The following is a 123,929-nucleotide window of genomic DNA, read 5'->3' as shown; positions in this document are numbered from 1 at the left end:
GAACCTGGAGGGAGGAGAGAGGGGCACACGGGAAGAGCCTGGCCCTAGTGCCCCAGCTTCCTTCCTGGGGGCTCCCCTTTGGTAACAAGAGTCTTCCATAGGCACTTAGAATGTGGAGAGCCCATCCCACTGCTGCCCTGCACCTGGCAGCGGGATGCACAGGTGGACCTCTTCAGGTTGGGGGAGGTGTTCTCACCCAACGGAGCTGAAGTTCTGTTACTTCCTGTCCCGGGGGAGCAACACGAGTTACCAGGGCAACAGGCTCAAATCAATCTTGCCTGGGTAGAGCCAAGGGCAATGTTGTTGCCAGGGCAACTGATTAAGTCAGTCGTTTGGCTCCAGGCTTTTCCTGGTACCCAGCAGGCTTAATCACCTGGCATTGATTACCAACCCACCCGACCACGTTTGCTTGTCCAATCCCTGCTGCTTCCTGCTTTATCTTTACCCAGCACTTAGGGGTTCAATGACACAAGGCTGTCTGGAGCTGGTCTCTGTGACAGCGGCTGTGATTTCACAAGGACTGGGGTGCTCCAAGGTGGACTGGTTGGTGGGAAGCGGGAAGGAGCAGATGTGAAGAGACCCTCCTGTGCGTAGCTTCAAATCAAACCTGGGGAGTAAGGCTCCAGGCAGGAGCGCAGCAGGTACGTGGCCCCCATGGGTGCCCTGCTCCTCAAGGCAGCACCAAAATTAGGAAGGGGAAAGGCCTGCAGATGTCTTTTGTGTCCCTGCCACTTCTCCGTGGCGCATATGTTGAGGCCACACTGGAGGCTATGACCTTGAATATACTTCTGGTGTCCACTTCAGGATCTCTCACATACCTGCCTCTCCCTGGCCAACACCCATCAACGGTGGAGGCTGCCGCTGGCCCACGTGCACCACCTGAGCTGCCGCCACCTCTCTGGCACCTTGGAGAGGCTTTGGCTGACCTGGGTGGGGGGGGGCACCTGGAGCAGAACCTGGGCGCTGCTGCCTGCTGGCCAGATGCCCATCCTCATGATGCCAGGTGGTGCCCTGCATCACACTTTCAGCATGACCCTTAAAGGGCGTTCAAGAATCTGAGCCTTCCTGCACACCGCACGCACTGTTGGCTTCTCCAGTATTCCAGCTCATAGACCAACCCCTTCCTCCCACGCCTGGGAAGTGGAGGAGCCGGGGTGGGAAGCCCAGCCCTTCCTACTCAGGCTTTCCTGGCCCTTGGACTAGCTGGAGAAAAAGAACCAGGTGGCCTTGCTTCAGTACTCCTGGTACAGCTCCTAACTCACCTGAAGGCACTCCTCCCCAAATACCATCTTTAAAAGGGGCCACAGCTGCCCTCTCCCAAACCCTCAGCTCCCCCACTGTAGGTGTCCTACTTGCCATGACAGTGAAATCATAAGGTCCTCTAAGGCCCCCACCCATGTGTCAACTACCGGTTTGTCTCACAAGAGTGTGCACTGACCGGCGCCATCGCCCCCAACGTGAGTCAGTGGTCCTTGGAAGGATCAGAAGTGGGGTGTAAAAATGTCTGAATCCCAACCCCATTTCAAGCCTCCCGGGATGCAAGGGGCAAAGGGTACCTCCGCCAGTGCAGAGAGTCTGCACTTATGTGATCAGAGCCTTCAGCTGGCCTGGGCAGCGTTAGTTTTGAACAGAGGTGGTGAGAAGGGGCTGAGGGCAATGGTGCAGCAAGAGGGCAGTGCCCCTGAGAGATGGTCTCTTCCTCTACTGGCTCTCCTTCAGTGCCACTTGACTGGAACCCTGGTGGGTATGGTCTGTGCACAGGGACCGATCCAGAAGTTAACTTACCCCAAGACACCTCCTATGGCCCCAACCCCGCAGAGAAACTGAACCTCCAGCTCCTCCAAGATCAGCATAGGCCAGTGCTCCGTAGCCCTGGCTCCTGGGATTACTTGGGAAGGCAGAGAACAGAGCCACTCCTGGGTGGGAAGAGGAGACACCATTCTGAGTGGGGAGTGGCAGAGGCCGGAAGGGGGTGCCACTGTAAGGGTGGCCCGGCTCAGTGACCCGCTCACCTCCAGGACTGCAGACGCCACCAGCGCGGTCACCACAGACGTGGCTCCACGCACACTCACCTCACCTCACCGCTTTCTCAGCCGGCCGGCAGCTCAGACCAGTAGAGACGCCACCCCACCCCCGCCCCTGCAAAAGCCCAGTCCCAGGACACGGGGTGGGGTGAGGCGGAGGCCGCCTCTCCTGGATTTCCCCACTCACACTCCACTCCCACCGCCCGGCGTCCAGCTCCGGGGCGCGCAAGGGTTAACCTCGCAGGGGTGGGGACTTCGGCGCGATCCGCGCTGGGAGGGAGGGGAGAGGACAGGAGAGGAGGCGACGAGAGGCGCAGGGGTCAAGCCTCAGAGTCTGTCGGAGCCTCGGGTGTCTCAGGCCACCGGGCAGCCACTGGGGCACACGGTGCGGACCCCCTGCCCCCAACTTCAAGTCGGGAGTGGGGGGAAAGACGCTGGGCATCAAGACGGGTGGTCGCCTGTCAGGATGCCGCCCCCCTCTCCAGGGGCCGCTACGTCTACCCCACCTCTGCCGTTCCAGCCCCTGCTCCGGACACTTTACTGCTTTGGGTCCGGGATGAAGCCCGGAGGCCCCACGACGACCCCGGAGTTCGAGTCGGCCGACGTGGCCCTGGGTCCGCCGCGGCCCTGGGCCTGCCCGGCTGACGTGCGGCTCTGCGGCCACCTGCGGAAGCAGAAGTCCCAGCGCCGCCGCTTCTTTGTGCTCCGCGCCTACCCGCAGCGCCTCGAGTGTTACGAGAGCGAGAAGAAGTTCCGCGCCGGCCGAGCGCCGCCTAAGTTCAGCGTGAGCCTGGAGGGCGCGTGCACCATCAGTAAGCGCGTGGACGCGCGTCAGCGACACCTGATCGTCCTGTACACGCGCGACCGCAGCCTGGGCGTGGCGGCGGCCAGCGAGGCGGAGCAGCAGGCGTGGTACAGCGCCCTGCTCCAGGCGCGCGCCGCCGCCGCCGGTGAGGCCCGAGCCCCGGCGGGGGGGGGGGTGCGGGGGAGGTGGATGATCGTGGATTTGGTTTATCCGTAGTCTGTCCCTTCCCCCGCTCTCCGAAATCAAGACCAAACGTGAAGGGTTTACACGTTTTCAGTTCCCGGGCCACAGTGAATCCAGCCTGCCGGCCCGGGAGCCCCTGTCACCAGACCATTGTCTTTCCAGGTCCCGACTCCCACGAGGACCCCGGGGCCTGGATCCTCGCTCCGTTTCAGGACGTCTGGCCCGTGACGCTGCGGCCCAAGGGGCTGGGGCGGGCACGAGGCCTGGGCAGCGGCGACTACTGCCTGTGCCTGGGTTCTGGGGTACTGAGCCTGCTGCGGAAGCCCGGGGGCAGAAGCTCCAGGGCCTCCCGGCCATCTCCGCCGCCGGCCCTGCGCTTGTCCCTGCTCAGCGTGCGGCGCTGTGGCCATGCCGACGCTTTTTTCTTCCTGGAGCTTGGCCGCTCGGCACCCACGGGTCCCGGGGAGCTGTGGCTACAGGCGCCCGACGCCGTCGTGGCCCAAAGCATTCACGAGACTGTCCTGGCCGCCATGAAACGAATCGGGGACAGTGGTGCCGGCGGCAGGGCTGAGCCACTGCCAAGAAAGCCCCCGACGAGCGCCTCCACACCCTCTGTCCCTCAATCTTATGAGACCCCAGCCTCTGCGGCCCAATCAAGCAGCCTGTACCGTCCGGGGCGCCTGAGTGAGAGAAGCGAGCAAGCAACCCTCAAGACCCTGGCCAGGCCGGGGGCAGCAGCCTCACACCCCGAGGGGTTGGAGCTGGGCGGGGTCTACATAACCAAGGGAGCCAGGAGTGACTACGAACCCATGGGGGGCGGCCAAGCCAGTGGCTACGTGGTGATGGCAACCCCGGGCCTTCCTGCCTCAGCCAAAGCCGCTTCCCACCAGCTGCTCCAGGATGGAGGGGTCACTGAATATGTGTCCATGAGCCTCTGTGCACCACGGTCCTTTTCCTCCAGCTTCTTGCCTCTTTCCTACAGGCCTGGGGCCGGGGAGCCTGGACCCGGGCTCCAAGGCCCTCATCTAGGCGTGGCAGACGACTGGGGATCCGCAGGGGCTCAGCGCTGCTTGCAGCCGCCGTCAGAGTTAGCCGGGGAGTACGTGTGCATTGAGTACGCGGCCGCCGACTACATAGGAATGGGCACTGACATCCCGGAGCCCCCTGACGGCGGCCTCAACTATGTAGACCTGGACCTGGTCCCTCCCCTGGAGGTGCAAGGCGACGCCCCCGGGGCCAGGAACCGCCCACACAGCTACGCACACATCGAGTTCCAGAACCTCGGGGAGGCCCCGGTGAGGAGACCCCCATGGCCCCTGGGTATAGCTGATGGATGGAGAGACAGACGGGAGTGGAGGAACAAAAAAAAGGGCAAAGTTAAGAATGCCTTCCTGCCCACCCCGCTGAACCCCATAATCCCCTTCTGCCCGATGGAGAGGCTCTACAGCCCAGATGTCCCCTAGGACGTGTGACCAGCAGAAGCGCTGAGCTGCCCCTTAGGACGGGCTGCCTAAGGGCTCTGCCCCTTCCAACTGTGGCACCTGTGAAGTCTTCGGGAGGAGGTTCCCCAAGAAGTTGGATTCTTTTAAGGGAGAAAATTCTAGAACTCTTCCCCCCTTAAAACAAAACCCCTACAAATTTCTGGACCTTCTCAGCCAAAGCCCTGACCCTCTGTTTCCCCACAGAGTTCCTGCAGCATCGCTCCAGAGTCTCAAATCAGCCTTGGCCCCACACCCTGCCTCCAATGATGACGATCACGAAGACAGAGATCTACCCCTCCCCCCCCACACACACACCTGCTGTGCTTGCCTGGTGTTGGCTGAACTCCTGGGACCCCAGAGCAAGAAGGATGAGAGCAACAGGTATCTTACACTAGTGCCCTCCCGAAGTGATGACACCCCCTACCCCCTACTTTGCCTCTCCCAACGCCAGCTACGTGCTCACACAATTCTCCTTCTCCCGGGCCTGGCAGAACTGATGGAGTCCTTGCTTCCAATATACTTAATCTAGTCTAGGGGTCTATACTGTGCACCCCACCCCCATTAAAGTTTCCCTGCTGGGTGAGCCTGGAAAAGTCTTAGGTCCATGGATTCCCCTGCCCGACTGTAGGGGGAATGAGTAACAAGAATCTGAGGGGAGAGCAACCAAAGCCGTGGTGGAAGATGAGACCCCATCCCTGCCTCCTCGCCCCACTCTGCTATCTGCCACAAGGAGCCTGTTTGCAAACCAACACTGTTTATTGTCAACAGAACCTGCCTGGGGAAGTAAGGGGCCCACTCTCTCCCAGAGGGGCTATGGACCTTGGCTGTCTGGGGCCCGTGGGAGAGATGGGTCCATGCAGTGAGAACAGCTCTGGCCACCACTGGCACCTGGGTGGTCAGAGGCAGAGTCTGGGGGGCCAGCAGGGGGCATGGGAGCCCCCGGGGAGCTGGGTCTTGGCTCCCCCTGGCTCATCTGCAGGAGGCCAGTGAGGGCGATCAGCTCAGGCCCACTGAGCCAGGCGGTGGAGCAGCCAGAGGATGGAGCGGGGAGGACCCTGGGGGACATGACTGGGGGTGGGAGCAGCAGCTTCAGAGAGCCCATCACCTGAGGAGAAAGGAGAGGCAAGTGTCTCCCCCCGAGCCCTGCGTGAAGGCTGGGGTGAGGCCAGGGCAGGAAGAGCGCTCACCTGCTGACGGGCCTGAGACCAGTACAGGGGAACACGCTGCCCACAGGGCAGCACATGGTCAGAAAGAAAGACATCTTCACGGCACATCACCGGGAACCCTGGGGAGGAGAAGATGCTAGGGTGGCAAGCGCTGCACTGGTTCTCCGCGGAGCCTGAGGGGACCAAGGGCCATACCTGCATCCCTGGGCACCTGCTCTCCACTCTGACGTCCTGCTAGACTGGGCCTGAGGCCTCTGCCTGAGGCTGCCTCGTACAGAGGGCAGAATGAGGGATGGCGCAAGGTCCGGCCTGAGAAGGAGGTGCCTGACTCACAGCTGAGCCCCTGTGGAGGGATGGGAAAGATTCCTGGCGCTTCAGCCCCCTCCCAAGGCATCCCTGCCCCACCCGAGGCTGGTGCCACAGGTACCCCCAACTCACCCACACCAGCTGAGGTCCCGGTTTAGCTTCACAGTTGGGGTCCTGTGGCGCCAGCAGGGTCATCCTTGACGGGGCCACCTCCCAGGTCATCTGGGGGGGGAGGGGAACTGGGGGGGAGGACTTGAAGAGATTAAAATCGGCGCAGGAGTCGGTAAAAGGGTCTTGGGGGTAAAGATGGCAGGACCCTGTACCTACCTGGGGTTCCCGGTGACCGCTCGGCAGCCAGGCCTGGGGGCGGCCGAGGCAGATGCTGCTCTTTCTGGGTCCAGGAAGGCCTTCGGGACCAGGGCTGAGGACTGGGAAGGGGCGGTACTGAGATGCTTCGGTCACAGCCTCCCGCAATCACCTCCCTGCTCCAAGTCTGAATACTTCCAAGGCCGGGCCAAGGGTGCCCGGTGCGGGGAAGCTGATCATACCCTTTCTTCGCTACTAGGGACAACTGAGGTATTCTCACACTGTGGGCCCCCGTCGGGTTTTGCCCAAGTGCCGCTGGCAGAGCCCCTCACCTGTCCTGTGGGGTTGTTCTTGGCTCCCGCAGGGCTTCCTCTCCAGAGTCCCAGGCCTGGCCGGGGTCGCTGCCCGCCGAGGGGCCTTGTTCCTCGGGCGCCTGCTCCTCACCCGCGCCCCACCGCCGGGGGGTCCAGGGCAACATGCCGCGTCCACGGGGAGGGCAGGTCAGGGCCCCGCGCCGCCCGCCTGGCACCTCCCGGCTCCCACTCGGGCGCAGCCTCCCTCAGCGGCCCGCGCTGCCCTGCGCGCCCAGCTTGCGGCCCACCTCTCAAGGCTTCGCGGCGCAGGCGTCCAGCGCGTTTCCGGGCCACGTGGCGCACGGTCCCGCCGGGAGCCCGCGAGCGCCTCCTGGCGGCGCGGACAGCGGGGCCGCACGGAAGGGTGAAAACGGCCAGAGGGAACTGCGGCGCCCGCACGTGGAAGCTACACCGTCCCCAGCACACACCGCTCGTTCGCAGACACACACACACACAGCTAAGGGGCAACCTAGAGGGCTTCCGGCTTCCGTTTATTGCACGTGACACGACACCCAGCCCCCAGTCTTCCATCCCATACCCTCGACCACGCCCAGAGGCGGCCTCGCGCCTTGCTGGGCCAGCCTGCTTCCAAGCTCCCGGGCAGACAGGTGCCCGAGGCACAGGGCCAGGCCCGAGGCCGCCCTCACCAGTCCTCGCTAGAGAGCAGAGCCCAGGTGTGGCTGTCTTCTCTGTTCCTGGGGTTCCCGCCGGGTCGGGCCCCTGCACCCCGACCTCAACCCCTAAGGCCGTTCCAGCAGTGCATGGATGACAGCAGCGATGTAGGGGAGGCCCCTTCCCGGGGCCCCCTCCTCTTCCAGGATGTGGTGGGGCTGGCACAGGGACTCCTACAGGGAGGGGCCCAGGTTAAGTTCCCCTTGTCACCTCCTCCTCTCAGCTGTAGGGTGGGAGACACCCTAAAGGAGCCTGGGCAAAGGAAGCTGACAGAATGTAGCAGGCAAGGGTCAAGGGCACCCTGGACATGGCTTGGGGACAAATAAGATGCAAGGAAGCTGCCAGAGGATAACAGAAGGGAGATGACACAGGGGGCCAAGGCTCAGAGGGAAGGACAGACCTGCCATTTCCAGAGGGAAATGCTGGAGTAGGCAAGCTGGTACATAGAGCCCAGGAGACGCGGCCAGGGATGGGCCCCCGGCACAGCAGGAGCAGACGCACGCGCGCGCGCGCGCACACACACACACACACACACACACACACACCCGCACGCACACACACACACCCCCGCACACACACACACACCCGCACGCGCGCACGCACACACACACACGCGCGCACACACACACACACACACACACACACACGCAGCCACGGTCTGTACAATTTATACAAGAGACAGAGACCCAGCCTGGGCCCCTGCATCCCCTACAAATATAGAGTTCTCTCTACAAAATATAGATAATTTAGCCCCCTATAGCAGCTGGGGGGGGGGATGGTGCAAGGAGGAAGGTTAAGACCCACCCTCTAGGGAAGCAGAGGGCAGGGCAGAGAGAGGACTTAAAAGGCACCATCAGCACTGAGAAGGGAGGGGCTACAGGAGGGTGGCCAGAGGCTGGGGACCCAGGGTCTGGGGGCACCAGAGTGGGGCCTCTGAGGTCAGTGTTTATGAGGGGAGGGGGGTTCACTAGTGTCTTTGGTAGGGGCTGAAGGCACCACCGGCGGGGAAGGGGGTTTGCACAGGAGTCTTATAAATAGAAGTAGGGCAAGGGGGTAGGGGGAGGGGTGACGTCAGGTCCTAGGAACCCAGGAGCCGAGTGTAGACGACACAGAGCAGCAGCATGAGGACCACGTAGAAGAGGACGAAGCCTCCCAGACCAGAGGGGGGCCAGAGGGGCGGGGGGGACCTGCCCCCCGCCCGCTTCACAGCCTCCAGGGTGGTCCACAGCCCCTGGGCAGTGCCCTGGAGGAGATCCGAGGGCGAGCACAGGTCAGCCTGGGAAGGGAGAGTAGGACAGATGGACAAGGACAAAGGACGTCAGCAGCAGCAGCAGCAGCAGCAGGACAATCCTTCCCACCCCCTGCCCTCACGTGCCAGGGCCAGAGCCACGCCGACATGCAGAGTGCAAGGAAGGGAGGCATGCAGGGGAGACATGCGGGACAGGGGCTGGCGGATGTGCTTCCTGTTGAGAAGCAGACACCCCCGTGAATGGAACCCTGCCATCCATGCAGGGTGCCCCGCTGAGCCCAGGACACTGCACCCTTTATAGGAGAGACCAGCCCTGGGCCCCTGAGAACACACCCCCATACCTCAGGCACCCCCATTTTTCGACAAGCTTCTAAGAAACTCTCCACATTCTTCCGAGACTTGAGGGCACTGAGTTTTGGCTGGGGGTGGGTAAGAAAGGAAAAAGAGAGTAAGGGGGAGGCCCCAGGAGGCCCCGTCCCAACCCCTACTTCCTGCCTGGGCCCCAACTGACCACAGCAGGTGAGGGCACGTGAATGAAGGGCACGGAGCGGGGCCGCAGCTGGTTGGCCAGCTGACAGAGGATGACCCCATTGGCTAGAGCCTCTGCCAGGTCCTCGGGTAGGGGCCGCTGCAGCTGGGACTCAAGCACCTGGGAGGCAGGGGAAGGAGGGGGAGAGGTCAGGGTCAGCAGGGAACGCCCTCCTGCCCCTTCCGTCTCAGGGGAGGTACCAGGGTAGGCAAAAAGGCTGTTGAGGGAAGCCGGGAACCTCCAGGCACCACGTGGAGCCCAGGCTCCACCCACGCAGACCCCACCTCTCATACCTGGCGCAGCTGAGCCATCACCTCCTTTTCGTCCAAAAGCTGGGGGGATCGCCGAGGTCTCAAGACAGAGTCCGGTGAGGAAGGGCCTGGAGAGAGAGGAGGGTGTGGGGCCGCCTCCACTACGCACCATCGACTTTGCAGCCCGGTCGCAACGTCTGGCACCCACATCACCTGCCTCTGCGCTTGTGGGATTTTCAACACAATGGGACAACTGACCAGAGAACTCCCAGGCCAGAAGGGACGGCCCCTGCGCCGGGGTTAGTGCTGGATTAGCACCGGGTTAGTACTGGGGAGGAGGGAAGACCCACCTGAGCTGCTCTGAGAGGAAGAACGGAAGAGGAAGCTGTTTGGTCTCTGAATGGAGCTGAGTGGCCGGGGAGCAGGTGCGGTTGCTGGAGGCCGGAGCCAGGGGGCAGGAGAAGCATCCCCTCAGTGTCCTACTCCTCCCTCAGGCCACCAGGTCTCAACCCCCCCCCCCCACCTACACAGGCCCGCACCCTCCTCCCAGCGCCGCCGTCCCACCTGGTCCCGCTGTAGGAAGGGGCTCCTGGGAGGTGGAGGCGGGGGTGGGAGCACCCTGCCCCCCCGAAGCTCCCAGCTGGGTGGCATTGGACTTGGGCGTGCCGCTGAGGAGAGACAGAAGGGGAATCGAGGGGATGCTCAGGGGAAGGGCGTGTAAGGCGAGGACCGAGAGAGGCGGGGTCCAGGAGGACACATACTTGTAGGTGGCCTGAGCGGACGAGGCGGCAGCACCCCCGCCAGAAGCCCTGACCCCCAGCTTCGGAAAACTAGAAAATGAAGGTGTGGGGTCAGCAGTGCCAGGCGAGGCTCCGCCAACCCCGAGAGGCAGGGAAGCTCAGGAGGCCTCACCGCCAGGGCAGCTGTTCCCACGCCCACACCTGTCCTTCCTTGGGGAACCCCACACTCCACTCTGCTGCTGCTGCCGCCGCTCGCGCTCCTGCCACAGCTGCAAGGTGTCTGGGCGCCGCCTCTCCTCCCCTGCCGGCTCCTCCCGCCTGCGGGGCAGAGGCAGGATGAGAGGTGGAGGGGGCCGGAGGAGAGGACAGGGGGGCGGGCGATGAAGTAAGTAAAGGGAGGAGGCGCCGCCTCAGGTGGCTCCGGGTACCTGCTGCTTGGTGCCCTCTCCCCATCCCCTGCCACAGGGCTCGATTCTGGTGGCCGCTGCTCCTGAAGAAAGAACAGCAGAGGGGCTGAGGGGGTTGCCCGAGCCTGCACTGGCTCCCCTCCTCCAGCTCTCTCATGGTGGATGGACAGGCGGACGCGGGCTCCCCTCACCTCGCCAGCACCTCGCTCTTCGTCCTCCCCAGGGACGTGGCTGTCGATGAAGTCAACCTGCTCAGGGTCTCCGTCAGCTGGAGAGAGCAGTGCGCATCAGCGAGCCAATGCGGGCGTTAGGCCCTCGTCCATGCCCCGCCCCCCGGCCCCTAGCCCGTGACCCCACTACACACCAGAGCCATCCTCCCGCCGCTCCCTGGGTCCCCGAGGCTCCCGGGCCAGCTCTGAGATCCGGAACGACAACTCGGAAAATTCATCAGTTGACTGTAAATGCAGAGATAGGAGACAGCCTCTCTGGAGTCCCGGGGCCCATGGGGTTCAGGGCCCCAGGCTCTGCTGCTGAGCCAGCCCTTCCCCGCGAGACACTTGGGCGAGTGAAGGAAGAGGACTCCAGCCATCACCAGTCACTCTGAGCTTCAGAGGTAGTAGGCGAAGGGTCCCGGCTCAGAGGTTCTCCCCTGGGGCTGAGATCCCCCATGATCCTTGGAAAGGAGGCCCTTACCTCATTTCCAGACCACCTCTTGCTGCCACTGTCAACGCTGTGGAAGCCTGAGTCCAGCCCTCCGTCATACCGACGTCCCGGAAACAAGTCCTCAGCGGGGCTGGGGCCAGCCAGGGAGAGCTGGTCAGCTCCATTCTGGGCAGCAACCCCGTCATCCGCCCTCCAGAAACCATGGGGTCCCTGGTGCTAGGAAGGGGTTTAAGTATCCAGGGGCTTCCTTCCTTCCCACTTGAAACTTACCAGGGGCTGAAACTCGGGGGGCGGGAAGGGGCCAGGTCCCCCAGTGCAGACCCCCCGCGCCGCCCAGCCTCTGTTGACAAATACTTGAAGATGTGAAGTTTCCCCTTCAGGCAGATCTAGATGTGGAGGCGCATGGGGGGTAGTTAGGGGAAGAGAGGGGGGCCTCCCAGATCCTGCTTGGCTACCAAAGGGACCTATGCCCCCAACTCCTGCCCATTCTCGGGCCCGTCCTCACCTGTGCAGGCGGGCTTTGCAGGGGGTTGCTATCCAGCAAAATGACCTGCAGGTGCCTAAGGCGGCAGAAGGAGACCGGGATGCGGGAGACACGGTTACAGGAGAAATCCAGGCGGACAAGAGGAAGGTCTCCCAGCTCTGGCGGTGGGTGAGGGAAGAGTTAGAAGCATGCCCCGGCGCGGGGCCTTGTGCTCACTTCCTCTGCCCCCTGCTCTGGCTAGTGGGTCACCCCTGGGGCCGCCGCGCCTCCGCCCTGGTTGGCTGAGGGCACTCCCCAGGACCCACCTCCCTGCTCCTCTTCCCGCTTAGACCAACTTCAGCTGCTGCCCACCCCACGTGCTTCCCTCGCCTTGTCCTCCCACCCCACCACCACTTCCTCCTTCTCAAGTGTCCGTCACAGGGCCCAAACCAAGCTGTGCCACCGCGTTGCTCAAAAGCCTTCCAGGATCTGCAGGCGGGGCTGCTGCGAGTGAGCGGGCTGCACCGTGCACAAAGGCACGGGCAGAGGGGGCTGCTGCGACCGTACAGCGCTCCACTAGCCAAGCCCTGGCCCACCCGCAGGAGAGGGTACCCTTCTCCACTTCTCAGAAAGGCACAGCTGGATTAGTGGTGCCCTGAGACACGGAATAAGAATAAAAATCACTGCTCTGAAAAATTTCGCGCCAAGCTGGCAGGTAATCCCCGTGTCAGTGTGACATGCTAGCTCGGAAGTGTTTTCTGCCGCTATCATGGTTCGTCCGCTAAACTGCATCATCACTGTGTCCCAGAACATGGGCATCAGCAAGAACGGGGACCTGCCCTGGCCCTCGCTCAGGAACGAATACAAGTATTTCCAAAGAATGACCACAACCTCTTCAGTAGAAGGGAAACAGAATTCGGTGATTATGGGTAGGAAAACCTGGTTCTCCATTCCAGAGAAGAATCGACCTTTAAAGGACAGAATTAATATAGTTCTCAGTAGAGAACTCACGGAACCTCCACAGGGAGCTCATTTTCTTGCCAGAAGTCTGGATGATGCCTTAAAACTTACTGAGCGACCAGAATTAACAAATAAAGTGGACATGGTCCGGATAGTGGGAGGCAGTTCTGTTTATAAGGAAGCCATGAACAAGCCAGGCCATCTTAGAGTATTTGTGACAAGGACCATGCAGGAATTTGAAAGTGACACATTTTTTCCAGAAATTGATTTGGAAAAATATAAACTTATCTCAGAATATCCAGGTGTTCCTTCTGATGTCCAGGAGGAGAAAGGCATTAAGTACAAATTTGAAGTATATGAAAAGAACAATTAACGTGAAAGTGTTTTCTGATCTATTTCAAGCCTCCTCCTTCCCCCGAAAAAATTATGTATTTTTTGTTGTAGAGACTTTTGTTGACTTTAGATCTGTGGATAATTATTTCTAAGCAAAGTACTTTTATTCCCCATTAATCTTAACTAGACTGTATCAGATACCATCTGTGAAACATTTCTTGCTGTAACTTCCTGAATGTCCACCAAGAGTCAAGAATAGGTGAGCAGCACCTGCCTAGGGCAGAACGTCTACCAAGACAGCCCGAAGTGGGAGAGCGCCCTGGCAGCATGAGCTGAAACCAGAGCCCATAGAGCTAGGAGCTAGGCAGATGGGTGCAAGGTCAGAAATGGATTATAAACAGAAGAGCTAGCATTCAGTTATTAGAATCAGATCAAAAGAGGGACTGTGAATTACTTTATATCACACTTCTGAAAAAAATTCTCTTCACTCAGACCAGGAATCAATAAGTTGAAAAATCCAGGATATTCCACAGGGATAGTAAAGAGGCAGGTACAAGACTACCTTTTTGGTGGTTAAAGGAGAAGGTCTGAGACCTTAAAAAACTTTGTTTCTGATCTTCAGTAACATTGCATGGGATGTTACAATGACAGAACAAGAATTGGCTGCTCTTTACAAAAAAGAATAATCTAATATCAAGCATAATGGCTAAAATTAAAAATTCAAAGAGGTAATAAATTGAGAATGAATATTGCTAGAAACCAAAATTAGCAAGTTAGAAACTAAACTTCACAGAATTAAAAAATGAAAATTAAAACATGTGTTACCCAACACGTTAGCAAAGATTCAGATTATGTATCCAAAAAAAAAAAAAAAGCATTTTCTGCCTTATAAATTGGTACAACCTTTTTAGAGTGTAAGTTAGCAACATCAATTAAAATTCAAAATATTCTGGGTTTGGACCCAGAACTTCCACTTCTAGAAATTAATCCTGAACAAAGAAATGGACCCAAGAGTATTTGTTGCAACTTTTTTTTTTCAAACTTGGAAACAGCCCAAATGTTGATTAATAAGAAATAACTAACCAATATGTCTATAAAATGTAACATCTACAGCAGTTAAAAACAATGAAGTACTGACAGGAAAATGCCAAAAATTGCCAAGTAAAAGAAGGAAACTGTGTATAATACTCAAAATGTTTAATAAATGTTCATGTGTGGGGAAAAAGCAAAAAAAAAAAGAAAAGAAAAGAAAAAATCACTGCTCTCTGGTCAAGCACCCCTCCCTGGTTAAGGAGTTCATGATCTGGCTCCGCCCATGTCTCGCACCTCGCTGCCCACCCTCACACCACATCAGACAACCCTCCACCCCCTTTGTTCTGGGCCTCTCCACATGCTGTCTGCTCAGGTAGGAGAACCCCATTTTTCTGTCCATGCATCTTTCAAGGTTCAGCTTAAGGGTCATTTCTTCTATGAAATCTTTCTAAACACTAGGTTGGAATTTATTGCTGGGGTCTCTTTTATGGCCCAGAGAGAGCCCTGATCAAATGCTTATTTGTACCCCTACTGTCTTAGAAGGAAAGAAGGAGTGGGGGGGAGCCTAGAGAAAATGGATGGCCACCTGACTCCCCTCTCTTGTTCTTCAAAACCATGGGTAGCATGGCCCCAGCCTTCCCACCTAGCCCTGGCTTGCCTTTCTAACCACATCTGTGCTGGACCTCCGTGCTTTACACACAGGGTTGCTTCTGCCTGGGTTGCAGAAGGATGGAGAACTCTCCTTCAAAGGTCAGCTCCTGCTGCACCTCTGGGCTGACTGAGGCCTTCCCCGGGTCCCTGAGCAGAGCCACACGGCTCCCTCTAGCCCCTACGGCGCTAAGTTTCCTGTTCTAGCGCTTCCCTCTGCTTGTCTCTCCCCATTAAGCCACTAAATCTTAAGAGTTGGCCCCAGATCTGAGTGACATCACTCACATCTACCTGTTCCCCACCTAAAACACAGGAAACACACACACACAACAATGCTGGCTGAATAAAGGAAGGTGTGCCTGCTTTGGAGCAAAGGCTATCAAGTGTCGGGTGCATCACAATTAGCCCATTAAAATGGGGTTGCCTGAGCTCCAGCTCACTGGTTCAGAATCTCTGGGGAGGCAGCACAGGACCTCACCTGACTCAGGTTTTGAGAGCTTCGAGGGCGCTAAATGGTAACACTGGGTGACCTTGAGGGCTCCTCTTGACTGTGAAATTCTACAGGGTGCCAATGCACTCACCACTCCCCTTCCTGTACCCTTCCCCAGATTTGTCAAGCACGGCTAATAACCCATGCTTTGCCAGCCTCAGAGGGCTGCTGGTCAAGAGCAAAGAAAATAATTTACAGCATGTCTCATGCATTGCAAAACCCTAGGCAACTAAGGCATTATTTTTCCTTGAAGATTCCTTGTCTGTGACTCCTCCAAGGTAGATACACAGACACAGACACACACACAGACACACACACATCCTCACACCCCTCCAGTCCTTCCTTTTCCTCACCATCAGGCAGGGCGCTGAGCTGGTTCCTCCGAACATTGAGATCCCGCAGGGAAGGGAGGCCACACAGCTCCGCTGGGAGAGATGGCAACTCATTGCTGCTCACATCCTAGGATGAGGAAAGAAGTAGGGAAGGAGCCACAGACCCCGAGCATCAGAAACCACCTCCTGGACCTGGCCACCTGCTTTAGTCTCGGCTTTTCCCCTAGGGTGCATCCCTCCTTTTCCTGCCCTCCCCCGCCCCCCAGAGGTCCCTAGTGCCTGGCTCATCAGTCCCTCTTGTCACCCTGCTCCCCATCCTCACGAGCTGCCGCAGGCTTCCCAGGGCGCTGATGTCGGGAGGTAGGGCCCCCAGTTTGTTGTTGCTGACAATGAGTACTCGCAGGGGCAGCTGGCAGATGTAGGGCGGCAGCGATGACAGCTGGTTTCGGCTGTGGGAGGGAGGAGGGCAGTGGGCTCACCCTCCAGGCATGGCGCTGTCCTTTCAGGGTCACCGGGAGGGTCACTCAGGGTGCTGTTCACTGGTACTTGGGGCCGAGAAGGACCACCCCCTACCCTGCAGTGGCCCTGCCTCCCTACCTGAGGTTGAGGTAGGTGAGAGCTGTGAGATTCCCCAAGGCTGGGTTCAGGCATCTCAGACAATTGTGGTAGAGGCTCAGACCCTCCAGGGACACCAGCTGGCAGGCTGCCTCTGGCACCTCGGGGAACCGGTTCCGGGACAGGTCTAGGGGAAGCAAGTGTCAGCGGAGAGCTTGCAAAGACCCAGCCCTGCACAGGAAGACCTTGAACTTCCCCAGAGCCAAGGAATCAGACCTATAAACCTGGACCCTCTGGAGCAAGAAGAAAGCCTTCCGTAACCTGGAGCCCATTCCAAGCGTAGCCAGAGCGGCAAAGGGAAGGCAAAGGCCTTGGGGTCTCTGGGCTGGAGAAGCCTAGACTTGGGGGAAGGGGGCGAGCCATGAACACCATCTTCAAACGCACAAATGCAGGGCTATCCTGTAAGGGTGGCTGGATTCTATAACTCTTGTGGTTTCTGTTGTTCTGTGATGCCTGGAGAGGTGGAAGGCAAAGGTCACAGGAGAAGGTTGGTGCTCCAAAGGAACTAGCAAGGTGATGGGCTGGGAGGTTCAAGGTAAGAATATGAACAACTCCTGGGGGACACGACCGAGAAAGCTCACCCCTCCTAGGCGCCCTGTCTCCCAACCTCTACCTATTTTCCACCAAGGGTTATTATAGCCTGGCTCTGGAGACCTGACACTGGCCACCAAGGGTTATCATAGCCTGGCTCTGGAGACCTGACACTGGCCACCGGTTTTTCACCAGCCCCTGGGATCAGCAAGCCAGGTCCAAGGGACTATGAAGTCACAGATTCCCAAGGACCTGGAGAGAAAGGCAAATGGACCAAGCTGGAGGTGGGAGGTGGAGTCCCAGGCACACCTTCCTCAGAGCTGGCCTCCTTCCTGCCCTCTTACAGTCTCAACGGCCTGCTTCTACTTCCTCTCTTGCTGACCCGGACTTCAGACCAGCTCCTTTGCCTCGAGTCTTGGGCACGGGCGAGGAGTGGACAGGGCGGAAAGGACGGGAGAGTCTACTAGCATCCTTTTATCTCAACCAGCGGCTTGCTAGACCAGTGCAAGGCGTCCAGTACGGGGTTCCTGCCAGTCTGGAGGCTCTCACTGCTTAGACTGCTACAAGCCCGGGTCTCTGCTCCCTCTGCCCAGCCTGTATTGGGAGGGGCCCAGGGCCTGCTGGGGAAGTCCCAGGGAACAGAGCTTGGGTGAGCTTCTTAGAGGGCCCTCTCCACGGAGGGGCAAGCAAAAGCCGAGGGGAGGGGAAGCGGGGGTATATCCCCCAAGGAAATGAGTCTTGTGACAGGAAATGAAGTAGAAATAACCTGTCAGGTTCTGTCTCTGGGCCCTGTGTTTACCAGGGCGGACGACAGCCTGACGCCCCAAGAACACTCTCTGCTCCCAGCCCTGGTGTGCACAGAAAAAAGACCTGTCACAGGAGAAGACAGTTCCAGAGAGGGTGGGAGGATGCGATGCAGTCCTCCCGCCCTCCCCCTCCACCTGCCCGCTTCCTCTGCATCCACAAATGTGTGTGCTGCACGCGCATGTGGATGAGGGGGGTGGAGGGCAAGCTGTGATGGGGCGGGCCAGGGAGCGGGGGCAAAAGCTCAGAGCGAGTGAGCGGAAGGGAGCGGGGCTGGAGGAGCGGTGCACAGGAGGCACAGGATGCGGTCTGCGAGAGAATGAGCTGCACTTCTCTTTTGTGAGAGCAGCCCTTCCCCCCACCTCAGGATTCATCCTACTATCAGGGCCCGGGGACCGAGTCCAAGGGACAGCAGGGACCTTCCACACAGCACACGTGCAAGGAAAACGCTGGTTCAGAAAGAGCTGCGGAAGCAGGAGGAGAGGTTCCACAAGATTCAGTCAGCAGAGCTGAAGTTTTTAGTCCATCAGGGTTGAAGGGCAAGGAAGTGTGGAGAGCAGGGTATGGGCAACAGACTGGGCTCCTGTCACTTCCTCTTTCCACCCCAAGCTACAGGCACCCTGCTTGGGGAGAGGGGCCGGAGGAGAGAGTTCTGGACGAGAGAGACCCACCTGGCCTAGAACCTGGGCCCTGAAAGGACTGAGGATTCCTGTGTGGAGAGCAGGGTAGAGAGAGGTTCTCAGGAAGCTGGGATTGTCCCGCTTGCCCTGGAGAACGGGCTGCACCCTGAGCCGGAATGCTGGGGGAGGAGGCGGAGAGGGGGTGGGAGCTGGGAGGGGGCCCGGGAGGTCTTGGGAGTTTTCCCTAGGAGTCCACTCACACAGACAGAGCCCTAAGGAAGTAAAGAATAACATTTGGTCTCTGTCAAAAAACAAGCAAGGGGGAGGGGAAAGGGAACAGACGGCAAGTGTCACACAGCTGCTGAGGTCAGTCTGGAGCTGGGGGGTTAGGCGGCTCGGGGAGACTGAGAGGGACAGCAGTGGCTCTCGGCTGCCCTGAACTCACTCGCCGAAGAGTGGCCGAGTGAGTTTACCTAGCAACCCAAGACAACGGGAGTGGTTTCAACTGGTTCTCTCCAGAACAGTCGAGGAAAGAGTGTGCGTCGGCGCCCACTAGGGTGTTTGCAGGCGAGCAGGCACCTGCTAGGGGGGCAGTGCAGTCCCAGGGCAGTGGCATCAGGGGGACACTCTCATCCAGCCCCAAGTCCCACCCTGGGCTCGGCTGGGGTGGGGCTTTGGGAATGCAGTCCTCCACCCCTCTTCCAATCCCCACCCCCCAGCTGCCAGCCCAAGGTCAGAGTTTGCCTCCTGAGCAGCTGAGCCTGACTCACTCGTCACAGTGGAGTCCCTGCACCCTACCATCAACAGACACCAGGGTGGAGGGATCCTATGGGTGGGGGACTAGGAAGGACAGTTGGGCCGTCTCTAGCTTCCCAGCACTCCTAGCTGGGAGATAAGATTTCCCTCCTTTCAGCAGCTGCCTCAAGTCCCTCCCCCGTGGGGAAAGCAGAAACTGAAATGGGAATTCTAGGGTCTCTGTGAGATCACAGGCTCCACAGTGACCTCACACACGCAAGAAGGAGGAGGAGTCGCAGATAAAGGAGTCAGGGATAATAGGAGGAAGAGCTCGCGGAGAAAAGAGTTGGGGGAGGTGGGAGATTTGCTTTTTTCCCACAGGCTGGCTGGGGGAAGAATGGAGAGAGTCAGCGGCCTTAGGGGGCGGGACTACAAGCAAAGGAAACAGAAACTTGGGGCTGTCAGGGGCAAACGCATGGAAGCGGGGGCCTGGGGCTGCTCTTATCTTTGGTGGAACAGGGGAAAGAGTTGGAGACTAAGTGGAGAAAGAGAAAGGAGTCATGGGGGGGGGGGCTCGTGAGGGCTGCTTTATGGAACGATCAGAACTGAGGTTGAAGAGATCACGCAAAAGAGCCAAGCAGGTGAGGGGCAGGACCATTCTACAGGTGCGCAGATATGCAAATAAAGAGAAGCGGGGCGGGGTAGGGGGGCGCTCACGACGCTCGGCCAGAGATTCTTGAGCGTTCCGTGCAAACCAGAAAAGCGCTCATTGTCCAGTAGTTCTTAAGGTGGGGAGGGGGTGGTGGCAGACTTATGCAAATCAGCAGAATCTAGAACTCCGACGGCCAGGTGATGGGGCGGGCCAGACTCCCGGGCCCGGGAAGAAACAAGCGAGGGGCGGGGCTATGCAAATGAGGGTCCCGGCCGGGCTCGGAGCCGGGTGCACTCACCAGCCTGGGTGATGTCTGACAGGTCGTAGCTGCGGGCCGCGCCCCGGGGGAAGTGCTTCAAACGCCGGTTAGACAGGTTCAGGGTCCCGGTGGCCACGGCCTCCTCTAGAGCCCGCTCTGCACTGCGGCTCCCGGGCAGACCCGGAGACCCTGGAACGGAGGTCGTGGCCGCCGCCTCCTCACCCCCGGCGGCGAGAGAGGCCGCTACCGCCGCCGCCATCCGCTCCCGGCGGCTCCCGCTGCCTGACTGACGGGACCGGCCGTCCCTCCTTGCCCCTCCCCCTCCTCGGAGCCGCCGTAGTCGTTTCCAGGGGGAGGAAGCGGGCTCAGGGACCCGACGGACCAATCGGGATCCCGAGACGCGTCGGAAGTGGCTAATCAGAACCCGCCGGCGGGGTGGAGACTCCGGCGCTGAAGAGAGGCGAGAGAAGGGAGGGGGACTAGAATAGAGTGCTCGCCAACGGCCTACTCTCCAGGCCGGCCCGCCCCGCGCAGCCGCATCCAATCACAAATCTTAGGAGTGGAGATGGAGCCAATCAGGTCCAATCAGGAGGCGGGGACGTCGGCCCTCCACTAGAAGGGATAGAGGCCGAGAAACGCAAACCCTCGTCCTCTTCCAACGAAAACCAATCGCAAGCTAGATACAGCCGAGTGACTGTAAAGAAGGCCAATTAGACCCTCCAGAGGGAACCTGGCCCGGCCTCTTCTCTGAGGGACTGCTCTACCTACCAATAGCATGGGCGAGAAGTCTGTCCCTTCGCTCAGGAGGAGATGGGTGAACTAGAACTTTGAGGTTGAGGTAAAGAATGTGAGTGCGGCACGCTGGGCTGGCTGGAAGCAGTGCAGGGATTGCAGTAGTGTGTGCGAGCTAGACGTGTTAGGGAGCGAGCCAGCTTTGCGGGCGCCAGGGTGACCATAGGGATGGGGGGAGCGGGAGGCAAGGTGATGCCTGAGGCTAGTGTACAGGGGGTCGTTGCAGCCGAAGGGACCTTGGATGCCATCCTGGCTGCGGAGACCGAGGCCCCGCGACAATCTCCGGAGTCCGGGCGGACCTGTGGCTTCCCAGGGGCTGGAAAGGCCCAGCTCAACGCCTCGAGGGAAGGTTAAGGGAGACCGGGAAAGCCTCGAAAATACCGCCCGGCCTACACCCCTGCCCAAAGGAGCGCGCCTGGGCAGGAATTGTGATGATCAGACCTGGGGGGTTAGTCTAGAAGGGACCACCCCACCTAGAAGAAGTCCTCCGTTTTACAAATGAGGAAACTGAGGCGGAGGGAAGTCGATGAGCTGTCCAGAGCAAACAGCAGGTTACTGACAGCTCACACTAGAAGCCAGGCTTCCCCCTGCATCAGCCTTTGCGGTGGACTTTTTTCTGTTCGTACCCTCTTCTTTGCCTCCCGAGGTGAAATGGAGTGGATCAACGGGACCCAGTTACAAGAGGCAGCTGCAGATACTCGCTCCGTCTGCTGAGAGATCTTAGCATCCTGTTAGGTGGCATAGGACCTAATATAATCCGCTTCATTGGTTAATAGTTGCCAAGCCACAAATAGCTGAAGGTTCTTTCCCATAAGTCACATCTCACACGTTGACATTCCGAAACGTTTATCGAATTATGAAAATTCCATCCTACGTGTCCCAAACGAGCTGTTTACTAGTCCCTCTGAATAAGGGAGTTTGATTGGATGGTTGACCGTCTTTTAGCTAACACGGAAAACAAATGAGTCTGTAATACTATGCAGCTGAGGGCTGGTTGTCCAGGCCTGGATTCCTCAGTTCATGGGAGAGCCAGCTACCCCTTGGATGGATTGGTGTAGATCCTCTGCCCCTATGTGGACAGACACAGCCCCAGCTCCTGCTGTTTCTCATCCATGTCATCCCTCTCCCCACTCCCCACCCCCCCACCCCACCCCCGCCGTAAGAGTAAGTTAATAGCTTAGACTTCGGGAGATAACCTAAGCTTTCAGAGTAAATCCATCCCTTTCTTCCACCTTAAGAGGTTGCCCTTCATACATGCAGTCATGTTACTGTCCCAGGAAAGCAGTCTGCTTTTGGATGTGTTTTGCCTGAGTCTGTGCTCAGCTGTGCCCACTTTCATGTGATGCCTGCTTTCATGAGATAGATGGTCTAATTAGCAGGGTCACCTTGCCCCCTCACCTGTCAAACTGAGTTTATACCTTTTTTTTTTTTTTTTTTTAGTTTATATCCTTGAGCTTACAAATCCCCTGGAGGCTCTGGACTGCGGAGATGTGAAGAATTCACCGGTGTCTCTCCACACTTAGTGCTAAAAGGGTATCAAGTGGAAAAACCTCCTACTACTCCCTGAAAGTAAAGGCCTCGTCTACCAGTAGTTCACACTTTATTGCTCCTGTCCTGTGCATATCCCATGAGCCGCTGGGTGGCTAGAACTGGGCTAGAACCAAGGAGCTAAGAGAGAAAATCCCGGGCAAGGTTGGGGGAAATAGGTCACAGTGGCTGGGTGGTGAGGTCACAGAGAGGTTTGTCTGACCCGGACTACATAGGGGAGGGGCCTAGGAGGCAAAGCGGCCCCAGAGGTTCCCCAAGCCCAGGCAGGGGGCATGGTGTGGGAAAGGCAGCAGGGACAAAGGCCAGGGAGCTGAGTACAAGGGGCCAAGGGGCCCAGAGATTTGAGGGCAGGAGCAGTGAGGGGGCAGTCAGGATGGTGAGGAGAAGCCAGAAACGAAAGCTGCAAAAAGTCACCGGGCTCTGCAGACCGGAGGTGGGGCTCAGGGTGAGGGGGCAGGGGGTGAAGCAAAGGCCGCAAGATGGCAGCCAGAGATCAGGGGAGGGGTTATGTGGAGAAGTTGGACAGGGAACAAGGCAGACAGGGAAGGGTAAACCCACGGACCTAGAGAGAAAGATGGGAGGATTTGACAGCCCAGAGCCCCCAAGGTAGTGGTTAATAAGTAGTTAACAGAAGGAAGAGGCATGACCCTCATGGAACCCCTGTGCATGGGTAGGTGAAGCGGAGCTGCGCTTCATGTGGCCTCTTCTCCTTGGGTAGGTGAAGCGGAGCTGCGCTTCATGTGGCCCAGAGCCTGGGGGTGAAGAGAAGAAGGGGAGAGGAAACCCTATATCTATTCAGTTGTTCCCCCCAGAGCTGGTGAGTCCTTGGGGGGGCGGGTTGGTGCTGAGAATAAAGGACTGGGGGCTGCTGAGGGGCCTCCATGACCCCTGCTTTCCCCCTCCTGCCCCCACAGGTGGAGCACATCATTTCATTCCTCCCAGTCAGAGATGTAGTCTCTCTAGGTCAGACTTGCCACTACTTCCACGAAGTGTGCGACTCTGAGGGCGTGTGGAAACGCATCTGTCACCGGCTCAGTCCTCGACTTCGAGAGCAGGGCTCTGGGGTCCAGCCCTGGAAGAGAGCTGCGATTCTGAACTGTACACCTTCCCGGGAACCTCTAGTTCTCTCTGCTTCTGTCCTACCGTATTCTGGGATCCCTCCTACTCCATAAAATTGCCTAATGGGCCCCTTTCTCTGGAAGAAACTTGTTAGATTTAAACATACTCCAACAAGGACTTACTCCAAGTCTCTAAAGCTGCTCTTGGACAGACATTGTCACCCAGAGCCCCCATTCCTAGCATCCCTGCCAAGTTGCCCACCATATTCAAGCTCTTCCATATCTTACCTTGAGACATCCTCCTCTCCCAAAACCTGGAGTTTTCCCTCCTCTAAACCAGGATTTTTCAACCTTGTCACTTTTAAAACTTTGAGCCAAATAATTCTTTGCAGGGGTCAGGTGCTGTCCTTTGCATGGTAGGATGTTTAGCAACATCCCTGGCCTCTACCCACTAGACGCCAGTAGCACCTCCCCCAGTTCTGACAGCCAATGTCCCCCGAGGGACAAAAATCACCCCCAGGTTGAGAAATATGCTCTAGTCCCCTCCCTTCCCAGGGAGCCCCTATCCAATAACTTCGTCTCACACAACGGAGATGAAGGGAGATGCAGATAGCAGATCCAGAGCTAGGGGTGTGGAAGGGTTACTGGCCTTTCCCAGTCATTCCTTTTCACACCTCTTTCTGCTTTTCTATGCATTCTTATATTTCCTTTGATGTCTCTGATGCAAGTTTGGACCAAAGAAGTGCTCACTTAGAAGCATGTGTGTGGCCCTGGGCTGAGGTGGGGCAGAGAACTTTAGTTCAGACATGGGGCATAATTTCAGATATCTTCTGAGCTTTCCACGTGCCCTTTGGAAGAGGTCTTTCCCCAGGCCTGGGGATGGAGAGGAGCTAAACACCCATCCATTGAGAAATCTAGCTTTCCCAAGCTCTGTTTCATCTCCCTTGTGCCTCCCCGACCCCTTAAACCTCCCTCTCCTTCCCTTCTGCAGACACGAAGGGCCTGTATTTCCAGGCATTTGGGGGCCGCCGCCGCTGTCTCAGCAAGAGTGTAGCCCCTGTGCTGGCCCATGGCTACCGCCGCTTCTTGCCCACCAAGGACCACATCTTCATTCTTGATTACATGGGGACCATCTTCTTCCTGAAAAATGCCCTGGTCTCCTCCACCCTTGGCCAGAAGCGGGCCTGCTGCTATGTTGTGTTGTGTCACGGAGCCAAGGATGTGAGTACCAGGACCCCAGCAGCTGAGACCCCACCTCTTTTCCGGGAACCCAGGGCCCACACCAGTCCTGAGGTGGCATCCTTAGGACAGCCACCCTCCGATACCAGGAACTGGAAACCAAGTTTGCCTTTCCCAGCCCTGGACCCAAGTATCTCATCTCCCACCCCAGGATCCAGCTGCCCCAGCCTCATCCCACTGCAAGGCTGGAGATCCCGAACACCTTTGTCTTTTCCTACAGTTTGCCTCGGACCCGAGAGGTGACACAATTTACCGTAAATACCTCTATGTGTTGGCCACTCGGGAGCAGCCGGGAGTGGTGGACACAGCCCACAGCCAGTCCTGCGACTGTGTCGAGGTCTACCTGCAGTCCAGCGGGCAGCGGGTCTTCAAGATCACCTTCCACCGCGCCATGAGCTTCAAACAGATGGTGCTGGTTGGTCTGGAGACCCAGCGGACCCTGCTGCTCCTCACAGGTGAGGCTTAGAGCAGTGGTTTGCAAACTGTTTCCTGCAGCTTCTTCAGGACCCCTGCAGTGGAAGCTTTGGACCGCCAGGGAATTCCCTGCTTCTGAACTTCTTAATGCTAGGCAGGGCCCTGAACCCCCAGACATCATTTTTCCCAACACTCAAATTGGATTCCGCCAAATCCAACTGCTCGGTTTTCTCTGCACTCATCCCTCCCACTGAAGAGCTCCCCTGGTTGATTTTCAGTGGTGAAGGCTGGAGGCTGGGATACTTGAGGTCACTGCCCCCTTATTTCATCTCTACCCTTTTCCTTCCAGCCCCACTCTAGGGCAGCAAATGTCTCATGCTGTATGGCTTAGGGAGTCTCTTGGGAGGTTAATGTGGTTATTGGAGGGTCCCCTCCCCCACACAATTGTCTGCCTCCCCGCCCCCTCCCCCAGAGGAAGGAAAGATCTACTCTTTGGTAGTGAATGAAGCCCAGCTGGACCAGCCACACTCCTATACAGGTCAGCTGACCTTGAGGAAGGTGTCCCATGACCTCCCTCACCTGTGTGTGGCCTGCATGGCTTCCAACCAGGGAAGTACTCTCTACATTACGGGTAAGAGCCACCTCCCTTCTTCTCCAGACCCCAGCCTTGGACAGACCTTCCAGATACAGAACCCTCCCTTATCCTTACTCCAGCTCTGTGGGGTACCCGTAGAGCATCCTAGTCAAAAGAGGTGTTTAAGCTCCCAGACATCATAGCTGGTGCATTTCTAGTGGGTGTGAGACTCCCCAGATCTTACATCTTTCATCCCAAGTAGGGCCTGATCCCTAGGAAATGGGTGCCCAGAGCTGCTGAGCTGAGGGCTCCAAACCCCCCAGACCAGGGGCGAGTGTATTTTGAGGTGCATACCCCAGGGGTGTATCGTGATCTCTTTGGAACCCTTGAAGCCTTTGACCCCACGTACCAGCAGATGCCGCTTCCGGTCTCACTGCCTGCCAAGGTAGGATCCTGGGGTGGGGGGTTGGGGGCAGACCAGTGGGGGCGGGGCCTTAGGGGGCCCGCAAGGTACTGAAGGTCTGAAACAGGAGCAGGAATCAAATGATTGATCAGCGAGGGACAAGGGACCCAGGGAGAGGGGTGACCTAGAGGGCAAGACCAAAAGCGATCAGCTGTGTGTGGCAGGTTAGCAGTTGTGAGATACTGGAGCTCAGAGTTCCCCTGGAGACGACTGAAGGCCCACTTCTCCTTTCTACCTTACCTCCTAGGTCCTATTCTGTGCTCTTGGCTACAATCACCTTGGCCTGGTGGATGAATTTGGCCGAATCTTTATGCAGGGAAGTAACAGATATGGGCAGCTGGGAACCGGGGACAAAATGGACCGAGGGGAACCCACACAGGTGAGATTGCTTCCCAGCTACTCTCATCTTGCCCCTCTTCCTCTAATTCCCTGACCCCTGGATCTCTCCACATCTCTACTTTCCATAGAATCCACTTTCTACTCCCTAGGATGTTAAGCCAACCAGTTTGTAACGCCTGTGCTACTGTATCTCACCCGGGGTTGGCACCACGAGGTGCATTCTATGTGGCTCATGCTACAAGTGCAGTAGGAGTTTAGTGAAGCAGACCTGGGTGGGCTGAAGTAACTCCAAGAGGTGAGATGTAAGCAGGGCCTAGTGGGTTAGATAGGATTCGGGTGGGTACAGGGAAAGGCATCCTATGTAATGGGGATGGGGACGAAGCTTGCACATCCCTGGGACGGTGGAAGGCCCGGCCTGACCAGAGCAGAGTGTGTTTTGGAACTCAGTAGCTACGAGGTGGTATAGGTGTTTGCGAGCCTACAGAAGTATCGATTTGGGAAAGAGCCGTTGCAGGTTCTGGAGCAGGAGAAGGCAACCCCCTGGATGATGGAGAACGGGTCACGTGGCCAGAGGGCACAGTGAGAGGCCCACCGGGAGGCTGCTGAATGACACCAGCATTTGAGACAGGGGACTGGGGCTGGTACAGTGGCGGCGGGAACAGAGAGGAATGGAGACGTGAGGTGTAGTGAAAGAAAACGAACAGTCTCTGGAAACTGACTAGATATGAGGACAGTGGGGTAGGACAAAGGTGGCTCTGGCAATAGACATGGTAAACATGCCAGTGGGCGAGGAATGCTGGTTTGAGGAGAGAATGTGAATTTAGGCTTCTTCTGCAGTGAGAGTAAAACACTAAAGTAGAAATGTCTAGCTGGATTCCAAGTTGGAACAAGGTTGAAATGACAAAAGTAGAGGCAGAGGGGCAAAGCTGGGTGGTCGCCATGATTGTGGGTGGAGGGACTGAAAGAGTTGTCTCTGAGAGAGAGACACACCCTCAAATGCCACGTCTCACAGGCCACGGGCACAGAAAGTTTCACCCAGGAGGGGGTGGTGACAGTGATAGTGAAGGAATATGCTCCCTGACATGGAAGGATGGCTATACCATATTTTTCAGTGAAAAAAAAAAAAAAATTCGTGAAATGGTTTACACAGCACAATCCCATCTTGGTTTAAAAATATACAACTTGCGTGTATATATTTGCTGAGGCAACAGTGAGGAAGAGTGTCCAGCAAGATGTTAATAGTGGGTGGTGGGGCTTCCAGTGATTTTTAAATGAATTTTTGCTTGCCAGTATTTTATAATTTTCCTGTAATGGCCGTGAAATTACTTATCTATGTCTTCAAAAGTAAAGCGCTCACAGTCTCGGGAGCAAGCATGCAGGAGAGGCCCTGGGATTTGGCTGCTGGGAGGTCCAGTGCCTTTGGAGAGAAGCCGTAGTGTAGTGGGGAGTGGGGAGTCTCAGGCGAGACTGGCTGTGGTGAGACCAAGAATGTGGTCCACTTCAGACTGATCACGTAGCCAGTCCTACTGCCTAAAAGACAGAGGTAGGAAGCAGCAGAAATCAGGTGGAAATGTTTTTCCAAAAGAGTGGCCATTTTGAAAGATAAAGATATGACAGACTGAAAATGCTAGAGACGGAAGGAAGGACGCAGTGGGAGGCAGGCCCTTCCAGGGGCCTAACCTGGAACTACACAGGGACAGGGAGGAAGGCTCTTCCTCCCCCGAGGCTGGAAGGCAGAATGAGAGACTGGACAGGCCCAGGCCTGGGGGATAAGACCAGGGAGCAGATAGCAGGCCCTGGCCTCAGGCAAGAGGCCTGTTTTCCAGGGAACCGAGAGGAGGAACCAACAGCCGTGCTAGCGCCCCTGTGGTCAGACGGGCTGCAGGAGAACCAAGGAGGAGTGATAGCTGCCAGTCTGCAGTCGGCAGGGCGGACCTCGTTGGGGAGGGGGAGGGTACTCTGGGGCCCACCTCCTCCCTCCCCCTAGCTTCCCTAGGAGAAGCTGTCACCCTTCTCCAACCCGGCCCCTCCCCACGGTGCCTTGGTGTTCCCCACTTAGGGACCCTGCCCTGTGTTCTCAGGTACGTTATCTGCAGCGTCCCGTCGCCCTGTGGTGTGGCCTCAACCACTCCCTGGTGCTGAGCCAGCGCTCAGACTTCAGCAAGGAGCTGCTGGGCTGTGGATGTGGGGCCAGAGGCCGCCTGCCAGGCTGGCCTAGGGGAAGTGCCTCCTTCGTTAAGCTCCACATCAAGGTCAGAGCAGGGTCCAGGGAGCGGGCGTCCAGGGAGGGCCAGAGCAGTAGAGCCCACAGGACTGTAGCTGGGGCTCCCACAGGGACCCAGGGACCCCATCTTCCAGCACCACCCACCGCCCTTTCCTGCCACGTACCATGGCTCCTGGCTGTCTCCCTGAGCTGCCCCTGCTGGCCCGCTCCGACCTCACACAACCTTGGGGCTCAGCCAGCCAGCTCACTTGCTGGCTCAGGGCTGGTCTGAGCAGGACAAGCACAACAGCTGGGGCTTCCTGGGAACCCCTTCCCGGGGCCCCACTCAGCCACTCCCCCTCTGTCTCTCCTCCAAGGTCCCTTTGTATGCCAGCTCCCTCTGTCCTACCAGAGAGTGCCTCTACGTGCTGTCCGGCCATGACATCGAGCACCATCCCGCCTACCGGGACCTACCAGCCAGCAGGGTGGCGGGGACCCCCAAGCCCAGCCTGGGGGCCGAAGCAGCCCAGGACCCTGAGGGGGTGGCGGCGCAGGCCTGTGAGCCGTACCTCGGCCAGATCCACAGTTGCCCCACATTGCAGGAATGCATGGAAACGACGAAGGTGATCGTGGGCTGGATGCCCTTGATGGCTACACAGGAGGATTTCTTCTGGGAGACCCTGGACATGCTGCAGAGGGCTTTTGGAGGGGTTGGCCAAGGCCCCCCAACCCCTGACAGCTGACCCCCCTCTCCTGGTCTCACCCCTGGAGGGAGGGTCTGGCCCTGGGCCAGGGGCTAAGGAGAGGTGGAATGACAGCAATGAATGCTGCGCGTGGGGAGGGGGATGCAGTGGGCTAGGGCCTGCTAGACATGTCAGGGTGGGACTGTTTTGTAAAATGTTCAGGGAGCTGCCCAGGAGGGGCCCCCAACCTGACATGGACAAAAGATTTGATGGACAAATAGAATAAAAGGCTGATTGAGGCCCGGTTTGTAACCCTGGGGCCTGGGAGGAACGTGGGGCGGGTGCGGGGGGAGGGGTGGGCAGGCAGAGTGGACGCAGCTCAGGCTGTCAGTTGCTGCAGAGCTGACAGCACCTGGATCCTTCAGCTTCCTTTTCCCTCCAACGCCAAGACCCGATGCCTACTTGGTTCCGTCACTTGGATCCTCCGTCCATCAGGCTGAGAAAGGCGCTTCCTCTGAGTTCAGGATGCTTCCTACCCATTTCCCTTCATCCCTGTGAAGCCAACCCACCCCCACCCCCCACCCCCCCACCCCCCCACCCCCGCTCTCCTCCTCCTGTTTCCCTTCCAGATCTGATCTCACATGTCCTTTCCCTTACTTTCTACTCCATCCTCCTCTTCCTCAATAAGGAAGACACTCCCTTTACCCACAGAGCATGCCTCCCTGCCCCCACCCATACCTCCAAATATTTGGGAGAGAAGATGGGTGAGCAGAATTCTTCCTCCGTGGCCTAGTCTGGCCCGGGTATGGAGAGGACAGTAGACATTTGAAGTGGAAAATAAACTGGAGCAGAGGGTGGTCAGGAAGTGGGTAAGTGATTAGAGGTTGGGAGTCCAGGGAAGGACTTCCTCTGGGTGCTGAGGAAGCAGGAATGGGGAGGATCACAGGTGGGCTGGAGAGTCCTCAGGAAGGACCCGCGGCTGTGTTGGAAGGATGCTCGGGCACTGGACAGAGTGGGCTTTCAGATGACGTTACTGGACTGCCTGGGTTATGCTGAGAGGCTGATGCTCCCTCTGCCCTTCATTGCTCCACCCCCGCTCCCACACTGGGTCAGTATTTATGTGTCCTGGACCTAGAGAGGCCCCTGGAATCGCCACTGTCCCGGCTCTTCTCTCCCTGTCCCGCCTTCCCCGCCGCCCGCCCCACTGGCCAGTCCCCACGCCCACACGCCCAAGGCTGCCTCATCTGGCACTGATTATCCCCGCTGCTGCTGCTGCCGCTGCCGCCGCTGCTGCTGCTGCTGCTACACTCAGCTGCTGCCTCTGTCTTGAGGACCCCAGTGCCTCTCCCTCGGGCCATGCTGCCTACTACCACAGCCTCCCTCTTGGGGCCCCTCCTCACTGCCTGGGCTCTGCTGCTGCCTTTCACCCAGGGCCAGAGCCCCAACTACACCAGGTAGGTCTCTCGGCACCTTCCAGATGGCTTGAGTTAACTTCAGATCCCTGATTCCTGGGGGGCTATGCCTGTGGAGCTTGTAGATTCTTTTGCTAACACACCACCCGCGCAGATCTCCCACAGCCCTCACCCTTCTCTGGCCCCCAAGTCCTCCTTCCCTGCTGCAAGACCACTGTCTCCTGCGGTCACCACTGCTCCCCACTCCTCCACCCTCTGTCCTCTGCCCTCTAAGTCTCCCCACCTATCCAGACCCTTGGCCCCACCATGGAACCTGAGAGCACCAAGACCTTGAACTTGCCTGGTAGCTGTACATCTGGATTCCAGGAGGGAATCAGAGACTGTGGGGGGAAGAGGGGGCTGCAAGTGGGAGACGTGGGAGTCAGTCACCGCAGTAGTTAGCTGGAGCCGGAGCAGGGCAAAGGTTGGGAGCGCAAGGCCCTGGCTGCTGCTTCTCCCTCATCTCCCCGCCCCCTCACCCCCCCACCTCGAGGCTGTGTCCACATCTGGAAGTAGTTAGGCCGCTCCAGGCCCTGACTGCCAGGCAGGGCGAGGGGGGAGAATGATGGAGGGGGGCCGAGGAGGATTCCGGGAATTCCTGCTGGGGTGGGGGTGGGAACTCTGAGGGGCTGAAGGGACAGCCAAGTTGCTGGTCCCACTTTTTCCTGATTCCCTGCTGGAGTATTTCCCACCCCAGTCCCAGCCCCGCTGGCTGAGGCCGCCTCGAATCCTTTGGGCCTCCCTTCCTCATCCCGCTGGCTGCCCTTCTTGGCGCCCCCATGCTCATTGCCCTACCCCAGTCCCTGCACTACTCCCCCACTCAGGCCTGACCTCTCTTCTGTTCTGCAGACCTGTGTTCCTGTGTGGAGGGGATGTGACTGGGGAGTCGGGTTACCTGGCAAGCGAGGGTTTCCCTAACCTCTACCCCGCCAATAAGGAGTGCGTCTGGACGATAACGGTGAGAAGGCCCCTCTGGCCGCCATCCCCTTGTCCAAGTCTCCCTGAGGCCTGGGTCCAGGCAGCCAGAGGCCAGACTGCTAAGGGAACCCCCCTCCTGGCAAGCACCGCCGCTTCCTCCCCTCTGGTCACTGACAGCATCAGTGCCCACAGTAACACGTGGCAAGCATCCTCACACCTTAACTCAGAGCCTGCTTCTCCATTCCCACCTTCATCCCCATCCCCTCTGGTCTCTCCACAGACCTCAGGTCTTGTCCCCTGCACAAGCCACAAGCCCTCTGCTCTGCACCCTGATGGGGTCCCCTCTGCTTCAGGCCCAGTTTCTGTAGGAAATGCTTGGGGAAAAAGAGTCCCCTCTGCCTGGTTGTGTCCGGCCTGACTTTGCAGGTCCCCGACCCTGTCCCCACCATCAGGTCCCTGAGGGCCAGACTGTGTCCCTCTCCTTCCGAGTCTTTGACCTGGAGCTGCACCCATCCTGCCGTTATGACGCTCTGGAGGTCTTTGCCGGGCCTGGAACCTCAGGCCAGCGGCTCGGACGCTTCTGCGGGACCTTCCGGCCAGCGCCCTTAGTCGCCCCCGGCAACCAGGTGACCCTGAGGATGACATCGGACGAGGGCACGGGAGGACGAGGCTTCCTGCTCTGGTACAGCGGGCGGGCCACCTCAGGCACTGGTGAGACCTCCCTCACCTCCGCTGTCCCCCTCTCCTGGCCCCGCCCCCGGCGCAGGCCCCACCCCAGCCTTAACCTCCACCCCAAGAGCCTGGGACCCCCATTATCTCCCTTACCCATTTTCCTCACTAACCGCCCCTTCAGTCCCTCCTCCCCGTCTTCTCTCCCCTCCTTCCCGCTCCCACCCCCCCCTCTTCCAGGCCCCCGCCCAGGCGCGAGGCGGAAATGGGTCACCGACCCGCGGGTGGAATGGGCGGCCTGGGGTTACTGGGACGGTGAGTAACTGCCCGCCCCCGTCCGCAATCGGGCTCCCTCAGACGGGCGCGAGGGGGCACCCCCGGGCTGGGGGACTAGGTTCCCCCGACCCGGAGCCCCCTACACCCAGCCCGGGGGCTCCCGATTGCGGTCCCATCACCTCCTCCTGGCGGCAGAAGTCTCCCCTAAAATGTTTAAGGAGGGACCTCCCCAAAGGAGCCTCGGGGCTGTGCCCCAATTTGAGGGCACCCTCACAACATGGGGACTCTCCAGCTGCGACGGGGACTTTTCTGCCGGGCCGGGGAGATGGGATCTTCCAGGGGAAGAGGAGCGATGTGGCCTCGCGATGTGGCCTCGCGATGTGGCTTCGCGATGTGGCCTCGGGTCAGGGGGAGGGGCAAGAAGGGAGCGTGTCCAGTCAATTCCTCCTCCCCCTACCACCGCCCGCCTGGGTGCCCGGCGGTCCAAGACTTACCCCCCCGCGGTCCAAGACCTCCCGGAGCCCCGCTCCTCCGAGCCCCATCTCTGCTAACCTACCCCCCTTCTTCCTCCCTCTCTTCTCGCCCCATCATCCCGAGACCCAGACATCTGAGCTTTCTGCACGGGCTCCCAGCCTAGAGTTCTCCTCCAGCTGACCGAGGGTCTCCACCGCCCCCCACCCCCACTCCTCTCTCCCCTCCCCAGAGCACCAATTTTGCGGGGGGCGGCTGGAGAAGGCCCAGGGAACCCTGACCACGCCCAACTGGCCCGAGTCCGATTACCCCCCGGGCATCAGCTGTTCCTGGCACATCATCGCGCCCCCGGACCAGGTACTGACCCCCTGCCCGGGCTGCCCTCGGGGACCCAGGCGGCGTCCTCCAGTATGCAGCCTGCAAAGATTTATTGAACATCTACAATGTCCCGAGCACTGAGCTTGCATGGTGGGCAGCAAAAACAGACCCAGACCTGCTTGCGCCCAAACAAAAAATGTCAAATTACGACTGTGACGAACCTTACGAGAGCGAGGTACCCGATGCTGATATATAAACTGATTTGTGCGTGTGTGTGGGAGGTGTATGTGTGTGTGTGTAGTGGTGGTGGAGGTGGATTCTGGGTCTGTTCCTCGAGAATGAGCCAGGACTTGACCTTGCGGACTACGGCGACCGAGGCCACTGCAGGGCCCCCGTGGATGTGTGTGTTCCTCCGAGCTGTGGTGTGAATGCATTAAGAGGGGGGCTGGAGGGCACGCGGGAGGTGAGCGAGGAGGCCGCGGCGAGCGTCCCGGAGGCGGCGGCCGGGCGGAGGAGGTGAGAGGCGAGAGCTCCGCTCCCTCGGCTGCCCGGGGTCCCACCGCGCAGCCTCCGCCTCTGCCCCGCCGCCAGGTGATCTCACTGACCTTCGGGAAGTTTGACCTGGAGCCCGACTCCTACTGCCGCTACGATTCGGTCAGCGTGTTCAACGGCGCCGTGAGCGACGACGCCAAGCGGCTGGGGAAGTTCTGCGGCGACACAGCCCCGGGGTGAGGGGGCGGCACCTGGGTGGGTGACGGCGTCCGGGAGTCTCCGCCGCGCCTGGTGCGGGAGCGGGGGGACAGCGCTGCTGGTGGGAGGGGCGGGGCTGAGCTGAAGCCGCAGGAGGTGAACCTGCCGGCCCCAAACGGGTGGGCGGAGCGGGTAGCGGCCCAGGCAGAAGACGAGGCTTGACGCCAGGCCTGGGGTCCGTGGATGGAGAGGCGAGAGGGGCTTGCGAAATCGGGAAGCTAACGCAGACAACCGAGGGGCAGAGGTGAAAAGGCCGCCGGCCTGGGTAGGGGGCAGGATGCGCTGCCCACCTGACACCTCCCCCAATGCCCCGCGCCCGCAGTCCCATCTCCTCCGAAGGGAACGAGCTCCTCGTCCAGTTCGTCTCGGACCTCAGCGTCACGGCCGACGGCTTCTCGGCCTCCTACAGGACCCTGCCGCGGGGCGCCACCGAAGGAGGGCCAGGCCCGGGCCCCAAGCCCGGAGTCGGGCCCAAAGTCAAGCCCGAAGTCCCACCTGAGCAGAAACCGAAGGCCGCGCCTAAGGCAGAGGCAACTCCGGTGGGCCCCGGTGAGTCTGGGAAGGCAGAGGAAGCGGCCGCAGGCTGGAGGGAGTTGTATCCGAGTTCCTTCCTGCGCCTATTCATTCATTCAATACAGCACCCACGGGTGCCGCCTCCGTGCTAATGGCTGGTACTGGGTGCTGGGACACGAAGCTGGATAGAGCTCTGAACAAGTTCAAAGCAATGAGGCTTTTGTGGGGAAAGTGGTCCTTCCTACCTCCTGGGTAGGTTACCCTCCACAAACAGTGCCCCCCCCCCACCAGATGCACCCAGTGTCTCCTGCCCAAAACAGTGCCGGCGGGCAGGCACCTTGCAGAGCCACTTCTGTAACAGCGACCTGGGTAAGCAGCCCCATCCCCCAGCTCTGCCCTTCCTGCTCCTCTAACCTCCCCTCCTGTCCCCAAAGCCCACCTCCTTCTGGTTCCAGCCCTGCCCTGGCCTCCTGTCTCCTCACCTCTCCCTCTCTCTCCCACAGTGGTGACGGGAATGATGAAGTCCATGGTTCGGGGCCCAGGGGAGGGCCTCACAGTCACTGTCAGTCTCACTGGTGTTTACAAAACCGGAGGCCTGGACCTGCCCTCTCCCCCCACTGACACCTCCCTGAAGTTCTATGTGCCCTGCAAGCAGTGCCCCCCCATGAAGAAAGGTAACGGAGATGTGGGAAAATGTAGAGGGGGACTTAGCCTCATGAAAATGATGGAGGCAGTAGAATCGGAGGGACTGGGACGAGGGGGTACATCTATAAGGTCTCAGTTACACAAACTCTCAATCCCTTCCTCCTCTTCCCTAGGAATCAGTTATCTGCTGATGGGCCAGGTGGAAGAAAACAGAGGTCCGATCCTTCCTCCAGAGAGCTTCGTGGTTCTCTACCGGCCCACCCAGCACCAGATCCTCACCAACCTCAGCAAGAGGTGCCCTTCCAAGCCTGTTCAGGCTGCTGGATCCCAAGCCTGAGCCCAGGCCAGCCTCCGGACCCTGGCCCTAGGGACCCCTTTCTTATCCAAATAAATGTTTCTAGACTTGAGGAAGGGGTCACATGTCCATTTGTATGGTTTTGGTGCTCCTCTGGGGATTTGTTTTCATTCATTCATTAAACTCAACAGTTACTATACAGAAGAATGTAAGTCAAATCTTGTCACCCCTTTGCTCAAAATTCTCCCGTATGCTCAACACACACAGAAAATGCTCACTACGTGGAGGTGATGGATATGTAAATTAGCTTGATTGTGGTGATCTTTTCACAATGTCTACAGATATCAAAACACCAAGTTGTACACCTTAAATATATACAATTTTTATATGTCAAAGATATCTCAATAAAGCTCTTTAAAAAAAAAGGAATTAAGGGAATTCCCTGGCAGTCCAGCACTTTCCCTGCTGAAGGCTGGGGTTCAATCCCTGGTTGGGGAACTAAGATCCTGCAAGCTGCCTGGGGCAGCCAAAAAGAAAAAAAAAAAAAGGAATTAAAACAACTCTTCCATAGTTTCCCATCAGTCTCAGCATAAAATCCAAAGTCCTACTGTGGGCTCTAAGGCTCTAGGTGATCTGTGTCCTCCCTCCCACCTCATCTCATCTCTGAATATTGTCTCCCTTATAATCTCTTCCATCACACTGGCTCCTTGGCCATTTCTAGTACACACCTGCTTCCGGGCTTTGCCTTTGCTGTTCCCTCTATCCGGAATTCTCTTCCACAAACATCTCCTGGCTCACTTCCTAACTTCAGTGAGATCTCAGCTCAGAAGTTCATCCTAGTCACCCATTCATTTGTGCATTCCAAATGGCAGGCACTGTTTTCGGTGCTGAAAATACAACAAAACAAAGTCGCTGCTCTTGTGGACAGGAGAGTAAATTCTACCAGAGCAGAGATAAACTAAAATAAACATGATGTCAAGTAGCTCTAGGAGTGCTCTGAAGAAAACAAAAGCATGATAAGAGGACAGGCAAAGGGAGATTCTACATTCGATAGGGTGCTTAGAGAAGGCTTTCAGGTAACTTTGTTTTGCTCCGCTGCTAACCAAATGCGTGAGATTCCTCATCTTGTCGAGGCTGTTTCCTCGTCTGTAAGGGGAGCTGAAGATTCTGAATACTAATTCCCTCTGCAAATATGAGTGATTTCAAATATGAGTTCCGTGCAGGAAGGAATCAAGAGAAGTGCCCTGGGCTACGAACCGAGTCCAACTGGGAGCAACCGCCAACTCGTACTACAGAAAACGGCTTTCGTTGCTTTGGAAGCGTCTAGGAGAACCTGGGACTGAAGTGGAGAAAGAGGGCTCCCTTGTGGGATGTGATTCTAGTGATTTGGACGGCCTCAGAGTGGGGAGGAAGGAACAAAGCCTGGCTCCCATCCTCGCCCGGGCCCCTCCCCCCGACCTCGCCGCCCGACTTATTCCAGGATTAGCGTTCTAGCCAGAGACGCTCGTAAAGTTTTACGTCACTGGGATCAAGCCAATCACCTCTTTAGGTGCACCAATCGGTGTATACTTAGAGCTGAAACGAGGCCGCCCTGGCCAATGACAGAGGTCGTACGGCGGAAGAGCAGAAACGGTCTGCCGGGAAGATGGCAGCCCTGGTCCGGCCACAGGTTGATTGGCAGGTGCTGTGACCAGAGGTGAGCTTCATAGCGTGAGCGGCCGTTCGGAGGCGGAAGCCCGAAGAAGCGCGGGCCCGAACTCAGGGGGGATCGGAGGCACAGATACAGGTCTCGGGAGAGCAGGACACGGAAAGGGCAACTCCGGAAGAGGGCGCGGAGGCCAGCGGAATTGGGCCGAAGAGAGGGGCGGGTGCCCTGGGAGGCCCGGAAGGGGCGGGGAGGGGCGGGGCTTATGGAGATCAGAAACTGGGGCTGAAGACTAGGGCCGGGGCTGGGAGCCGGGAGGGGCTGGGTTTACGGGGTGGGCGTGACCCTCGAGGTAGGGCTTGGGGGCGGGGCCTAAAGGGACCTGAGGCACAGCTGTGGAGAGGAAGGGTTTGGGGGGCCTGGGCCTGGCCTGCGGGGCCCTCATCTAGGGGGATTCCGAGGCGGCGGCGGCGGCATCAGTCCAGGCCCTGCCCTACGATCTCATCCCGTTCCCTTTCGCCCCTCTCGCCCCTCGGCTTTATACCCCAGGCCCTGTCCCCTGAGCTCTGCCCTCGGATGTTCCACCGCCCAGAGCTTGCATGCGCCGTGGGGCGCCCCAGGACCAGGAGCTGGTGGGTCCGGGGGCTCCTGGGCGGGGGTCCCGGGGCGCCCCTCCTCCCTCGGGACCTGTTGTCCCGGTCCTCGTCTTTCCCCCGGATCTAGTATTCAGGGCGGACCAGCGGAGTGGATCTCGGCAGCTGCTGACCCTCTATAACCCCACGGGAGCAGCGCTTCGCTTCCGAGGTGATGGGGATGGGCGCTTCGTGCTAGGGATCTGGGGGCTGGCGGTAGAACACTGGGGAGCTGGGTGGGCTGGAGCAGTCAGATGAGTACGGTCGGATGTCCAGCCCTGGGGTAGAAGGCAGGGGGGACTCCATGGGCGGGGCTTGTGCAGGTTGTCTGAGGCAATAGTCGGTCTCTGTCTGTGTGCCTTTTCCCCTCAGTCCTGTGCACAGCACCTGCCAAATACACAGTATTTGACGCGGAAGGATATGTGAAGCCTCAGTCCTGCATTGACATGTGAGTTGAGAGGGTGGGGAGGCTGATGGAAGCCAGGGGTCGCTGCCACATTTCTCTGATTTACTGTGCCGTGGCTTAAGCCTCAGACCAGGTCCTCTTCCACCTGTTTACCCCACCCTCTGTCTGTGTCCCTAAGGGAAAGTTTCCTGGGAGGGTGGGGCCTGGATCCTCTTGGATCACTGCCTCTCACTGCCCTTCAATGGGCCGCTCTCCTTTCTTGGGACCAGTGTGATTCGCCACGTGGCCCCCAATCCCAGCCACTATGACGTCCAGGACCGCTTCCGCATTGAGCTGTCTGAGGAGGGAACAGACGGCCGAGTGGTGGGGCGCAAGGACATCACCTCGGTTCTGAGGGCCCCAGCGTACCCCCTTGAGCTTCAGGGACAGCCTGACCCAACGCCGCACCCAGAGCCTCCTTCCTGGACAGCACCACCCACGGCTCAGCACTTCCCAGAGAGTGAGTTTAGGGATGGGAATTCTTGAGTTCTGTAAGGAGGAAGGACCTAGCATGACCCTAGAGATGAGCTCAGTTGGAGTTGAAGAGGTCTTCCGGTTCAGTACTTTTTTTTTTTTCTTTTGGCTGTGCCTGGTGGCTTGCGGGATCTTAGTTCCCCAACCAGGGATCAAATCCAGGGTCCTGGCAGTGAAAGAGTGGAGTCCTAACCACTGGACCGCCAGGGAATTCCCTTCCGTTTCAGTTTTCTGCTTTTTGGTGGAAACATTTCTAGAAATTGAGATTTTATATCAGGTTAGGGAAAAAGCAGACTTTGCAGTTTCCTTGGTTTCTGGTCTCCACTTAAAGAGAAAAATTCTTCCTTTAGCTCTGACTTCAGTACTTCCCATCATGTGTCAGCTCAGTTCAGTTCAGTAAGAAACCGGGGGCTTCCCTGGTGGCAGTGGTTGAGAATCCGCCTACCAATGCAGGGGCCACGGGTTCGATCCCTTATCTGGGGAGATTCCCACACGCCACGGAGCAACTAAGCCTGTGCGCCACAACTACTGAGCCTGTGCTCTAGAGCCCGGAACCACAGCTACTGAGCCCACGTGCCACAACTACTGAAGCGCGCGCACCTAGAGTCCGTGCTTCACAACAAGAGAAGCCACCGCAATGAGTAGCCCCCACTCACCGCAACTAGAGAAATCCCTCACGCAGCAACAAAGACCTGACGCAGCCAAAAATAAATAAATACATTTATAAAAAATAAATAAATAATAAGAAACCGGGTTGAGCAATTATGTACCAAGTTGTGGGAGACAGAGGTCCCTGCCTGGCACACAGATACACAGGAGCCTGTAATCAAGGCAGAGTTGAGGAGAGAAAACGAATAATGAGGGACCAGAGGGGAGAGGGTTTCCTGAGGCTTTGGGAACGAAGGCTCCAGGGAGGAGAGAACACTTCCAATGTCCAACAGAAAGTGGGTACACCTTCCATCTTCAGCCTCCTCCCTGAAGGGCGATGGGCTGGGCAGGAGTGGAGGCTAGAGATCCTGATGGGCCTTGTTTCCCAGACCCCCTCCCGCACCTGGCCACCAGCTCCTTCCTCCTCTTCTTGCTGATGGGCACAGTCTCTGTGGCCTTCCTGCTGCTGCCGCTCCAGGATGAACTTGGCAGCCAGCTGCCCCAAATCCTTCACGTCTCCCTGGGACAGAAGTTGGTGGCAGCCTACGTCTTGGGTGAGCACGGTGGTGGTAGGGGATCCAGGCCCAGAGAGAGGAGAGCAGGGGCTGGAAAGAGGGCGTACAGAGCCAGCGGGCTACACATAGGACCTTGCTCTTCCTCCCCTCTCCAGGCCTCCTGACCATGGTGTTCCTCCGGACCTGAGCTCCCTGCTCAACCTCCACGCCCCCTCCCCAGGCAGGGACGTGGACCTGGACGTGGACGTGAGACATTCACTGTGATGCTCATAACCTTGCCTCAACTCCTACTTCCTTCTTCCTGCCCGTCCCCTTCCCCCCCAAACCCAGGGGTTTGTATTCATTTTCCAAGCTGAATAAAATAAATTTGTAAAATTGAACTGAGAAATGTAAGGAACATGCCCCTTTCTTCCCACTTCTCTCCTCCAGTTCCTCCTATCCCAGGGGACCTCGAGCATCGGGGAGCGAAGAGACCCAGTGAGGATCTAGAAGATCAGAGTCTTAGGCTTGGTGCCGCACTGAAAAAAACTGTGTGACCTTGAGCAAGTCGTTGACTTTCTCTGAGCTTCAGTTTCTGCCTCTAAAATGAGGGAATTGGGAAAGTTGATTCTTAAGATCCCCCTTAGCCCTATCCTAGGGATAGGATCCTGCCCCTAAGCCAACATGCCTTAAACTAAAAAGAAACAAACCCCGATACCACCTACTCCCACCTGCTAGAGAACTCAGGTCCCGCCATCTTGAGCCATCAGAGCCTCTTGCCAGGGTTGCCTGGGGGCTTCCCCCCCACCCCCACCCCCATCCCCAGAATCCTCTTCTGCCTTTCTGTCCCTTTACCTGCTTTTATTTTGTCTCTTCCTTTGACCTCAACCCCTGTGGGTCAGAAACACCAAGGTCTCTGACAAGATGGGGACAGATGGCACTGCCTGCCATAACCTCAGCCTAACCAGGCAGGAGAAGTTAGGGCAAAGGAAAAGAATGGGCTCCTTGAAAGGCAGGCTTCCAGCCCTCCTTCAGATGTAAGGCGAGAGGGGTGGAAAGGAAGAAGGGAAGCCAAAGACACTGGAAGTTTGTTGATTGGGAACAAGAATTAGCAAGATAACGTTCAGACAGACTCTGTTATGCTGCTGGAAGGTTATCAGTTGTTCCAGCTTTACTTTGGGGGCCTTGGGAGCTGCCCCTCTGCCCTGGGGACCTTGCCTTTCCCACACCCAGAACTGGCCCCGGTGACATGTGAGCCTGATCCTGTGCAGAGAATGGCAGCCTGTGTCTAGGATGTGAGGGCTCTCCCCGCGGTCCAGTAAACCCCTCACAAAACCATCCACACTGGACTGTCTGTGCCCAGGACCCCAAAAGGCATCTGAAGTATCGCACATTAATGATCTTGTGGATATCTGCTAGGAAACGGCCTTGCTGCCAGGGGGATCAGGAGGCTTTCTGAGACAAAGCTATGAAGGGCAGCTATAGGGGTGGGAGGGGCTTGGGTCACAGACTTTTTTTTTTTTTTTTCCGGTACGCGGGCCTCTCACTGTTGTGGCCTCTCCCGTTGCGGAGCACAGGCTCCGGACGCGCAGGCTCAGCGGCCATGGCTCACGGGCCCAGCTGCTCCGCGGCATGTGGCATCTTCCCGGACCGGGGCACGAACTCGTGTCCCCTGCATCGGGAGGCGGACTCTCAACCACTGCGCCACCAGGGAAGCCCCACAGACATTATTTTAAGTAAATTTCTTAGAAAACAATACTGAGCTGGCAGTAAGTGGAGTGGGTGGGTGTTAGTTTCCTGTGGCTGCTATAACAGGTTATCACAAACTAGTGGCTTAAAACAACATAAATTAATTCTCTTATGGTTTTGGGGGTCCGAACTCCAAAATGAGTCTTCTGGGGATGAAATCAAGGTGTCAGCAGGGCTGGTTCCTGGAGGCACGTGGGGAGGATGTTCCCTTGACTTTTCGAGTTTCTAGAGGCCATCTGCACTCCTTGGGTGGTGACCCCTTCCTCCATCTTTAAAGCCAAAGAGTGGAAATAACAAATGATCACTGTTTTAAGTCACTAAAAAAAAAAAAAAAAAAGCCAGGAGTGTAGCATCTTCAAATCTCTGACTCTAACCCTTTGCTTCTGTTGTCACATCTCCTTTGTCTATCTCTGATCCTCCTGCCTCCTTTAATAAGGACCCTGAGGACTTCCCTGGTGGCGCAGTGGTTAAGCATCCGCCTGCCAATGCAGTGGACACGGGTTTGAGCCCTGGTTCGGGAAGATCTCACATGCCGTGGAGCAAGTAAGCCCGTGCGCCACAACAACTGAGCCCACGCGCCACAACTACTGGAGCCCATGCGCCTAGAGCCCGTGCTCCACAACAAAGAGAAGCCACCGCAATGAGGAGTCCGCGCACCGCAACAAAGAGTAGCCCCTGCTCGCCGCAACTAGAGAAAGCCTGTGCGCAGCAACGAAGACCCAACGCAACCCAAAATAAATAAATAAATAATAAAAATAAGGACCCTGGTGATTACGTCCCCCACCCCCACCCCCAGCATAATCACCCTGTGTCACTTTGCTAAGGCGGCCACAGACTTGGTGGCTTAAAAAACAGAAATTAGGGCTTCCCTGGTGGCGCAGTGGTTGAGAGTCCGCCTGCCGATGCAGGGGACACGGGTTCGTGCCCCGGACCGGGAGGATCCCACATGCCGCGGAGCGGCTGGGCCCGTGAGCCATGGCCGCTGAGCCTGTGCGTCCAGAGCCTGTGCTCCGCAACGGGAGAGGCCACAACAGCGAGAGGCCCGCGTACGGTAAAAAAAAAAAAAAAAAAAAAAAAAAAAAACCAGAAATTTATTTGATCACAGTTCTGGAGGCTAGTGTCCAAGACAAGCCGCCGACAGGTTTGGTTTTTCCTGAAGCCACTCTCCTTGACTTGCAGGTGGCACCCTTCTCACTCTGTCCTCACATGGTCTTTCTCCTGTGCACGCACATCCTTGGTGTCTCTCCGTGCATCCAATTTCCTCTTCTTATAAGGAGGTCGGTCAGATTGGATTAGGCCCATTCTGATGGCCTCATTTTAACTTAATCACTTCTTTTTTTTAATTTTGGCTGCGTTGGGTCTTTGTTGCTGCGCGTGGGCTTTCTCTAGTTGCGGCAAGCGGGGGCTACTCTTCGTTGCGGAGTGCGGGCTTCTCATTGCGGTGGCTTCTCTTGCTGCGGAGCACAGGCTCTAGGCGTGCAGACTTCAGTAGTTGCAGCATGCGGGCTCAGTAGTTGTGGCACGCAGGCCCTAGAGCACAAGGGCTTCAGTAGTTGTGGTGCGTGGGCTCAGTAGTTGTGGCTTGCAGGCTCTAGAGCACAGGCTAAGTAGTTGTGGCGCACAGGCTTAGTTGCTCCGCAGCACGTGCGATCTTCCTGGACCAGGGCTTGAACCCGTGTCCCCTGCATCGGCAGCCGCTGAGCCACCAGGGAAGTCCTTTAATCACCTTTTTAGAGGCCCTATCTCCAAACACAAACACATTCTGAGGTACTAGAGGTTAGGGTTTCAACATATGAACTTGGGGGGAAACAATTCAGCCCCAAACACTCCCCATCTCAAGATCCCTGACTTAATCACCTCTGCAAAGCCCTTTTTGTCGTGTAAGGTAACGTTCATTCACAGATTCTGGGTATTAGGATGTGGACATCTTTGTCCAGAACTTTATTCTGTCTACTACAGGGAACAAATGGACAAGGTGGAGAAGGGCTGAGAAACAACTTTGGGAAATTTGTTCTGGACAGTATGTCAGGGAAGTAAGGTGTCGAGGAGGCTTCTGACCCCTAGTCCAGGCTCCTGAGAACCCACCAAGTCCGACTCAGGGAGGTAAGGAGGAGGCAGTTTCATCTTGGAACCCAGGAGCATCCCAAGCCGTAAACTAAGAAGTCTTCACTTCCCAGCATCTGAGGAGCAGGCTAGGACCTCTCACGCCATACTGGGAGCAAGAGAGGACCAGGAGCCTGAGAGGCGGACCCTAGGATTTATGCAGCTGCCGGGAAGAACGAGGGCCATAGCCTCCTGAGACCATGATTAAAGGCAAGGTGGTGGCAGCAGCACCTGTGATTCCCCGCTCTCCTGCAGCTTCCACCTCAGTGGACAACAATTGGCCAAAGGGGACCCAAGAGGGGAGAGAGGTCCCAGGCTGGGCTAATATAATGGCTGTGTAATCAGTGCAGCCTCACAGGGCTCTGTGCTCCAAATGGGGCCCTGTGCTTAGGGGTTAGTGCCCTGCGGTCTCTATCTTGAAATTCTTAATGATTTCACCTCTGAATGTGTGTTTTGGAAGTGCAGCCCAGTGAGACAGTGGAGCATGTGCTGGGGGTCCGCCTCCCCTGGATGGGTTCTCACCTGTTGGCTCCCTGCCCCACCCAAGCACAGCTGCCACCTTCCTTCCCCAGTAGGGACCTGGGCGCAGGCACACGGAGGGTCCAGGTCTGGGTCTGGGTCAGGGTTGGGCACATGTGCTATCTGTAGCAAGTCATGGGGCAGAACCCTGCGTGCCTGAGGGGATCTGCCCCAGAGTATTTCCTTGTCTCAGGGATCTGGACATTAAATAACAACTTAAAAACCACCATGACAGGTTGAGAGACTGTGGAAGAAAGAAAAAAGCTTTGTTCTTGCTTTTTAAAAACGAATTTTTTTTTTTTGGCTGTGCCTTATAACATGCGGGATCTTAGTTCCATGACCAGGGATTGAACCCACACCCCCTGCACTGGGAGTGTGAAGTCTTAAGCACCGGACCACCAGGGAAATCTTGCTTTTTGAACAAAAGGCCCCACATTTTCATTTTGTACCAGGCCTTGCAAATTATGTAGCCGTCCCTGGTCCCAGGAGAAGGTACAGAGCCAGCCCCCCACCCATGGTGGTCTTTGGAGAAGGGCCCTCCTTATTTCCTCAGGCAGTTTCCTTAGTTCCTTAGGTAAGGGGAACAGCTCTTTAACCCATGGAGACAGCATTCCCACTTGCATCCTCTCTGGCCTCTTCTGCCCAACCCTTCCCTAGCTCTCAAGGGAGGGATGATTGGGTGAGGTGAGGGTGAGGAAGACGCATAAAAGTGCCCGTAAACAACAGATGCCACAGGTGGTTTATTGAGGTTCAAACCCCAGCCCCTCCCACTGCACGACATGGGTTGGCCATAAAGTTATGGTCGCAGCGGATCTTTCCCACCAAGAAGGCTGGCCAGGTCCCAGGAAACCTTCCAGAGTAGTCTCTAGCTGTAGAGGGGGGACCCTGCTCCTGAAGAGGAAGGGGCTGTGATTGAGAGAGCAGATGCTGCTCCCTGATTAGCTGACAGTATGACCATCCCATTATGGAAGGCACTGCTCACCTACTCCTACGTTGCAGGGCCTGGGGTGTGTGTGGGTCTGCGCTGGCGTCATTGCTGGGGCCCTTGGAGGTACGGTAAGGGCTAAAAATGAGTCAGCAACGGGAGGTGGTGCACAGGCATCTCGGTCACCCAGAAATCACTCGAAGGGAGAGCAGGCGCTCTCGGCAGGGGTCAGGGGCATGTGCCGTGACCCCACCATACCACGGGCCTCAGAAGTTGTTATCGATGTTCCAGACGTCCCCGCTCAGCGCGTTGGCTGCCCCCTGCAGCGTCCAGGTGAGCAGGGCCAGCTGGCGCCGGAAGCGGCTCTCCTGGAAGCCCAGGCCCCGCGCCACCTGGGCCTCCTCCCCAAGGGCCCCAGGGCCACTCGAGCGCAGCAGCCGCACGTGGTCCACCAGGGCACCCAGCGTGTGGTCTCCGCGACCCAGGAAGATGTGGCGGAACGGTGAGTCGGCCGCCGACACGTACTGGGACAGGAAGTAGAACTCCACCTGCGCCGAGAAGGGGATGTGGTTGGAGCCCGAACACCAGTTCCAGACCAACCTTGGGACCTCATGCGCGCTTAATAAACATTGTTGAGCAGCCTCTTTAAGTCCCACCTCCCTTCGGCCACCCAATCAGGAATGGTCGTTCTGTAACGTCATCAGTAGTCAGGTAGGATGCGTCCTCCCACTGTGTTTTGGGTTGGATCCCTTTCTTTCTACCCCTTGAGCTTCCAAGCCTGCATCTTTCTTCCTCACCCATTCACTTCCCTGCCCAAAGCCTCAAAGAACCGTCTATCGTCCTGCTGTTCCTCACCTCCCCATACCCCAGTCATTCCTGCCCACCTGCGTGAATGCCCACGACCCAGAGTCAAACGACAAGGGGACAGGCCAGCCCTGATGAAGTGCCTGACTCTGGGTCCTCACCCTCTTGACTCAGATGCTGTTGGTTTTTCCTGAGATGGCCGCGCTCCCAGCCCAGTTCTCCCACCTCTCTGCCAGCCTCTCCGGTTCCTTCTGTTCCCACCTGTGGGCAGGCCCAGGGTTCGACCTCTACTTTCTCCTCTTCTCATTACCTACAATCCAATGGTTTTCAACCCTGGCTGCACATTAGAATCACTTGAGGAAGATTTTAAAATTACCATTGCGTGGGTGCCACCCCAGCAGAATCAGAATCTCTAGGGGTGGTCTCACACACTCATGTCTTCTTAAGTCCTCCACCTTTCACTCAGAGAGCTCATCCACGCCCCTGGCTTCAACTGGGACCTCATGGGGACAATTGCCAAGTCTACTCCACAAATCATCGCCTGGAATCCTATCCCCCAGTCTGCTGGACCTCCCCACTGGGGTAGGGGGTACCCAGCCACAGCCTCACACACACGTAGACACCAACTTCTTCCAAAACCTGACCTTCGCACCCACCTTCCCTCATGAGCACCATGGCGTACCCCAGGTGCCAGGCTCTCAACCTCAAAGGTGAATAAGAGTTGGGTGGACACAGGGTCAGACTTTGGTTTCCAGTTTCTCTTTGGGATCAGACTGCCTGGTCCTTAATTTCAGCTTCACCACTTACTGTGTGATTTTGAATAAGTCACTTAGCCTCTCTGAGCCTCAGTTACTGTGTACAATAATAGCAAACTCACAGCCTTTGGAGGAGTCCTACGGGAGGAAGTGAAGTAAAGCCTTAGCACGTGATAGCCCTCCATAAATGGTAGCTGCTATTATTATTCTCCTCCTCTTCCCTCAACACCCAGTCCGTCCATTTTTCCTTCCAAATGTCGCACACCAGCTCAATCCCCTCACCCACCCAGAGCTCAGCTATCACTAACTTCATTCCCTTTTCAAGCCATTTACACTCTGGCCAGGTATTTCCTAAAATTCCACTTTGCCCACATCACTGGCCTGCTCGAAAACCTTCCAACTTTCCTTGATGCCCAGACCCTCAAAACCCAGACATCCTTTTTTTTTTTTTTTTTTTTTTTGTCTTGCCATGTGGCATGCGGGGATCTTAGTTCCCTGACCAGGGATCGAACCCGTACCCCCTGCAGTGGAAGTGAGGAGTCTTAACCACTGGACCACCAGGGAAGTCCCAGAACCCAAACTTCTTATACTGGCATTCAAGTCTCCCCATAGTTGATCCCTAACCCACTCCTCTCCACTCCTCCACAGGGCTTCTGTTCTGGCTCTGCTGGTCTACACACTACTCCCAAGGAAAGCCAGGCCTAGTGCACTGCCATGCCCTTATTCTTGGTGTCTCCATCCTGAAATATGCTCTTTTTGCACCAACCCAAGTTCTGTCTGTTCCTCAAGACCCACATTATAGTCTAAAGCAGGGGTCAGCAAACATTTTTTGGAAAAAGCCAGATCGTAACTATTGTAGGCTTTGCAGGCCACACTGTTTCTGTTGCAACTACTCAACTTTGCTGCTGTAGCACACAGGCAGCCACACACAATAGAAAAATCAACGAGCATGGCTGTGTTAAAATAAAACTTCATTTACAAAAACAGGTGGCAAGCCAGATTTGGCCTGCTGGCTAGTTTACCAACCCCTGGGTTAGAACCACAAAGTTCCCTGGGTCTGGCCCAGCCCTGTTTGAGGTTCTGAAGCCCTGCATCTTTTACTCTCCAGCCCTGAGTCTGAATCGTGTCCCTTACACACAGAGGCCCTTTATCCCTTGGTGGGCACATTGCAACTTGAGGGATAGGGTGAGGGGGTGTCTTTTCTTGTCTCTAGAGTCTGGCACAGCAGGGGTTAAAGCAAGATCTGTGAATGAGCATGAATCGCCCATTCCAGGAGAAAGGAGCCAGGACCAAAGAGCAAGCTGGGTGGGCTTGCGAACAGAAAGACGGTATGAGTGATGCCAAGGGAAGCAGGCAGGGACACAACAGGAAAAAGGAGGGGGGAGAAAGAACAAGACCTTCCCAAACCGCGCATGTGTACACTGCGGGGTCCCGGTTCACCCCACACTCACTGAGGATGGCCCTGCTTATCATTTTGCCCTATAGACTTTTCCCCTCGCCTACAGTCCCTACCCACCCATTTCCAGAGATCAAAGGGCCGCAGGGTTGAGTTCTTGGGGTAAGGAAATGGAAGGAAGAGCATGGGTTGGAACTGGAGCTGGGGTGCAGGCTGCAGGAGGGAATAATAATCTTGTATAACTTTCACATGACACTTCCTCCAGGCAGCCTTTCTGGGTTCCATCCATCTCACCAGAAGTAAGAGAGCTCTCTACGCTCTGAATTGTTTACACTATTTGCATCTCCCAAGCCATAATCCTGTGCCTCTTAGACCATGGACCACCGTGGACATGCTTCTTCTCTCCAGAAGGGAGAGGAGGCAGTGGGGAACCGGAGGGGGCGCGGTTGTCCCAGTTCTGCCATTCGGTGGCCGGGCGACTGTGGCTAAGGGGCTGACCCTCCCTGTCTCATCACTTTGCGGGCCCGCCTCTGTGGTCGCTCCAGCTTGGCGGGTCTGTGAGCAAAACACTGTGAGTCCAGGACTGGGAACGCTCCGAGGACAGGTACAAATGAAAGCGGAACGAGGGTAGGACAGCTCACTGGCGCAGGGCCGAAAGGAGGGGCCCCACGCCGCCGGAAGAGGGCGGGGCGGCGCCGCCGGCCGCGGCCGGGCTGGGCGGGGCCTCACCCGCATAATGCGCACGTTGTACATGCGCGTCAGTCTCTCGTCGCTCTCCTCCGAGCTGTAGATCTCCTTCCGCAGCTTCTCGGCCGCCCGGATGTAGTCCCCCCGCGCCGAGTACACCCACTGGAGGGTCAGCCCGCGGGCCTGAGGGCGAAGGCGCGGGCTGGAGCCAGCGGCAGGGGCCATGACCCTGGCCTAGGGTGGAGGTCCAGGTGCTGGGGGACGGAGCTGGGACCCCGGGCCTGGCAGGAGTGGGGAGGTATAGGGGGACAGAATGCTGGGGGCAGAATGAAGGGAGAGAGAAGACCTGTGCTGTTGGGCGGGTGCTAGCTGGGTCCTAGGGGCTTAGTGACTGGGGCAGGAGTAAAGGGGCCAGGTTGCCAGAGGGGCCCTAGACCAAGGGGAGAGGGGCCAGATCCCCTGGCCCGGGCAGCACTTTAATGGGATATAGCACCCCCCACCGCCAGAAGCCGGGAGCAGGGTTGGCGTCTTGGACCTTGAGGTCCCCAGAGAACTCATTGAGGCTGCCGATGTGCCTGAGGACCACATCCCCATAGCGGCCGAAGTCGAGGGGCAGGAGGTGATCGTGGCTGAGCCGGATGAGGAGCTGCCCGGCGAGCTGGGCCACAGCCTGGGCCACGGCAGGCAGGCGGCCCCGCAGTACCCTGTGCAGGTTCTCATAGGTGTCGTCCTTCGTGTGCAGGAACGGGTACATCGGGCCATCCTGCCGGGACAGGGCGGAGGCTGGCGCGCGGGCACAGTGCGAACAGGCCCAGGGGCTGCTGTTCTGGGGCAGGGCCCGGAAATCTCACCTCCATGAAGGAGAACTCAACGGCAGGGACCCCCGCAAAGGCCGTGAAGGAATAGGCACTGCTGTCCATGGGCAGCGGCCGGATCCTGGGGATGGGCAGGTTGGAGCGCTGTGTGGGTTCAGGGTCCCCCCACATATCCCCCCCAGCTCTCTTCCCTCCCTTCCCTGCCCAACTTACACCTCAGCTTCCCAGCTGTGATTGTTGAACACCACCTGCTCGAAGAGGGTCTGCCCACTGCGGTTAGGAGAGTCCACCTGGGGGCAGGGTGGGGGGCACCAGTCAGGCTCTGGCGGCCACCAGCTTCCCTTCATCCCCCACTGCTGGCCAGGCTCTTACCTGCTTTAGGATGTTCTCGATGAGGCTGATCAGAAGGGGGCTGGTCTTGGCGTGGAACTTGTCATCCCCTGCAGAGAGGGATGCCGGGCTCAAGGCTTGGCCTGGAGGGCAGGGTGCACCAGAGGGGGCCCAGGTGGTGGCACTGCCCCTGCTCACCCAGCACTGCGTTGTCCAGGCTCACATAGACTACGGCTTTGAGGTGCAGCACGCTGAGGTAGCCCTGTGGGTGCGGGGTGTGGAGTATGAAATCCCCCTGCCTCTCCCCACTGCCTGACTACCTGCCCAGGACCCCAGGTTACCTCCAGCCACTCCATGGAGCCCACACTCCCAAAGTCACCACCATCCCAGCTGATGAAGAGAAGACTTCTGCGGGGCCGGAAGCCTGGTGGTGGGGGGGGGAAGGAGGGAGGATGGGCTTGGCTGGGGGCCAGGCAAAGACCCACCTCTTTGTCTTCCTCTGTCCTGGTCCCCTGGGATCTCTCCTTCCCTCCCATCAAGCCACCATCCCAGCCCATCTCACCCGGGTCTGCCCTGACTCAGCTGTGTCAGTGACGGGGATTGCTTACATAGGGAATCTCCTGCTTAATCTTCACTCAGACATGGACTATTAGTACTTTCATGTTTAAATGAGGAAATGGGGCTTCCCTGGTGGCGCAGTGGTTGAGAGTCCACCTGCCGATGCAGGGGACACGGGTTCGTGCCCCGGTCCGAGAAGATCCCACATGCCGCGGAGCGGCTGGGCCCGTGAGCCATGGCCGCTGAGCCTGCGCGTCCGGAGCCTGTGCTCCGCAACGGGAGAGGCCACAACAGTGAGAGGCCCGCGTACCGCAAAAAAAAAAAAAAAGAGGAAATGGAGGTGAAGTGACTTGCCCAGGGCCACACAGCCAGGACACGGAGGAGCCAGGTTTGGAGCCCAGGTCTCAGTGGCCACCCTCCAGCCTGTGCTTGTAACTGCCTCTCTGCCCTGTCCTAGCTCAGACCACAGCCCCAGCTGCCCGGCCCAGGCCCAGACCCTGACCTTACCATTGCTCACCATGGAGGAAAAGGTCCGCACCAGCTCCAGCAGTATGGCGGTCCCCACGGCGGACCTGGCTGCTCCTGGGCCCCATGCATCCCTCTGGGCCCCAATGACAACATAGTGATCTGGGGGAGGGGATGTTGGGGCCCACCTCTTACATGGGCAGAACCCAGAGGCTTCTCCCTTGACCCTGGGAGGGTCCATTTCTGCAGGACCCTCACATCTCTGCAGCCCCAGCCCTGCAATCCCTGCTGCCCCTAAAGAGAGTTCCTCTCCTCCCCTTGGCCCTTCCTGGGTGGGCTGCTCCTTCATCACATTGCCTGGGGTCATTCTGGGCTCCATTACCTGCCTGATCGGGGTGCCCCTCTGTTCACAAAGTCCTGACAGGTTTAAAGTCTCTCTAACCCTTCCCACTCACACTCCCACCACCAGCATCCTCATCTGAGCCTCATCACAGGCCTCCCTGTGCCTCTTCCTTCAGTGCTTCTAGGTACCACACTCTTTGGCTCAAGAACCCAATTTGATTCCCCACTGTTATCCACAACAAGTTATGCTTGAAAGGCTCATCTATCTAGTCTGACCTCCCTTTCATGCTGTAACATCACCCAACTTACGCTTGCTCACCTCTGGTGCTAGGGAACTCACTACTGTGCAGAACTGCCCATTCTGTCTTGGGACAGCTTCAACCGTGAGGTCTCCTCACTGCCACCCCCTCAGTTCCAGCCCATCCCCAACTTGCCAGCCTCCCTCCCTGCTAACACCAGCTCCCCTGCTCAGGGTGTGGGTGACGCTGGATAAGCAGGCACACCTGGCTCTGAGCGGCCCTCGATGCAGCCAAAGATGTTGCTGATGGGGGTGGAGGCCCTGTGGTTGTTGACCCCTAGGTGCAGGCCTGGCCCAGGGCCCAGGCGATAAGGGGAGACTGGGAGGTGCCCCTGCCATTCCTGGGGGGCCACAGGGCCTTCAAGCTTCCTGGGGAGGGGTAGAGCAGAAAGGGTTAGAAGTGGCAGAGAGTCCCAGGCTATAGAAGAGCCCAAAGCCCCCACTTCACTCTTTCTCTCCCTCACACCCTCTGGCTCCAGCTCTCTGCATCTGTACTCTGCCTGAGGGGCCAGTGCAGCCAGGGCTGCCTTGGACAGTTGTGCAGGTTGTGTCCTGCTCAAGAGTGCCCAGCAGAGGTGGGTGTGATATCCAGCTGGAGCTCCACTCACCAAATGGCAAGAGGCCGTGCCCACCCAGAAGAGCCACCTTGTTCTGGTTCACCCAAAGGCACCTTACGGGCTAGCTGCAGCCTACCTCTCCCTGCCTCCTCCCCTCCTGGTCCCCACATGGCCCCCACCTCAGTAGGAGGGAGGCAGTGTCCGCGCTGATGGGCTGGGCTGGGATGCTGGGGAGGCCCGAGGACTGGACCGGAGGGAACTGGGTTTGATTGAAGGAAGGGAAGCCAGGTGTGTAGGGATCTCCCGTTCCCAGGTGCACCTGTGGGGAGAGGGTTGCCCACACTGAAACTGTGAGCCGGGCTCCCCAGAATAGGGCGCCAGCCTCATCCTAGGCAGGCTGTGCAGCCCTGGGACCACAGGAAGGCACTACTGGCTCCCCGAGACTCACATGTCCATACACAGCCCGGTGGCTGGACAGGCTAAGCTTGTGTGGGCCCTGGGAGAAGTCTGCCGGGTCCGGGTATATGAGCACTCCTTGGGCCCCAAAGTCCTGGGCACTGGCCACCTGGGGAAGGGAGGTGGCTAAAGGACCCCTTCTCCCAGAGGAAACGGATTTATAAAGGCTGAAGGAGCAAGTGAAAGTGGAATGGCACGGCCTCTGATCAGCCGTGGATCCACAGAGAGGCTGTGGGCACCCCCTGGACCTCGCCTTCTGCCCTCCCGCAGTGCCTCGGCAGCCCCCAGACCTCACTGTCCCCCACATCCCCTCCTGTTTCTGTTCCCCACCCCAACCTCCTGATTTTGTTCCCTGCCAACGGTTTCTTACGACCCATTTGGTTCTTCCTTTTCTCTCTGTGACCGCCTCCTAGACGCTTCCTATTTGCCGCCATCCGATCCCCGGACTCCCCAGCCGGCACCCTCCCCGCTCCGCCCCAACCCGCATCCAGGGACCCTCACCTTCTGGGCAAAGTTGATCACCCCCAAGCGCACCAGCAGGAGGCGCCCCTTCGGCTCCACGCCCCGGGCCCGCAGGTCCTGCAGGTCCTCCGGCCGCCCGTAGTGGGCGTACACCAGCTCTCCCTGGGGAGGAGGATGGGGAGGGCAGTGAGGCGCGCCCCTGCTCCACCGCCAGGGAAAGTGCACGCTGCCCCATCCTGGGGACCGGGCAGGAGGCGCTCACCGTGGCGTTGCCCGTGGCGCTGTAGGGGCAGTAAACGTCCGGGTCCTCCAGTGGCAGCTGCTCCCCATGCTTCCCGGCGGCATCCACCCAGTGCAGGGCGTTGGGGTGAGCCCTGAGGAGCGGGGGTGGTGAGCGACCCACCCACAGGCCGCCCACCCCTCCTCGCCCCCCAACCCCACCCCATGCACTCACGGGTCCGGGAACTGCAGCCCCACGTAGTGCGTGTCCATCCACACGTGGTCCAGCTTCTGGCTCAAGAGCACCGCGCGGAGGTCCTGAACCAGGGCTGCCATCCCGGCCGAGCCGGCTACCCTTTCCCGAAGGCTGGTTTGCCTGCGCAGGGAGAGGGGGGATTGGCGCGCGGGAGGAGAGAGGGGCAGGGACTTCTGGGGACCTGGAGGAGAGGGCGGGAGCGGGGGAAGGATGCCAGAGGTGTGGGGTGGCCCCAGCCCCGGGCAGTGAGGGGCTCTTAAGGCTCTCCTGCCATCACTACCAGGGTTGCGCTGGCAGGTCTCCAGGGCCTCCTTCTGCTTAAACCTCAGCTTCTGATAGCCAGGGGTCCTTAGGTTCCTCACAGGTCAGGCCAAACTCACCAGTCTACCTACTGTCCCCTCCACACATACACAAACTAGCCTGTGCTTTGCCCCAGGCATGAAAACACTTTTCTTCCAAAGGGCTATCTGGGCAGAGGTGAGGGCCCTGCATCTCTCTCATCCTCCAGCTGGGCCTAATGGAGACACCTTACACCAAGGTTGCCGGTGGAATCTGGGGTCACTTGTCTGGCTGGAGACCTCACCCTGTCTTCGTCCACAGTCACCACCCAACTAGCCAGCCTGCTGCCGCTGGGGCGCTCCCTGATCTTCCATCTTGCCTGTACCAGCACGGCCCCTGCGTGGCCTCTCTCTCAACCAGCTCCACCTGCGCTCTTTCCATGGCAAACAAACTTCCCTTCTCAGCATCATCACCGAATACCCCTTCTACCTTTTGCCCTGGCAGAAACCTGGCTGTCCCTTGGGAGGCCAGGTCTCCTTCGGGACGTGTGAAAAAGGCAGCTCAGGCTCTCATACCACCCAGGCCCAGAGAGGAGGTGTGCTTCTGGCTCCACCGTTCGCGTTTCTGACCGTGAAACTCTCTTCCGTCAAAGTCCCTGCCAGCCAGCAGTCCCACCCTCTGTCCTTCCTCGCTGCTGTTATCTTTTAGCCAATTGCTCACTTAGCCACTTTCAGTGAAGACTTTGGCATCTGACCAGCCACTTCCCTGGCCACATCCTGGATCTTGTCCCCAGAACTCCATCTCTGGAATACTGATCCAATTTACTGAACACCTACTAAGCGCTAGGCATGGTGGTAGGTGCTGGAGACTGCAAGATAAATAGGACACAGTTTATCATATAAATCTTAAAAGTTCCAGAATCTCACTCCCTGACCGGAGCTTTTCAGGTTGGAACTCACTCCCTTAGGCTCACTATACCTGTTCTGCAACTCCACGGAGCACTCCACACTGTCCAATTTCTCCATGTCTATCAGCTCCTCCCTGGTTTCCCTTCCTTCCCCAACCAACCTAGAGTCATACATCACCTCATTGCCCGCTCCCTCTCACTGCTCCCGTCTTGCCTCCCTGCCCTTTGATGGCATCCACAGTGCCACCCCCCACCCCCGTAGATCTGTCAAACCATCTACTTGCTCAGGCTGTACCCAGACTACTAAGTGTTGCTCAACAGAAAAAAAAACAACAAAAACCACCATGCATGTAGGAACTTCCCTGGTGGCGCGGTGATTGGGAATCCACCTGCCAATGCAGGGGACACGGGTTCAAGCCCTGGTCCAGGAGGATTCCACATGCCGCAGAGCAACTGAGCCCATGTGCCACAGCTACTGAGCCCACACGCCACAACTACTGAAGCCCACGTGCCTAGAGCCCGTGCTCCACAACGAGAAGCCACTGCAATGAGAAGCCCGCACACCACAACGAAGAATAGCCTCCACTCTCTGCAACTAGAGAAAGCCCACGCGCAGCAATGAAGACCCAATGCAGCCAAAAATAAATTAATTAATTTAAAAACCAAACCAAAACAAAAAAACATGCACGTTGTTGATGCCACAGATTCAAGCAAAATGGATCCAGCAGTGTATCAACAAATAATAATACACTTCGATCAAGTTTATGTTGATCTCATGAAGACAAGGAAATCTATCAATACAAATAACTACATAAACTTTAAAGAAGAAAAATCATGTGATCATATCAATACATTCTGGAAAAATATTTGAAAAAGATTGATTCTTGTTCCTCCTTTCCTGATCATTAAAAAAAAAGAAAAAGTCTCAGTAAGTTAGGAATAGAAGGAAACTTCCTTAATTTGCTTTTAAAAACCTAACTGGGGGAATTCCCTGGCGGTCACTGCCGAGGGCCCGGGTTCCAAAAAAAAAAAAAGCGACAATGACAAAGTATTAGAAAAACATTCCTATGAAAGTTAGGAACTAGGCAAGGATATTTACTATCTCATTACCTAAATTCATGTCCTCTCCAATGCAATAATAAATGAAAAAGATATAAAAGATATATGCATTGGAAAAGAAACTATGCGTCTCTCACTATATATAGATTATATAATTTTCTACTTAGGAAACCCAGGAAAACCCACTGAAGAAATGATTCCTGACCTCTGCTCTGGACCTACCCGAGCAGCTCCATCCCAGTAGGAAAAGGTGACCTCAGCAGGACAAAAGAAATGCTAGCCTGCTCACGCTGGGCTGGCAGACCCCCACAGATTGGGGGATGGTCTTTGCCCACACATACATTTGCTTCTTTTTCTGATTCCCTAAGTCCCCCCTTCTCAGAGCCCCCCAGAGCTCCCCACTGCCACAGGTCAAAATCCAAGCTCCTCAACGTGGCATTCAAGACTTTTCTGGGTCTGTCCCACTTCATATGTGGATGCTGGAGCCCTCTGTGCTCATTCAGGCAGCTCCCTCAGCTTCCAAATGTGTCATCTGCTGCCCTCCCTCCCCTCAGCTCCAAACGCCTTCTATCCTTCCCAGGACCACTGAACAGGGAGGCCAGGGCGGCAGGTGGAAGGACTCAGGGTCCCGGGTGAAGAGGAAGGGAGGCTGAGTCTGAGCAGATGATGGTTTTTGAGGGCCTGGAATGGGACTGGCTGATCCTCACCTGATGGTATCTTCCAGACGCCCCTCCCCCAGGTGCCGCAGAAACATGGCCTGGAGGTCGCTCCAGTACAATGTGCCCTGGTGGGAGTCCGGGCCCAGCTCATGGTTCATGTCCTCGCTGACCACCATCACGTCATCCCCACATGCCTGGCAGGACCCCCGGAAGACCACGTAGCCCAGGAGGAAGGCTGGTGGGTGGCAAGATGGAGAGTCTCCTTGTGCCCCTCTCTGGACCCCAGATATCTCCCCCAGCCCAGCCCCTCCACTGGGGGTGGGGATGACTCTCACCCCCAGTGAAGATCAGTAGGGCTGTCAGGACCAGGTAGGGGGTGGCTCTTCGTCCCGCTGCTGCCCAGAGTCTGGGGTTTTGCCGAGCTGGTCGAGAGCCCAGGGGCTCGGGGCCCCTCAGCTCCATGGGGAAGAAGTGGGCCGGTGGCTCGGTCCCCTCCTCCCTGTCTTCCTCTTCCTCCTCCAGGGGCCCCTGCTGGGTGCCCTCCACACGCTTGTAGATGGTCTGAGAGGGTCCTGGGGACAACCTTTGCTGTAGGGGCGTGGTGGACATGAAATCGGGGAAAGAGGCCTGGAGGATGGGGAGGAATCTGGCGATAACAGGGTCAGTGACTTCGGGGTGCCATGGGCACAAGGCAGGGGAGAGGGCCCCAAGAAGCAGGCTGGGGGGGAGAGTAGGAGGTAGGGAAGGGGAGGGGCCCGCCTTGGGGTTTGGGAGGGGACTGAGGACCTGGAGAGAAGGCCTAAGGGTCCCCCAGCCCCACGCTATCTTACCGCTCTCTGGAGTAGACCCCAAAGCCGCTCCATGCTCGTGCCCCTCCTGAGCCCTGCAGTCTGTCCCCCACCCCCAGTGATAAACCGTTTGTGGGAGCCCCAAGAGGCCCCTTATCAGCCCTGGCAGGCAGCCTGAGCCCAGGCCCTTCTCTGCCTCCCCCGTCCCAGGGTGGGGGCACAGTCCGGGCTTCAGTTCAGCCTTCCAGACACGGCCCCCAGCCCAGGCTAGAGGATGAGGGGCTGTGCCCTCCCCTGCCAATCCCTCCGCAGTCCCACTCCTGCCCTCTTCTTGCAAAACAATCAATTTTTTGGCCTTGGGGCAGACTTTGGCCTCTAGTTCCCGTCAAGGCTGGGGGAGGAGGGCTGATGGCTGGGGAAGGCGGAGATATGGATGCCTCTTCCACCCTCCTGCTTCCTCCCTTCCCAATGTCCTCGGGGACCCCTTCCTAAGCTCCCCACCATGAACACCTCTGCCCCTTCCTCATCTGCCTTGCGGGCTCCCCAATACCCAAGCCCTGTAACACATTAGCTGCCCTCCCAGTGGGATCCTTAGCTGAAGGGGCCACAGTGGTGTGACCTGGGGTTTGGCCTGGCCATGTGGGTGCCTGTCCCGTTGGAATCAGGCTGCAAGGGGGGTCCAGGCTCCTGCTAGCTGCTGGGGAGGGAGGTGCATGGGTGGGAGCACATGGTCAGGCAGGGCCGGTGAGTGCTCCAGGACGGGGATCCTGCCTGGAGTCAGGGATCTGTGGGTCAAGGCCCACCAGGCATCAGTGGAAAGAATCCTGGCCAAGGCACGGGCAGAGCTGGGTAACGTTGGACAAGTGATGGTCCTCCCTGGGCACCTACCTGTGCCTCTTTGGTTACCAGAGGACTTGGACCACACGGGTTTCTATCTCTCTGGGGTCTGGGGACCTCAGAACACAGGCACAAACTACTAAGTTTCACCTACAGTTTCAGGCAGGGGGCAAGGAGCTCTGGAATGGAAGGGCTCAAGGGCCCGTTGTCGGGGTCTTCCTGGGAGACCTCAGTTCCTACCCAAGTTGGGAGAGAAGTTCTGAGCTGCTGGGGAGTACCGGTGCCACATTCCCTGCCCCACTCTTGTCACCGCCTAGCGCCCCGGAAAAGACAGCGCAGTCCCGTCTCACCTGAGCTGTGGGTCCAGGGGTGCTTAAGTGCGGCCTCTCGGGAGGCCCGAGGCCCCGCCCACCCGAGACCCCACCTCCGGCCACGCCCAGGCCACGCCCCTGGGCCGGCTCCTCGGCTCCGCCCCGCCCCTACCGCCGCATCCTCTCTCCGGCTCCCACTTCCCGCCGCAACTCAGCTCCTCGCTGGGCGCCTAATTGAGCGACTCTCCCGGGTTCTCGCTGCGTGATCCTCCCTGGATTGCGGCCCCTTTGAAACCTGAGGCATCCGTGGCTCCTACGGCTCTGCCCCCGCCCGCAGACCTTGCCCTGGCGTCCACCGTGCGATTCCGAATGGGTATAGGTGTGGTCCTCCCTTCTCCTCTCTCCAGACCCCTGCCCCCACTGCCCACCCCCAAAGAGGCCAACTTTTTTTTTTCTTAAAACATTTTTACTCCTTTCAACCCAGAAACATCACAATCTAAGAGGACGAGTGGGGAAGGGAAGAAAAGCGGGCGCTGGGAGCGTTGGGGGCTTCGGTCTGCGCTGGCGGAGCAGAGGTGGGGGAAACCATCTCCTTGCGTTCGCGTTCCCTCCCCCACCGCTGCAGGCGGGCCTGTGGACGGGGAGCGGGCGCCCTCAGGGGCACTTCCGCTCCACACACTGCTTCCCGCCCTCCTCATATTCCTGCTTGGAGATCCACATTTGCTGGAAAGTGCCCTGGGTCGCGGGGGAGACATCGGCGGTCGGGGAGGCTCTGGAGAGAGGGAGAAGCGCCTCCCCACACGCCTCCCGCGCAGGCTCGACCCCTCGGAACCTCCTCCTCTCAAGCCCACAGCCCTCCCGCAGCCACCAACTTGCCCCATCTTCCTGTCCCCATCTTCCTGTCCCCTCCTTCGTATTCAGAGGGCGAATACCTCCTTCATATCGTTCAATCCACGATTCATTCATTCAACAAGTATTTATTGAGCACCAGTCTGCCCGGGGCCGAGGGCTGTTCTCGAGCTGGGAGGTGGAGCTTACAGCCCCAGGCCAGCCAACCGGCGCCCCAACACTCCACATCCATTCTCCACCAGATACCCTATCACTCCGTCAGGCCTTCCAAACACGCCAAGTCGCCCTCCATCCCAAGAAAAATCTTTCCTCCTCCCTCCCCACCACTCCGACACCACCTAACATCAGGATATTAGGATGTCGTCACTTTGGCGCCCCACCTCCACCCTCCCGCTGAAACAAGCGCCTTGAGGGTCTCCAGCCCTGGCATTTCAGACTGCACCCTCTCTGTGGTTGTCCTGCCTCTGCCTGAAAGTTAGTGTCCCTGCTTCTGTCCCTTGGCGTGTCCAGGAAGAACACACCTTCCTGGACCAGGTCATACCCCTCCCTTCTGCTCACGTGCCAAGGCTCCACCCTTCCCACCATCTCTGGTTTCCAGTGCAGATCTCTGCGCTGAGTTCCAGACCCAAATACAGTAAGGCCCCTACATACCAACGAGTTTCCTTCTGAGAGCATGGTCTTAAGTCCAATTTGTTTCTAAGTCTAACAAAGTTAGCCTAGGTACCCAACTAACACAATCGGCTATATAGTACCGTACTTTAATAGGTTTATAATACTTTTCCCACAAGTATATTATGTCTGCTGAAATAAATATAGATACTAGGGATCCAAAGAAATCATGAAGACCACACATAATACTGAACGCAGTTTTAACAAAGGTGGTCACAGTGAAGTAACTGAATTAAAAAGATGATATCTGACTTTTATCTATCATTCCAATATCTATAATATCTAATGTACATTCCTATTCAAAATTCTTCAGAGTGAAATTATTTTATGGGCTTGAAATATAATTTTTAAAGAAATATTTTATGCTAAGGTTGCATATTCTAAGAAGTTCTGCACTAGTGCCAATGAAATGAACACTTCTATTTTTTACAAGTACTGTACTACTCTATACAGTACTGTACAGTAAAGTACACAAAAGCAAATCACTTGTGGAGGATGCACGCATGTGACAATGTACGCCAGACACGTGAACTAACTATGTGATTGGACATGCGAACATTCGCATCTTTGAAAGTTCGAAACCCGAAGGTTCGTAAGTAGGGGACTTACTGTACTCAGCTGTCTTTGGACACCTCCTCCTCAGTGTCCCCTGGGACCTCACCCTCAACGTGTCCACAACTGTGTTCACTATCTTCGCCCACACCTGCCCCAAACCTGCTTCTCTGGTCATTCTCACCTTCTACAGTTGCCCTGTCCAAATCCAGTGGCCATTCGCTACATGCAACATTTGAAATGGAGCTATTGAGCACTTGAAGTGTGGCTAGTCCGAAATGAGATATGCTCCACATGTCGAATATATACCAGATACTGAAGACTAAACCCAGGGAAAAGAATGTAAAACATCTTAACTTTTATATTGATGACATATTGAAATGATAATACTTTGGATATATTGGATTAAATACAATATATTCTTAAAACTTAATTTCACGTGTTTCTTTGGACTCTTTTTAATTATGGCTACTAAAACATTTTAAATGACCTATGTGGCTCACATTACATTCCTCTTGGACAGCACTGCCAGGATCTAGCATCCTGGGCCTCGTCCTTGAGCCGGTTCCCTCTTACCTCGCGTATCCAAACAGTGTCCACATTCTGTCAGTCAGACCTCTGATAAGCTTTCAATTCCACCCCGATATCTGCTCCGCCGTCAAACGCAGGTCACAGTGGAGACCACAGCAGCCCTCTCCAATCCACTCTCTGCTCTGCAGCCCAAGTGAGCTCACTCAACTCAGATCTCACAGCATCTGCCCACTGCCTTTGGCCTTCCCTAGCTCCCCCCAGGAGCCAAGCACCCTCTCTCCCACTTCGCCTCATAAGTTCTTACTCACTCTTTCATCTCAGCTTGAGTGCCCCTTAGAGGCCCTTCATGACCCCTGAACAAAATCAAGTCTTCCTTTGAAGGAACACCCCACACTTTGTGATGACCTCCTGTTTAATCGTCTCGGCTTCCAGACTGTTCCCACGCACAGAGGCGGGGACTAGGTCGGGCTGTCTGTCCACTTCAGGTGCACAGGAGGCCCTCAACAACTGTGTGACTGACACACTCTCAGCCCTGAGCTAACTTCAGGGGTTCAGTCTCCTGTCACCCTGACCATTGTTTCTTTCTCCTTGGGGGTACACACTCTAGTGGATATCCTCCTTGTCCTGTTATGGCCCTGCTGTCCCACTCTGTGTGGCTGACACCGGCACCCCCAGACGCAGTTTGCGTCTTCACCTCTCGCTCAGCGTCTTGCCTCTACCCCAGCAGCTGGTCCAGACTGAACTCCCCACCTACCGCCCCAGAACCAACCTGCCAGCCTCCTTCTGTTTGCCCCTTGCTCACCACCCCATCCCCACTGCTACCCATTCCATGACTCCAGGACAATAGGAAGAACCTCCTGGCAAGGTCCCCTCACATCCGGCTCATACCCTGATCCCCGAAGACTCACGTCTGACATAACCTTCCCAAACGCGCCTGTGGCCGTCGCGCCACCTTGCCCCAAACCTTCAGGGTCTCACCCTGGCACACAGGGCCACCACAGTCTCATCCCAGCCAAGCTCTCCGGCTTCCTGTCCTCCGCTCCCTGATTTGTGTCCTGAGGTAGGATCCACCTTTCTGGGAGCAGTGACTGCCCTTTCATAAATGGTTGTTGAATGAATGAATGAGGAGGCAGGCAAGGCGATGGGGGCTGTCTGGATCTGCCCTTCCCCACATTCAGCGCTAGGCCAGGCCCCTCCCCTCTCACCAGTGAGGCCAGGATGGAGCCCCCGATCCAGGGGCTGAACTTGCGCTCCATGGTGCTGTTGCTGGCGATGAGCTTCAGTCTCATGCTCTGGGGAGAAAGAGGGGCTGGGGGAAGCAGACACCTGGCTTCTGGGAAGGGACAGGGCTGCGGGTAGGGAAGACTGGGAAGCCACAGCAGGAAGGGGCCACTCTGGTGGCCAGAACGTTTGCTTGATGTGTGGGAAGGAGGAAGGACTTGGTCCTGAAGGGCTGAGCCAGGACTGGAGTCCAGGGCCCTGGCCAGGGGTGGGTTCCTACCGGTGGAGTCTTCTGGGAAAGCTCTCGATTGAGCCTGTCAGTGAAGCCTTGGAGCAGCGTGTTCCCACCAGTGACAATGACACTGCCGTACAGGCCCTGAGAGCAGGGAGGAGGAGTGAGCAGTCACGGGACAGCCCCCCCCTCCCCCAGCTTCTCCTGGGCCCCTCTGCCAAGACTCAGGCTTGGGCCTCACCGGGCGAATGTCAATGTCGCACATGCCGATGCTGGTGGTCACCACGTGGCCCACACCTAGCATGGTGTTCCCCGAAAGGCCCTGCAGAGAAAGGTGACTGGGCTTCGGGCCCTCTGTCCCCTCTCCCAGACCTCTGTGATCCTTCCCAGCTTCTCCCACACCCCAGGATCCAGGGCCCTCCACCCAGCCCCACCTTGACATTGGAGGGATCAAACAGGCCCTCAGGGATGCGGAGTCGCTCCGCACCATAGTCTGTGTTGTAGCCGTTGGGCATCTCGTAGTGCACTGTGGGCATCTGCGCAGCCACCCTGCCCAGGAAGGAGCAAGACTCTGCTTGGGGGTGCTCCCAAAAGACCAGCGGTCCCCCCTGAGCTCCAGGCCTGCCCCCTTTCCACCCCGCACCCCCCAGCCATGAGCTGCACTTACTGCTCATCATAGGGGGAGTCCGAGACCTGCAGCACGGAGGCCTGGAAGTCCTGGATCACCTCCTGAGAACCCGGGGAGGTGGTGAGGGCTGGGTTCCCATCTCAGGGCCCGCCCCACTCCACCTGCTGGGCCTCTGTCCCTCCCCGCGGCTCATGGCAGGGGACTAGGAGGTGGGGGGCGTGGGGGTTTGGGGGGATTTCTCCAGTGCCTCACATTGCACATGTAGTTATGCCAGGACTTGGAAACCTGGGGTAACTTCTCCTTCTTCTTCCAGTTTGGGGGGGCGCCCTCCCGTACGGGCTCCTGTGGGGACACAGCCTGTGAGCACCCTACCCCATCCCACACTGGCCCAGCCTACCCTGACCACACCTGCCAGCTCTGCAGCTAATGAGCACTGGGCTCTCTGCTCTGTTGCCCAGAAAAGGTGTTTCTCCCCCTTCCCTGTTAGAGGAGAGAGAACAGGGAGAGCCCATCCCCACAGATGCCATGTGTGCAGCGGGGACAGCTGATCTGAAAGGCTTTTGTCAGAGAACACTGAGGGCCTGGGGAATCCAGTAGGCGGCCAGACCTTAAGGAAACAGCCTTTTACGGATCCATGTTCCACGTGGGGATCCCTTGCACGCAGTGTCTCATTTAACACTCGCGGCAGCCCTAAATGCTGTTATTCCATTTTACAGGGGAGGAAACCGAGGCTTGGGAGCTTCAGTCTCATGCTCTAGGTCACACAGCTCTTCTGTGGCAGAAGCAGACCTTGAACCTGGGTCTACTGGACCCCAGTACCCACCACACTGGCCCTCACATACACATCCTGCTAGCAGTTGACTGTGGGACCTTGGCCATATCCCTCAGCCTGTCCAGATCTCTGATGCCTCAATTGCAAATTGAGGGCTGAGGGTCCTTCTGGGGCCTGGCTGCTCCCCACCCTGATATCTGACGGGTCAGTGCCCAGGACATCCCAGAGGCCCCACCTTGGCTGCGATCATGTAAGGCGGGATGATATCAATTGCCATTTCCTGGAAGAGCTCTCGGCACTGCATGGAGATGAAGTCCCCTGCCAGGGGTGACTTGACAATGCCTGGAAAGGAGGGGGTGTCAGGACCTGGTCCCTCAAGGCACCCCCGACCCCTGCCGAGGCCCCACCTTGCTGCAGGACGTAGCCATCGTGCACTGGAATGGCCGTGGTGTGGGTGGCCCCACTGTCCAGCACCAGACCTGTGGAGCGTCCATTTGCAAAGCTGGTGTGGGATGGGTAGGTCAAAGAGACAGCAGCAAGAGGGGGCTGGGACCCGAACCTGGCCTAGTCACTCTCTTCTTTCCTGGATCCAGCCCATTCCCAGTCTGCAAATCTCTCCTTCTAGTTTGTGACCCATCTGCTAGAGAAAGGCAGCTGAGACCCTTGTCACTTTTTTCTTGTCCGAATCACACTCTCTTCCTCTATTCCTTCCTTTTGAGCTCCCAGCCTCTCTTTAGGTTTAGTTCTATGTCCCATGGGCTCTCTGAAATTAGGGGCTATATCGCCCCACTGCCTAGCATAGGGTTCAATGCAAGGCAGATCCTTAAATAAAATAAATGCTGATTGGCTGCTTGGGAAGGGAACAAACACCTCAGTGTCATATACCCTTCCCTCCTCCCTCCAGCCCCAGCCCCTGCTGTCTACTTGTCCCTACTCTCAATGCCCAGCCTGATCCAAGGAATGGGAAAGGGCCGCTGAGCTGGCCACCCCAAGGTCCAAGGCGCTTAGCCCCCAGGGGCCCTCTGCACTAATGGGGCTCAGGGGTCCGTCTGCCCATCCAGGATATTACCCTCCATAGAATCAGGCCCAGCCTCCAGCTCAGAACGCCACACACCCCACCCTGACCCTCCACTCCGGCAGAGTAGCTTAACCCAGTGGATACGCAGTAAGCACAGCTGTCTTGCACAAGAAGAAGGCAGGAATGTTGTACTGCTCGAACATCAGCTCCGTCAGCTTCTCCCGCTTGGCCCGTGTGTTCCACTGGGGAGAAAGTGCAAGAGGGGAAGATTCAGGAAGGGAAAGGCACCGATCCACGTACATACCCGCCACCCCGACACGTATCTTGCGCTGAGGACAGAGGGCAGGTCCCCTGACCCTCAGAGATCTTTAGAATGTGAGAACTATAAAGAGCTTTAAAGATCACAATTCAAACTCAACCGAAGAAAACAAAACTCAGGGAGGGAAACTGGCCCAGATCACACAGAAAGCTCTTGGTAGAGCGGAGTCTAGAGTCACAGTCTCTTGACTCGTAGCCCAGTACTCTTGATTGTGCAATACGCACTTCAGCACCCCCACCCCCAGCCGCCAGTACATCCCTCTTCCTCACTCTAATCATCTCAGAGGCAAGAAAGCTGAGGAAGAAGATTTCTGGGTAAAAATGTTGGATTGAATACAAACATCTACTTTTATTCCCTCCCAAGGTCCCAGCAAAACTATAATAGAGCGGGAATTAATTTAAAAAACAACAAAAAAACCCCAAACTCACAAAAGCCAACAGGCACATAAAAAGATGCTCAGGGCTTCCCTGGTGGCAAAGTGGTTGAGAGTCTGCCTGCTGATTCAGGGGACACGGGTTCGTGCCCCGGTCCGGGAAGATTCCACATGCCGCAGAGCGGCTAGGCCCGTGAGCCATGGCCACTGAGCCTGTGCTCCACAACGGGAGAGGCCACAACAGTGAGAGGCCTGCGTACCGCAAAAAAAAAAAAAAAAAAAGATACTCAATATTTTTGGCCATTAGGGAAATGCAAATCAAAAGGACAATGAGATTCCACTTCACACCCACTAGGGTGGTGATAATAATTTAAAAACAAGACAAAACGAAAAAACAGAGAATAACAAGTGTTGGAAAGGATGTGGAGACATCAGAACCCTTGTCCATTGCTGTTGCGGAGGTTACATGGCTCAGCTGTAGAAAATGATTGGCAGTTCCTCAAAAAATTAACATAGAATTATCACATGCCCCAGCAATTTCACTCCTAGTTATACACCCAATGGAATTGCAAACAGGTGCTCAAACAGATCCTTGTACACAGCTGCCCACAGCAGCTCTATTCACAACAGCCAAGGTGGAAATAACTCAAATGTCCATCAGCAGATGAACGGCAAAACAAATTGTGGTATATCCATACAATGGAATATCACTCAGTCAGCTACAACATAAATGAACCTCGAAAACATTAATACAGACATAAAACGTCACATACTGTATGATTCCATTTATATGAATGATCCAGAATAGATATAGCCGTAGAGACAGAAAACCAACTGATGGTTGCCAAGGGCTGGGGGCAGGGGGAGTGGAGAGAAACTGCTAAATGAAAATGGGTTTTCTTTGGGGGTGATGAAAATGTGTTTTTTGTTTTTGTTTTTTTTTTTTCAGTACGGGGGCCTCTCACTGTTGTGGCCTCTCCCGTTGCGGAGCACAGGCTCCGGACGCGCAGGCTCAGCGGCCATGGCTCACGTGCCCAGCCGCTCCACGGCATGTGGGATCTTCTCGGACCGGGGCACGAACCCGTGTCCCCTGCATCGGCAGGCGGACTCTCAACCACTGCGCCACCAGGGAAGCCGATGAAAATGTTTTGAAACTAGATAGAGGTGATGGTTGCAGAACATTGTGAATGTATTAAATGCCACTGAATTTTTAACTTAAAAAAGGTTAATTTTATGTCATGCGAATTTTACCTGAGAGAGAGACAGAGAGGCATAAACCCTTAAAGCTTGAGAAGAACAAGAAATGAGAAAACAGCAACAAATTTTTGAAGGTTGGAAATCAGTTAGGTGAGCAGTAATTGACTTAACAGATTCAAGAATGCTGACTCCTAAACTGGTAGTGGAAAAAGCCAACAACAGCCTGTGCTAAATGGCAGAATCCTCACAGGGATTGGGAATTGGCAGTTTCAGGTAGCTCTGGAAGTGGAAGGAAAGGGGAAATAAAATAAGATTGTTTAAAACTATTCAAGTAACAGATCCCTAAACTCTCATCCTAATTCCATGGCACTAGGCTATTGCCCACTCCAACCTCAGCAGAAGAGTGGAAATTTATTCTCTGGAGAGAGTAAAACTGAAGGTCTCTGAACTGGTGGGACACTTGTCACTGTTGGGAGTGAGGACACTATACTTAAAAGAGGGGAATTAAGTGATGCCATGCATATTGAATGCTGATAACATCAGCCCTATTTGCTCACTTGGCTTCCAGAAAGGGGTTGGGCAGTCCTGTCTTCAGGTTGGAAGTCTTCCCTGTGAGTTACATCAAAGATCTAAAGATGCAACATCCCAGTCAGACCATCCTATAACAAAGACTGCAGTCAGCAAGTCCCCCTGCCCAATCAGCTTTTTAGTCCCCCATTCCTAAACATATGTGGACAACCAAGGATTTGTGGAAATTTGAGAAAAACCTAGGAAATGAGATAAAGACTCCCAAGAAAGGGCAGGGAAAAAAAGCAACTTGGAAGAACAATAAGTATACAAGGAGATGAAAACTTCCAAAGACAAAACTAATAATATCCCTATGAGATAACAAATAATATTGCACCCATGAAATAAAAATAGGATGCTCTAAAGAGTAACATTCATGGAATAATAAAGACCTCCCGGAAAATAAAAATACAGGAGCAGGAATGAATTAAAAACTCAATAGGGGCTTCCCTGGTGGCGCAGTGGTTGAGAGTCCGCCTGCCGATGCAGGGGACGCGGGTTTGTGCCCCGGTCCGGGAAGATCCCACATGCCGTGGAGCGGCTAGGCGCATGAGCCATGGCCTCTGAGCCTGTGCGTCCAGAGCCTGTGCTCCACAATGGGAGAGGCCACAACAGTGAGAGGCCCGTGTACAGCAAAAAAACAAAACAAAAAAAACCCCAAAAAACCCCAAAAAACTCAATAGAAGAGGTGAAAAACAAAGTGAGGGAATATCTTGGAAATAAGAGGAAAAAGATAAAGAGATGGAAAACATAACAGAAAAGACGAGAACATTAGGAGACCAGTTCAGGAGGTACAAAATCCAAATAATAGGATTTCTCAAAAGAGAGAATAGAGAAAATTGAAAGAAATAAATCATCAAATAAGTAATTAAATTTTTTTCACTGAGTTGAAAGGCATAGGTTTCCAAAATAAAGTGACACACTGGGTGTCCAGAGCCATGGACAAAAATAAACCCATATAATATTGTGAAATTGTAAAACACTGAGGACAAAGTGAAAATTTTATAAACTCTAAGAAAGAAAAATAAGTTACACCAAAGGATCAGGAAATAAATGTTTTTGGCCTTCTTGATGGTAACAGTAGATGCTAGAAGACATTGGAGAAGTGCCTTCAAGATTCCAAAGAAAAATGATTTCCAACCTGGAGTGTTATACCTAGCTAAACTATCAATCCAAGGTTAGACATGCAAGGTGTCAAAAATGTTACTTCTTATGACCTTTCTAAGGCAGTTAGTGGAAAATGTGCCCCATAAAAACAAGGAAGAAAATAAAGGAAAGGAGTCATGTGATACAGGAAACAGGACTTCTAATACAGGAGAGGGGCAAAGTGTTTCCTTAAGATGATGGTGAAGGGAGATGTCAGGATGATAGCTACATCTTCTGTGTAGAAGGTAACTAGTCCAAAGTAGAGCAGGTCAGTGGGCTCCTGAGGAGATTTCTTGAAGATGAAATTGATAGAACACCTTAAAGAATTAATGTCTTGAGAAAAGATATAGATAACTGATGAATAATTTAGGGCCACATTATTAAGTAGACAGAAAAACTAAGGAAAACAGAACCAAGACAATTTTCAGTGCTAGAGAAAACAAAAAGTTGCACAGGAAAGGAAAATAAACCACAGTTCATTGCCTGGTTCAGGCCTGATTAGCATACATAATAATAAGAGTGTAAATACTGAATATTGATCTTAAAAAAACCCAAAACCCTAAACTACAACTGTACTTTAGGTAAGAAATAAGAAATGTGTGTGGTGTGGGCTGGGGAGGAAAGAGAGCCAAATGCTCATTTTCTATAGTGGGAAATCCACAGATAATGTTTAAAGCTAAAAAATTCACAATCAGCAATTTAAGTGTGATATTTAGAGATATAAAAGGTAATGGCGGGACTTCCTGGTGGTCCAGTGGTAAAGAATCTGCCTTACAATGCAGGGCACATGGGTTTGATCCCTGGTCTTGGAACTAAGATCCCACATGCTGCAGGGCAAACAAGACCACACGCCTCAACTAGAGAGCCCATGCGCCCTGGAGCCTGCATGCCACAACGAGAGAGAGAAAATACGCACACCACAACTAGAGAGAACCTGTGGGCCACAGCGAAGAGCCCGTGCCGCAATGAAAGATCCAGCATGCCGCAACTAAGATCCAACGCAGCCAAATAAATAAATAAATAAATAAACAGGGGCTTCCCTGATGGCGCAGTGGTTAAGACTCCATCTGCCAATGCAGGGGACATAGGTTCGAGCCCTGGTCCGGGAAGATCCCACATGCCGTGGAGCAACTAAATCCGTGTGCCGCAACTACTGAGCCTGCACTCTAGAGCCCGTGAGCCACAACTACTGAGCCCACGCACCTAGAGCCTATGCTCCGCAACAAGAGAAGCCACCACAAGAAGCCTGCGCACTGCAACAGAGAGTAGCCCTCACTCACTGCAACTAGAGAAAGCCTGCACGCAGCAACAAAGACCCAACGCAGCCAAAAATAAATAAATTCATTAAGAAATAATAATAAATAAATATTTTTTTAAAAGGTAATAGCAAAAAAAAAAGCTAAAAGAGAGAAGAGCAATTGCCTCTGGAAAAGGGGCAATAGAAGGAGGAGGCTATGAATGGCATTTTTTTTCTTAACATACTTTATAAAACAAATTGATTCTTTACATGTATATATAATATTGACAAAGAATGTAAGTTAAAAGGTCATAAAAGGACTTGGGGTGGTGGGGCAGTGTATAAGGTTGACTGGGGGAAGGGCAAGTAGATAGAGCTGGAGGAGAGAGGAAGGCATGGAGACTAAACCAGGGAGGAAGGAAAGTGGTTGAAGATGATGGAGTTGGAAGGAAAGTTTGAAAAGTGAAGTGGAGTGAGTGATGGCTTGAGGAGAGAGGTGAATGGTGGGCCCCAGGGCTTGACTAGCAGCTGGATGAGGCACTTACCGGGGCCTCGGACATGAGCACTGGGTGTAGATTTGGCTCAGACTTGACGTGTTTGCTGTAGGTGTGATCCAGGATCGCACGGAAGCACTCCCAGTCCTCGACTGGGGCCAGGAGACCAGTGGAGAGATGAGGGTGGGCAGGCAGGAGTCCAGGGACAGGAAGGAAAGGAAGGAGGGAAGGAAAATCCGGGGGAGGGGAAATAAGACAAGCTCCAGCAGAAGTCCCCCCTTCCCAGGAATCTGGTGGCCCCTGGTTAGGAACCAGGCAGCTGTGGGAAGAAGTAAGGGCATCCCTGGGACTTGGATCGCTGCAAGGAAGACTCTGTGGATGTGGGGTGCTGTGCCCCAGGTTGTTGGGTGTGGGCTCTGAGTCTGTGTCAGGAGGCAGTGGGTGGGGGCCCCGTACTCATGCCATTCTTGAGGGGTGACATGACCTCTGCTCCATCCCGAGGCACGTGGAGGGCATTGGTGTCGATGTGAAAGATCTTCCCTTTCTTCTCCTTCTCCCCCTCCAACTCCAGCCCGCCCCCCTCCTCCGCGGCCAGCAGCCCCACTGTGGTGGGAAAGTCAGCCTGGAGGGGGGCATGGGCGGAGAGAAATCAATCTCTTGCCCGGTTCCAGGCCCATGGCAGGGCCCTCAGCCCACCCCTGGGTTTACTCCCTCATTCCCACTCAGCAAAGCTTCTCTCTGGGCTCCGAGAGCCCTGGATCACTGGGAAGCCTGGAGGGGAGCCCTAGGTTTTGGGGAGGGGGCTGGAAGGCTCACCTTGGGGCAGTCCTCCCCAGCGTACCCAGCGCGGACTGAGAAGGAGCCAATGTCAAAGACCAGCGCCCCCACCTCATCTGTGCGGGGAGACAGACTTGTGAGGGGATCTCTCCCAAACTCTCTCCTCTTGGATTGTTCCGAAAGGAGGTCAGGGCAGAGCCACCTTCAACGCCGGACGGTGCGGGTGGGAGCTCGACCAACAGTTTAGGGTCCTGGGAGTGGGGGTCAAGACCCCAAAGTCCCTTTCTGCTCAGTGGCCGTTTTCAGGCCACTCTCCTTGCTGGGCTGGGGGCCGGGCGGTGGTGGGTTGAATGGTAGAGAGGTTGGGCCCGGTGCGCGCGAACGTCCGGGGGCGGGGGTCGAAGGTGGGAGTGGCGCAGGACACAAACCAGGGGCTAGACCTGCTCGAGCGCCGAGGTGCCAGGCCCCAGGGTGCCCAGAGCTTGGGTCTCGCGGGTTCGGGGCGCTGGGATTCGGGCGAGGCCGCGCCAGGCTGGAGAGCCCGAAGCCCGAGGCTCGCTCACCTCCGCCGTAGACGCCCCCGCTCATAGTGCCCTCTCAGCGCTGCTCGCGGCCCGTGGGCAGCGGCGGGATCAGCACCGAGGCTGCCGGACAGCTCCCGGGACCCCGGGCGGGGCGGGGCGCGGGGCGGCCAATCGGGAGGCCAGGTTCCCCGCCCCCAACGGCGCCGCCGATAGGCTGAGAAGCCAGACAATAACCCGGCAGGGGGCCGCTGCTTTAAAGGGCCAGACACCTCAACCTTAGGCGCCGGGGACGGGATTAGCAAGGACCTCGAGGCCGGCCCTAAGGGATAGGCTGGCAGAGAGCAGGAGTACGCAAGAGATGGAGACCTTGTCCATTCGGAGACTGTAGGGTGGCTGACGGGGACCCTGCTCCCTTACTTTTTAAAATGGGGTCTAGAAAAGGGCGCCATCGTCTCCGAGACGCGTCCATTCTCAGGCTCCTGAGCAAGGTTCTGCCATACCCAGGACTGAATGAAATCACTGGGAGAGGGAGGGTAGGGAAGGAGGGGGAGAGGTACGGGAAGGGGTTGTCTCCATTTTCTCCCTGTGTCTTGCCACCCTTGTCTTTCTGATGGTCCCTCTTTTCCTCGCTGGTCCTCTGGTGCCTGAGCCTTATACATACACACGTTTATTCACATGTACACACGTTCACACATGGCGCTCAGCTAACCCAGCTTTAGCTTCCTTTCCCTCTCCCTCTCTTTTCATCTGTTCTTCTCAGGAGTTATTTATCAAGCAAGTAGATTTTCCCCTCATAGGCTCCTAGGTCCTTCTTGGCTCCTGGCATGAGGCCATCTCCACAGCAGTTTTGAAAGAGAAGGTGAAGGAGTGGCTCTGACAGCCTGGCTCAGCTGAGAGACTCTTATGTGAGCATCTGGGTAGGTGTGTGCCTGTACGTATGTGAGTGTGTCAGCATTCGTGTGCATATGCATATGTGCATGTGTTGGGGGCACTCCCACCTACTTGTTTAGGGGTGGGGGGCAATAAGACCAGAGATAGCATTGGAAGAGGGTTCTGTGTGATGGCCGGCCGAATGCCCCTGAAGGTTCTCAGCTCATCAGATACTCATTCCGTAAGGGACTCCACCCTTCCTTAGCCAAAGGACAGATGGTTTGAGCTGGCTCATCCGTTACCCACTGGCGACAGTGGCATTTCACATGCCCAGGGGTGGTTCTGAGCCCAGGCCTGGCTCCCCAGACTGGAGGCTTCAGTGGGAGGGGTGAGCTGATTCAGGAGTTGGGAAACAGAAATATCCCAGCGTGAGCCTAGGTCAGCCATTGTCCTCTATAAATTGAGGCCTGGATGAATTGGAACAGCCCCTTTAACCTCTCAGCGCCTCATTTCTTCATCTTTCAAAATGCTGAGGTGAGAATTAAAGGAGAACACTGGAGGGGAAAGTGATTCTATTCATGGTCTGCACCTCTCCTTTTTGTTGACATTGAATAGTGTTGCTTCACTTCCCTTGTAAATTCACCTTGTCAATTCCCACTATCCTCTCCCCCATCCCAGTCAGGATCTCAGATTCAGAAACTACCCCAGTCAGGGGAAACCTTACTGATCCTGGATACAACTCCTAGATTTTATAGGGATTTCCCCAGATAGAGGCAGGGCCCTGTCTTGGGTCACACAGCCCACTGGGGCAGAGCCAGGACTAGAACTCACATCTCTCATCAGCCAGTTGACAGATGACCTTGTTTCATAACACCTCTATGTCCCTCTGCAAGCTTCACTGTCCCCATTTGTAGGACAGGTGGTGGTGAGGACTCAAGAATCAAGTTCCTGGCTAAGAGCTGGGCACACAGGGCTATTCAGCAAACACTGGGTCTTAAGAAAATCCCTAGGGCATTTTTGAAGCTTTAATATTATTATCCATTTATTCATAGAAATCTGTAGTCTATCTGGTAAAATGATTTTTCCTCTCATGGTTGGTAGAAAAGCTAAAGTCAGCGAACTACCGACTAGACTTGATTTACCGCCCAGTCAACTGTGGCCAATTTCCATTTGTCATAGGATCTGACATGATATGCTATTGCATGATGGAAGTGGTTAAGGTGAAGTTTATTCATATATTTCATTCATCCATTCATTGATTCAACAAACATCTTTTATGCCTACGATGTGCCAGGAATTGTACAAGGTATGGGAATACTAAGGTGCATAAGGTATATCCCTGCTCTCAAGGAGTCTTGGTGCAGTGGGGAGCTCAGACATGCATGAAAGTGGGGTGAAATGGAGGCCCAGAGGAGGGAGTGGCTACCTGTCTCTGAGAGTCCAGGGAGGCTTCTAAAAGTGAAGTTTGAATTGTGAAGGATAAATAGGGGTCACTGGTGAACAAGGTGGGAAAGGTCTTCCACCCAGAGAACAGTGTGAGCAAAGGTCCATATGTGGAAATAGGAGAGTTGGAGGTGAGCTGGTGGCAGAGACCAGCGTCAGGGGAAGATGAAACTAGAAAAATAGTCAAAGACTGACTCGTTAGGCTTCCCTGGTGGCGCAGTGGTTGAGAGTCTGCCTGCCGATGCAGGGGACACAGCTTCGTGCCCCGGTCCAGGAAGATCCCACACGCGGCGGAGCGGCTGGGCCCGTGAGCCATGGCCGCTGAGCCTGCGCGTCCGGAGCCTGTGCTCCGCAACGGGAGAAGCCACAACAGTGAGAGACCCGCGTACCGCAAAAAAAAAAAAAAAAAAAAAAAAAGACTGACTCGTTTATGCCTGAACCCTGTTTTTACTTAGCAAACACAAAGCATCTGCTATGTGCCAGGCACTGTATAAATGCTTTACAAATATTAAGTCATTTAGTCCTCATAATGACCCGATCATCATCTCCATTTTGCAAGGGAAACAGAAGCATGGAGAGGTAAATGACTGGCCCAAGTTCACTCAGCTGGTAAGGGACAGCTGAGATTTGAACTGTGGCATGTGAAGAGTATTGGTCCTGGGGAAAATGTTGCCATACTTCTATTCATTTCATAGATGTTCTCCAGGTGCCTGATAGGCACTGGGAATAAAATGGCTCATATAACTTGATGTGACTCTCACTGAGTTTAATGTCTATTTTAGAAGATGGATGATTAAACAATTAGCTCAATAAAGTCATCTGGAGGTTCTCACACTGGCCAAACCTGAGCACCTGGTAATGATATTGAAGGTGGTAGGACCATGACCCCCAGACCCCACACCTTGGATAGGATTTGGCATCTTGTGTGTGTCTATTCATTGCTTGGTGAGCTCTCACCCAGCCCTCTTCCAGACAAGCCAAGTGCCCTGGCTTCCCAGGGAGCCCCTAGTGCAGGTGGCAAGTGCCCAGAAAGAAAGTCCAGTAAAGACTGCAATAGGCACGGAGCCAGCACTGCAGTGGGGCACAAACAGTGACGTAGTTAGGGAAGCAATATTTAAACTAAGACTGAGAAAATGAAAAATTTCCCAGCTGACAGGAAGTAGAATTGGAATGGGGAGTGGAAGGCATTCTTAATAGAGGGGAAAAGCCCCAGCCTCTCTGTCTTGCAAAAAGTTTGGCCCTCGTCATGGAGTCAGTGGGGAACTACTGCATGGTTTTGAACAGCAAAGTTATATGATCCAACTTGCATTTTAGAAAGATACCTCCTGGCAGCTATTTGGTAGGTTGATTAGAGAGGGACTATCCTGAAAGGCCAGGAAATAGGCAAGAACCAAGGTAATAGCAGCTGGCATACAGTAGCACGGATAGATTTAAGTAATATTGGAGAGGTAGCACTGACAAGATGTATTCACTGATGACGTAGACTGCTAGCCTTACATCAATAGCCATCTCCCTCCTTTCTTTTTTTTTAAAATAAGTTTATTTACTTTAGTTATTTTTGGCTGCGTTGGGTCTTTGTTGCTGCGCGCGGGCTTTCTCTAGTTGTGGCGAGCGGGGGCTACTCTTTATTGCGGTGCGCGGACTCCTCATTGCAGTGGCTTCTCTTACTGTGGAGCACGGGCCCTAGGCGCGTAGGCTTCAGCAGTTGTGGCTCTACAGCACAGGCTCAGTAGTTGCAGCGCACAGGCTTAGTTGCTCCGCGGCATGTGGGATCTTCCCAGACCAGGGACTGAACCTACGTCCCCTGCAATGGCAGCAGATTCTTAACCACTGTGCCACCAGGGAAGTCCCCCTTCTTTGTTTATGAACAATGTTTTAACTGGGTATATGGCTACAGACCACATTTCCCAGCCTTCCTTGCATCTGGCCAACTTCTGAATAGAAGTTAGTGGTGTCCTTAAACAGGAAAGAACTCATGCTTCCATGCCACCCCCCTTCCCAAGAGATGGATTCAGATACAATAGTGGGAAATGCCTGGGCCACATTGGACACAGAGATGGAAGCCACAGGTTGAGGATGGCTGAGATGCCCCACAGTCCTGGAGGATCTATTCTGGGGTTGTCACTTAAGCCACTGAATTTTGGGGACTCTTTGTTCTAGCAGCTTGGACTATCGCCTAACTAACTGACCATCTTTTGTATATGGGGAATGAGGGGGTGAGAAGCTCCTGGGCAGATGGTGGTGCTGTTAACTGGGCCAAGAGATTCAGAGGAGAAGTAGGGTTGGGTAGGATGGGGTAGGGTGGAAGAGGATTACTTTAGTTTTGAATATGTTGAATGTGAGACATCTGTCAACAGTGATGTGCAGTCACTGTTTTAACAAGCAACTCTTCGGGAAAGGGGAATTTCTATCTGAAGCATTTACTGACTTCCATGGTGTAAATACTCTCACCACAACGATTACAAGTTACTACTATCAACATGACATCATTGAATAAGGAGTTGGGAAGAGAGGTATACGATGGCCTCTTGTGAGCTGGTCCAAGCTAGCACGAGCTGACTCCAGTGCACCACTGTCCATGAACATGCAGGTGGAGACGTTCAGTCTGCAGTTGGACAGACACCAAGTCTGCATGTGGAGACAGAGATCTGAGAGTGATGAGCAATTAAGGGGTAATGAAAGTCCCAGTAGTGACTGGAGTCACCAGTGAATAACATGGAGAGTGAGAAGAGGAGGCTGAAGCTGGGATCCTGAGAAAATCAACGTTTACAGAGTGTCCTGAAGAGGAGGAGAAGGCTGAGGAGAAGCCTGAGAAAGAACAGTCAGAGGGAGGAGAAAGTGTCCCATGACCCACCAGGGCCAGGTTTTCCACATGTGCTCCAGGGCTTCTGCCTTCTCAGAGAGATTGGTCATCCTCTGGTCATCCCCTACCTGTCTCTATCTTCACCTCTCTCTCCTTTCTGTCCTTCTCATTATTATCTTTTTTATTATTATTATTTTTATAAACAAGGTTTGTTTTTTTTTAATAAATTTACTTATTATTTTTGGCTGCATTGGGTCTTTGTTGCTGCACGTGGGCTTTCTCTAATTGTGGCGAGTGGGGGGTACTCTTAGCTGCGGTGCGTGGGCTTCTCATTGCAGTGGCTTCTCTTGTTGCGGAGCACGGGCTCTAGGCGCACGGGCTCAGCAGTTGTGGCTTGCGGGCTCTAGAGCACAGGCTCAGTAGTTGTGGCACACGGGTTTAGTTGCTCCACGGCATGTGGGATCTTCCCGGACCAGGGCTTGAACCCGTGTCCCCTGCATTGGCAGGCAGATTCTTAACCACTGTGCCACCAGGGAAGCCCTTCTCATTATTATCTAAACAAGCTCCAGGAGCTCCCATCAAAACACATATTTCTTGACTCCACATTCTCCTCCCATTGCCGCCCCACCTTTCTATACCCCCTTGCAGCCAAGATTCCCAAAGCCTTGGCCACCTTGGTTGTCTCCACCGCCTCATTTCTCACTTGTCCTCAGCCCGCTGCTAGCAAAGCATCCATTGCAGATGCTCCAGACCAAGCCAGCAGCAGCCTCCCCGGTAGTCAGTCCTATGCCCTCTTCCCAGTCCAGCTTTGTTTCACCTCTCTGCAGCATTCAGCACAGTTTACCATTCCTTTTTCGGAACAGAATTTTCCAAAAATTCTGTTGGGTTCCAGAATTCCACGTTCTCCTGATTTTCTTCTTAGCTCTCTGGCTTCTCCTTTGGCAGCCTGTTCTCCTCTGCCTGACCTTTAAATGTTGGAGTTCCTCAGGGCTTGGTCTTAGGCCATCTTGTCTTTTCCCTGAACCTCTTTATGATTTCATCTGCTCTAAAATGCCACTCATTCTCAAGGCTCTATTCCAACCCAGACTCCTGCTGAGCCCCAGACCTGCTTCGACAGCCACTACTGAGCATTCTGCCTTGCACCTCTCCTAGGCACCTCAAGCCTAACACGTCCCAACTTAAAACTCTTGATCTTCTTCCCCAAATATGTCCCCTTCCAACTGCTCTGCTCTCAGTAAATGGCACTTTCAAGCCTCCAGTACTAATAGTTATTTCCATGGTTGTCTACCATCTGTCTCCTCTGTAGATTGTAAGCTCCCTGCAGGCAGAGGAGGGTGCACAAATTCGAGGTTGTATCACCAGGGCCTAAGACAGTGCCTGATACATGTTTGGGACTCAATAAATATTTGCTGATTGGGTTAAAACAAGGAAGCATATTAGCACAGAACCCAAGTGAGAGGAAGCAGTGTCAGATGCCCTATAGAGATTAACAAAATTGGGTTCTAGTCATCGGCTGCTAGTTTACTAAATGACTTTAGGGAAGTCTCTTCGCCCATCTGGAGATTGAAACTGAAGTAAATATAAGGTCCTTTCCAAATTCTAATTGACATCTCTTACCTACTGCTAATATATCACTGAATTGGTGAGTGCACATACATGGAATCTGTGCTTAAGTAAGAATGACTTTTTTTCTTATTTTCTTAAAAAATTGGTGCTTTGACGGGAATTCCCTGGCGGTCCAGTGGGTTAGGACTCAGTGCTTTCACTGCTGGGGCCCGGGTTTAATCCCTGGTTGGGGAACTAAGATCTGCACCCCCCCCCAAAAAAAATTGGTGCTTTGAAAACTATTTGTAATGCCTTCAACAGAGGTTACATGAAAAGTGTCTGTTTTGATACTTTTAAATTTCATGAAGAGGCGAAGGCTATTCACTGACTTGAACTTACCAAAACATTTTCACAATCTGTGGGGATCTCATGACAATCCAAGGTGACTTGCAGGGCAGTTAGCTATCAACAGCCTCATTTTGTAAATGTGGAAACTGAGGCTTATACTTACATTCTCATCCCTTTACAGGGATGGTCCAGGGGTTCATCAAGAGGCTAGCACTGCACACAGTAAAGTCGACAAAGCTGCCCTGGTTCACATCTTAACTCTGCAGCCCTAGGAATCTGTTTCCACTCCTATAAAATGGTAACAATGCCAGTACTTAACTTCATAATATTGTCGTGAGCGTTAAATAAGTATGGAAATCAATAAATATGAGTTGTTATTACGGTGTCATGCAGCCCTGTAAAGAGTTCTACAAAAGCCCACTGAGCAACGTGGGGACACTGCCTGGGCAGGACTTTTCTCCCAGCACACCTGAGTTCCCAGGGGCAGAAGCTGCCCCCACTCCTTCCTGCTCGGGTACCTTCGGCATCGTTGCCCTTTCCTCTGCAGCGCTGAGGCCTGCGGGCTAGCCCTGCGTGGGTCAGGAACTCTCTAACTCCGCCCCCAAGTAGGGGCGTGGCCTCACATGCAGGGGGCGGAGCCAGGGCGCGAACTGGGACGTCGAACTCCCCTTCCCAGTCTGGAGCCGCCCAATCCGGGAGGGTAGGTCACGTGATCATCCAGCGGTTTCACCCTCCCCTATGCCGGTACCATCTCTGCCAGTCCCGGGGGAGATGTCTTGCGCCTTTTGGGGAGGCAAAGCATCTGTTTTGGTCCGTTTTGCGTGGAAATAGTGTGGAGTAATATCTTTGATGTGACAGGGCCAATATTTGCCCCTTAGGTGGTATTTTCCCTTCCGGGCTCCCCCCACTAAGTAGTTGGTCTCGCCCAGCCGGGCCCTGGGCGCGGCGGCGACGGCCGCGTCACTGGCGGGCGGGATCCCTCCGCTCTAGGGAGAGCAGAGCTGGACGGTGAGTTGCGGTGACTGAGGAAATCCATCCGCGTCGCCGCCGCTGCCGCCTCCGCCGCGGAGGAAGACAGGACCTCTCGCGCTCCTCTAGCGACCCTTCGCAGAGTCCCACCGCCACAGGTACCTCCGCTGATAAAAGGAGTCCTCATTCCCCCCCTAAGCCCCAAATTCCCAGGGGGGAACCTCTCTTCTGTCTGTCTCCCCGGTCTGGCCTCTCGGGAGCGGACGTAACTCTCCAGACCTCCCCTCCCTTTTTCTGGCCCCGTCGCTCCCAAACCCGGAAGGGAAACCGGGGGACCCTCGCCTCCAATAACGCACGCTCTCGCTGCACCATCGGGGTTTTTTTGCCTGACCCCAGATCCCAGGCCAGCCCCACCTACCTCTTGTTCCCTGAGAAGTTGGGGGTCTAAATTCGGGGCTTCCTCTAAGCCCCGCCCCGCCCCCTTTCCCCACCTCTACCACCCCCTTTCCTGCCCCTGGGTAGCACCCCTCGTGTCCTCCCATTTCGCACCCCCGCCGGCATTCGCCTTGCAAAACTCCAGAATCCTCACTGAGGCAGGCAGGGCCGCGAGGCTACCCTTCTCCTCGTCGCCAGCTCGATTTGGGGTCTGCCCGTGTTTTCTGGCCACATTACCCTAGACCGGACACCTCGGCACCCTCTTACCTTTAGGAGTCCTAACCCCACGCTTAGCTCCCAGGCGGCCCCCACACCCCCACCCCCCCGCCTAGCTTTCATTTGGGCAAAATGGAGGTCGTGGGGGCCGGAGGACCAGGCCCACTGCGCTTAGCAGCGCGGCACCGGCCCGCGCCTTCCAGCTGCCAGATCCGGGGACCCTCCCTTGTCCCTTCCCCTTCTCCCCACTAGACCTGCGGAGGTGGTTGCACCCCCATTTCTCCGTGGTACCCCCGGCTGCTGTATGCCCAGAACCCGGGGCCGCCTAGGGGGCCCTGGCGAGTGATGGGGATTGAGGTCTGGGAGCGTCGCCCCCGCCCCCAGCGGCTTCCTCCCGGCCTGCTTCCTTCTGCCCCGGGCGTCTGGCGTTGCCGCCCCGCCTGGGCTGCCGGCAGCTGGAAGGAAGGGGCTTTCTCCGGAGCTGGGGAAGTGGGGTGGGGGGCTTTGCCCCCTCCCTTTTTTGGAGGGGCGTCCTCGGGCGCGGCTGTAGAAAAGCTGAACAGAGGGGAAATGTCAGTGGGGAAGAGGAACGCCCAGGGTACGGGGGAAGTGGGAGCAGGATGGGGGACGCCTGGGTGGGCAGAGTGCAGTGTGCATGGCCAGATCACACAGGTGTCTAAAGGGGAGGGGGGGGGCAGGACTCCGGGCCCTGGAGCGGAGCCAGCCAGGCCCCTGGGGCCCCGGCGCGGAGCCCGCGGGCTGGGCTCTTGGGGAGCCGGGCCGCCTGGGGCCGCCCGCTCGCCCGCCCGCCGGCGCCTGGGAGAGAGCAGCTCCGCGCCTCTGGGCCCGGGACCTCTCTTTGGAGTCCTAATTACTCGAGAGCGGCTCCCACGGGCTTTCTGCGGGCGCGCCGGAGCGGGCGGCCTAGCCGCTGGAGGGAGCAGCGGCTTGGGGCTGGCTACCTCGCCACCCTCGCCTCCACCCGCCGCGGGCGGCTAATGGGGCGCAGCCGGCCCAGGGATAATCCGGGGTGAGCCGTCCCGAACCTATTAGTGCCCAATCGGCTTTTCCCAAATCCTGTAAACAGCCACCCTGGCTGGTTCTGGGGAGGGGCGGGAGGCTGGGTCGGGCGGGGGCGATGGGGCCGGGGGTGGGGTCATCCACCCTACAGGTCTCAGCCGTGGATGCGGTTGCCTCGGCAACCGGGCTAGGGTGGGGGCACTTCACCAATGAGGTGCTCTCAGTCCGGGTGACGGTTGCCTAGGCAACCCCACGAACAGCCCAGCTTTCCCCTCTGGTCTCCCCCACCCCCAGTCGAAGCTGAGGATGTGTGTGTGGAGGGTGTGCGGTGTATGGGGGTGAATTTAAAGAGGCACCGTCCCTTTTAAAATTAGGTGCTAGGAGGGCGGTGTCTCTGCGGGCCGGGGAGGACGCCCGGTCTGTTTTCGAAGGGACTCTCCCCGCCCCTTCCCGCACCCCAGTTCCTGCCGCGGGTGTCCCGCCCGGGCTGCTGTCCGAGGGAGGAGTTTCCCCTGCGCTTCCTCTTGAGCTTCCCGCTCCGTTTCCGGGGGGCGGGAGGAAGATTGGGGAAGTCAGCTGTTCCCCGGCTACGTCTCTCCCGTGCCAGAGGCCCGTGCTCTGTCCGGGGGACCGCGGCCACCGCTGGCGCCCCCTGCCCCTCCGACCTGTACTTACCCCTTCCGGGCCGCGCGTCAACCCCGCCTTTCCCCCTTCTTCCCCGGCGGCCTTGGGCCTGACGTCAGCCCTGCATCCCCCAGGCCTCGGGCCAGCGGCGAGGAGCTGCCTCCCCCAGCCCCCGTCCCGCGGCCCCCAGCCGCCCCCAACCCCGCCCCACGGGCCCGGCGCCATGAGTGAGCTGGAGCAACTGAGACAGGAGGCTGAGCAGCTCCGGAACCAGATCCGGGTGAGGGCCTGGCCGCCGGGCTGCGGCGGCTGAGCGGGCAGGGCCGGGTGGCTTGTGTGCACCGGGCCAGGGGAGGGGTTTGTGTGTGGGTGGTGGTGGGGTACCCTGATATACTCCTGTCTCATCCTCTCCATTCCCTTGTTTCCTGTTCTCTTTCCTCTCCTCCTGTTTTATCTTCGTGCCTCTCCATGAATGGCTCTGCCGTCTCTTATAGGATGCCCGAAAAGCATGTGGGGATTCAACACTGACCCAGGTGAGATGAATCCAGGGCTGGACTTGGGTTTAGGGAAGGAGCACGGGTTGGAAGCATACTTCTCAGAGGGCCCTGCCGCCTGAACCTTCCTGAGCCCATTCTGCCTCCACCTCCAGATCACAGCTGGGCTGGACCCAGTGGGGAGAATCCAAATGAGGACACGGAGGACCCTCCGTGGGCACCTGGCAAAAATCTACGCCATGCACTGGGGGACAGACTCAAGGTGGGTGCGGCTGGGGCTGTGTGCTGAGCTGTCGTGTTTGCCTTGGGCTGAGTTTATGGCAGGCAGGGTGGGCAGGGGTAACCTTGCACGTCTGGTGCCAGAAACAGGATGCCCCTGTTGCCAAGTCTGTTTGGGAAGCCCATGACTCCCAGACATCCCCAGGGGATGGGAAACAGGGCCATACCGACAGGAACTTCTCAGCTGCTGCCGGGAGTTGTCTCCCACCAGATGGGAGAGGGGGAAGGGTGTCCTGCCTCCAGAGGGGGCTTCCCACCCTGACCCCTCTGCGTCTCCATCCACTCTCCGACAGGCTGCTGGTCAGTGCCTCCCAGGACGGGAAGCTCATCATCTGGGACAGCTACACCACCAACAAGGTAGAGGTGGCACCTGAGGCCGGATGGGGCTGGGCTGCAGGCCCTGGCTGGCTCTGACCCTGGGCACTGCCCCTCGTCCATAGGTCCATGCCATCCCGCTGCGCTCCTCCTGGGTCATGACCTGTGCCTACGCGCCCTCAGGAAACTTTGTGGCCTGTGGGGGATTGGACAACATCTGCTCCATCTACAGCCTCAAGACCCGTGAGGGCAATGTCAGGGTCAGCCGGGAGCTGCCTGGCCACACTGGTGAGAGGCGCCTGGCAAGGCACAGGCACTGTTGCGGGGTGAGGGGCTGTGCTGCCCTCCCTTAAAGACCCGGCTGACCAGCCCCTTTCCCCAGGGTACCTGTCATGCTGCCGCTTCCTGGATGACAACCAAATCATCACCAGCTCTGGGGACACCACCTGGTGAGGCCCTGCCAGGGCTAGGCAGTCGGGACTCACCTACACTTCCTGCCGGGGGAGGGAGCACCGCCTCAGTGCTCAGGCGGTAGTCCCCACCCTGCGCAAGCACCGGCAGAGCCCTTGTTCTGAACACTCAGCCTTTTGCTCTGGTGGCAGGAAGGAGGGGGAAGTGGGGGACCTCTTCTCACCTGGGACAGGAGCAGGCTTCTGTCACCCAGTGGCTCCCGGTGCCCCTTGTGTGGAGGCTTCACTGGGCCTGGGCTCACAGGGTGGAGGGGTAGGGGAGAGGGAGTCTGTCCTGCACCCGTCTCTGATCCATTCCTTCTTCCTGTCACCCCTCCAGTGCCCTGTGGGACATTGAGACAGGCCAGCAGACGGTGGGTTTTGCTGGACACAGTGGGGATGTGATGTCCCTGTCACTGGCCCCCGATGGCCGCACCTTTGTGTCAGGCGCCTGTGATGCCTCCATCAAGCTGTGGGACGTGCGGGATTCGATGTGTCGACAGACCTTCATCGGCCACGAGTCCGACATCAATGCCGTGGCTGTAAGTTCTGGGCGAGCTGGGTTGGCCCATCTTTGCCAGGCTCCAGGCCCTGCCCTGCACCCTCATCCCACTCTGGTCTTGTGTCCTGCAGTTCTTCCCCAACGGCTATGCCTTCACCACGGGCTCTGACGACGCCACGTGCCGCCTCTTTGACCTGCGGGCCGACCAGGAGCTCCTCATGTATTCCCATGACAACATCATCTGCGGCATCACCTCTGTTGCCTTCTCGCGCAGTGGCAGGCTGTTGCTCGCTGGCTACGACGACTTCAATTGCAACATCTGGGATGCCATGAAGGGCGACCGTGCAGGTGAGAGCTGGGAGCTGAGCAGGGGGTGGGTGGGGACAGGGAAACGAGGCTGGAGTTCTGACGTCCCGCTCCGTCCCAGGTGTCCTCGCAGGCCACGACAACCGAGTGAGCTGCCTTGGGGTCACTGACGATGGCATGGCTGTGGCCACAGGCTCCTGGGACTCCTTCCTCAAGATCTGGAACTAACAGCCCCGACCCCAGCTGGGCCCAGGCTAGGAGGGGCCCTGCCCATGCCCACACTACAGGTCGGGAGCTCTGGGGCTGGGTGCACACCGAGCCTCCCTCCTCGGGCCACGGGGCCTCGGGTCCCTGCTCCCCTACCCAGGTTTGGTTCCTCCCGGGGCCCCCACTGTGGAGATTAAGATGGGAATAGAATGGGGGAAGAGGAGGGGCAGAAAGCCCTCATCCTTTTGCTGCCCTGGGGTCAGGGCCTCATCCCTCTGGAGGGCCAGAGGCAGGAGGTGGAAACTCCAGGGGCTGGCTTTTTTAAAACTGGTTTTATTTTAATTTTTATTATATTTTCAGTTTTTCCATAAAGGAACCAATTCCAACTCTGTACCTGGTCTCTACCTTTGCTTATGTCTTCCTCGCTCTAGGTATCTGTCCCCAGCGGCAGACCAGCTGGGGGGATGTGGGGCTCCAAATAGTGGGGTGGGGACTACCACTCCTCCTCAGCCGGAAGCAGAGTCACAGGTGGGAGGACCTTCTCTGGCCCGCAGGTCACAGGTGTTCCACACACACAGCCCTCCCATTTCTAGTCTGGCCTGGTTAGGCTGGCCGACCATAGCCACCCCTTGCCTGTGGCTTTTTCAGTTCCCAGCTCTTTTGAGCTGTGCCTCTCGTTCCCAACATCCCCTTACCCCAAGAAACAACTCAGACGCAGGAGGGGAGAACACACACCAAGTTTTATTTGGGGGAAGCGGAGTATTTACAGAGGCAGGTAGACGAGAAGGGAGTCACACAGGTTGGGGAGATGGTGGGTACAAGGCAGACAAGGATACAGAATGACCCCTGCACCCACCCTAACCCCAGGAAGGGCGGGGGAGCAGCCGGGGCCCAGGAAGACGGGCTGGGAAAGGACAGCAAGGGGCCTGAGTCCCTGGGCTGGGGGGCTCAGGGGCTTGTAAACATTGACCACTCTCAGAAGGGGATGGGGGTGGGAGAGGGCTCCCCCTACACTTCCTCACAGGGTTAAGGCCTCTCCAGGCTCAAGGGCCCCCTAAATTCAAAGTCTCTTTAGCTGGGGGGGGAGGGGAAGGAAGAGACGGGGAAGAGTGTCATCCCCCCTCCCCCTGCATTGGCTGCGGCAGGGGTGGGGGCAGTTACATTCAGTCACAACAGTACTCCCCCAACACCTCTAATGCCACCAAATACTGGCTCGAGGAAAGGGGGAGCTGGGGGGCCAGCAGCAGCAAGACATTTCCCCCTGGCCCATCACCCCCTTATTGCTTTAGAGAGAATATTGTCTTTTCACGGACACTAACACTGTTGAAACCAGGGAGAAGCAGGTGGAGGGGGCCCCTCCACCCCCGAGGCCAGCTTTATCCCCCAACACTGACCCAGTTGCCACTTTGGTGCAAAAAAAAAAAAAAAAAAAAGTTAAAAAAATCACCTCTCTGGGGATAGATGGGGAAAGAAAACTGGGGCCACTCCCCATTTCCCCAGGGCAGGAAGGATAATACATTCATGGAGGGGAGGCAGTGGCAGAATCTTGCCCTAATACTGCGCTCTGAGCAATGAGGTCCACGGGAGAAGTTAAATGAGAAATCCAAAAGATACAACAAACTTAAAAAAAAAAAAAAAAAAACAACCCAAATGGAGACAAACCCAGGTAGGTGATTGGGAATAAGTTGGTGAAGGGCAGCCTACCCCCGACCCAGGAGAGATAGACACTCCCATTCTTGACACCCCACCCTACCCAACATTTAAAAACATGAGGGGAGCAGGGAGGGGAGAGGCCACTTGCTCCTCTCCCATTTGGTCAATGGAGGGGTCAGGGCCGAGCTGGGTGGTCCATGTCCCACACAGCTGGCTGCAGGTGGGGGGCTCCCTTCTAAAAGCCCCGCACTGCAACCAGAAGCCCCAAGCGGCCCACTCCGTGGCCTCCTTGGCCCCTCGCCTGCCCCCTTCACAGGAGGAACAACAGTCATGAAGTGGCGCCTCTCTCTCCAGCTCCTGGAGGAACTGCTCCGCCCCCACCTCTCTCGGGTTGAGGCAGCGGGCGCAGCAGGGGCTCGTGGCCCAGAGAATACATTCATGTGGCAAGGCAGGGAGCTGGAACTTTCAGCTTCGCACCCAGGCCGGCCCCCCGAATGGCAGCGGAGGGGGAAGCCCCTCACCAGGGCCAGAGTGGAAGTTCTGCCGGCCTGACAGCCAGATGAGGTTGGCACTGCCGGCCCTCTCCCATCCACCCTGCCAGCCAGTGCAGGGCGGCAGCCTGGGGCGCTGAGGCGGCCTGGCCCATTTGTGCAACTTTCCCCAGAAGCAGCGAAGCCAAGGGGCTACTTTGGCCCCCGCCTCAGACACCTCTGCCACAGTCACAGCAACAAGGGAGCCGTTCACAGCGGGTCCGGCCGGCGGGGCTGAGGGGGCCTCGCTGTGCAAACTGCTGGCAGCCCAGCTTCCAGTTACCCCAGTGGCCCACCGTGTGGGGCAGGGAGGGTAAGTGCAGCCTCGGGGGCCAGGCAGGACAGGTCCGTGGGGCCCGTGTCCCCACTGCCCCAAAATAACAGTGTGTTTTTTCTTTCAGTCTCCTAACCATTTTTTTTTGTTTTTCTTTTTTCTTAAAAAAAAAGAAAAAAAAAGAAAAAAAAACGAAACAAAAACCTCTGTGGATCTTCCATTGTTGCTCCCCCATCCCCAAAAGGGAAAGGGAGTGCTTAGAGTCTCCTTCTTAACAATTTTTTTTTGTCTCTAATGTTTTCTTCAATGTTGTTTAAAATTAAAAACAAAAACAAAACAAAAAAACCCTTCCCCCCAATCTGTAAAGTGCCTCGTGGTGGGTGAGTTAAGGTGCATCGTGTGGTTTGTAACAAGTGCTGGGGACCCTGCCCCTGCTTCCTCCTATGCTCCTCGTGGGGAGCCTGCAGGCCGGGGACCCAGGGGTCCAAGCCGTTGCTGCTGCCCCTGGCCTATAGCCCAGGGTGCTGGTGGGACGGGCTGGTCAGTAGTCATCCACGCTCTCGATCTCACCAGAAGGTCCATGCAGGGAGTACCCTGAAGCCAGGGGAAGCTGGGTTTGAGCTCACCCACCCAGGCTCCTGCCCAGTGCTGAGCAAGGAGCCTCCTCCCCACTCCAAACTCACCCAAGATGCTGGGGTCCGAGTGCAGCATCAGTGCCCGCCTCTTGGCTTTGCTGCCCTCCCCAGAGCCGAGTTTGGTGCTGTGGTTGGTCTGAAAGGCTGTCTGCAGGGAGCCACTGCTCAGCCAAGCCTCCTGCCAAGCAGAAGAGAGGGAGGGGGGGCGGTCAGGGGAGCGCTGGGCGCCCTCACTGCCTCTGGCCAGGGCTCTGTGAAACCTCACCTGCTGCTGCTGCCGCTGCTGGCTGGCCTTCTGCTTGGCCCTCCGCTCCAGGAATTGTTTGGCAAATTCTTTGGCTTCCAGCGTGTCCCCCAGGCAGGAACGGATATAGTCATGGACGTCGTAGGGGGATTCCACCTCCTTGAGGATCGCTACAGCCATGGGCACTGCGGGGCAGGATGGGGCTGTCAGAGCCCACCGATGCGGGTCTGGTACCCCCAGCCGGCCTCCCGGGGAAAGCCGCCTGTACCGTCCAGGCTGCCCGTGGTGCTCAGCGTGTGCAGCATCTGCTCACACCACTGGGTGAAGCCATCCTGGGGCCGGGGGATGCCCTGGAGCAGCTTCAGCAGCTTCTCTTCCTCTTCCGTCTTTTTGCGCACAGGCCGACCCGACAGGTGGCTATACGAGTCACTGAGCGGGATGGAGGTGAAGCTCAGGAGTCCCGCACCCTCCCACGCCCACCCCCGCAGGCCCCGGCGCCCACCTGAGAGAGTCCCACACCCTCCCACGCCCACCCCCGCAGGCCCCGACGCCCACCCCCGCAGGCCCCGGCGCCCACCTGAGAGTCCCGCACCCTCCCACGCCCACCCCCGCAGGCCCTGGGACCCACCTGATGAGCTCAGGAGTCCCGCACCCTCCCACGCCCACCCCCGCAGGCCCCGGCGCCCACCTGAGAGAGGGGCTGCTGCGGCTGTTCTTCAGGCCCAGGCTGCGGGCCAGGCTCCCGCTGCTCTTGAGGGTGTCCTCCCAGAGCCCCAGGCCGCTGCTGCCCCCACTCTTGTCGGGCCCGCCCCACAGCGGCCCAGCCTCAGACACCCACTGGTTCAGGGGGGTGGCGCCCAGGCCCCCGAGCTGCTACAGAGGGCAGTAAGTCAGGGTGGCCCAGGCCGGGACACACACACTCAACGCTGAGTGGGAGGTTCGTTCAGGTGGCACGGCGGGTGGGTGAGGTGAGGTGAGGGCCTCACAGAAGAGCGCGCCTCCAGGGTCACATGGGGACCAGTGTGCCCCCCACCCCGGGTCACCCCGGGAGCTGACCGGAAGGGGTTCCCGAGGGCCCCAAGGTGCCAGCCAGCAGGGGCCAGGCCCAGCCTGCTCACCACGCGGTGGTTGGGAGCCTGGGCCCGCGAAGGCTCCCGAGGCGGGGGCTGCTTATGCATCTGCCGCTCGCCCTCCAGCTGCAGCTCTAGCAGCGTCTTCATCGACAGGCCCTGCTTGGCCAGGCCGGCCCACAGGGGGGGCGGGGAACTGGGCGCAGGAGGCACAGGGACGGCAGCCACCGCCTGCTGCTGCTGGAGCAGCTTCAGCAGGAGCTCCTGCTGCCGCACCTGAGGCAGAGACGCGGTGAGGGCCGGCGGGCACCCCTGCCCGGCCCAGGCAGGACGTGCGCTCGGCCGGGCCCCCACCTGCTTGCGCCGAAACAGCTCCTCTTCTTCCTGCCGCCGCTTCTGCTCCTCCTGCTGCTGCTGGCGGCGCTTCTCCTCTCGGCGCTTGCGCTCCTCCTCCTCCCGCTTCGCCCTGAGCTCCACTTCTCTGCGCTCCTGGAACTGCAGCGGTCGACATCAGACCTGACGTCAGGCCTTCCCTGCCGTGGCCCGGCCCCCGATACCCGAGGACTCCAGCCCCAGACGCCCACTCACTTTATGCTGCAGCTGGAGTTGTTCTAGAATTGGACCCTGAGTCGAAGAGTTAATTGGTATGTCCCAAAGACTGGCCTCACCGCCTGCAGGGAACAAAGGCAGCTGCAGGAGGGAGCTCAGGCCTCAGGGTACCCACCCACCCGCGGCCGTCGGGGATAGGGAGGGGACTTCAGGGCTCAGGATGGGCCGGGCGGGCAGTGGCTGGCCACACACCTGACTGTGATGAGGCTGAGGTATGTATGTCCCAGAGGGGGCCCGAGTCTGGCGCTGACAGGGACCGGTTCATCGTCGGGAGCAAGTTCTGGTCCCCACCCCTGGGGAGCAAAGCACTGACACTCAGCACCCTAAAGCCATTTCCAGCCTGCACCCCACGCCCCCACCACCCAAGGGCTGTGCGCGTGGCCACGGGAACACGGAGCGAGGATGGAGCATCCCACACACCTGGGGGGCTTGAGAGCTTGGAGCTGCTGCAGGAATGCGGTGAGCTGCTGCTGCGGCGGCGGCGGCAGGTCCCCCAGAGCCGCCTTTTCCCGGAGCGCACACTGCGGGAGCTGGCGGCTGCCGAGAAGTGGACGGGCATGAGGTGGGCCGGCCACAGGGCCAGTGCAGCCCTACTGACAAGCCCTGCTGGGCCCCCCATACCTGCCGACCAGCTGCAGAAACTGCTGGTGCTGCAGCTGCTGGTACAAGGCGGCTGCTGCCAGCTCCTGCTGCTTCTTCAGCCGCTCCTGGTCCATGTTTCCCTGAGTGAGGGCCAGAGAGTTCCGGCGGCTCTGACCTTGGCTTGCTCTGCAGCACCCGCTGCCATCCGCCAGGCTCCCACCTCCCGTCCCTGCTCTGTGCAAAGGGGGGTATGCTCACCAGCAGTGGGGGTGGTGAGGGCCCAGGGGCAAAGGGCACACGACCCCACATCTTGATCACCTCACCCAACGGCTGGAAGCCCTCATCACAGCCCCGCTTCACAAGCAGGGCCATAGAGAAATAGCCCGCCTGGAACCACTCCGCCATCTCCTGTGTCGTGAAGGGGCCTGGGCCAAGGGAAAGGGGGCTGTGGTCAGAAAGGTGCGCCAGAGGAGCCCTTGATGAGAACGGTGCTGTCCCCACGCCCCAGGAGCCCCTCCTGCATGCCCCGTTTCCCACGGGCACCTTGGATCTCCCCCTGCGGGTCCTTGTAGAACCACTTCCGGGCCGCGCCGTGGCTGAGGGGGAGGGCGGTGGCAGCTGCAGAGTGGCGCAGGCCCTGGGCCTGGATGGCGGCTGTGAACCGCTCCTCCTCCAGGGAGCTGTCCTGCAGGGAGGCCACGAGCTTCTCCGCCTCCTGGGAACCCGGGGACAGAGGGGAAGCCTTAACCGGCCAAGCCCAGCCACATCGGACGGGGCTGGGGCTAAGGTGGGGTGGGGTCAAGAGAGCAGGTCCTAACACAGCGGGACCCATGGGGAAGAGCCTGGAACCGGGGCAACGACAGACGGAATGAAGACTCTCTGTCCCCCCAAGAGGGGAGGATCCCCAGAGCCTTCTCAGGCCCCCTCACACCTGCTGCAGGTGCTTCAAGCCTTCATCATCTTCCAGATCTCCAGGTGGGCCAGGGGGTGAACCCACCCCAGGACTCAGCTGCACTGCCCTCATATCGTCTCCTAGAAGGAGCAAAGAAGGGAAGGTGGAATGGGTGAGTCCAGAGAAGGGAGCGAGACAGTCCCCCTTCTACCACCCTTATTCCAGAAAAGTCGGCGCTAACTCTGGCCCCCCCACAAACACTCCTTGCACCTCCTTCCCACAGGGAAGGGGAGCATCTTCCCCACCAGCCCCAGGCTCCAGGGAAAGGGCGGCCCTGCCCTCTGGCTACCTTCAGCTGCCGGCAGGTCTTTCTCCAGAGCATCATCGCCTTCCCCGTTGCCTCCCCAGAGTGGGCCCAAGCTGGGCAGTGGGGATGGGGAGCTGGACTTCTCCTCCTGAGGAGGCAGTGGGGTCAGTTCTTTCCCACCTGAAAGGGAAGGGTAATTACCAGAATTCAAAACCAAAGAGCCGGAAGGCCTTCAAAATGATTTAGCACAAACCTTCCATTTGCGGTCAGAAGGGCCTCTGGGTATTGAGTCCACCCACGTATCTTTGGTCAACACAACTAAGGTTCGGTGAACTGACACCACAAACCCCACTTTGCACACTTCCTCTCTTGCCCCTGCGGTAATGGACACGCATCCGTATCACCGTCCGGGGCTGTACACACAATACCACTGGTTTAATACCGTGTTCGACAGATTCGAGGGACTGTCGAAGGTCATTTTGATTCTGCTTTGATTTTCATCTGACCCTTGGCCTTCTGGACACAGCCCTGCTGTTTGCAGGCTCCTCCCCACACTGTGTCGGCACCGGCCTCCCTCCGTGTTGCCCGCGGACCCCGCTCGCTCGAGGCTGCAGGCGTCCTCCTTGCCCTACCGCGCAGGCTTACCCGCCTCAGGCCCCTCCTCGTCCAGCCCTTCGGAAGGCTCTTCCTCCTCTTCCTCCAGACCCTGGAAGTCGAGCTCCTGCTCCTCAGGAATGGGCTCCTTGGGGCCCTTCTGCACAGGTTAGGGGATATGACAGGGAGGTGAACGGCAGAGGAAAAAAGAGTGGAGTGAGAGGACCCCCTCAGGGCAGGTTCCCACCAACCTCTAAGAAAAGTCTCCCCCTCGCCGCCTCGCAGATACCTTGACAGGCAAGAAGGCCCCGGAGGCATCGAAGGTGCCCATTTCTTCATCCTCATCGTCCAGACACCACTCCGGGAGCCCATCCTTGTCGTCATCAAAGCCGTCAGGCCCTCGGCCCCTCCGGAGGTGAGAGCCGCCCCCCCCACCCCTCCCCTCCTCTTCACCACACCCTCCTCGATCCCCTCGCAAATCAAATTCAAACTTCCGACGCCGGTCCCCATGTTCCCGCCAGCCAGCAGAGCGGGGGCCGCCATCTGGGCAGGAAAAGTCGGAGAAGGAGAATCGGTATCCCAGTCAAGCCAGAGTCCCCACTCTTCTGCCGCCCACTGGGACCCCCGGCCCGGAACCGGCACTTCCGGGACTGCATTCCCACCCGCCCCGCTCCAGAACTCTCTGCTCCCTCTGCCTGGCCGTAGGTGCCCACCCTCACAGGAAGTTCTCGCCACCTGCCGCCCCCTACAGCGCCCACCTGGCCCCCATCTCACCAGGGCTGGCAGAGCGCCAGCGGTCGCCATCTCGCCGGGGTCCTGCCCCAAGTCTCCAGCTGCCCTCCTCCTCTTCCTCTTGTTCCTCCCGGAGAGAACGCCAGTTCTCGCTATCTGAGCGGGCATGCTCCTTCCTCGGGCCAGCCCCTCCCTCATCAAACCCGGATCGCGCTTGGGAGCAGGGGAAGACACAGTCAGCGGGCGGCGGCCACGGTCCCTGCAAGACTCTTACTATACACCTTGCTGGGAAAGAGGAGCCCAGCTCCGGGCCCTCCTGCCCCTACCACCTCCCCCAGGAAACATCCCCCAACCGGGGCCACCCATTTCAGTCCTCCCCCACCTCTTAACGAACTCAGGGCCTGGCCACCACCCTCGCCACTCTCCATACCTCCATCCCTCCTGGCCGACTTCTCAAACCGCCTCTCGCTTCTGTGGGAGGGACAGGTGTGGGTCAGAGGACAGTTCCGCCCCCAACCTGCAGGATCTCTGCTCACCTTGTTCATTCTGCCCCGAGAGGTGCGGGAGGGGTCGGGGGGGGCAGGGGGACGGGGGGGCTTGGAAGGAAGCCCAAGGGCGTGCCCAGAGAATCGGAAGGAAAAGGGCAGGGTCATAGGGGGTCAGAGGGCACAGAGAGAGCTCTCTGACTAGGGCTGATCTGGTGGGTCTCCTGGTGCCCCCTGACGACAAGACCCAAGCCTTCCTCCGTGAGACCCTGGGCCCTAACCCTGGGGCCCCTCTCTGCTCTGCCTCTGTGCCCCCTTCTCCCAGCCTGCACCTGTCATCCCAACTCTGGCTACGCTGGATCTCCCGGGGGTTTCGGCCAAAGGCCCCATCGCCTTCTTCAATGCTTCTTTGGTAAAAGCAACTGTCACCGCGGCCGCGGCCTGGAGGAGGAATGAGGTGCGCGTGGGAAACCTGCCGGCTCACCCCTCCAAGTCCTCAAGACCGCGAATCCCACCGCTGCCCGCCCCAGAACACGCCATAACCCCCCTCTACCTCGGCTCCGCGTGCTGCCCCTGCCACGGGAGGCGCCACCTAGGGGGGGACCAGCCCCTTTCCCCATCAGCCTCAGCACAGCCACACTGTTCACTGACAGGGAGAAGTTTCTCTGAGGAGGGAGCCAGGGGTGGGAGTGAGGACCCAGGCACCTGACCGCTCCCACCCCATCCACAACCGCAACTCCACCACCTGCCTTCCCAACTCCAGCCCCCTCCACGGTGGAGACGCGGCACCCGCCGGCAGGGCCCCACCTGCTCCTCCTCAGTCAGAGGCTCCAGCGCCAGGGGCTGCAGCGGCTCCTCCTGCAGCACCGCAGCAAACTCCTTGTCTTGCAGCTCATCGGGGACCTGTCAACGGGGGCAGGAGGTATCATATGCTCCGGGGCCCTCTCCACCGGCCAAGGCCAAGCGGGCAACTGGGCCACACCCCACGCCCGCCCACCCCTACCTTGCTCTCCTTGACATAGAGGGCCAGCATCTCCTCTCGCCCGTAGCGATAGTCGGCCAGCTTGTATTTGGGCATGGCGGGGGATGGGGGTGGGGAGGCCACACTGCCACCACTAGAAAGGGCCCTCAGCCTGCAGAAGGGGCACGAGAAGGAGAGGGACAGAAATCTGAGCAGCCCCGTCCTTCCCGGCTTCTCTACGCCACCCAAAGCACACTTGACTCACCACTCAGGCCCAAAGTTGAGGGTCTCTGCTGCCATTGTGGAGCTGGGCGTGTCCTAGAGGTCGAGCGGATGAGCAGGGGAGGGGGTACCGGGTGTTCACTCTCCAAACACCTGTGGAGACGTGGGGGACACTGGGCCTTGGAGACAGCACAGCCGGAGAGCCCGAGGGTATGAGGACTAGGTGGGTACAGTAATGGGCTCTGTAAGGACTCGCCTAAGCCAGCCACGTGCCACTCACACCATGAGTTAACCAAACAGTCACGGTGGAGGAAGGCCTGGGGGAGGGGAGGAAAACAGGCAGGCAGAGCCCCTTCCAGCTTCCGCAGGGGGACGCCCTCCCTCTGGCCCAGACTCACCTGGCAGCCTTGCCCAGGGAAGCAGGCAGGACAGGGGCCGGGCTCTCTCCAGGCAAGGGCCTGTGCTGGAGTGAACCAGGGTCCCCAGGCAACTGGATGTTGGTCTGACCAGAGCAGTGCCCAGGGAGGGACCTTCACATCTGGGAAAGATCCTTATTGAGGGGCGAAGAAAAGAAAGTGGGGTTAAATTAAAGGTGAGACAGACCTCCCTGCCTCCAGCCCTCCTCCGTCCTGCATAACGAGAAGGCCCACAGCTGCCTGGAGGCCGCTGGTTACGGAGCACAGGGCAGCCCAGGCCCTGCTCCTCCTCATCGCTGCCCTCCACTCATCAGGCCTCTCGAGCAGTCAGTTCACTCGGCCGAGCCCGGCGGAGGTGCTGGGGGTGTGGCAGGGAACGCCAGGCACCTCCCGACAGCTCGGCACTCTCGCCAAGTGGCCCAACATTCAGTGAAGGGGTGCCTGAGATACACGTGGATGTTTAGGACAAAGATAAAAGACACACACACACAAGCAAAAAACCCACTGGAGTCCCAAATGTTCTAGAGACAGAAAAGGCCAGTTATTAAGAGGGTGAGAAGTTTGTCTGGGAGCAAAATTACCTCTCCCCTGAGAACACTCAGGTCTGGCCGCTTGGCAGCTAGAATCCAGAGACTCAGTTTGGGGAGAGACCCAGTACAAGGGGAGCGGGGGCTATTCCAGAGCCTGAGGTGGGGTGCGCTGAAGGCCGTGGCCGGCCACTCCAGCCAGCGTGCCCAGGGCTCACTCACCAGACCGGAGTCAACACCGAGGCCCGGTCCCTGGGATTGGAAGAGCCCGATCGTAAGGACAGAGAGCCAAGGAGGGAACGACGTTACCGTGATACAAGCTAGGAAGAAGGCTCCCTCACCACAAAGCGGGAATAAGGTCAGAGTTACTGAGGCTGACAGAAGCGGTTGTGGTGGTGGCAGCGACCCGTCCCTCTAAGGAACAGCGGAGGCGGCTCTCAGGAGGCGGCACATCCCTGGTGGTGCCAAGCAGATGGGGGGAGGGCAGGGTCTCAGGGAGCCGTGTAAGGGCTTCCCTCACTGGCTGGGGCGGAGGCGGGACCGGAGCACCTCCACAGTTCCCATCGACTCCAAGACTCCACAACTCTGGGAAGGAAGGAAGAAGAAGGGTTTCCACCAAAGGGGCCAGGGGAAAGCTGCAGCCCAGAGCAAACTCCACGACAGCCACGGGACCCACTCCCAGAATCCCAGCGTCCTAGGGCGAAATGCAGCTTGTGAGACCATCCAGAGCAGGGCTGACCTCCCCCGGCACGGGCGTCTCTTCTACAACAGCCTCAGCTAGCCACTTCTGGAGCTGGAGCACGCCACAGCCCACACGGCCGTCAGAGAAGACAGGCCTGTTGAAAAGCTCTTCCTGTCACTGAATTCGAGTAGGCCTCCCAGAACAGCCGAGTCCGGTTAGTTCTGTCTATGCTACAACCCTTATGTAATTTGGCCAACGAATGACTCTTGAAAACATTAGCTAAATAAAACATACCAGTCACGGAAGAACAAATATTGGATGATTCCTCTCACGTGAGATTACCAGGGGAGTCAAATTCAGAAGAACAGAGTAGACAGTGGGTGCCAGGGCTGGGGGTGGGGTGGCAAGGAGAGTGGGGAGTTGTTTAACAGGGACAGTTCCAGCTGAAATGGGGCAGATGAAAAAGTTCTGGGGATGAGGTGGATGGCTGCACAACAACGTGATGAATGTATTTAACGCTGCAGAATTGTATCCTTAAAAATAGCTAGCGTGGGGGCTTCCCTGGTGGTGCAGTGGTTAAGAATCCGCCTGCCAATGCAGGGGACATGGGGTCAAGCCCTGGTCCGGGAAGATCCCACATGCTGCGAAGCAACTAAGCCCGTGAGCCACAACTACTGAGCCTGCACTCTAGAGCTCGCAAGCCACAACTACTGAGCCCACACGCCGCAACTACTGAAGCCCGCGTGCCTAGAGCCTGTGCTCCACAACGAGAAGCCACTGCAATGAGAAGCTGCACACCACAACGAAGGGTAGCCCCCGCTTGCCACAACTAGAGAAAGCCCGCGCGCAGCAACAAAGACCCAATGCAACCAAAAACAAAAAAATAAAAATAATTTTTAAAAAATAGCTAAAATGGTATATGTTATATTTGACCATTTTTAAAAGGTTTGTGGGGGGACTTCCCTGGCAGTCCAGTGGTTAGGACTCCATGCTTCCAATGCAGGGGGCGCAAATTCGATCCCTGGTCGGGGAACTAGGATTCCACATGCCGCGTGGTGCGGCCAAAAAAAATAAAATAATAAAATAAACATTACTGGTAAAAAAAAAAAAAAAGGCTTAGGGGGAAAAGAAGACATTTGGGGATAGCTATCACATACTAAGTCTTCGTCACTCCAAGAAAAACACCCCACTTCCTTCAAACAAACTCAGGAGAGGCTGTTCTGAGCCTCTTCCAGGCCACCCCAGAAGAGCCCCATCCTAGACGGATGGGACAAAGAGTCCTGCGAGCATGGAAAGCTGCTGCGGGGTGAGAGGACAGAAAGGGGACAACTCACCCTCCCACCCCTCCAGGGAGTGGCAAAGGCGGCTGGCCGCCGGGCGCTTCCCACTTCAGCCGTCGCCCTTCTGTCCTGGTTGCAAGGAGCGAACTGAGAAAAAGCGCTGGCTCCCGGTGTGAGAAGCAGGGAAACTGCGGAGGCGAGAGAGACAGGCAATCAGGCGAGAGGAAGTGGAGGAGCGGCCGGTGAGAAAGGTCAAGCGTCCAGGCGGGCCCAGCCAGGGGAGGCCTGGCTCCCAGAAGCCCGGTGGCTGCCTGGCCCTCCGACTGTGGGCAGCACACACGCGCCCCACCGTTTCTAGCTCCAAACAGGCGTGCGTCTTTCCCACGCCCTTCGTCAAAGCCACCGCTTCTCAGCTGGGGGCAACTCTGCTTCCCAGGACACATGCGGCAATGTCGGGGGACATTTATGGTCAGTATGACTGGGAAATGCCACTGGCATCCAGTGAGCAGAGGCCACGGTTGCTGCTCAACATCCTACGCTGCCCAGGACGGCCCTCACTGCAAAGAGCTGTCTGGGCCCGGATTACCAACAGGGGCACAGTTAAGAAACCCCACTGTGTGCCGCAGGCAGAAGGTAACCATACCTATTGTCTGTTTATGGGGAAGAATGTAAGACAAGAGAAACCAAATTTACTCCAGCTCATTCCTGCCTCTGAAGAGCAAGGAAATCATTCCCTAATTACACTGTCCCATGAGAGAAACCTGCAATCCTGCCAGGAGGGAAATCCTCGGGAAAAGAATAGATTAAACAAAATTGTCCTGAGTCTATCACAAACTTTGAAAGCCCAGCATTTGGATCCCCTTCCAGTGAAGGAAAGAGGAGGAGGTGGCAGGCAGCGGACGGAGACAGCACCCCTCCCCGGCTACTTGACCTAAGGATGTTGTGCTTAGCCCCCACCTCTCAGCATCTGTCTGCCACATCTATCCACACCCCGCCCCCTTCTCCTTCTCAAGCCTCAGCATACCCTCACTCCCTGAACACCTGAATTACTGCTCTTAAAAGACTGCCCCCTGCCGGAGTCCAAGGGAGAGGACACACACTGGTCCTGGGTGCTCACGACAGGCTTGAGGGAACACGAGGGGACCCTGTTCTCTGGGGTTCAGAACTTACAGGAGAAGGAAAAAATCCAGAGAATAGGCAGTCCCAGTACACACTAAGTTAAGAACGTTATTTCCTCATTCCATCACCGCGAAAATTAGCCCCAATCCAGAGCAATGTGCTTTGGCACAGGAAGGTACCACTGTTAACAGAAGTACAATACCAAATTCCCCAACACTTGAGCAGCCACCCAGCCCCAAGCCTGTTGGAGGCGACTCCGCCCTTTCTCAGGATGGAAAGATTCTCCATGCGGGGTAGGAGAACTCTTGAGACTTAAAAAGAGGTGCAAGCCCATGTTCTTCCCAGCTGGTCAGTTTTCCCAGCTCTGCCCTCTGAGCCATCATAACAACGCCCCGCAGCATGTCTCGTAGTTAACAGTTTGCAAAACACTTTCACACTTTACCTCATTTGATCCCTTCTGCCCACTTGCCCAGTCTTGGGCTCCAGGCAGAGAAAACAAGGAAGAGAGGCTGCAGCTGCCCTGACAGGAGACACTGACGTCTCCGACGCCCCACCTGAGACTGGAGAAGGGGCACATGTGCAGCAGGAACCGCCCCGCATTCACAAGCACACTTTGTGAGTTTTAAACCATTTTTAATCTCTCGTTAGAATTTTTAAAATCCTTCCCATAGGGACTTCCCTGGCTGTCCAGTGGTTAAGACTTCACCTTCCAATGCAGGGGCTGTGGGTTCGATCCCTGGTTGGGGAGCTAAGATCCCACATACCTCGCAGCCAAAAAACCAAAACATAAATACAAAAAAACCCACAGAAGCGATACTGTAACAAATTCAATAAAGACTTGAAAAATGGTCCACATCAAAAAAGAAAAACAAAAAAAACAAACAAAAAAATCCTTCCCGTAGCCACTTCTCACCTCCTCTGCCCTAAAGTGGGGCTTTTTTTTTTTTTCCTATCCCAAACTCCAACTACAGATGTAAAAGCCAGGGCAAACTGGGGTCCTTTAATCCATCAAACCACAGACAACACTGACATATCTGCTGGCTGAGAAAGACAGGCCAGGAGTCTAAGAACAGAACTCACTTGACTGTAATCACCATGTGGGACCCCTCGAGGTCCCTGGTCCAGGCCATGGAAGCCACACAACGCCCAGATCTGTCCCAACCCTGCCCAGTGACACACTAGACCTACCATCTAGGAAATAAAACTGAGTCTGGGGTGAGGGTGGGTGGCCTGGGACTGCACAGGGAACGGTACCGATGAAGGACCAGAGAGCAAACACCCACACTGTGAGAAGCTAAGGGGACCAGCCTGTTGGTACCCAAGGTGTTTCAGATGCAAGCCAAGGGGCGGGGGCTAAATTGCAACCGCGTGTCAGCTCTCGGGCAGCAGAAAGGCTGTGGAGGCTGATCTCTGGAAAAGCAGCAATGAGAAGCAAGAGGGGAGTGAGACTGGGGTGACTGGAAGAAAGAGCTGGCCAACAAGTACTGGTTGAGCATCTATCCCCGGGGCTAGGCCCGGCCCTATGATGGACCAGACCTGTACGCTCACTGGGAATTCTAGTAATGGCTGGGTAAGACGTGTGAGATGAGGGTCTTTTTAAAGTTAACTTGGAAAAAAAAAAAAGGCAAAGTGTGAGGGGCCGTGACTGGGGAGCTGCTGCATCAGGGGAGATGGGCTGGGAAGGGCCCAGCCTGGCGACAGGACAGACTAAGGTGTTTCACACGGCCGGGCAACCGGGAGGAAGAAGACCCCAATGACCAAGCACTAATGTCGCTCGCTGAAAGGAAATTTAGGCGAAGACCCAGGCGAAGTGCTGTGGTTAAGAGGAGAGGCTTCCACGTTAGCCAGAAGTCACGGAAAGCTTGGACTTTAAGACCCGCCAGGCCCAGCTCAGGCCGATAAGAAACCGGAGGCGCGTTGGTGGATATCTCCGGGGAGAACCGGGCATTAGGGTCCCGGGCCCCCGGGCGGAGGATGCGGGCGGGGGTAGGCGGGGGGCCTGGGCCGGGCTTCCGAGGGCCGGAGAGCTACCGTTAGGAGCGCGGGGGTGGGAAGGAGGCGGGCCGGCCCGGGAGGACGGCGTGCCCTTCAGGGAGGGGGCGCCAGGTGCGGGGGCGCGGGCGGCCGCCCCCGGGAGGGAGCCGGCCTCCCTCCGGGCGGCGCGGGGGCCCGGCCCCCGCCGGGGGAGGGTCAAGCGGGGAGGGCCGGAGGGCGGGCACACCGGGCGTCGGGGGCGGCGGCCTCGGGAGGAGACGGGGGAGGGTCCGTGCCGGCGGCCCGCGCTCCCGCTTTGGCTCTCGCAGGCTCGGCGCGGCCGCCTCGGCGTCGGGGGCGGGCCTGGCCCGGGCCCGGCCGCGGGCCGGTCTCCGCGGGGTCGCCGGGCGCTTACCGCGGCGGGCGGGCGGCGCGAGGCTCCGGTCCCGGGGCGTTGGCGACGCGCGGCGGGCCGGGGGGCGGCGGCAGCGGGGGAGGGGGCGCTGGCGCTCCCGCGGCGGCCGCTCCTCTCTGTTTGTGTTTGTAGCAAGATGGCTGCCCGCCTCACACCACGTGACGCGGACGCGGGGCCGCGGGGCCGCCCCCTCCGCCCCCGCCGCGGCCGCCGCCACCGCCACTGCCCCCCTTTGCTACTCCGGCCCGCTCCGACCCGCACGGCCTAGCGCGCTCCTAGCGTGCCCGGCGGGCGCGGCCCGGATGCCCGCCTACCCCGAGCCCCCCCCGGCACGTGACCTGGGAGCCGGGTGCCTCACGTGACACAGCCTGCTGCGGGCCGGGGGGGTTGTGAGGGTGTCCCCGGGGTGCTCCCCGGCTGCCCCCCCCTGCACGCGATGCGCGACCATCGCGACGAAGGCCGCCGCTAGAGGCATCGCCCGCCTCCCGGACGGTCGGCTTCCTCCGGGAAGCCCGCCTGGATTGAAGGAGACCACGTACAACCCAGAGGTGTGTTCGTCGGACATCCCCGGGGTATACGAAATAAACGAGGAACCTAATGGTTTAGAAACAAGTCCGAGGCAGCACTGGCTGGTGAGATCTGGAGTTTCTTTCTGGCTCCGCCACCGACTAGCCCCCTAGACCTCGGGGGCGAAGGAGTTGACGGTGTCGGGCCTCAGTTTCTGTTTTATAGTAAGGTATTGATGCTCTGCTCCGCCCCATCCCTGGCCCCCATTCCACTCCCTTCCGGAGTGCTGAAAGAATTAAAATAGGTGAGTGTGAAAGGCTTCGGAAAGAGAGAAACTACTATGCAAATGTGAGAAGTAGATTGACACCGCCTTTGTTTAAAAAGGAGGTTTTCAAGAACGACTTTTCCGATTCCCTGAACTTTTTAGGATGAAAAAGTCTTGTGTGTGTTTTCACCGTTTTCTTTGGAAGTTACGCCAGAATGTATACTCTACTTCCCAGCTTCCTAAAACAGCCGTTACCAAAAACAATATAATCCTCAGGACAGGGAAGGGTAAATTCAGACTTGGAACTTGAGTCCTCTGTGTTTCGCCAAAACGGAGCGCCGACCTCCGGAGCTACCAGGAAGGCCCTTTGTTCTTGCACGGAGCACACCCCAGGTTTCTATGCACTTATAGTTTTCGTGTCTGCTTTTTTCAGTTCCCTTGTCTTTCTTGCAGTCAGGATTCCTGCCTCAGTGTAGTCAGTGAAGCTGCTTGTTCACAGGCTGGAAAATGCAATTGTTTAAAGCGAGGGCTTATGTGCTGGTTCCATCCTATACTGACCGTGGCCTTGGGCAACTTTACTCATTTCGGAGTCTCTGGATTGTATGGTAAAGGACTTAACACAGTGCTTGGTATAGGGCAGGCACTCCACAAATGTTAGCTAGTGGGGCCTTCTGGGTCCACAATATTCACATTGTTAACTGTGTGAAAATATATCAACAGAATCCAATCTCCAATCAAGTTCTTCTAGAACAAAGTTCTCAAGTTTATGACAGCTGTTTTTTCTTACTCCAAAGCTTTTGTTGTTGTCCCCCCCCCCGCCCACTTTCCTAGATGTGTCCTACCCTCTGAATAAGGTCTTCGCCTTTTGGCCTGTTTTAATGATTAATTAGCAAATGTGAGATTGTAAATTATAGTGGAGAAATGGTACAGGGGAAAGAGGGGGGAAACCCCTGTGAAGGGGAAGCAGTCAGGGACAGTGGTGGCCTGTGCTGAGCAGGAAGGAAGGGCAGGATTTGGGTAGATTTAAGAAAAGTGAGCATCAGCTTTAGAATAGTGACAAGCCAGGCTGATGGGAGAAGAGGACCTGGATTGCTAGTTGGATGAGAAGTGAAGTGAAACTTAAGTTGAGGGCTTCGAATGCTATCATGAAAATGTTTTTGATTGGACAGTAGTACCTACCTACCTACCAGATGCTTTGTGTCAGGGAGAGCACGCTGGACTCCAAGGTAGAAGATTGGAGTAATTGATCGGTCGCCCTGGGTTTCCTGTATGCCAGCTTGTGATCCTGGCCAAGTAATCTCCCCCAGCCGTAAAGTGAGAATGCATTTGCTGCTGATGACACTGTGGAAATTGAATTGCATAAGCACCCTCTCTGAGAAAGGAAACAAATCAGAACTGTGAATCTCCCATACAAAATTAAAGAAAAGAATTTGAATGAAGAAAATCACTTGGACCTAAGATATTTTTGTTTATTCAGGTTTATTCAAGACTATGCTGTAAAATGCCTTGGTCTGTGTTATTTTGAATTTGGAAGCTTTTGAACTAAACAAAGAGTTGTGGTTAGATGGTTTATCGAGATGAAAGGGAAGTCTCAAGTAAGAGTAAACAGCCAAACTCTCTGCCTTTTTTTTCTAACGAGCTAAGTTCTTTGGTCAATCAAGTGTAAATGCTTGTCAAGTCACCAGTGCAAAATCACCACATTGCTAAATCCACTGGTTTGTTATCTCCTGTGGCCTACCAACAGCATATGACACAGCTGGTCACTACCTCCTCCAAGAAATGCTTTCTTCACCTGGCCTCCAGATCACCGTATCCCTTGGTTTTCCTCCTACCTCATCAGCTGCTCCTTCTGAATCCTTTGCTGGTTCCCTCCTACTTCCCTATCTCCCAGGGCTCAGACCTCCCAGACCTCTCCATTGTAACAGGAGGTACTGCACAGGATCTGAGCCCAACTGCTAGACGTTACTGCCTCACCTTAGCCATTGCGTCCTGTGGAACATCTTGCATCCCCCCAAGGTCATATTGGCTGTACCTCCTTGAGGGTCCACTGAACCCTATCCATGCTCCATGCTGAGCAGCGGTTGCACTGTCTTGCTCATCTTGTTTGCCTTCCACAGTAAACTCTGAGCTGCTCAGCACAGTATTGTTCTAGGATGTACGTAGTCTTCCAGCAGCCTAATGGGTCTCCTTGATCCAACTTTTATTGCTGAGTAGTAGTCCATGGTAGGGATGTACCACACTTTAACCAGTCACCCATTGAAAGACACAAGGGTTGTTTCCTGTCTGGGGCTTTTACAAACACTGCTATTACAAACACTGCTGTGGACATTTGTGTACGAGTTTGTAAATTCCCATGTGTGCTCTTGCTGGGTCATATGGTGAGTGTATGTTTAATTTTAGAAGAAGCTGCTGAACTATTTTCCGGAGTGGCTGGACCATTGAAAATTCCCACAAACAGTGTATGAGAGATCCAGTTTCTCTGCATTCTCCTAAACACTTAGTATTGTCAAAATTTTTAATTTTAGACATTCTAATAGGTGGGCAGTGGCATCTCATCATGGTTTTAATTTGCATTTCCATAATGGCTGTGTTGAACATCTTATGTGCTTATTTGTCATCCTTATACCCTCTTTGCTAAAGAACCCTCTGTTCAAGACTTTTGCCCATTTTCTATTTTTGTTTGTTTGGTTTTGTTTTTTTCGGCTGCGCCAGGTCTTAGTTGCAGCACTCGGGATCTTCGTTGTGGCATGCGGGATCTTTCAGTTGGAGCATGTGAACTCTTAGTTGCAGCATGTGGGATCTAGTTCCCTGACCAGGGATGGAACCCCGGGCCCACTGCATTGGGAGCACGGAGTCTTAGCCTCTGGACCACCAGGGAAGTCCGTAATTGAGTTGTTTTCTAACGCTTGAATTTAGAGAGTTCTTTATTCTGGATACAAGTCCATTGTTGGATATGTGATTTGCAGGTATTTTCTCGCAGTCCGTGGCTGGGTGGTCTTTCACAGAGTAAAAGTTTTTAATTTTGATGAAGTACAATTTATCAATTTTTTTAAACCATATATTACTTTTCACATATTTATTTATTTATTTTTGGCTGCATTGGGTCTTCGTTGCTGTGCATGGGCTTTCTCCAGTTGTGGCGAACGGGGGCCACTCTTCGCTGCAGTGTGCGGGCCTCTCATTGCGGTGGCCTCCCATGCTGTGGAGCACGGGCTTCAGGCACGCCGGGCCCCAGTAGTTGTGGCACGTGGGCTCAGCAGCCGTGGCTCACAGGCTCTAGAGCGCAGGCTCAGCAGCCGTGGCACACGGGCTCAGCTGCTCCACGGCATGTGGGATCCTCCTGGACCAGGGCTCGAACCCATGTCCCCTGCACTAGCAGGTGGACTCCCAACCACTGTGCCACCAGGGAAGTCCTCAATTTTTTTCTTTAATGGATCATGCCTTTGGAGTTGTATCTAAGAATTCTTTACCTGACCCTATGTCATGAAGACTTTTTTCCTATATTTCTTCTAAAAGTTTTATAATTTTCCATTTTATGTTTAGATCTACCATCCATTTTGTGTTAATTTTTTGCATAGGGCTGAGGTTCAGTTCTTTGCCTATTTATTCAGTTGTTTTAGCACCACTTGCTGAAAAGACTCATTCTTTCCCCATTCAGCTGCTTTTGCACCTTTGCCAAAAATCAGCTGGCTGGCTTTTCCGCGCCAGCCAGACAGGGGTCCATACGGCGTTGTTCTGGACTCCCATCGTAACTTAAAGGGAAACTTTCACAATTTCCAGAGCCTTTGATGTCCTGCAAATGAAGGAGGAGGATGTCCTCAAATTCCTTGCAGCAGGAACCCACTTAGGTGGCACCAACCTTGGCTTCCAAGTGGAACAGTACACCTACAAAAGGAAAAGTGATGACATCTACATAATAAATCTGAAGAGAACCTGGGAGAAGCTTCTGTTGGCAGCTCATGCCACTGTTGCCATTGAAAACCCAGCTGATGTCAGTGTCATATCCTCCAGGAATACTGGCCAGCGAGCTGGGCTGAAGTTTGCTGCTGCCACTGGATCCACTCCTATTGCTGGCTGCTTCACTCCTGGAACCTTCACTAACCAGATCCAGGCAGCCTTCCGGGAGCCAAGACTTCCGGTGGTTACTGATCCCAGGGCTGACCACCTGCCTCTCCCAGAGGCCTCTTACGTTAACCTGTCTACCATTGCTCTGTGTAACGCAGACTCTCCTCTGCGATAATGTGGACATTGCCATCCCATGCAACAACAAGGGAGCTCACTCCTTCCCAGTGGGTCTGATGTGGTGGATGCTTGCCGGGGAAGTTCTGCGCATGCGTGGCACCATCTCCCGTGAACACCCATGGGAGGTCATGCCTGATCTCTACTTCTACAGAGATCCTGGAGAGATTGAAAAGGATGAGCAGGCAGCAGCTGAGAAGGCTGTGACCAAGGAGGAATTTCAGGGTGAATGGATTGCTCCAGCTCCTGAGTTCACTGCTACCAGTCCAGGTGGTGGACTGGTCCGAAGGTGTGCAGGTGTCCCCGTGCCTCTTCAACAGTTCCCCACTGGAGGCTGGAGTGCTCAACCTGCCACTGAACACTGGTCTGCAGCTCCCACTGCTCAGGCCGCTGAGTGGGTAGGAACAAGCACTGAGTGGTCGTAAGCAGTTCTTCCACAAACTCTTAAAATGGAAATAGGTTGATGGAAAATAAACAGTTTCTTAAAAAAAAAAAAAATCAGCTGGCTGTACTTGTGTGAATCTATTTCTAGGTTCTCTATTCCATTTTATTGATTTTTGTGTCTGTCCCTTGGCAGATATCACACTGTCTTGATACTGTGTTTACACAGTAAGTCTTAAAATCAGGTGGTGTGATTCCAACTTTTTGTTTTTCAGAATTGCTTTAACTTCTCTTGCCTTGCCATATAAATTTTACAATAAACTTATTTACATCTACAAAACTTCTTGCTGGGATTTTCATAGGAATTGCATTAAATTTGGAGAGAATTGACATCTATACTATGTTGAATATTCCAATACGTGGACACAGTATATCTCTCCATTAATTTAGATCTTTGATTAGCATTTTGTAGTTTTAAGCAGAGTTTGTACATGTTTTGTTACATTTATACTTAAATATTTTTCGCTCCCCCTCCTTTCCTCCTCCCCCTTCCCCTCTCTCTCTGGAGTGATTGTAAATGATTTTAAATTTTGGTTTCCAGCTGTTTATTGCCAGTACATAGAAATACAATTGATTTTTTTTTTTTTTGCTGTACGCGGGCCTCTCACTGTTGCGGCCTCTCCCGTTGCGGAGAACAGGCTCCGGACGCGCAGGCTCAGCGGCCATGGCTCACGGGCCCAGCCGCTCCGCGGCATGTGGGATCTTCCCGGACCGGGGCACGAACCCGTGTCCCCTGCATCGGCAGGCGGACTCTCAACCACTGCGCCACCAGGGAAGCCCCAATTGATTTTTTTAACTTTTTTTTTTTTTTGGCTGCCTTGGGTCTTCGTTGCTGCGCACGGGCTTCCTCTAGTTGCAGTGCGCGGGGGCTTCTCTTCGTTGTGGTGTGCGGGCTTCTCAATGGTGTCTTCTGTTGCGGGGCACGGGCTCTAGGCACACAAGCTTCAGTAGTTGTGGCTCGCAGGCTCTAGAGCACAGGCTCAATAGTTGTGGCGCACAGCCTTAGTTGCTCCGTGGCATGTGGGATCTTTCTGGACCAGGGCTCGAACCCGTGTCCCTTGCATTGGCAGGCGGATTCTTAACCACTGCGCCACCACGGAAGCCCTACAAGTGATTTTTGTATGTTAATCTTGTATCCTGCAAACTTGCTAATAAGCTAATTTATTAATGTTTTTTTTAGATTCCTTGGGACTTTTTATGTATACACAATCATGTCATCTGCAAATAGAGACAGTTTTTTTTTCTTCCTTTACAATCTTTTCTTTGCCTTATTGCACTGGCTGGGACTTCCAACAATGAGAGTGGTGAGAGACGACATCCTTTCCTTGTTCTTGATTTTAAGAGAAAGGTGTCCAGTCTTACACCATTAAGTATGATGGGAAGCTGTAGTTTTTTTGTAGATGCTCTTTACCAAGTTGAGGAAGTTCCTTCCATTCTCTTTTTGCTAAGAGCTCTTATCATAAGTGGGCACTAAATTATGTTAAGTGGTTTTTCTGTATCAATTGACATGATCGTATGTGTTTTTTTCTTTAACTTGTTAATATGGTAGATAATACTGTTTGGTTTTCTTACACTGAACCAGTCCTGCATCTTTGGAATCAACTTTACTTGGTTGTGGTATATCATTCTCTATATACTGCTGGATTCAGTTTGCTAACATTTTGTTGAAGATTTTTTGTGTTGTTCATGAGAGGTATCCATCTGTGATTTTTCTTCTTTTGTATTATCTTTGTCTGGTTTTGGCCTCATAAAATTAATTAGGAAATGTACCTTCCTCTTCTGTTTTCTGGAAGAGATTGTGTAGAATTTGTGTTACTTCCTTTTTTTGTGTGCGTGGTAGAATTCACCAGTAAAACCATGTGGGCCTAGATATTTCTTGTTCTAAATTTTTTTTTAACTATGAATTTAATTACCTTAATAGTTACAGAGTTATTCAGATGATCTATTTCATCTTGGGTTAGTTTGGTAGTTTGTTTTCTAGGAGCTGGTCCATTTTATCTAAGCTGTGAAATTTATGTGTGTAGAGTTGTTTGTGTTGTTCTCCAAGTATAATTCAATGTTTATGGGATCTTTAGTGTTATCCCCTCTTTCATTTCTGATAATCATAATTTGAGTCTTCTTTTTCTTGTTCTCTCTTTTTTGTCAGTCTTGCTAGAGGTCAATTTTATTGACTTTTTCAAAGAACCAGCTTCTAAAAAAAAAAAAAAAAAGAACCAGCTTCTGGTTTGAATTTCTTTATTGTTTTTCTGTGTTCAGTTTCATTTATATTTGCTCTTTATTATTTCCTCCCATCTTCTCCCTTTGGCCTTACTTTTTCTAGTTCCTTGAGGTGGAAGCTTAGGTTATGCTTCCATTCTTTTAAAAATACTGTTCAGTGTTTCCAGAATACTCCTTGCTTTCCTGAAGAATTCCTGTTTGTCCATCAAAACTCTGTTCAGATGTCACTTCTGAGATGGAGTAAGGTTGTAGCCAGCATTTCCTCTTCAACCCCAAATAACCCCCCAAACTTGTAAGAATCTGAAGCTAAAAGAACCACAGGATTTAAGTGGTGCTGGGAGAGAAGTTCGCAGGAGCCTGGCCTCTTTCCAACCTCCAGTCAAATGGGGTCAGACTCTACCCCAGGCAACTAGAGAGAGGTCTGGGGTGGGGGTGGGGGGGCGGTGTGCATAAAAATGCCAGCTCAGGGACGTCCCTGGTGGTCCAGTGGTTAAGACTCCTCGCTCCCAATGCAGGGCACCCGGGTTCCATCCCCGGTCAGGGAACTAGATCCCACATGCTGCAACTAAAAGCCCGCATGCCACAACTAAGACCCAGCACGGCCAAATAAATAAATTTTTTTTAATTAAAAAAAAAGCTAACGTGTAGGCTTACAGTTTGTAAGGTTATATTGAGTTTTGCAACTCAGTAGCAAGACAGGAATTCTCATCCCCATTTGAGTGATGAGGGAACTGAGGTCCTCACTGCAGGTCTAACTCATTTTCAAATGGAACTCTACAGAAGCTAAACCAATCTGGGCAGAAAGCCCCTTCCCACTGGTCTTGGGGAGCCACCAACCCCCAGGTGTTGCCCTGCACTTTCCCGCCAGGGGGCGCACGTCCGTACTCCCAGGTGTTGGGCAGTGACCGAAGAGCTGGCGGCGGGTGGGGGTGGTGGAGGGGTGCGAGTGGGTCAGGGGGGCCCAGGGGAGCTGTGAAGGCTGGACCTGCGGTTCATAGCTCGCGTCCCCAGGGGCTGGCCTGGGAGGTCAGCCCTGCCAGACGCAGGGAAGAAGGACGGGTCCCCGTGAACTGCGAGGAGTCCCGGAAGGCTGTCCTCCGCCAAGGGCCGGGCCTCGCCACTCGTTACCCGCCCTCGGTCTTTGGGCAACAGGAACCTTGGGCGGGAGGTCAGTTCTGCCAACCCTGCCACACCTCCTCTGACCTGAGGAACTGCGATGGACGCGAGAGGGCAGACTTGACTTCAGACCCCTTCGCGATCACGTTCTATGGAACTCGCTGCCCTCCCTGCTATCTTTGGAAGACCCTTACCCCCAAATCCTCCACGCCCCTACAATAGCCTCCTCTCCTCCCCTCTCCCCTTCGGGACACCTCCGCGAACCGGGGACTCGGATTGGCCCAGGAAAGCTGACCTCCCCAGCTCCGACTTGGTACACGCCTCCTGCGTCTGCGCCCCGCCTGGGAGGCGTACACGTGGTAGATCCCATCACACCCCCGGAAGCCTCGCGTTACTCAAACACATCGCGCGGTTTTGCGAGCTCTCAGGAAAGGGGCGGGAGAACGGAGGCCAGGAAGGCGATTCGTGGATCCCGCGGGCTTGGCTGCAGGGGCCGAGCGCGCGTGCGCACTCGGCACCCGTTTCAGGAGCCAGGAGCCAGGAGCCGGCTGGGTTCTAGCGCTCGAGCGTTCCGGCGGTGTTCACCTTTCCTTCTTGGGGCCTGGGGGTCGCGAGAAGCGCCCTATATTCCGGCCGGTCGGCGCAACGCTTGAGTGCCCTGGCAGGGGAGCGGGCCGCGGCGCGTGGAGAGCACTGTGGACCGGAGAGAGTAGGCGCGGAAGAGCTGGGGAAAGGGGGCGGTGGAGGGGCCTGGAGGTTGGGGGCGATGTGATGAATGAGTAGGAACTGGGGGTGGGGGAGATGCGGGAGCTTGAGGTGAGTGGAAGGGAATAGAGGCGTCGAGTGCGCCTTTTCCCGGCTTCACCCTTTGGGCAGGAAACGGGGTGGGAAAGGAAGCGTTGGTCGCTCGTCACCCCTGGCTGATGTCGTCTCTTCCTCGTGCCAGGGCACACAGCATGGCCGAAAACCGAGAGCCCCGCGGAGCCGTCGAGGCTGAGCTGGACCCGGTGGAGTACACCCTGCGGAAGCGGCTCCCCCACCGCCTGCCCCGGAGGCCCAATGACATTTATGTCAACATGAAGACTGACTTCAAGGCCCAGCTGGCCCGCTGCCAGAAACTGCTGGATGGAGGGGCTCGGGGTCAGAACGCATGCAGTGAGATCTACATCCACGGCTTGGGCCTGGCCATCAACCGCGCCATCAACATTGCCCTACAGCTGCAGGCTGGCAGCTTCGGGTCCTTGCAGGTGGCTGCCAATACCTCCACCGTGGAGCTTGTCGATGAACTGGAACCAGAGATTGATACGCGAGAGCCGCTGACCCGGATCCGCAACAACTCGGCCATCCACATCCGTGTCTTCAGGGTCACACCCAAGTGATTGAGATGAGGCTGGCCCACCTTATCCACCCACCCCCGTACAGCTAGGCTCAGATGTGGCTCTTCTTGTACTGAGTACTGTCCTGGACCTTCTTCCAGAGCCATGTAGGAAAAAGCCTGTCCCCTCGCAGCCCAGAGGACTCTGAATTGAGAGGGCAAATACTGTCTTTTGTTGACCCAAGCAGTGGGGCCTCCTGAACCTTTGTGGTCTGTAACCATTGTCGTATACAATAAAAAGTATCAAGTTGTGTTGGTGCCCTGCCACCACGCTGCACTGCCTCTCCCCTGTGTAAATTCTGGAAAGGAGAGTAGGAAAGAACTTTACAAGGATTTAGGTACAGTAGGGGCACCCCAGTGTTTCCTGCCGTCACAGAAAGCATAAATTGTACTACGGACACTGCAACCTAAAACAAACTTTAGTACAGTGCAGAAGCCTGACAATTACAATGTTTGCTTTAAAATATTTCATCCTCACAGAAGAAGGCAGGGCAGATAAAGTATATACTCTCACCCGCTGGAGTGCAGCTGGAGTGTAGTTGTATGCTAGGAAAGCATCAGGTTGTCTGCTGGCAGTTCCCAGGTGCAGGAAGGGTGAGGGTTTAAGGGTGAAGAGGGCAAACAAAGATGGGGGCCTCCTTTGTGTCAGCCTGTGGTAGGGACTGAGACACTGCTTCATTTGATTCCTGGTCCTTTGGGGCCCAAATTGTTCTAAACAGCTATGGTCCAGAGCCCTTCAGACCCTTGCGGCTGGGCTGTTCTAAGCAGGAAAGGATTGCCTTCCCTTTGAATTCCTGGGCACACAGGTCATAAGTACTTTTTTGTTGGGATATTTGTAGGAGGATCTGATTTTTCATGTTTATCAAACAAGTCACCTAAAGCAATTTTTATCAAAGTGGGTGGTGACCCATATGTAGGTCTTGAAATCAATTTACTGGGTCAAAGCCTTTTAAAAAGCAAGTAAAAAAAAAGTACATCTTCAATGATAATATTTTGTTGACACTTTCAGTTATAGATGTGTATATAGACACATACGTGCTAGTTATGACATCAGTTTTACTGTTGGGCGAGGTCACAGGAGTTTGAAAGCCTTTGATCTAAACGTTAGTAACAGAATTTGGAAGGCAGTTTGGTTTGGGGTTCTGAAAATTAGCCTCCTCGTTTAACAAAACCTCTCCCTCTGGCTTGAGTATTCCTGTTGACGAGGGATTCATGCTGCGGAAGTGACTGCCAGCCGCTCAGGAAAGTGAACTCCTTACAGAAGGACTAGCGCGTCATTCTAACAACTAAATACATGCTGAGTGCCTACTGTAAGCCGAGGCCTGGGCTGGGCCCTGGGGACACAAAGATGGGTGTGAAATGGCCCCTGCCTTCAAGGAGCTCACCACTTAGTTGGGAAGGTGGATATACCAATTTTTTGTGAAATGAGTAAGATGTGTTACGTAAGAAGTAAGAATAGCCACGATACAGAAGTGTGGAGAAGGAAATGGCTAACTTCCTGGTGAGGTCTCAGATGGTTCCACCTTTTGACCTGGGTTTTGAAGGATGAAAAGGAGCTTGCCAGGCAGAAGAGAGGGGAGAGGGCATATCAGACAGAGGGGTCAGCATGCACAGAGGGGATTCATGAACAAGCAGGCTGTGTTCTGGGACTGGAGGGTCATTCGGGCAGCTAGAAAGTAGCGCGAGCTTTCTCTAGTTGCGGCGAGTGGGGGCTACTCTTCGTTGCGGTGCGCGGGCTTCTCATTGCTGTGGCTTCTCTTGTTGCGGAGCATGGGCTCTGGGTGCGCGGGCTTCAGTAGTTGTGGCTCGTGGGCTCAGTCGTTGTGGGTTGCTGGCTTTAGAGCACAGGCTCAGTAGTTGTGGTGCACGGGCTCTGCGGCATGTGGGATCTTCCTGTACCAGGGCTCGAACCCGTGTCCCCTGCATTGGCAGCCGGATTCTTAACCACTGCGCCGCCAGCGAAGTCCCTCCCTATCAGCCTTGACTGCAAGACTCCCTTGTCCAGGAGCCCCCAGTAACGGAGTGGGGAGCCGGCAGGGAGCTGGAGGGAACTATGTGTGTCCCTGCACGTATGTGCTCCGCTCTCTGCTCCTGGCCTGGGCCCAGCAGAGGTGGTGGCAGCAACCCTTTTGCATTTGGTTTGTTTTGGCAGCTACGTCGCCCAGCTTATTTGTTTGTTGTTTCTACTCCGAGTTCTCTCACTGCTTGCCAGTGGGGCTTCCCTCAGTGGCAGGTCTGCGGAAACAGCCCCTAGTCATTGCCACCGAAGGAAGAAGGGGTGTGAGGGCAGGTAGGGGGCGTGGGGAAAGCTCCCGCATCTGTTGGAGTCCATGCGTGGTGGACCGGGCAGGGAGCTCTGCATTCCTTCTGCAGGGAGGCCAGTGCCGGCCTCTGCTTCCCTCCCTCTTTGGTTCTCTGAAGTGTCTTCCATCACAGCTTGGGAGGTGATGGGGGTAGAAGGCGTGTCCAGGTGCAGTTTCCCTCCCTTTTGCTCAACCACTATGGAGCCCACAGAGAGTGCGAAATGACCTCCTACTTCGAAAACAGATCCCCAGAGGCCAGATTGGAAACGCTCGTCTTGGAGGTGAGTGTAGACCTTTTCTCGTCATCCGTAGTATTATTGAGCGTCCACTGGTTGTATGGAATCTGTGTTAGGCGCCAGGTCTGCCTGGAGAGGTATAAACTCCTGGTTCTCTAAAAACTAATAGGAAAAAGGACAGATTTAAAAAGACAAATCATTTACGTGGTGCTTGGAGTTGTCCTAGCATTAGTAAGGGCTCAAAAAATAGTAAGGGCTACTATTGTTAGCTTGAGCCATTTTGCTAAGGAATGGTTTGAGCCTCTTCATGGGGATGGGGAGAGGGGAAGGAAGGTGATTTGTGTGTGTTTGGTTTACAAGGCTGGGTTATTAGTTCTGTCGGCTTTTACTTTGTGGCACGCGTGGCAGGGAAGAAGGGAGGCCCTCAGAGCACATGAACTGGTTTGGATGGGCGGATGATCCTTCTAGGTGAGTTCCCAGTGCTTGGTCAGGAGTTGGGGGAACAAACCCTGGAGCCTATAGGGAAGTTGGACTAGAGGCATGTGTCAAATGTAGTTCCTTAGGGAAGAGATATCCCGCTACACAGATTTGGGGGTGAGGCAAATGTTATCCCACCAAGAGAGAAGTCTGTGAAAATGACCACTTATGACTCCATCTTCCTAATGACATTATGGGTGCTTTTTAATTGATGTATTTTGGTTTAGCCATATTTTCTAGTTGGTCAGTGATCCTGTATTGTTTTTGTAACAGGAAAACGTTATTATTATTATTTTTTTTACAAAGCCTGTTCCTTTGGTCTGTTCCCTAGGTGGGGTGATCAGGGGAGTTCCTTATCAAACTGCTGAGACGACTTCAAGGAGAAGCAGCGATTCCATTGTGCAATCCAGTGACTAATAAATATCTGACAGATGAATGGCTGGATGTATGCATGCACAGGAGGACAGCTTGTTATTGGCTACCCTATAACAAGTCTCTGCTCCCTTAGAAACACCAAATATCTTTCACTGGAAGTGTGCAAGCAGAGGGTGGAAGTTCACCTTCATGGGATGTCCTAGGTCCCTTCCAGCTCAGAGTCTATGAATCTTGTTTGCTGCAAGAAAAATATACTTTCCTGAAAGTACTAAAATTACTTGCTGGTTGATGAAATAAGACATGAACAGAAGGTCTTGCTTATATACAGATCGGAGGATGCCTCTGTCAAGCAATAGGTTCTCGTAACTCATTGGTTATCAGTGAAGCATGAACAATTTGGGAAAATATTTGCTAAACTTGGAGGTTTAAGAGTATGTCTAAGGCTTCTATAAACTACCTTGAGTAGATCTTGGCCTATGTTCCTCCAAGTAGGAAGAGCCTAAAGAGTTCACGCAGGGCTTCCCTGGTGGCGCAGTGGTTAAGAACCCGCCTGCCAGTGCAGGGGACTTGGGTTTGAGACCTGGTCTGGGAAGATCCCACATGCCGCAGAGCAGCTAAGCCCGTGTGCCACAACTACTGAGCCTGCGCTCTAGAGCCCGCAAGCCACAACTACTGACCCCGCGTGCCACAGCTACTGAAGCCCGCGTGCTTGGAGCCCATATTCCTCAACAAGAGAAGCCACCGCAATAAGAAGCCCGCGCGCAGCAACGAAGACCCAACGCAGCCAAAAATTAAATAAATAAAATCAAATAAAATAGAGTTCATGCAAAATCCTTAAGCCCCATGTTAACAAAATGAAACTTTTGTGTTCACGACTGCACCCCTGCAAAGATCTTACATGGGAGAAAAACATTACTCTCGTTGATATTGCCAGTAGTGTTTTAAGTTAGGATTTTCTAGTTTTATTTTTGCATGGACAGGAAAGCTACTCTGACCAACTTAGCAGCTCTGTCTTCTGATAAAGGATGGGTGCCATGGGAAGGAGCTTGGGAATATCCAGCCATACTTGTGAGCAAGAGATCCTAAGATGGGGTTGACACTTCATAGAAACCTAACCTGGGGAAGTGTTTCTGGATCCCAAGGTGAAGGTCTTGGTGCTGTGGGCGCCCTCCTTCAAGGACTCAAGCACTGGAGGAGAGGCAAGAGACAAGTAACCAAGGAAGCTGGCCTGGTAATGCTTCAGGCCTCATTCAGTCCAACGTCCTTGGGACTTCTCCGGGCCTCCCTTGGGAGGAGACGCATGTTAATGGGACAAGAAACCCCTGTTTGGCCCCAGGCTTTGAATAAACTAAGTGTGAGACTTGTCTTGATATCTGTGTCTTCACCCCCGCCACCCCCCAGCTCCCACAGTGATGCCATTTCACTCAGTTCTGTTCAGTGGCAAGTTTCTGCAAAGAGCAGTGGATGTGTACACCCGGCGGTACCTCCATCCGCACCCCACTATCCCCATGACCTTTACCAGTGAGTTGTTTGGTAAAGGTACAACACCGGAGATAAGGTGTCATGAACCCACGCCCAGCTCCCCAGAGGGAACAGTGGAGGACGCCGGAGGAGGGCTGACGAACATGCTGCAGATTTGGTCTCCAGGCCTCCAAAGCCAGGTAGCAGCCACAGTAAAGCAGAGGGCGCCGTGATAATTGCTAGCATTATTGATTACCCCGTGCCGGGCATTACATAATCCCACGACAGCCCTGGCAAGCGATTACTAGAGTTTTTTACCATCCCCAGGCTCAGACGTAACGTCACTTGTCCATGTCAGGTGCTAGTGGCACAGCTCAGGCCTCCAGTCTGGGCTCCCTTGTTTGCCAGACGAGCCCCATTAGCCTGCTGAAGCCACAGAGCTGCTCGCTGAGAACAGAAACCCGGATGTCTGGTTCTACTGGCTACTCTGTGGCCAAGTAAGCAGAACTTCCCTCAGTTTCTCCAAAGTGACCTTCGCACAGGACTTCCTTTCGCTGTCTGGCAGGAATCCCTTCTCCAAGTCCTCACTCCCTTCCCAGTTCCCCAAGCGCCAGGAAGCCCTCCCCCACCGCACCCTCCAAGGTCCCGGCCACCTCACTTCCCAGCACAGAAGGTCTTTTGGGCTGCTGGCTGAACTCCCGAGCCCAGCTGAGAAGCCACTGCTTGGAAAGGAGGAGGGAGGAGAAGTCCAGAGGCCCCCCTCGTCCCCTACACGACTCCAGGCAGCTGGGACTTCGTGCTGCCTGGGGGTCTGCGACAGCTCAGGGGGCTGTAAATTTGCTTCTTGGATTTTCAGTCTGAATTGGCTGCCAGGAAGACTCCATGGAACAGAGCCTGCCTCCACCCCCGCCATCCTCTGGTTCAGACCCCGCCTCGGGGGGCTGCCTGCTCAGGAAGTAGATGGAGGCCTCTGAGGCCCCCATGAACCCCGAGCTAGGTTGTCCAGGCATGGCTCCAGCAAGCATTCAGAGGATGAGTAGCTCACTTCCTCCCTCTAGGTCTCCCATTCTCTGGCTGAGGTGTCTGGAGTGGAGGGACCACACAATGCAAACCACACTTGAGGGAAGCCCATAAACAGGCAACATGCTGGGTGCCCAGTGCCACCCAGGTGAACAAGACCTGCCTACACTGTCCTTTGCTCTCTCCTCCAGTTAACAGAGCACCTGTGCTGCATGACTCCAGAGAGTACCATTCTCATCAGGGTCGATATGAATGGCGCCCCCTGGAGTTGTGCAGTGCTCAACCATGACAGCTGTATATGGTGGCCCGGTCAGGAGAGGCCTAAGACATGTACATAAAGGATGGCAGCCCAGAGCAGGGAGACAGCTTCCTGCTGGGGTATCAGGGAAGGCTTCACAGAGGAGGTAATGCTTGGGTTTGGGCTTTTGAGAGCCATAGTGGGAGGGGGAGGGGGATCCAGGTGGAAGGCACATAGTGAGCGAAGGGCAGGAAGCAGCAAACCATCTAACTGAGCTCACGTGATGCAGGCGAGTGGGAGTGAGCAAAGTGGGAGAACAGGCTGGAAAGGTAGGTGGATGGCAGAGCACAGAGGGTCTTAGTTCAGAGGCAACCGGGAGCCGCTGCAGGCTCCTGCTCTGGGGAATGCCACGAACGAGCTATTCAGTGGGAAAGTTGCTCTAGTGGCAGGGCTGGGGATAACTGGAGGGGATGGTGCGGAGACCCTCCGCGGTGGTCCTGGCACTGGTCCAGCCCCGTGCCAGAGAAATACAAACAGGCAGATGGAGGGGCACTGGCAGGGGGGTGGTGGGCATCGGAGGGAGAGCCCTGGGTAGCTTCCTGCTCCTCAGGGGCCCCTGCTGTCAAGGCTGGATGCATGGACCCTACTGGGCAGTATCCACAAGCACCTGGGTTGAAGTTGGCTCCTAAACCAGCCTCTGCCCTCTTGGTAGGATTACTACAGCTTAGGGATTGGGTGCAGGGTGAGCTGAGATCCTCTACTCTGCCCTCTCTCCCAGGCTGCATCGCAGTTCTCTCTCCCAAAGCCCCAGCGGATGAGCCAGCATCACCCCTGTCCAGCAGGCCCCAGCAGCTAGGGGCTGGGTGCTCAGGGCCCATCTCCCTTTCTCGAAGGCAGGGGCCTGGGGACCTCTGACAAACCGGTGTGAGGGCAGAAGCAGGTCCCACAGCCCGAACGGCTCCTCCTCTCCTCCGGCTGTGTCTACTCCCCCCCACCCCCGATCTGTCCCCGGCCCCTCTCCATGGTCAGGTCAGGGCAGTGACGCAGGAGTCAGGGGACCCAGAGAGCAGAGGCTGGGGGGTGTGTTGTGGGTCGGGACAGAACGCATGTGCGGACGTGTGTGGACGTGAGTGTGCGTGTGCTTGTCCCACAGCTGGGATCTTGTCCCAGAGCTGGGCTCTGAGGGCCAAGTGGGGCTGGGAGGCTGCCTGGGTGCTGAGGAGGAAACGGGGACCAGAGGACGTAGTGAGGTGTGCAGAGCCACAGCAGCCGCACACCAGGTTCGGGGAGGACCCCGAGAGCAGGCTCGCAGTGAGCGGAGGGCAGGGGAGCGACTCGGGCCCTCGTTAGTTCCCACAAGCCTCTGCCTCCCCACCCCTCGCATTCATCTTTCTGAACCCTTCTTTGATCAGGCTCCTCCCCCCACCCCTTATCTCCCTCCCTCACCTCTGTCACCTCTCAGCAGGCATCCCTGCCTGCTTCATCAAAAATTGCCACCTCCTCCAACACTCCTGGGCCTTTTTAGTTCTTTTAGCCATTGGAGCTCCTCTATCTTTTATTCATTCTCTGTGTTTATCATCCATCTCTCCACTAGAATGTCAGCTCCACCGGGGCAGGCATTCTTGTCTGTTTCATTCACTGCTCTATCCCCAGGTCTCTGGCCAAGAGTAGGTACTCTTATATGTATATTTCTTGAATGAATGAATGAATGAATACTTCCCATCTTTCCAAACAAACTCCAAATTCTTCAGAGGGGCATTCAAGGCCCTTCACAACCTGACCTCTCCCTAACCGCCACCCTAGTCTGATCTCCACCTCTCCCTCCCCCACCCCACCTTTCGCCCCAACACACCTGACCCACCAAGCACTTGGCTGGACCGGCCTCTGCACCCACCTCACATCTTTTCCCATTGAAATCTTACCCACCCTTCAAGGCTGAGCTTGTTGTCACCTCCTGCATCAAATCTTCCTTGATTTCCCAGCTAGAGGTGAGCTCCCCCTCTTCCAAACTCTCACAGCTCGGATCTGCACACTCCAGTCCTCGTGTACAGTTCCGTGTCCCCACCTTATCTCTATTGTAAACTACAAACTCCAGGAGGCAGGACTTAGGGCTCAAAACACCTTTTTGTCCTGAAAAGTTCTTAGTCAATTGTCTTGCACAAAGAAGGCACTGAACGCATGAATAAAGTATCTCTAATATCATGGGACTGGGGAGGGAGTGAATGAACGTATAAATAACCGCCGGTATTTGTAGGACTTCCCTGTCTATTATGAAAGCTGCATGAGCTGGCACTGGTGCTTTCATGAGGCCCATTTGACAGGTGAGAGCACTGAGGCTCAGGGACTCAGGCCACTTTCCAAGGTTTGATAAGCCAGCTAGCCTTGGACTCCTGCCCCCCCCGCCCCCCCCGGGAGCTCCCCCGCTGCCTCAGGGCTTCCTAGAAGCCACAAAGGCTTAGCTGCAAATCCCAAGGGCCATCACTCTGGGGGTTCACTCTATTTCAGAGTTCCTAAGAATTTTACCATGCAGGCTAACCTAAAAGTTCAATTTCTGGGTTTTCAGGGTCCTCAAAAGTGAGGAGTGGGGGAGAAGACCCCCTCAGATTTCTTGCTTTGTGCGGCCCCGTTCAATTTCTCAACAAGAACACTGGTTTCTAGAACAAGAACTAGGGTCGTGAGAAGGAGGCCACTGACTTGCCCCACAGCCACCTTCCGGGCTTCCAGCCCTAGCTGCCTCGCAAGAACCCAGACAGCCCCAGCTGAGTCCCCGCCCAAGACCGGGACGCCCCCTTCCCTGGGGGGACGTCGGGGTCCCCAGCCTTTCCCAGAATGGCACTGCTCTCGCAGCGCAGCCTTCTGCCCGTCCCGCTGCGCGCACCCAGCCGCCCCTCCCGGGGCCCTGGGGTCCGACGACGGGGCGGCAGCTCGGCTCCCGCCCCGGCGAGCCCCCGACCCAGGCGTCCTGCCCCCGGCTCTGACCCCTCCGGCCCCCCCCTCCCGCGACCCCTCACGCACACAGCCCCCCCCAACCCCCCACACGCACGCACACAGCTGATAACAGCCCCGACCCCCGGCCGCCGCCGCAGTTCCCCGGGCCAACAGTCCCCGGGCCAACCCCGGCCGGCCGCCTCGCCGCGCCGTCCTCCGGACCCTGGCCCCGGGCCCTGCGCGCTCTGCCCCGACCCCGGCTCGGCGCCCCGGACGGCGGCCCCCTCCTTCGGGCGGCGGGGTGGCTCTGCCCCGCCGAGCTTCCCGGGATGCGGGCCCCCGGCGCGGGCACCCGCCGAGCCCCAGGTCGCTGAGGGGCCGGGCGAGGCGCGGAGATGGGGGTGCGCGGTGAGTACTCCCGGCCGCGGGAGCGCCCGCCCGCCCGGCCCCTGTTTGAGGAGGAATTTACCGCTGGGGCTGTTGGCCCCGGGGTGGCCGGGTTCAAGGACCTGCGACTTGCCAAGGACCCCGGAAGGGCAAGGGGGGTGGGGCAGCCTTCACCTGCCGGCCGGGCTGGGGGAGTCCCCGGGAAAGTCGGAATCTGAGCTGGAGACGCGATGGAGGACTGGGGGTCCAGGGAGAAGAGGGGCGGCTACGTGGGTGCCGAGGGAGCTGATACCTGGGTCTGGGAGCAACAACTCGGATCTGCGAGAGGGGAAGCCTCTGTCACACCGGGATTGAAGTTTGGCCGGGAGAAGTGGATGCCGGTAGCTGGGGGGTGGGGTGTGCACGCGGCCGCGGGATTGAATGAAGGCAAAGGAGGCAGAGCCTGAGCGCTCGCAAGGTTCGGGTCGGGAGGACTCGCGGGGCCAGAGCAGCGGGATGGGTGAACGTGCAGGTCCAAACCACCCCTTCTCCTGCAAGTCCCGGCCTCACACTCAGCCCGGCTCTCTCTCCTAGAATGTCTTCTGCTGCTTCTGCTGTCCTTGCTGCTGCTTCCTCTGGGCCTCCCAGTCCTGGGCGCCCCCCCACACCTCATCTGTGACAGCCGAGTCCTGGAGAGGTACATCCTGGAGGCCAGGGAGGCCGAAAATGCCACGGTGAGGCCCCCTCCCCAGGACCTTCCACAGAACTCACCCTCAGGGGTCCAGGGTCTCCCCCAAGGTCCAGGAACCTGGACTCCCCCCTGGCACTTGGTTCAGGGGTGGAAGCGGGGAGCCAGAGCCCCCAGTAAAAGTAATAAGAGTGGTAGTCCCCAGTGCACACCTGGAAGCTAGGTAAGGGGCGAAGCCAGCAGGAGCCCCTGGGGCCCCTGACTCCAGGCTTGTGCATTTCAGCTGGGCTGTGCTGAGGGCTGCAGCTTCAGTGAGAACATCACTGTCCCGGACACCAAGGTTAACTTCTATGCCTGGAAGAGGATGGAGGTGAGTTCACTTTTTCCTTCCTCTTGGGGAGTCTCATTTTGGGAACCTCCTAGGGCAGGAAGGAGAATGATAGAGAGAAGAAACAGAGCAGCAAAGATGAGGGCTGAATGGAATATGTTCATTCATTTATTCATTTGTTCATTCATTCATTCATTCAACAAAACTGTTTGCTTGGGGCTGCCGAGAGGGAGGAGGGCGGGGCTGGCTTGGGCCAGCTAACTCCAAGTCTCCACTCCCTTTAGGTCCAGCAGCAGGCTGTGGAAGTCTGGCAGGGCCTGGCCCTGCTCTCCGAAGCCATCCTGCAGGGCCAGGCCCTGTTGGCCAACTCGTCCCAGCCATCCGAGGCCCTGCAGCTGCACGTGGACAAAGCTGTCAGCGGCCTGCGCAGCCTCACCTCCCTGCTTCGGGCACTGGGAGCCCAGGTACGTGTAGGACCTTCCCTCGCACTTGTGTTTGCCCTTTCTGTAAAATGGGAGAATGGCCCCGCCAAGGAATCCCTGCTGCAATTCTGTCCCAAATTCCCTCTCCTGACGGGGTCCCCACCGGTAACCTTTTGTTCTCTCCTTGGCAGAAGGGAGCCGTCCCCCTTCCAAACGCAGCCTCCTCTGCAGCCCCGCTCCGAACATTCACTGTTGATACTTTGTGCAAACTTTTCCGAATCTACTCCAATTTCCTGCGGGGAAAGCTGACGCTGTACACAGGGGAGGCCTGTAGGAGAGGGGACAGGTGACCCGGTGCTCCCACCCCGGGCACGTCCACCACCTCGCTCACCACCACTGCCTGTGCCACGCCTTCTGCACCTCCACTCCCAACCCCTGTCGATGGGCCATCAGCTCAGCGCCAGACTGTCCCACGGACACTCCAGGGCCAGCGGTGATATCTCAGGGGCTAGAGGAACTGTTCAGAGCTCAACTCAGATCTAAGGATGTCACAGGGTCAGCCTGAGTCTCCAAAGCAGGAGGAATTCAGAGAGTTCAACTTAAACTTGGGGACAGCGCCATGCTGGGGAGACACTGATACTCATCTCAGTGCCTTGCAGAACCGTGCTGCTGCGTGATGCTGGGACAAGCTGGAGGGCACCTAGCAAGCAGGGACAGGACGGACCGGAGAATTTAGGGGGCAAGCCATGAATTCTCCGGGTCTCATGGGGACTCCGTGACAGCAGAGCCCGCTGGATAAGGAGGGTGGTGGGAGCCGTGAAGATGGGATGGGGGCTGGCTCCTGGCTCTCACTGGGTCCAAGTCTTGTGTATTTTTCAATCTCACTGGCAAGAACTGAAACCGCAACCTGGCTCTTGGCTTTTCTGTTTTCCCGGGAGACCCCTACTTCCCTGGCTCTGTCCCCATCCTGGCAGCAGGCTGCAGGTCCGGGAAACCAGAGGTGGAGGGGGCCGGGCCCTACGTGCTGCCTCGCATGGCCCGTCTGACCTGTTGACCCCACTGGGCCTGAGGCCACAAGCTCTGCCCGCGCTGGTCAATAACGTGGCTCCATTCAAGGCTAGTCCTCAGTAGGCATCTGGCCCAGGATAAGTCTTTTTTTTTTTTTTTTTTTGGCTGAATTGCACGGCTTGTGGGATTTTAATTCCCCAACCAGGGATGGAACCTGGGCCCCGGCAGTGAGAGCACGGAATCCTAACCACTGGACCTCCAGGGAAGTCCCCAGGCTGATGTCTTTAGTGAGCCTCGGCTGCTGGCAAGGACAGAGGAGCCAGCAGGAGGGGCCCCTTTGGGGGCTGGCGGCAGCTGCCCGTGCTCCCTGCTGGACCCTCTTCTCTGTGGCCGCTTCTTCTAATGCCGCAACCCCAGCACCAGCCTTTGCCATCTCAGCACACAAGCCCCCTCTAAATCCAGTGGAACTTTCCTTGCCTGGGGATGGTTACCATGAATGCTCTACCCTGAAACTTGCCAAAGGGGCAGTAGTAGAGTGGGGTACAGTGGGAACCAACTTCCCAGACAACCATCTTGTTGATCAATCGCTCTACCCAGAGCTACTGCAGGTAGTTCACTTATATGACCTCATTTTACTCCTCACACAGCCCTGGGAGAATGGCCCTGCAGTCATTCCCATGGTACAGATGAAGAAGTAAAGTACCTTGCCCGAGGCCAAGATGACAGGATCCCCCATCCTCCCAGCACTCAGCCCCTTCCCTCTTCTTCTTATTTCTGCCACATGAGCCCTCCCAGCTCCCCCGGGATGGGGGACATGGGACAAACTCACTCCAACTCCACACTTGATCCCTACTTGCTTCTTTCTTTCTTTTTTTTTTTTTGGCCACACCTTAGTCCCCCAACCAGGGATCTAACCCGTGTCCTCTGCAGTGGAAGCACAGAGTCTTAACCACTGGACCGCCAGGGAATTCCTACTTCTAATTTTACCCTTTCCCCTGACAATCAATTTCAAATTCCTTCCCAGAAATAATGTTTCAGCTGCAAAGTAACGCCCGAGAGAAACCTGTGCAGATAGCAAAAGCTGTCACAGAACTGTGCGGGAACCCCCGATCCTGGCCATTATCGTACATGGATGGGGGGATCGGTCTTTCACTTATATCACAAAACGGAGAAGTCAGCCTGCACCCCGGCAAATATGCACAAAGCAGGGAATGTTTTGCAATCTGCGGCAGGAAGAATATGGGCAGGTTGGGGGGTTGGAGGGTATTTGCCAAGTATATGTGTGTGAGAGGGTAGGGGTGAACTTGTGGTGGGAGGAGTCAGCCTAGGGCAGGACCCAAGGAGAATTTTCTCTCTGGCCAACCCTGCTTCTGGGCTACAGTGCCCTCTTCAGGCCCTCTTGGGAAATGCTAGAGTAATCTACAAGCTATAGAACCCTGAGGACTCTGACCTTGTGCATTTCGATAAAAATTCGTGTTATGATTTCCACACATGCCATCCGGTTCTTGCTCCAACGCTGTGAATCAGGAAAGAAGGAATCTCTCTTTCTCGCTGGCAAAACTGAAGCTACGAGACTTGTCCTGAAGCCCAGGGAATCCAGCTAGTAAGTTACAGCTGGGACCTGAACTTGAGATTTAGAACTCATAACCCCAAAGTCCTGTCCACCTTTCAGCCTGATGTGCT

General features: G+C 56.2%; 14 protein-coding genes and 1 pseudogene across 29 annotated transcripts; 9 read left to right on the top strand and 6 right to left on the bottom strand.

The window, feature by feature from the left end:
• Positions 1 to 2,383: 2,383 nt before the first annotated feature.
• LOC132504817 (insulin receptor substrate 1-like) lies at positions 2,384 to 4,898 on the top strand. The gene is made up of 4 exons (XM_060122484.1): positions 2,384 to 2,409; positions 2,545 to 2,974; positions 3,175 to 4,307; positions 4,698 to 4,898. Exons 2-4 carry the CDS (start codon positions 2,581 to 2,583, stop codon positions 4,758 to 4,760), a joined length of 1,590 nt encoding a protein of 529 aa, XP_059978467.1. The 5' UTR covers positions 2,384 to 2,409; positions 2,545 to 2,580; the 3' UTR covers positions 4,761 to 4,898.
• Positions 4,899 to 5,230: 332 nt separating this feature from the next.
• On the bottom strand, positions 5,231 to 6,765 carry SAP25 (Sin3A associated protein 25). The gene is made up of 6 exons (XM_060122492.1): positions 6,604 to 6,765; positions 6,293 to 6,393; positions 6,098 to 6,204; positions 5,855 to 6,002; positions 5,681 to 5,778; positions 5,231 to 5,598 (listed from the first exon to the last, which is right to left on the bottom strand). The coding sequence occupies exons 1-6, from the start codon at positions 6,747 to 6,749 to the stop codon at positions 5,305 to 5,307; spliced, it is 894 nt and encodes a 297-aa protein (XP_059978475.1). The 5' UTR covers positions 6,750 to 6,765; the 3' UTR covers positions 5,231 to 5,304.
• On the bottom strand, positions 6,760 to 7,678 carry LOC132506299 (uncharacterized; the record flags this gene model as incomplete). The annotated part of the gene is given in 2 exon segments (XM_060124820.1): positions 6,760 to 7,344; positions 7,346 to 7,678. Coding segments are annotated over 2 exon segments (918 nt in total), but the record flags the coding sequence as incomplete, so codon positions are not given.
• A 272-nt stretch (positions 7,679 to 7,950) lies between these two features.
• LRCH4 (leucine rich repeats and calponin homology domain containing 4) lies at positions 7,951 to 19,941 on the bottom strand. Of its 3 annotated transcripts, XM_060122481.1 has the most exons (18): positions 19,649 to 19,934; positions 15,991 to 16,135; positions 15,716 to 15,842; positions 15,415 to 15,520; positions 11,641 to 11,777; positions 11,406 to 11,521; positions 11,166 to 11,265; positions 10,837 to 10,927; positions 10,664 to 10,740; positions 10,494 to 10,555; positions 10,267 to 10,383; positions 10,087 to 10,155; positions 9,890 to 9,993; positions 9,676 to 9,759; positions 9,368 to 9,453; positions 9,057 to 9,194; positions 8,887 to 8,964; positions 7,951 to 8,572 (listed from the first exon to the last, which is right to left on the bottom strand). In XM_060122481.1, exons 1-18 carry the CDS (start codon positions 19,866 to 19,868, stop codon positions 8,375 to 8,377), a joined length of 2,055 nt encoding a protein of 684 aa, XP_059978464.1. In that variant the 5' UTR covers positions 19,869 to 19,934; the 3' UTR covers positions 7,951 to 8,374. The 3 variants fall into 3 exon arrangements, with proteins under 3 accessions (XP_059978464.1, XP_059978466.1, XP_059978465.1); XM_060122483.1 differs by lacking the exon at positions 9,890 to 9,993 and having other exon boundaries at positions 10,664 to 10,703; positions 19,649 to 19,941; XM_060122482.1 differs by lacking the exon at positions 9,890 to 9,993 and having other exon boundaries at positions 10,238 to 10,383; positions 19,649 to 19,939.
• Positions 12,368 to 12,967, top strand: LOC132505326 (dihydrofolate reductase-like). Its single transcript, XM_060123344.1, has one exon. It carries the CDS (start codon positions 12,368 to 12,370, stop codon positions 12,929 to 12,931), a length of 564 nt encoding a protein of 187 aa, XP_059979327.1. The 3' UTR covers positions 12,932 to 12,967.
• Positions 19,942 to 22,094: 2,153 nt separating the features above from the next.
• Positions 22,095 to 29,260, top strand: FBXO24 (F-box protein 24). The gene is made up of 10 exons (XM_060124049.1): positions 22,095 to 22,394; positions 22,668 to 22,766; positions 22,864 to 23,047; positions 23,999 to 24,228; positions 24,467 to 24,701; positions 25,133 to 25,291; positions 25,558 to 25,679; positions 25,945 to 26,076; positions 28,118 to 28,288; positions 28,617 to 29,260. The coding sequence occupies exons 1-10, from the start codon at positions 22,323 to 22,325 to the stop codon at positions 28,980 to 28,982; spliced, it is 1,770 nt and encodes a 589-aa protein (XP_059980032.1). The 5' UTR covers positions 22,095 to 22,322; the 3' UTR covers positions 28,983 to 29,260.
• A 382-nt stretch (positions 29,261 to 29,642) lies between these two features.
• Positions 29,643 to 35,340, top strand: PCOLCE (procollagen C-endopeptidase enhancer). Of its 2 annotated transcripts, XM_060123118.1 has the most exons (10): positions 29,643 to 30,376; positions 31,223 to 31,331; positions 31,744 to 32,002; positions 32,201 to 32,275; positions 32,940 to 33,064; positions 33,617 to 33,753; positions 34,098 to 34,324; positions 34,580 to 34,657; positions 34,792 to 34,962; positions 35,107 to 35,340. In XM_060123118.1, exons 1-10 carry the CDS (start codon positions 30,279 to 30,281, stop codon positions 35,268 to 35,270), a joined length of 1,443 nt encoding a protein of 480 aa, XP_059979101.1. In that variant the 5' UTR covers positions 29,643 to 30,278; the 3' UTR covers positions 35,271 to 35,340. The 2 variants fall into 2 exon arrangements, with proteins under 2 accessions (XP_059979101.1, XP_059979102.1); XM_060123119.1 differs by lacking the exon at positions 32,201 to 32,275 and having other exon boundaries at positions 29,654 to 30,376.
• Positions 35,341 to 36,792: 1,452 nt separating this feature from the next.
• On the top strand, positions 36,793 to 39,967 carry MOSPD3 (motile sperm domain containing 3). 2 transcript variants are annotated; one of them, XM_060123121.1, is made up of 6 exons: positions 36,793 to 36,924; positions 37,423 to 37,677; positions 37,878 to 37,953; positions 38,181 to 38,410; positions 39,462 to 39,626; positions 39,743 to 39,967. In XM_060123121.1, exons 2-6 carry the CDS (start codon positions 37,473 to 37,475, stop codon positions 39,772 to 39,774), a joined length of 708 nt encoding a protein of 235 aa, XP_059979104.1. In that variant the 5' UTR covers positions 36,793 to 36,924; positions 37,423 to 37,472; the 3' UTR covers positions 39,775 to 39,967. The 2 variants fall into 2 exon arrangements, with proteins under 2 accessions (XP_059979104.1, XP_059979103.1); XM_060123120.1 differs by lacking the exon at positions 36,793 to 36,924 and having other exon boundaries at positions 37,239 to 37,677.
• Positions 39,968 to 44,675: 4,708 nt separating this feature from the next.
• On the bottom strand, positions 44,676 to 57,053 carry TFR2 (transferrin receptor 2). The gene is made up of 18 exons (XM_060124334.1): positions 56,997 to 57,053; positions 56,502 to 56,754; positions 56,215 to 56,401; positions 53,242 to 53,382; positions 53,050 to 53,161; positions 52,827 to 52,949; positions 52,318 to 52,434; positions 52,049 to 52,188; positions 51,518 to 51,681; positions 50,715 to 50,834; positions 49,991 to 50,073; positions 49,848 to 49,911; positions 49,692 to 49,759; positions 49,533 to 49,609; positions 49,356 to 49,440; positions 49,040 to 49,267; positions 48,547 to 48,687; positions 44,676 to 45,410 (listed from the first exon to the last, which is right to left on the bottom strand). Exons 1-18 carry the CDS (start codon positions 57,027 to 57,029, stop codon positions 45,129 to 45,131), a joined length of 2,418 nt encoding a protein of 805 aa, XP_059980317.1. The 5' UTR covers positions 57,030 to 57,053; the 3' UTR covers positions 44,676 to 45,128.
• A 1,517-nt stretch (positions 57,054 to 58,570) lies between these two features.
• Positions 58,571 to 71,272, bottom strand: ACTL6B (actin like 6B). The gene is made up of 14 exons (XM_060123408.1): positions 71,248 to 71,272; positions 70,724 to 70,800; positions 70,364 to 70,529; positions 69,959 to 70,059; positions 64,719 to 64,816; positions 63,964 to 64,058; positions 63,792 to 63,898; positions 63,037 to 63,126; positions 62,824 to 62,885; positions 62,591 to 62,705; positions 62,398 to 62,478; positions 62,205 to 62,300; positions 61,909 to 61,995; positions 58,571 to 58,837 (listed from the first exon to the last, which is right to left on the bottom strand). Exons 1-14 carry the CDS (start codon positions 71,270 to 71,272, stop codon positions 58,757 to 58,759), a joined length of 1,281 nt encoding a protein of 426 aa, XP_059979391.1. The 3' UTR covers positions 58,571 to 58,756.
• A 7,921-nt stretch (positions 71,273 to 79,193) lies between these two features.
• On the top strand, positions 79,194 to 84,424 carry GNB2 (G protein subunit beta 2). Of its 2 annotated transcripts, XM_060123625.1 has the most exons (10): positions 79,194 to 79,344; positions 81,616 to 81,761; positions 81,976 to 82,014; positions 82,131 to 82,237; positions 82,548 to 82,611; positions 82,695 to 82,857; positions 82,952 to 83,018; positions 83,359 to 83,560; positions 83,652 to 83,868; positions 83,948 to 84,424. In XM_060123625.1, exons 2-10 carry the CDS (start codon positions 81,705 to 81,707, stop codon positions 84,052 to 84,054), a joined length of 1,023 nt encoding a protein of 340 aa, XP_059979608.1. In that variant the 5' UTR covers positions 79,194 to 79,344; positions 81,616 to 81,704; the 3' UTR covers positions 84,055 to 84,424. The 2 variants fall into 2 exon arrangements, with proteins under 2 accessions (XP_059979608.1, XP_059979609.1); XM_060123626.1 differs by lacking the exon at positions 81,616 to 81,761 and having other exon boundaries at positions 79,226 to 79,344.
• Positions 84,425 to 84,754: 330 nt separating this feature from the next.
• On the bottom strand, positions 84,755 to 100,317 carry GIGYF1 (GRB10 interacting GYF protein 1). Of its 10 annotated transcripts, none has more exons than XM_060123615.1 (27): positions 100,237 to 100,310; positions 96,783 to 96,916; positions 94,222 to 95,351; positions 93,867 to 93,976; positions 93,644 to 93,773; positions 93,448 to 93,543; positions 93,194 to 93,305; positions 92,973 to 93,081; positions 92,586 to 92,626; positions 92,198 to 92,368; positions 91,713 to 91,966; positions 91,475 to 91,583; positions 90,872 to 91,009; positions 90,562 to 90,662; positions 90,174 to 90,345; positions 89,889 to 90,055; positions 89,670 to 89,770; positions 89,469 to 89,585; positions 89,241 to 89,341; positions 89,028 to 89,110; positions 88,794 to 88,934; positions 88,488 to 88,715; positions 88,058 to 88,242; positions 87,638 to 87,798; positions 87,391 to 87,554; positions 87,174 to 87,303; positions 84,755 to 87,084 (listed from the first exon to the last, which is right to left on the bottom strand). In XM_060123615.1, the coding sequence occupies exons 4-27, from the start codon at positions 93,899 to 93,901 to the stop codon at positions 87,032 to 87,034; spliced, it is 3,099 nt and encodes a 1,032-aa protein (XP_059979598.1). In that variant the 5' UTR covers positions 93,902 to 93,976; positions 94,222 to 95,351; positions 96,783 to 96,916; positions 100,237 to 100,310; the 3' UTR covers positions 84,755 to 87,031. The 10 variants fall into 10 exon arrangements, with proteins under 10 accessions (XP_059979598.1, XP_059979600.1, XP_059979603.1 ...); XM_060123617.1 differs by lacking the exon at positions 100,237 to 100,310 and having other exon boundaries at positions 94,222 to 94,373; positions 95,108 to 95,351; positions 96,783 to 98,641; XM_060123620.1 differs by lacking the exon at positions 96,783 to 96,916 and having other exon boundaries at positions 94,222 to 94,373; positions 100,237 to 100,317.
• A 101-nt stretch (positions 100,318 to 100,418) lies between these two features.
• On the top strand, positions 100,419 to 105,931 carry LOC132505532 (small ribosomal subunit protein uS2-like; annotated as a pseudogene).
• A 3,597-nt stretch (positions 105,932 to 109,528) lies between these two features.
• Positions 109,529 to 110,647, top strand: POP7 (POP7 homolog, ribonuclease P/MRP subunit). Of its 2 annotated transcripts, none has more exons than XM_060123628.1 (2): positions 109,529 to 109,734; positions 109,968 to 110,647. In XM_060123628.1, exon 2 carries the CDS (start codon positions 109,978 to 109,980, stop codon positions 110,398 to 110,400), a length of 423 nt encoding a protein of 140 aa, XP_059979611.1. In that variant the 5' UTR covers positions 109,529 to 109,734; positions 109,968 to 109,977; the 3' UTR covers positions 110,401 to 110,647. The 2 variants fall into 2 exon arrangements, with proteins under 2 accessions (XP_059979611.1, XP_059979610.1); XM_060123627.1 differs by having other exon boundaries at positions 109,530 to 109,730.
• A 9,594-nt stretch (positions 110,648 to 120,241) lies between these two features.
• Positions 120,242 to 122,047, top strand: EPO (erythropoietin). The gene is made up of 5 exons (XM_060123652.1): positions 120,242 to 120,278; positions 120,395 to 120,534; positions 120,772 to 120,858; positions 121,101 to 121,280; positions 121,430 to 122,047. Exons 1-5 carry the CDS (start codon positions 120,242 to 120,244, stop codon positions 121,586 to 121,588), a joined length of 603 nt encoding a protein of 200 aa, XP_059979635.1. The 3' UTR covers positions 121,589 to 122,047.
• The last annotated feature ends 1,882 nt before the right edge of the window (positions 122,048 to 123,929 follow it).

This window comes from Lagenorhynchus albirostris, chromosome 15 (assembly GCF_949774975.1).
Source record: "Lagenorhynchus albirostris chromosome 15, mLagAlb1.1, whole genome shotgun sequence".
Taxonomy (NCBI): domain Eukaryota; kingdom Metazoa; phylum Chordata; class Mammalia; order Artiodactyla; family Delphinidae; genus Lagenorhynchus; species Lagenorhynchus albirostris.
The sequence above is the reverse complement of the archived record's forward strand: the minus strand, read 5'-3'. Positions and strand labels throughout refer to the sequence as shown.

Coding starts and splice junctions, on each gene's coding strand:
- LOC132504817 (XM_060122484.1), top strand. CDS start 2,581: ATGAAGCCCGGAGGCCCCACGACGACCCCGGAGTTCGAGTCGGCCGAC. Junction 2,975..3,174: donor GGCGCGCGCCGCCGCCGCCG/GTGAGGCCCGAG, acceptor TTGTCTTTCCAG/GTCCCGACTCCCACGAGGAC. Junction 4,308..4,697: donor AGAACCTCGGGGAGGCCCCG/GTGAGGAGACCC, acceptor GTTTCCCCACAG/AGTTCCTGCAGCATCGCTCC.
- SAP25 (XM_060122492.1), bottom strand. CDS start 6,749: ATGTTGCCCTGGACCCCCCGGCGGTGGGGCGCGGGTGAGGAGCAGGCG. Junction 6,003..6,097: donor CGGGACCTCAGCTGGTGTGG/GTGAGTTGGGGG, acceptor ATCCCTCCACAG/GGGCTCAGCTGTGAGTCAGG. Junction 5,779..5,854: donor GCAGGTGCCCAGGGATGCAG/GTATGGCCCTTG, acceptor TCTCCTCCCCAG/GGTTCCCGGTGATGTGCCGT.
- LOC132505326 (XM_060123344.1), top strand. CDS start 12,368: ATGGTTCGTCCGCTAAACTGCATCATCACTGTGTCCCAGAACATGGGC.
- LRCH4 (XM_060122481.1), bottom strand. CDS start 19,868: ATGGCGGCGGCGGTAGCGGCCTCTCTCGCCGCCGGGGGTGAGGAGGCG. Junction 11,778..15,414: donor GCTCAGCGCCCTGCCTGATG/GTGAGGAAAAGG, acceptor ACCCACCGCCAG/AGCTGGGAGACCTTCCTCTT. Junction 10,556..10,663: donor AAGAGCGAGGTGCTGGCGAG/GTGAGGGGAGCC, acceptor TTCTTTCTTCAG/GAGCAGCGGCCACCAGAATC.
- FBXO24 (XM_060124049.1), top strand. CDS start 22,323: ATGGTGAGGAGAAGCCAGAAACGAAAGCTGCAAAAAGTCACCGGGCTC. Junction 22,767..22,863: donor AGTTGTTCCCCCCAGAGCTG/GTGAGTCCTTGG, acceptor CTGCCCCCACAG/GTGGAGCACATCATTTCATT. Junction 24,702..25,132: donor GACCCTGCTGCTCCTCACAG/GTGAGGCTTAGA, acceptor CCCCTCCCCCAG/AGGAAGGAAAGATCTACTCT.
- PCOLCE (XM_060123118.1), top strand. CDS start 30,279: ATGCTGCCTACTACCACAGCCTCCCTCTTGGGGCCCCTCCTCACTGCC. Junction 30,377..31,222: donor CAGAGCCCCAACTACACCAG/GTAGGTCTCTCG, acceptor TCTGTTCTGCAG/ACCTGTGTTCCTGTGTGGAG. Junction 33,065..33,616: donor TCATCGCGCCCCCGGACCAG/GTACTGACCCCC, acceptor CCCCGCCGCCAG/GTGATCTCACTGACCTTCGG.
- MOSPD3 (XM_060123121.1), top strand. CDS start 37,473: ATGCGCCGTGGGGCGCCCCAGGACCAGGAGCTGGTGGGTCCGGGGGCT. Junction 37,678..37,877: donor AGCAGCGCTTCGCTTCCGAG/GTGATGGGGATG, acceptor TTTTCCCCTCAG/TCCTGTGCACAGCACCTGCC. Junction 37,954..38,180: donor CCTCAGTCCTGCATTGACAT/GTGAGTTGAGAG, acceptor TCTTGGGACCAG/TGTGATTCGCCACGTGGCCC.
- TFR2 (XM_060124334.1), bottom strand. CDS start 57,029: ATGGAGCGGCTTTGGGGTCTACTCCAGAGAGCG. Junction 53,383..56,214: donor CGTCTGGAAGATACCATCAG/GTGAGGATCAGC, acceptor CTCCCTGCGCAG/GCAAACCAGCCTTCGGGAAA. Junction 49,268..49,355: donor TTGAGTTCTCCTTCATGGAG/GTGAGATTTCCG, acceptor CTGTCCCGGCAG/GATGGCCCGATGTACCCGTT.
- ACTL6B (XM_060123408.1), bottom strand. CDS start 71,272: ATGAGCGGGGGCGTCTACGGCGGAG. Junction 62,706..62,823: donor GACTCCCCCTATGATGAGCA/GTAAGTGCAGCT, acceptor CTTCCTGGGCAG/GGTGGCTGCGCAGATGCCCA. Junction 61,996..62,204: donor TTTCCCAGAAGACTCCACCG/GTAGGAACCCAC, acceptor CTTTCTCCCCAG/AGCATGAGACTGAAGCTCAT.
- GNB2 (XM_060123625.1), top strand. CDS start 81,705: ATGAGTGAGCTGGAGCAACTGAGACAGGAGGCTGAGCAGCTCCGGAAC. Junction 82,612..82,694: donor ACAGCTACACCACCAACAAG/GTAGAGGTGGCA, acceptor CCTCGTCCATAG/GTCCATGCCATCCCGCTGCG. Junction 83,561..83,651: donor CCGACATCAATGCCGTGGCT/GTAAGTTCTGGG, acceptor TGTGTCCTGCAG/TTCTTCCCCAACGGCTATGC.
- GIGYF1 (XM_060123620.1), bottom strand. CDS start 93,901: ATGGCAGCAGAGACCCTCAACTTTGGGCCTGAGTG. Junction 90,663..90,871: donor AGACCTGCCGGCAGCTGAAG/GTAGCCAGAGGG, acceptor TGCTCCTTCTAG/GAGACGATATGAGGGCAGTG. Junction 88,935..89,027: donor AACTCCAGCTGCAGCATAAA/GTGAGTGGGCGT, acceptor CGACCGCTGCAG/TTCCAGGAGCGCAGAGAAGT.
- POP7 (XM_060123628.1), top strand. CDS start 109,978: ATGGCCGAAAACCGAGAGCCCCGCGGAGCCGTCGAGGCTGAGCTGGAC.
- EPO (XM_060123652.1), top strand. CDS start 120,242: ATGAAGGCAAAGGAGGCAGAGCCTGAGCGCTCGCAAG. Junction 120,279..120,394: donor AGAGCCTGAGCGCTCGCAAG/GTTCGGGTCGGG, acceptor TCTCTCTCCTAG/AATGTCTTCTGCTGCTTCTG. Junction 121,281..121,429: donor TTCGGGCACTGGGAGCCCAG/GTACGTGTAGGA, acceptor TCTCCTTGGCAG/AAGGGAGCCGTCCCCCTTCC.